The sequence below is a fragment of the Petromyzon marinus genome, chromosome 6 (genome assembly GCF_048934315.1).
Source record: "Petromyzon marinus isolate PM22_M1 ecotype Great Lakes invasive population chromosome 6, UKy_Petmar_22M1.pri1.0, whole genome shotgun sequence".
NCBI lineage: Eukaryota > Metazoa > Chordata > Hyperoartia > Petromyzontiformes > Petromyzontidae > Petromyzon > Petromyzon marinus.
The window spans coordinates 18537472-18654061 of record NC_133672.1 but is presented as its reverse complement, the minus strand read 5'-3'; the positions used below and the strand labels follow the sequence as shown (position 1 = coordinate 18654061).

Sequence of the window (116590 nt, the reverse complement as noted above, 5' to 3'; positions counted from 1 at the left end):
TCAGGAATCGCCAAGGAAGATTACTTTATTTGGCCTAACAAGTTAGTGGCACTTTAAGCTCTGTAAAGAGCCGCCATCATCATCAGCCATCATTTTAGCCCTTATAAAAGGGTTATACTAAAGTACGCGAGCAACCTCATTTGTGTACATGCTTGGCAGTCACTTGTGACCAAGCTGAGACCATTAACTCACTCCATCATTCGTTATTCCCAGATTCACACCTTTCCTGTTGCCACTGCTGGCTCCGTTCTTGACACAGACACCTCCGGTTAGCACGGTTGGCTACGTACGGTGTAAAAGAAGTTCAACATACATACATTATGAGCCACTCGCTCATGTACATTTCTAAAGAAAATAAATTGTTGAGATGCAGTACAGTATATATATATAGCCCCAACATGTTGCTTTACAAATTAAAGCTTTCCTACGATCGAGGTTGTCACTCTGTGTGAGAGAGCTACAGCTTGCTTTACCAAAAACAAATAAACTTTCCAATCGGTGGGGCACTCTAGCAAAGCGATATGGGGAGATCCCTCTTAACCGTGGCCCTTATACCACTCCTGTTCTATTATGCACACCTGTACCACCCGTCATTCAGAGTTTATAGGCAGGGCACGAACATTACCCTGTTACATGCTGTGATTGTGTATACCCAGAAGGTCGTGGGCAGTGAGTCACTAAAGGTCGCCTATTATCCGCTACTTATCTGAGATGATGTTGGTGATGATGACGCGGTCAAGATATTTAATGGAATGGGGTGTTGGAGGGGCAGGCCCCCTTTGAGAGTTGGTGACCACGCAGAAAGATAATGGCAGAGTGAACTGTGACCATGCCTGCTTGAGAAGACCTCAGTGATTTTGACTATGCAACAGTCCAACAAGATGAGAAGATAAAGAAGTAAATACTGATGATGATGTGCTGGTGACGAAGATGATGGATGATGATGTTTGACGATCCTGTGTATATATCATTGACTTAGCAGCACACTATCTACAACCGTGCTATAACTGACCACCAAACACATCCCGTTATCCGCAATTTAGGTGCACAAATAGGCGCAGTACCGTAAAGCATGAACAATTATTCTTGTTACCCATTTTTTGTGTTATCCAGGAGGGCCTGCCCACGTAGACATATTGCGGAGGGCCACGTGTGGAAGAGTGTTGAGGGAATCGTGCGCGTTTTGCCGTCGACAAGTTTGTGGAGCGACCTATCCATTGTTTATCCACTGCTGGATGAAGCCATTGTCATTTTGGAATGGTCTCGCGATGCAAAAGTACACCTCGATCCTGCTTTCAACACTCCAGCTCCACAGGGGGACATCCCCTTGGGCGTATTTTCTCCTTTGGTTGCCGCTCTGTCATGAAATTGCAACCCTACGCAAGACGAGCCTGCTGTAGCCAATAATGTTGTACGTTGGCTCGAGCTCTTGGCATGGCTCAGACAAGTACGCAAACTGCCTGAAGTGCTCTGTGTTGTCTCTACAGCACCGAGTGGGAGCCCGTAAGGATGTCACATGCAGCAAAGCACTAATTCTTAAAAATTACATAGATTAGTGAGTTATTGTTTCAAGAGACCACATTTTAAATGCTCGTATTTATATTCTTTGGAACACTACTTAACAATAACGAGTTATATTCTTCGTTCTTTTGGTAAAGTCACGTAGAAGGGAAATAAAAAATATAAAAAATAAAACAATCAAATTCTCACGACGTTTCGGCCACAACGCAAGCAGCCGTCCTCAGGTGAAGAACAGAGCTGTCGGAAAGACACGAAACGTCGTGAGAATTTTATTTTATTGTTTTATTATTTATTATTTCCCTTCTACGTGGTGACTTTACCGAAAGAACCAAGAATATGAATCCCTGCAGTCACAAAAGCTTTAAATCTAAAAATAACTAGTTAGTCTCTCCATAGCAGATGTATGCCCAGCAAGTGTTCCTCATTGTATCGATCACCAAGAGGTTATCTTACAAGTTAACCTCCCAACCATAATGTAATCTCTGTGACCTGTGAATTATCTAATCACAGTGACCCCTAGCTAGGTTTATCAAACTTTCCTGTCGTTCTTAGTTCTTTCGGTAAAGTCACGTTGAAGGGAAACAACAAAATAATAAAATATATAACAATAAAATTCTCACGACGTTTCGACCATAACACAAACGGTCGTCTTCAGGTGTGTCGGTTTGCATAAATTTATATTTTTTAAACGGTGTATTTATTTATTTATAATATTTAAAAAAACGTTAGCGCCACGCGCAGCGATTTAGCAATTTATTTAGACGGACTAGTCCATCTATGTTCTGAAAAGAGGAGGGGGGAGACGAATTTTTTTTTGTATGCTGTCTGAAAGCCACTGTAAAAAAAAAATTCGTCTCCCCCCTCCTCTTTTCAGAACATAGATGGACTAGTCCGTCTAAATAAACTGCCAAATCGCTGCACGTGGCGCTAACGTTTTTTTTTATAAATAAATAAATACACCGTTTATAAATAAATACATTTATGCAAACCGACACACCTGAAGATGAACGTTTGTGTTATGGTCGAAACGTCGTGAGAATTTTTATTATTTTATATATATATTATTTTGTTGTTTCCCTTCAACGTGACTTTACCGAAAGAACTAAGAATATGAATTACTGCAGTCACGAAAGCTTTAAATCAACATTTCCTGTCGTTGCACTGGAATTATGTTGGGCCTTTATGTAAAATGCAGTACCATATAAAAGGAAAATTATTACAATCCCCTTTAAAGCATGAAGTAAAAAAAATATTGGGGGATATAAAGTAGCAAAATCCGTGTGAAAGTATTTATTTTAATTACAATCATAAATTCTGTGACATTCAAATGGAAGCTATGAATAAAATTCAGCACGTTATGGGGGTTAATCCCTGCAGGTTTAACTGTTATGGTTGAATTTACAAAATTCCATAATGGAGAAGTCGAGTGGTGTGTCCTTACAAGGTAAGAATAAAGCATTGGGTGAAGAGAAGGGATTTACAAGATAATGGAGATAGAAGGAGTAAGGTTCTGGATGTTATCACGGTAGTGAGATGTTGCCTGGTATACAGGAGGTTGTGGGTTTGATCCCGACCCTGACGCCTGTATATTTGGAGTTTGCATGTTCTCTCTGTGGTCGCGTGTATTTTTATCCGGGTACTCCGGTTTTTCCCTCCACATTTAGAATCAACATCAGGCGTTTAGAGTCTTTGGCTGCTGTAAATGTCCACACAATAAAAGACTTCGTTGAGCTATCATCTGCGGCCAGGTTATTTCTGAAAAATGTCTGCGCATAAGGAAATAAGAGCCAACTGTATGGCTACGATGCAGCACAGCACAATATAACAGGGGAAAGGGTCAGATCTAAGATGGGGGGCGATTGTCGCAACCAAAAAAACACTTTATGTAAAAAAATACTATTACAGTATCATTAATGTAGGGCAATATTGAAAAGGATTGGAAGTTTCCGGAGTGCCCTCAACCCCTTGTGAAGTTTCTAGATCCACCTCTGTCACAGCGAATCATCATTATAAAGTTCCTGCTTTGCACATTTCCCTATGTGCAACATTGCATTGTTAAAGTCCCAGAAATATCCCCATTGAGAAATGTTCAGCCAATGTGTTCTGATTCGGTATTTAGCAATGTCTAAAATGTAATTTGTAAATACATGTCAATGTTCTATGAATGAACGTCTGCCCATGTCAAACTGGTTATCCTGCACGTGCTGGAGGAGGCTGTCGCGTGGCTCTGTGGTTAGCGCACTACTCAACCCGAGTACAATTTCTGGTCATGGCTAACATCAGTGGTGAGTGAAATCTGATCCTGTCCGAGGCATCATTCTGCACTAAACATGATGAAACAACTCCCATTACCATCCAGCTATGGATAGGCACAAAGGTCTGTAAATTATATTCACATTCAATTTGGCTGGTGGTATAAAAATATTATATCGAGGTCTCACTGTACTTTAATTAATGTGTAAAAACAATTTGTTTTTACACATTTATGACTGTGACATATTTAAAAATGTACTTGAATAATAAATGAAGCCTGTTTTATGTATGATAATTACATGTTGGAAAGCCATCCCAGCTAGGATATTGATGGTGATTATAAATTAATTAAACGAGTCAAAAGCCATTTGTTTATGACACTTTATTACGCAACGCATCGAATTTATGACAGGACATCATAATTACCTTCAGAGTCTATTACAGCCGCCCTTAACACTCAGCTCAGTTTAAGTAGAGCATATGGTCCGAATAAAAGCAGGTTAAGTACAATACGCACGGCTGGCTCATGCAAAAGCCTGCGAAAGGACCATTTAGAACTCGTGTATCCACAATATTCCTCTGGGAACTTAATATAAGTGGTTGCCATCACTGGACCCAACCATTAAGCAGCTCCATTCACTTTCATCTCACGAGACCACTCCTGCTGGTTCCCGTCAAGAAGCCTATTAATAAAAGCCAATCTCAAGTTTCTCCCGTCATCTATCAAGTGACAATCGTGCGCCATCGTGGTAATATTGCAGCATTAACAGGACATAAATGCAAGTCCATGCAGATGGATAAAAACATATACATTTATACATTGGAGACATGTTCACGTCATCGACGCTTTTGTGCAAGTGGAAATCGAAGCTGATAACTCAAAACACCAATATAGTAATGCATTACAGGAGTTTCTTATTTAGGAACAACTGTCTGGTCAGATTCCCATCATTTTGGATGTATTTGCCAAATCTAATTCCAGCCCAACTGGATTAAATGCAATGCAGTACTGTATTCTGTAGCGTTTCATTATATTCATAACGTGCCCGCTACATTGAAGTAAAAATTATATACTCGAGTACAACATGTGTTCACTGAACAAGCAAATCTGAACATTACTCTGGCAACATCTCACATGAAAGATGCAAACACCGTCATGTCTCTGTGTTGTGTTCAATAAGCGATGGCAATGAGGATCTATAACATGATGACGGCTGTGTGGTCAGGAGGATTGAACTTGATGTGTTGATGCGAAGAGGCATTATGTACTTTGAACTTCTTTCGCCCCGTACGTAGGCAACCGTGCTAATAGGAGGTACGAATGATGCTGTGGTAATTACTGGGGGGGGGAGGGAGTGAAAATGGGATCATCAGTCAGGCCTTGTCATTACTCTTTGTGACATAGAGCCGTTGTCGAGCTGTTACAGATTACGCAACCTTGCGACCCATTCTGGCGCTGAAGCTTCACATGATCGCGCGTGAACACGTGGGCAATTCATATTGGGCCTGGCTGCTCGAAAGATGCGTTTCAGGAATTTTTCAGAAATTTAAAGAAAAAAAATCTTGTAAGTCACGTGGTCCGATTTTCAGGTCCTCATTGTTTCATGATTCGAGTGAAACGCCTCTCATGTACGTTTAAGTGGGCCTCGCTGTTTGGAGATAAATACATTCTCAGATGCGAGGCGCTGTCATGCTATTTTTTCTGAGCATAACTCCCACAATCCACAACATTAATCACATATACGAGGATGAATTAGTCACGCAACCTCTTTTATCCATGAAAAATTGGGGAAAATAGGGTGGAATTAGTTTCTGCCAGTGGCTACTTTTGGACGATTCCTTTAATTTGTGAAACTTTGCAAATAATTGAAATGCCCAGAAGTGCGGTGGTGTAGTACCGCGATGGAGGTGTCGTGTGCTTTGCTTCACGATTGCAGCAGTAGCAGCAGTAGCAGCATCATCAACAGTACCTCCGATTAGCACGGTTGGCTACGTGTGGTGCGAAAGACGTTCAAGATACATACTACAGAAACTGGAGACAGTGATGACCATCAGCTGATCCTGATCTTCAATCTGTCATCCTTATCATCATTATCAGGCAGTTGCTCGATTGCTGGTTGCAAGCCTCTCAATGCCCTGCATAGAAGAGGCTCCTCAGCATACTGGACATCTGTGAAAAAGATCTTCATAGCTCTTCGTATTCCTCCCGTCTAAATAAAGATTCAAATTCAAATTAAATCGTGCTGCAGCACATCGATAACAGGGCCGGCACAGGCGGCCTCTCAAACTGACGGACATTCTGCACGCGGCGCGCTGGTAAACACAAAGAGAGCCGCCTCAGGTGACAATCATACTTAAACAAGGTGCTTGGTTAATTTGCACCACACACGTAAACTGTTGCACGAAATAATTACCTCCTGGATCTTCCCCATAGTCAGGCCACGTCCAGCTGCTGTGTAGGATATTTATTGGCTCTTAGCGGACCACACGACCTCCGAACCCATTCTTAGCCAACTTTATCTGCGAATAAAATGTGAATGCGTCAGTCCATTAAAAGTCATTGCCTTAGTGTTTAATGATGTTGGTGAGCAAGTCGTTTGCACGCTGTGCTCTGAACCCAGTCTCAAAAATCCTTAACTACAGACCCACACAGCAGATTTGCTCCATTTGCGTTGAGACAAAAATGGGGGAAACTCCTAAAACCTGTGAAAATCCACGATTGTTCAGCACGGATTTTGGAGTAAATTCGCGGAGTGCCACACGTTACAGGGTCCGTGAGACGCTCACATCACCAATATGGCAACGGCCAGGTTTTGGAGAAGGAAAACAAGTGTGGAGTGCTCACAATCTTTTCGGGGGAAGATCATTCCCGTCGAAACGAAGACGGCTGTCTTGGAAGCTTGGAGTTAGTGGTTTTTATATTTTATAAAACCTAAAGTTCTTTGTGATGCAGGAGTGTTCATGGCCAAGCAGACACAGAGCCTTCTGCAGTGGCCGCAGGGGTAAGCGGTAACGTGTTCTTCGTCCCTACCAGCAGAAAGTCCTTCTCTTTTGAGGGCGTTATGAAGCCGGCGATGCTCATCCAGCTGTCCAAGCCCCACGTGCAACTTTAAGCACTCACAAATTTGGGCGTTCGGGTTATAAGCGCACAGAACGCACAATTTTATGGCATTGTTTTGGGAATTAATTTGATTTCAGAATCAATTCTTTTTTTTGCCATTGTGGTGATGTAGAGTCCTTAGTGGCTGCAGTGTGTACGTGGACCATTTACATGAAACACAAAGCAATCGGTAATCAATTATCTTCAGTGTAAGAATCAATTAATTGAAGAACTGATACATCAATGCATACTTTGTCAATGCCTGCCTCCTCCACACGTTTCCAATAATTATAACACTCCCTGTGGTGATTATTGCAATTCTATTTTAGTATGGGACACTGTAAAGATTTTTTAATTCTAACTGCATTGATAATTTAAAACCTGACTTCAAAGCAATTTTTACTGCAACAAGGGTTTTTTACTTATGGCGGCTTAAATAGCCAACAGATTAAAATGTCACATAAAGACCTCAAACTTCGCCATTTCAGATTTAAAAATGTAAAAGTACTTTGCCAATGAAATTCGCAAGATCAGATCTTATGACAAAAAAAACTTTTTTAAAATCGAATAGAGCCTTGGAAAGAGAAGATGTGTTTTTCAGAGCTCTTAAGTTTGAAGAAGGGTTTAGAATGCCAGTAGCCAGTGGGTGGCGTGAGGCATGAGGCCAGAGGTTTTACTCAGCTTGCTTATGGGTGGAAGTTCTAAAGAAATTAGTTGTCAATTTAGAAATGAGTTTTGTTGCGGCTATGTTGACTGTGTTAACATAACAGCATTGCGAGAGAGGGTGGGCGAGTCGCCCCCTGTTCACTGTAGAGGAGCGATTCTCCAGCATGGGAGATGCGTGAGAATCGCTGCCGCTTTTCACAGTGTGAGACACGAGGCATGTATTGATGCTTTTATTCGTCAGTGTGGGGGGGGGGTATGGGGGGATTGCTCCCTCCCCTCCGTAATGTAGGACCCCCTATTTCAAAAGCTTGAAATTGTGGGAGTGCCACCCCAAATTTGGAAAGTTTCTAGAGCTACTTCTGCCTCCCACCCTCCCTATAACTGGCATACAAAGAGTGCCGGATTATCCGAGTAGCAAAAGTATCACATGCTATGGGCTCCGTACTTTCAAGGACCCCGCGCTCAATGCTTTCAAGCTATCAATTCCGGTTCAGTGATTCTGCACTTGCTCTATTACTATAGTACTGTACCGCCTTCAACTTTTATGAATGACTGGGTGTTTAAGGTCAGCGATTTATCGTATGATCTGGCTGTATAGCAAATGAAAAAATACAATAACTTTACTATGGAAGTAAAAAATGTGTTTAAATATTTGTGTTTTTTTATATTTTAGGGCCCCTTTTATAACATACTAGCGGTAAGTACCCGGCGTTGCCCGGGTAAAAAAGATATTTAAAAACTTATCTTAAAAACCTTACATATACATAAACAGATACTAAGCTATTGTGAAAGCCCGGTGGACCGTTTGTCCATTTCTCCACCAACAAAATTATAAGAGGCTTGCACAAGTCCAAAAAGTTATAGAAAGTGGGGGGTAAATAGTTGATCTAAAAGGTTTCCGAAAATTGTCGACCCCCCCCCCCTCAAAAAATATATTTACCCCCACGTAGGTATCTATACCTACCCACCCTACATACAACAGAGTAAGTAGTATCTCTTGACTCTGTAGTTGTATCTACTGACTGTACAGTAGTATCTACTGAACCAGTAGTAGCTACTGACTGTTTAGTAGTATTTACTGACTGTAGTAACTACTGACCGTAGTAGTATCTACAGTAGTATCTACCGGCTCTATAGTAGTAACAACTAACTCTATCATTGTATATGCTGCCTCTATAGGTGTATCCACTGACTATAGTAGTATCTACTAACTCTATAGCAGTATCTACTCTATAGTAGAATCTACTGACTCTAGTAGCTAATGACCGTAGTAGTATTAACTGACTGTATAGTAGTATCGACTTACGGTAGCAGTATTTACTGACTGTAGTGGTATATACTGTGTTAGTATCTATTAACTCTATATAGCAGTATCTACTATCACTATAGCAGTGCATACCGACTGTGGTGGTACCAATGATTACAGCAGTGCATACTGACCGTGGTGGTACCTGCTATGATTACAGCAGTGTATACAGACTCTGGTGGGACCTGCTATGATTACAGTAGTGCATACTGACTGTGGTGGTACCTGCTATGATTACAGCAGTGCATACTGACTGTGGTGGTACCTGCTATGATAACAGCAGTGCATACTGACTGTGGTGGTACCTGCTTTCACTACAGCAGTGCATACGGACTGTGGTGGTACCTGCTATGACGACAGCAGTGCATACTGACTGTGGTGGTTCCTGCTTTCACTACAGCAGTGCATACTGTGGTGGTACCTGTTATGACTACAGCAGTGCATACTGTGGTGGTACCTGCTATGACTACAGCAGTGCATACTGACTGTGGTGGTTCCTGCTTTCATTACAGCAGTTGCATACTGACTGTGGTGGTACCTGCTATGACTACAGCAGTGCATACTGACTGTGGTGGGACCTGCTATGACTACAGCAGTGCATACTGACTGTGGTGGGACCTGCTATGACTACAGCAGTGCATACTGACTGTGGTGGGACCTGCTATGATTAGAGCAGTGAATACTGTGGTGGTTCCTGATATGATAACAGTAGTGCATATTGACTGCGGTGGTACCTGCTTTCACTACAGCAGTGCATACTGACCGTGGTGGTACCTGCTATGATGACAGCAGTGCATAATGACTGTGGTGGTACCTACTATGATTACAGCAGTGCATACTGACTGTAGTGGTACCTGCTATGATTACAGCAGTGCATAGTGACTGTGGTGGTACCTGCTATGACTACAGCATTGCATAATGACTGTGGTGGTTGCTGCTTTCACTACAGCAGCGCATACTGACTGTGGTGGTACCTGTTATGACTACAGCAGTGCATACTGTGGTGGAACCTGCTATGATTACAGTAGTGCATATTGAATGTGGTGGTACCTGCTATGATTACAGAAGTGCATACTGACTGTGGTGGTACCTGATATAACAGCAGTGCATATTGACTGCGGTGGTACCTGCTTTCACTACAGCAGTGCATACTGACCGTGGTGGTACCTGCTATGATGACAGCAGTGCATAATGACTGTGGTGGTACCTATGATTACAGCAGTGCATACTGACTGTGGTGGTACCTGCTATGACTACAGCATTGCATAATGACTGTGGTGCTATCCTGCTTTGACTACAGCATTGCATGCTGACTGTGGTGGTATCCTGCTTTCACTAAAGCATTGCATGCTGACTGTGGTGGTATCCTGCTATGACTACAGCAGTGCATACCGACTATGGTGGTTCCTGCTATGATTACAGCTTTCACTACAGTAGTACATTCTGACCCATTCACTCATCATACACTCACTCATCATATGATGACTCACTCACACATCATACACTCATTCACACAACCAATGACCCATTCACTCATCATACACTAATTCACACATCATACACTCACTCACACATACACTGGGAGTGACATGCTGCCCCTTTAATAACATACCAGCGGTAAGTACCCGGCATTGCCCGGGTAAAAAAGATACTTCAAAACTATTGTGAAAGCATGGTGGGCCGTTTGTCCATTTCTCCACCAACAAAAGTCTAAGAGGCTTGCCCAAGTCCAAAAAGTTATAGAAAGTGGGGGGTAAATAGTTGATCTAAAAGGTTTCCGAAAATTGTCGACTCCCCCCCCCCCTCAAAAAGTATATTTACGCCCGTGTAGGTATCTACACCTACACACCGGGCCCCGGGGCGTGTCGCCTGGCAAATTTTTTTCTACGCGAACCCCACGGTCCGAGAGCAAAATCCCCCACAAGCGAGCATACGCAGACAGACGGACAGACAGACAAAAAATGCCTTTTATAGGTTAGATGCTACAGGCACTGCACTAGCTTAATCCGGCACTGCATACAAATATATGCATATGATATGTATTGCACATGGATGATTACACGTTAATATATTCTGTTGTTGGTGGATGATTACCACCAATTCGTGTTTTTTTTTTGCTATTGAGCCACTGAACAGAACCAATTACCGAGTTTCTGCAGCAACCTGATCCATTTCTGCAGGAAATTATAATGGATAGCATTTATATTGCACTATACGGTATATTCAGGAGACCATGTGACAGCATTGGTAAGCAATGATATTTCTAAATAGGTCTTCGTTTTTTTTCACTTTGCCTATGATCGTTTATCTTTACAAAGTACATATTGTGTACAACATCTTGAATGCAGCTGCATTTCGATGCCATGCAAATCCAAATTACATGGTCTTGGACAGCTGTGGTGTGAAGTCCCAATTAATAAGTGACTCTCAATTGCTGGAACAGAAATGGTTGGAACCCAGTGCCCAAGATTTAATGTAATTGATCAGGCATATTTTGTGTAACTGGCCAGGCCTATCTATTGTAATTGATCAAGCATATATTATGTTACTGACTTGGAATATGTAATTAACCTAATCTGAAAATGCTCGACTGTCTTAAATAAGCAGTGAAATATTCTATGGCCAGACCGCTGCAAGCCGATGATTAGAATCATTATAAATGAATGCATCAGCCTATGGTAACGGGGTTGTGTTTTTTATGTGCAGCCGCTGGTATTTTGTACAGTATTCGTGAAATAAGACACGAGTCATTTACACCATCGTGAAGGTAGAATCAATACCCATTTTACTTTGTTATGGTGTAAGCAAATCCCTGGCTATACAGTGTAAAAAAACCTATATATAATTCATGCGTCCATGTGTATGTATTTGTGGACAAGAGAGCGTGCTTATTTTCAAGAATTAGTCTTTACACTGCCAATAAACCGTTGAAAATGTTATGTATTTATGAATGTAATCAGTATACAATATTGCGCTGAATTGGTCCTGTGGTTATTGAGTCACAACTGGCCAGTTGTGTGAGCGGGGGTTTGAAGGGGAGAGGTCTATCATGAATTATCCAGAGTGAATTCTCGCACGTGAATTATCTCGTCTATAATGAGTTTAGCAGAGTCTATGGGGAGCAAAGACTGGGTTGTGGCTGGGTCTGGTGGGCCTGCAAGAGTAAATAGAGGGTAGGGTCGGACTCGGGAGTCCGAAGAGAGACTTGGAGATCCGCTCTCGGCATGTCAAGCTCCGCATTATGAGACCTGACCTTGACTCAGGAGCGTTTTACACCTGGCAGCTGAAGGGGCATTGCTTTGACATCCAAGTACCCTGAGCCCAGCTCTACGATTTGAGGTTTACCAAGCAACAACTTATTTGCTGCGTCCATGCTCCCAACTGGTAATGACATCTTCAGTCGTAGTTTTGTATTTTCTAGTTTTCCCTTCTCATTGTTTTCCTCACGGGTTTTGCAGCTCTCTGTACTCTCGCTTTCGTTTGGCATTTGAATCCCTTGTAACACTTTGTCCTTGATTCCAACGTCATTCTTGTGCTTCAAGATTCATTTGGCCGTTGTTTTTTTTTACTTTGTCCCTAGTCTTACAGGAATATCCATTGCAATGTTAGGCACAAAAAATAAGGATTTAAATTTATAGGGCGTTTAAACGCCACATCAGTTCAAAACACCTAACGTCTCATCTCAACCACATCTCATCTCCAATGCCCTGCTACATTCTATCCAAGGGAACCCCCTGTGTGTGGTATGAGATCTTCACAATATCGGAATGCAAATGGGAATTAGTATGCCAAGAGGGTGGGGGGGGGGGGGTTGGAGAAGTGGGGTTTTTCCAAATTGGGTCATTTGAGGACTGTAGCTAAATCATATTTGCTAAATTTGGACCATGACACTGGCATGCATGGCCAACTTTTTATAATTTTCCACAATCTTCAATGTCCATTTAAATAGGTAGCTTCATTTAATAATTTTGTTTCTCTCAGAATTTGACATCACCTTTACTCTCTGTAAGACCGCAACAAGAAGACTTCGTCACAATTCTGGAATATCGCCTGATGAAGCTTGTGGTAATCACCAGAGAAACGTCACAGTACTAAAATTGTAAACGTCGTGGGTTTACTCTCCATCACACCGGGTGTGCTGAAGTAGCGATTGACACGTTTTGTTTACGTGACAAACCTTACTAATTGGCTGTTCCGGGTGGTGGCGAGTTAACGACACATTTATATTTACGCGATTTAACCCCAAAACCTTCCCTTTATTATGGTTAAATCTGTTCCTTAGAATTGGTCTAAATTGAACCATTCTCAACTAATCATTTAATCCCTATAACACCACTCAGCAAAACACGAGTCTCCTAAACAAGGCAGCATCCTCACATATACCCTCTGCAATCAGTCTCTGCACAGACCAGCAATACCTTCAAGGTGCTATAACACACACCTCCCTGTTTGTTAGCCTTGTTCGAGCAGTCACGACTCATTGGAATTCATCACCCACTTTGGGTGTTTGTCCTAAAAGCTCCCACCCACCTCAGACCATCCCTCCACCCCTCCTGAGAGTCTTCCGTTAATGCACTGCAGCTTCTCTGCAACTGGTCTGATGTCGATAATTAATGGTGATAGTAGATATTATGATGGCAGTTGTAATATTAAGAAATGCAAATATTCAATCACGTTTTAAAATAGCTTTGTTCCAAAGAGACAATATTGACTTAAATAGAGACATACATCTTGTAATTGTAAATTACTAAAAAAAATATTTACAGTATTTAGATAACTCAAGATCTGCTCGCTTAAAGTTTACTGCATTAGTGTTTTATGTTGCTACCATGGAACGGCTGAAAAACTGCTTAAAATTATGCTCAGATATTGTATCATAAAGTATTTATAACTGCTGAGTATATATTGTCTATTCTGCAATAAGTTGATGTTTACATGTGTAAATTGGTTTGTTGTTTTCTTATGCAAATAATAAAAGTAAATAAAATGCCCGACAATCCAAACAGCTGGGAAGGCCAATTTAAGCACGCAAAAAAATCTATCTTCCAATTGTGTGTTAAATTATATTTCACGACAACTTAAAAAGTTACCTTTCTGCTTTCATTTCCATTTATAATACCTTCCCTTCACTGTAAACTTGCATTTTCTCTCAACCTTCCATCTATTTTCACCAAACTATTTATTTCGTTTTGTGCATACTGCCGCTACAAGCTGGAAGGGTCTTGAGGTTGTCCTGTGGACTTAATCCTCCTGTATAAATAATAAGTGCCGATTCCATTGCTTCAATACAATAGTATCTGCAGCCCCGTGTCTCATTTCTCCTGGTCGATTTCGCATCTTGAACTTTTCCCAGGCATCTCGTGGAAAACAACTTGTCACCCGGTTAAAACAACACGTGTTACCAACCCAAGTTTACATATGCAAAGCACCGCAATTACAGTCAATACACATGTAGTGGATTCCACAGAGGCGCACACTCGAACTTGGAGGCAACACGCTTATTCTTAATACAACGGGGTAACCATATAACCACTCTACGGGCTAACGATATAGGGTGGTAACCACCATGCGTAACTACATAACCACTCGACGGGATAAGGACTTAGGGTGGTGACCATTACGGTCAGCTACGTAACCACTCAACGGGATAACTATATACTCGGACCAGGTCAGCTAACACCCTGCCTGGTCCACGATGCCGTGCGTGAAGCCCAAAGACGTCACCGGCGGATTTCATTCCCAGAGACACAGCCAAAATCGCTCTCGGGACTCGGCCTTTATGGGCTGCGACGTGGCCAAGCTCCGCCCTTGGCCACGCCCCCTTCCAGATCCTTCTCGGAGACGCTGGGCCCACTTCACGTGTCTCTCTCACCTCCTCTTTGGCCCTCGTTACTACCTCATCCGGTCACGTGCCTTCTCGGGTTCACCCAGACCACCATGTCCTCACCCGACCTCTCTCTCGCTGTCACCCAAACTATGTCCCCTACAGGCCCTTCCGTTCCGTAATCATCCCGGTGCTAGAGAGAGACTTCATACCTACAGAACCGCCCTTCTCTCGGTATTTGCGCTTCACCAGAGACACTATACATGCCAATACACACGTGCCTCATAAAACTCAGCTATGCACTACCATCACCTAAACAAACAAAAATCAACCGTTCATATTGCCACACATTTTGTTTGGAAAACTGAGCTTAAATTCACATATAAAATGTATTTAGCCATCAACAGCCTACATAAGTGTTGAAGAGTTCCCGACGACGACTCGGAGACGGCTTGAAAGTAAGGGCTTTCGCCAAAGGTTTATTATAGTATATTACAATTACACAAAGGGTGTGACAACTCCCAGGGGTTAGGGGTCCTACACTAAGTCCTGGTCCAGCCCGGCTAGCTCCGGTCTCTCTCCCTCGAGTCGGATGGGGGAACTTGCCAACCCCACCGACCGGGAAGAGCAGCACCTCCTACGGCTACCATCGGCTTCACTCCAGACTCTTCACTCGATCCCTCTCTACCCCTGGTTCCCTCTCCACCCTTCTCACTCTACCCGTTCCCACAGTGACCCCGCTTTGGTGACGGGGTCCCCCTTAAATACTAGAGGAGACATGACGTCATAGAGCCGCCCAGCGCGCATCACGCCACGTTCCGTGACGTCATGCGCGCTGGACGGCACACATGACGTTACGTCTCCATTTTACTCCTCTACATTACCCCCCCCCCCCCCCCGTGAAAAAAAAATCAGCCGACTCGGCTGTAAAGAATATAAAAGTAGAGGAGTGCCGGAACCCAAACAACCACATTTACAACAACTGACAACACCATGGAAGTGGCTACGAAGACGGACCGCCCCCAGAACCAAACACAACACCAGGGCAGCCCGACAACAATAAAGTCAAATTTACGAAGCCCACATCACTCGGTAACGACAATTTGTCAGCCCAAACGTAACACAACAACCGACACTTGGGCAGCCCCGACAACACATAAACCGACAATTTGGCGATGAGGGCTGTAGGCCGACGGCAGCGGTCCATCTGGTCTTCACAGAGCGCCTGCCCCAGCGCACACGCGCTGCAGGCCTGCCTCCCCATGCGGCATCAACCGCCAGGCCAGGCACCGCGCCAGCTAGTGACAGGCCCCAGGAGAGCTGCAGCAGCCCAGCACTCCCCCCTCCAGACCGGGGTAGGCCACTCGTGGCAGCACCAGGAGTGAGCTGCGGAGGGCGAGTGGAGGCTCCCTCCCCTCCCGCCTCCGCACCCAAAACCCCAGGTGCGCGCTGGCCCGAGCGGCGGCTCCTGCTGCCCACCCCACGGCGAGATGCGCAGCCGCGGCGTCGGCACGGCAATGCGCAGCACTGCGAGGTGCAGAGCTGCGGCAGCGTCGGCGGCCCACCCCCCAGTCGTGGCGAGAAGAGGGGCCGCGGCGTAGCCGGCGGCCCACCCCACGACCGCGGCGACATGTGGAGCTGCGGCGGCGGGCGCGGCCAAACCCGCCGGCACAGCGAGGTGCGGAGCCGCGGCTTGACCCTCGGCCCACTCCGGAGCCGCGGTGACGCCGACAGCAGACCCCGCGTGCGCGGCGGCACCCACGGTGGAGAGCGGCGTCGCGGCGCCCATGGCGCCGACATGCGGCGTCGCATCAACAATGGCGGCCGCTTGTGGCGTCGCAGCCAAAATGGCGGTCGCCTCCCGCGGCGCCCCCGTCGGGAACATGGCGCCAATCTTGAAATTAGCGAGAAGCGGGTTGGCGGGAATCCGCCGCTCCCATCCAAAATGCGTGCCGAGTGCGCGCACCTTTACCTCCACCTCCTCGATCTGGGCGCAGAGCTGCTCCATCGCCCGTGTGAGCGGCTCCAGCAGCTCCGCGAATGCGCTCCCCGCCCCCGGCGGCGGAGCGTTGGCACCCCCGGACGCCTTCTCCTCGCGCTCCGTCCCTTTCCTCTTCTCAGGGGCCGTCACCGGGGCCCCGGACTCCGGGGTCACTGCCGAAGCCTCCTCCATGCCGTCTTCATCCTCCGATCATCCTGTCGGTGGGTTCTTGCGCGCCGCTCCCGATGTTGACATAGTGGCGGCAGCGCAGACACTCTGACACCAGTTGTTGAGGAGTTCCTGACGACGACTCTGAGACGGCTTGAAGGTAAGGGCTTTCGCCAAAGGTTTATTATAGTATATTACAATTACACAAATGGTGTGACAACTTCCCAGGGGATAGGGGTCCTACACTAAGTCCTGGTCTAGCCCGGCTAGCTCCGGTCTCTCTCCCTCGAGTCGGATGGGGGAACTTGCCAACCCCACCGACCGGGAAGAGCAGCACCTCCTACGGCTACCACCGGCTTCACTCCTGACTCTTCGTCGATCCCTCTCTACCCCTGGTTCCCTCTCCACCCTTCTCACTCTACCCGTTCCCACAGTGACCCCGCTTCCATCACGGGGTCCCCCTTAAATACTAGAGGAGACATGACGTCATCGAGCCGCCCAGCATGCATGACGCCACGTTCCATGACGTCATCGCACTGGACGGCACACATGACGTCACGTCCCCATTTCACTCCTCTACATAAGTAAAGGCCCAATGGCAGCCGCCAACATTTATTATGGAAGGCTTCAGAAATTCAGTATCAACTGTGGAGTGAGGATAAAGTACAGCTCCTCAAGTCATCGATTACGGTGCGACTGCACAGCCAGATACGCGAACACATTTGCATTGGGCTGTGGTCCACTGTTGGCCATTACTGTGCCAATATAGAAAATGCAGCGAGTCAACGGAGTAGTTCACATTCGTTCTGATATTTACGTGTTTTTTCTTTTGGGACAGCAGTGGCAACACGAGTTTGATTCCCAGCCACAGCTAACATCAGTGGTGACATCTCAAGCAGTACTGGAACTCCGCCTCCCACTTCACTAAACTGCACCGACCAATGTGGTGAAGTATGGTAAAACAACCCCCATCACCGGCATGACATGGGGAGATCTTCATCCTGCAGCGGATTGGCAAAAAGCTGTAAATTATTGCTCAATCATCAGCCTTTATCAATCCACTTCTAACGGAAGGTCTGACCAGAACGTCGCTATCTATCAAGGTCCTGCAATGTAAAAATCCGCCTAGAATCTGCACACGGGCTGAATTCATCACTCTATCTCCTCGCTGGGTGCCCTCTCAGATGCCGTTGATCCACTCCTTGAGGATGCTTTTCATATTCTCTGCAATCAGTGCAAAGTCACATATCATTTAATTGTTTGTCACTGCTGGTACAGCCGGAATAATTTGAAAAACCACACCCAAGATTGTGTTTAGTGTGTCGAGTCATTTGTGACGAGGCCGACACCATCAACTTGCTACACTTGAAATCCCAGTTTCATCAGGGCTCGCTGAAACCCACATTCCAACCCATGGTCTCAGCGGTGTTGGCTAAGTGGTCTGACACAGCATTCGCTTTTTGAGCTACTGAAATTACTTTTCCATGGGGGCACACACTTGTGGTTTCAAACCAAAAAAAGTGTTAGGTGTGGCTGCAAACACATGTTAACAAGCGTTTAGGCGCCACAGCAGAGCTGACATTTCCAGGCTTAGGTATCAGCTGTATCAGGCCGACATGTCTCATCAGGAGGGTTGCCAGCTCTAAAATACAAAAAAAAAACCCAGGCCATGTCATGGAAAGAAGATCTCACAATACTGGAAGAGAGAACCACGTGTAAATGCGTCGTCTTGAGTGGTGTTTTATTACACAAGTCACACAAAGACCGGGATTTGTTTTTAGTATTTCCTGGGAAGACTTATAGATTTCCGAGGACAGCGACCTCAACCTGCGCTTAGCTGCAGCTGCTCAACACAGGAGCAATGCAGCCATGATCAGCGATGATTTCTTAGTCTCTTATATTGTACAGGGTGGTCCAGATGTTTTCTGACCCTCAATTAATTTACCCCTAAAGATTGTTTTCCTTTGCATAGTCATTCCTGTTTTATATAAACCTTACTTTAAAAAAATAAGTTTTAGAAAATTAAATCGGGGTCACAAGACATCTGGACCACCCTGTACAGTATACAGTACAGAAAACCTACAAGACATAAATAGCCAATAAAATTTATCTTAAATAAATGACTCTGCTCCGACATCAATTTCACACGGTGAGAGTAATCCCAATGGAAAAGAAAAAGCTAGAACTTCTGTGTAACAATCCAAGGATCATTCCCTGATGACCAGCAGCCACCATCCATTGTTTGCAACGTCTCCTAACCAAGCACTCGAATTGCAATTCCTAACAGCACTGAAACAGGCTACACAATTAAGTCGCTCTGTGAAACTAGCATGGTATAGTTACTGTACTGTGTACGTATGTATCTACTGCACCTTCACTTGCCATTGATTCACGTAGCCATACAGATTTCGCATTGACAATACCCCTGCTGCGTACTCGATCGCGAACTGTCTGTCACCCACCTGCCAACTCTTAACGATGCGCGTGAAAGTCTTTGTTTCCCATGCATTCAAATATTGCACCTGGGTCCTTTGAGATGAAACATTTCGTTTAGGCGCGGGGTTGTCCCACGGTGTTATAACCGCGACCGATTTGGCGCGTTCCTCGTGCACCGACACGACACGGGCGGCTCGCACGAATGCTGAGCGCGGGGCCGGCGGCCACCACGTGGCCGGCAGCCTCCACGTGGCCTCCATCCACACTCGACGGCCGCCACACCTGGGGGGGGGGGAGGAGCAAACGCGGGCGAGCGTGGTGACGTCACTGAGGGCGTTATCCCCCCCCCCCTCCTAATCAGCTGTTCGCTGTTGTCACTGTCACCGCTGCTACCGCCGCTGTCAGTGAGCGCTGTGCCGCGTGAGTGGTGAGCTCTGGCGCGAGTGGTGAGCAGTGGAGCTCTGGTGCTAGTGGTGAGCAGTGAGGGCCTGTGTGAGCGGTGAGGCTCTGGTGCGAGTGGTGAGCAGTGAGGGCTGTGCGCTGTCAGCCACGCTGGGGGGGAGGGGGGGTGGCGAAACCGCACCGGGGAGGCGGAGACACAACAACAACAACAACCATAGCGCGCCTGAACCGGTGGCGGTAGAGTCCAGGCGGAGGAGGACAGCGGCAGGAAGGGGAGAGGAGCGCTAGGAAGCGAGGAAGCAGCGGGGAGGGGAGAGAGGAGGAGGAGGAGGAGAGGCGGGGGCGCACATCGCGACCAAAGCGGTGCCGGCAGGTGCGGCCGAGCTGGCCGCGTCTGAGTGAGCCGCCCCCTGTGGCCGCTCGCTTCGCGGCCCGCGCCTCGCGCACCGCGGCGTGGAGGCGATGTGCGCTCCGCATCCACCCCGTGGCTGCGTGCCTCGTTTGTAAACGCGGCCAACATCGACGACGGCGGCGGCGGCGCAGAGGAGGCACAGACGCGGCTCGGGTTCGTGTGCTGCGCGCAACGCAGCAGCAGCCAAGAGCAGCAGCAGCCAGGAGCAGCAGCAGCCAGGAGCAGCAGCAGCCAGGAGCAGCAGCAGCCAGGAGCAGCAGCAGCCAGGAGCAGCAGCAGCCAGGAGCAGCAGCAGCCAGGAGCAGCAGCAGCCAGGAGCAGCAGCAGCCAGGAGCAGCAGCAGCCAGGAGCAGCAGCAGCCAGGAGCAGCAGCAGCCAGGAGCAGCAGCAGCCAGGAGCAGCAGCAGCCAGGAGCAGCAGCAGCCAGGAGCAGCAGCAGCCAGGAGCAGAAGGAGGAGGAGCAGCAGCCAGGAGCAGCAGGAGGAGGAGGAGCAGCAGCAGGAGCAGCAGCAGCCAGGAGTAGCAGGAGGAGGAGCAGCAGCCAGGAGCAGGAGTAGGAGCAGCAGCAGCGAGCCATGGCGAAGCAGTACGACGTGCTCTTCAGGCTGCTCCTCATCGGCGACTCGGGCGTGGGGAAGACCTGCCTGCTCTGCCGCTTCACCGACAACGAGTTCCACTCCTCGCACATCACCACCATAGGTGAGGGAGTGATCCGGTGGTGAAGAACGCCGGTAACCCCCCCCCCCCCCACGCCGTGGGGAGACGAGGCGGGGGGCCGCTGCGCGACTCCCGCGTGCCACCCGCGCGCGCGGCGGGGTGCTGCGCGCTGCGAGGCCTCCCCCACCGGTCCACACGCGTGCCCAGGGCTCGGTGAGTTGGTCGTGGCCCGCCGCTTTCATTGACGAACGAGTCATGGTGGGGGTGTGGGGGAGCAGCTACGCGGTGCTTGGGAGCCCCGGGGAGGAGGCTGAAGCTGCGCTTTCTGTACAAGTACGCCGGGCGCGGTGCTCTGTTGTGGCTTGTGTGTTTCATCGGCGCGGCTGTGATGAAATATTCATCCCTCGCACAGTTGCCGCGACTCGGCGGAATTGAGTGGCCGCGAGCCGAGGAGTCTGTTTGGGGTTTCACCTCCACCGAGGAGTCTGTTTGGGGTTTCACCTCCACCGAGGAGTCTGTTTGGGGTTTCACCTCCACCGAGGAGTCTGTTTGGGGTTTCACCTCCACCGAGGAGTCTGTTTGGGGGTTTCACCTCCACCGAGGAGTCTGTTTGGGGTTTCACCTCCACCGAGGAGTCTGTTTGGGGTTTCACCTCCACCGAGGAGTCTGTTTGGGGTTTCACCTCCACCGAGGAGTCTGTTTGGGGTTTCACCTCCACCGAGGAGTCTGTTTGGGGTTTCACCTCCACCGAGGAGTCTGTTTGGGGGTTTCACCTCCACCGAGGAGTCTGTTTGGGGTTTCACCTCCACCGAGGAGTCTGTTTGGGGTTTCACCTCCACCGAGGAGTCTGTTTGGGGTTTCACCTCCACCGAGTGAGTCTGTTTGGGGTTTCACCTCCACCGAGGAGTCTGTTTGGGGTTTCACCTCCACCGAGTGAGTCTGCGCAGTGTTTCCACCAAGTGCGGCTCACACGTATCACGAGCATCTGGTGGTGGTGGTGTCAGTCATATTGATCTGAAATCATTTCCGCGTGTCTGGCATAAGTGTGGTTAAGTGTGGTTAAAATCAGCGTGTTTACATTTGTATTATTCTTATGCGTCACTCAGTCAAAGTGAGCTACTTCAAAATGTTAACGTGATAATTGATGCAGAGGAAGTTTGGTTACTGGAATGTTATATTTTGTATGATTAAAAAAATACAATTGAAACCATACAAGCAGCTTTAACAGTGCACATTGCATCCGTTCGATTAAACACTTGGATGGAACATTGTCAATATGAACTTGTGGATTATTTTAAATGATTCTGTAATGGTAAGCTGGCAGCAATCACTCCCTCTGATGGTATTCTTTTACACATTTTGGCAGGCGATCATTTTTCACGGCAAGCCGTTGGGAATGTCAAATGTGTGCAACTAAGCAGATTGAATAAAGCATTCCTTTCACTATCCGAAAAAAACCTTGCGAGTAGAGTGCATCCTCTTCACACTGTCACTGTCCCCAGTGACACACATGTAGATTTTAAAGTGGAGCTGTTCCAGTATTACACAAGACCGTCGCAGAAATGGTTGAAAAATCAACATCGCCTGTGGTGTGCAGATCGTAAACTTAAGAAGGAATGTGGAATATTCACAATGTGAGGCCAGCAGAGTCAGTGATTATGAGCGTTACACATGGCTCATTTGAGATTGTTTTACCTATCTGGGTCGGAGGTGGGGTGAACAGAAAATTGTTTTCACCACCCAACCTATGTTTGATGTTCCCCCAACTTTAGGCCTGAATTCATTGGATACACTGATATATAATTATATTAAAACATGCATATATTGGAAGTTGTTTTCATCCAAGAGACAGTGGATAGGTGATGGCAGGGATGCGTGTAATGTGATCTTGTGGCTGAGGTGTGCATCGTTCTGTCAGATGAAATGGAAGCCTCACATTGCACGTAGCACTGCAGGTGCCAGGTTTGGGACGTGGTCCCAGGAGACTGTTTAACGTTTCCGTTATAGCAATAGCCATCTACATCACTCTTCACGCAGGCACCGGTACTGATTGGCCTTATTGTACTGACAGTGAAGCAATGCAGTAATGCAAAGTAACTGCTGTATTGTAATTGAACGCAAGGTATTTTAATCAATCTCTTTGTGGCAGAGTGCTTGACTCACAATCGAAAGGTCATGCATTCAAATTCTCGTGGAGGATTGAATCAGCCCATCATCTTCTTGGAGAATGCAATGTACTGTACGACTTTGTAGGAAGTCAGTAGTGGTTGCCTTACAAATATACTGTGCCATGCCATAGGAATGTGGAATTTACACAATGGAGGTGATCATACTCCATGCTCTCCAAGGTCTCCATGCTCGTTCGATGCTCGTTCGAGCATGGAGACCTTTCAAAGAAATTCTATTGATATAAATTCCCAGAGAGATTTGTATATGTTTTTGTCATATGTAATGAATGGATGTTATAACTTTATGCTCACTTTCCAAGCAAACCTTACTTATCCTGACACACTGCCTTTATTTTAAGGCACATCTTAGGGCACTTACCTTACGATAAAGAATGTGAAGAAGATATTTAGGAATTACATGCTTGATAGCTTTATGGGTTTCCATAACCAGATATTTCAGTACATATTAGGTATGCACAACCAGTCGTAGTAAATCAATGTTTTGTTTCATGCAACTTTACAAAACCAAGATTGTTTTAAACAAATAAAGAATATCTTGGTGTAGTCAATACCTATGACACTTTTATAGTTATTTCATATCATATTAAATATACTTTGGGATATGTGCTACTTTTTGTTTGTGATACAGTATTCATCGAAGAGTAAGCTCATCAAGGCATTTTAACATTTCAGAACTGGTGAGGAAAATATATGGGGTACAAACTATCTGGTGCGACACTTGAGTTACCGTGCGAGTTCTTTTAAGACATCACTTGAAAGCTGAGCACAATTTTTCGTATGTTTACTGTCATATTGTCTCGGTGTATGTCACTCCCCAATCCACAATTATGAAGGAGAGACATCACAGCGATGATACACTCCCTTGCTCCTGGCTGGGTTGTTTGGCTTGACCACCTGAATATGAAACTGTAGTCGTTGCTCTGCATTTACATCAGCCATGCGAATTAAGAAGACTGCATGATTGTTTATGATCAGGACCATTGCTCATGAAACGCCTTTATCCGTGGCCAGTAAAACATGTCATATATGCCCAGGCTTCTTCACAAGTTGTCCACTAAAACCTTGAATTGCTGCTTTCCTTTATTTATGTAATGCAATAAACAGACACATTGCTATGTAGCCATCTAATGAAATGCCGTTGATGAATGCTCCCCACAAATTTTGTTGAATTGATGTTCCTGTTGAATGGAATTTTAGTGAATTCTAAAAATATACTTTCAGCAGGGTCAACAGGTTTTTTCTAGAAATAACAAATTTGCTAAAGGCAATCAGTAGGCGCAGCCCAAGTAACATTCCAGAGGAAACATTCCTCTGATTTTAATCTCAGCCCTGCCTCCTCTCCTGCCTACCCACCCATTCATTGGTGACTGGCTGCCAACCTCCTGACAAGCATCCACACATTAGAGGTGGCTGAGTGACTCAGAGGTCTCAGGGCTCAGCTGACAGGCTGAGATTCTGGGTTGATTCTGGGCACTCATCCGTGGTTAAACTGGTTTCTCAAGTGTGGTAAGTTGATGGTCTCACCAATTCCTGAAAAAAGCACGTTACAATTAGTTTCATTTTATAAATTCCATCTCTGGGAATTAAAAAAAAAACATCATTGTGATTGTCATATGACAAACACCAATATCATGATATAGATGTTCTCAGACACGTGGGGTTGCACTGCCGTGCAAGATTTCCGAATGGATTCTTTAATTGTCTCCTGACATGCCCTGGGAATAAAATTGGAGAAAAGACCAAAAATTATACAAAAGAAAAAACACAGTCTACCCATTATGCAGGTAAAACTGAAACAATTTTGCCAATCATTGTGCCTCTGCTTAGCATTGCAGCATTCTAGTGCCTTAATGCCATATGGTTTGATGTGTATGTGAGCGATACATGTTTATGTATGTGCATCTGAAATTCGCGGATTTTAGCTGCTTGATGGGAAGGATCAGGAAGGATGCAATGAGATAAGGGACGTGGATTATATTAAGCAACGCAGGCTGCAATGACAAGATTGGTTTGCTGCATGTATTTGTATGCATGTACAGATAGGTAGGGAACATACGTTATAAGACTATTTAGATTCAAAACCACAATACAACTATATATAGAACTGCGTAGACTTAAAAAACAGTGTAAGTGATGAACGTGATTTTATTAAAATTGTGCTTAATTGTCAGAGGTTTTTTTTAATATCTGTTAGAAAAAGCCCATAACATTTATTTTAAAAAATTCAAGTAGCAAATCTGAGCAATGGCCCAAGAGAGAAACCAGGCGAGTCTTTCAGGCAAAGAGACAAGTGGTCGTACCCGTCCTATCATGCACAGTGTGGAAATTATTTCATGGCGGGGGGGGGTGAAATCTCTCCATCAGTTTTGGGGGTCACTCGTGTGACGAAAATAGAACACCTCAACAAGGAGGTTGATGATAAGCATTCTTAACTCAGATCTCTTCCATCTCTGTGGGTGAAAACAATACATAGGAATTGAGGATTTTAAAAAAAATATCCGTGGTATAAATTTGAGTGCCTTAATCAAGGACCCGAAGCGTGCAGCGAGTGGTGAAGGTAAGAGAGCGTTGCGTCTGTGGCCCGGAGGAAGAGAGGTGGGCTGAGCCCTTCCCCCATCATCTCATTGTCATCATCATCGTTCACATTAACGGTATGTAAAGTTAATGTAATGTTTATGTTTAGTTATGTTATTGTGTAAGGTCCTGTATTTTACTCGGTGTTTAGTTAATAAAAAAGGCAACTTAGTTGAGCTATGGCGAGTCTGAGCGTGGCCATGGGTCCCCTAACCCCCTATTCCCCATAGGCTTTACCTACCGCGGATTTACCAACTGCGGCTTATTCCAGAAACCTAACCCTCACAGTTGGCGAGGGATCGCTGTATATCGCTTGCATGTAAACCAAACACACGCAATTGTTATTCTAATTCAATCCTCCAAAATAATTGTGGAAAAATTGTATAGTTTTGTTTACCGGTACTGCCAATGCATTGGTAATTATTATTTTTTATTTAGCGAATGCAAAGTCCCCTAAGCCAAGCGGTTGCTTTCGGTCCTGCTGTGTTAAGGGTGAGTCCGGTGGCCTCTGCTGAGTTTGTGCGTCGGGCAGACTTCTATGATGTGGTGCACGGTTTGCTCCACCCCACAGGGACATAGGGGGAGGTTGGCGAAGCATTTATAATAATTGTTCGTGAAGGTAGGTGTGGGGAGGACCTTCATCCTGCAGCAGATTGATTGCATCTGATGTTAATTACGACGATGATGATGCGTGTGATGAGGATTTTCGGGGGTCGCTTTCACGCAGCGGTGGATTGGTCATTGCTGTTGCAGCTGCTGATGGTGGCGTTGGTGAAGGCTTGCAGCTGAGGCAGGGGTTGGTGGTGGTGACATTACAGCTGTGGACTGCGGTCCGTGGCAACACGCTGCCTACTCTGGGGGGGGGGGGAGGTGGGGAGCACACACCTCGTGGCTCCTCTGTGCACGTCTCCTCGCGCATGAAAGAACAGCGGAATAAATTACATGTCGTACAGTCATCGCCACTTAAGTGCACGCAACCGGCATATCGCCACCGTGCGCGCCTCCTCTACTGCGCTCTCCGTCGCATGTTTACACCAGTGCTACAGTGTTGTTACTCGCTGCTGCTTGCTTGGCTTGCTGCAATAGCCCCACGCGCAGCACAATGTGGGACAATTCACGCTGCCGTGCAGTGACGAGGTGTGGCGCGGTGCACGCATGTGGCTGTTGACCACAAACAAAGAAACAGGAATACGCCAATGTACGCCTCTCCCCTTTTACGTCGTTTCGCAAATACGTCGTCACTTTTTTATTGACACCACTACCCGATTGGCGTCGCCTCGGCCCACACGTCGCTGACAGCATCGTCCGTCCGTCCGTCCTTGTATCCACCGCCTCTCTCCGCTTTCGCCTCCGCCACCTATTATCGCTCTGATTGACGTCGTTTTGATATTTCGGGAACGCATCCCCGAGGTAAACCAGAGTTTTACTAGTACCTGTACTGCTGTGCAAGGGCATACTGCATGCGCTGTGCACGTATGTATGCAGTATACATGCATGGCACGCGCTACACAAAATGTGCTGCAATGTACCATAAACACGTAAATCCCTTTTGTCAAAGCCAGCGGTGGATGAGAGCCTCCCCATGCCAGTGTGGGTCCATGGGGCTGTTTGGCCATACTTCAGCATGATAATCAGTGCAGGGTGGTGAAGAGCGGGGGGGGGTGGCCAGGATCAGTTTAGATATCGCTTGCCACTAATGTGAGTTGTGGCCGGGAACCGCATGCAGGTCACTTGGTTCATAGTGCAGTGAGCTAACCCCTGCGCCACCATTCCAGGCCAGGCGTCATGACTTGTGGCGGTAACAACTCCGCTCATGCCACCCTCCACTCAAGTGCAAACTGTCAATGGACATTATATTTAGTGTTTAAAGCAGAATTTTTCTTGTAATATATTTATATTTTAATATATTTATATTGTACTTTCCGCATTTTTTGTCGATGCAATTGAATGTATGGACTCTTGTGTCTGTACTGTATACCATTAAACCGAGGCCGTCCTTGATAAATTCACTTCTGGTCTCAGGGGGGGGGGCTCTTGGGGAATCACGGTAACGGTGGTAACGACCTCGCCTGGTATGCAGGAGATCGTGGGTTTGATCTCGACCCTGACGCCTGTATGTTTGGAGTTTGCATGTTCTCCCTGTGATCGCGTAGATTTTTCTCCGGTCCTCTGGTTTTACCCTCCACATTTAGAAACATGCGTTTAGAGTGTTTGCTATAAATGTCCACGTGATAAGCCACTATGTTGAGCTACCATTTGTGGCCAGGTCACTCTGAAAAAGAGATATATAGCTCACTGGGCCTTACCTGGTAAAAAAAAATTAATAGTGTTAATTTTACCTGGTCATTAATAAAAGCCATTTGTCTCGATAGGGCATCCGTACGCGGAGTCAACTGAATAGAGTTCTCCAGAGCCATATACTGGCACATGAAAAGTTCTAAGATGTCCATACCTAGTCGTGTAATGTGCATGGACAAGCACATGACACAACTTTCCCGAAGTTCAAATTGATTCCTGCCATTAAAATAATTCTGCTGCTTCTATCGCCTAAACCAATTTCAACAAAACGTTGGGCCATGTACAAACAATTTCTCTCATTTTCGTTCCTAGATTTTACCTTAAAATGAAAGGAAATTTATACATTCTTGGTACACGATGTATTATCCCATTTGTGCAACGTTTTCTAGGGCTGTCTTTAGTGGGTTGGCATATTTAATTCAATTGTTCAAAGGTATAAAATTGAGTGTATGATTAAAAAAAAGTGCACTCTAAAGATAAGCGCGATAGCAGGGTCAGTCCGTGCACTCCCTTTTGTCCCCCATCTCACCCCTACCCCAGTCAATAGAGATCCCTTTAGAGATTATTATTTCTACTATTATTCAGCCATTTCTGGTTTTTCGCCTCTACAAAAATGCAACACTTCCTGCTTATGGGCACCATATCACACCACAGGGAGTTGTGGTCATTCTTGCTGAATCCAGCCTGGATTCTGGATTCTTAGACGGTCTGTTCTCCTATAACACTGCGTGGTTGTTTTCATCACGCCAATTGGATATAACGCGATGATGAATGTACAGTATTAGGGAACACATTTTTTTTAAACGCAGATGCGAATTGGATATAACGCGATCTAGTGAACGGAACTACATCGCGCAAGTAGGAATAAACGGTCGTATGGTTACTTTTTGGTTTTATTCATTAAAGTCACGTAGGTAAAAAATAAAATAGCAAAAAATCACGACGTTTCGGCTACCACAAGTGGCCTTCATCAGGTGAAGGGACCGGACTGTCCAGAGGACAGCGCTGGAGTGAACACAGCCAAGCCCAGACCGCGTCCTTTAAGCTGTGTGGGAGGAAACAGAGCGCCTTGACAAAGGAGTTAGCATAAAAATAGCATTTAATTGGCGGATTCAGCATGATGCATGACGACGTAGAGGGAACATGTTCAGACCGGCGAGGGGGGGAGGGGGATTTTACATAGTGTTGGTGTGAAGGGAATATAAGCAGCTGCGAAAGTTTGGGATACCACTACTTGAAAAAATATACTGTACCATTGAAAATTAGTTTAATGTTTGGTTTGATTTAGAACATCTTTCCAGTGATTGCTTAATTTGAAACCATCCTCTCGGTTGAAATTGTGTCTGTGTTTGTAAATCTGAATTGCCTCGTGGGCAAATCTCTGATAAAAACCAGTAGGTTTGCAGAGAACCTTGGTATCGGAGAAAACTATATCGTGATCACCCACAGTAGCTCAATTTGCTGCACCTGTGGTGACTGCTATATTGGGGAGATGAAACGACATATCTCTGACCGAATTCGCGAGCACAAATCAGATTTGAAACACGGCAGAACGAATTATTCTGCCGTAGCTGATCACTGTTACAACGCTGTGGGTGATCACGATATAGTTTTCTCCGATACCAAGGTTCTCTGCAAACCTACCAGTTTTTATCAGAGATTTGTCCACGAGGCAATTCAGATTTACAAACACGGACACAATTTCAACCGAGAGGATGGTTTCAAATTAAGCAATCACTGGAAAGATGTTCTAAATCAAACCAAACATTAAACTAATTTTCAATGGTACAGTATATTTTTTCAAGTAGTGGTATCCCAAACTTTCGCAGCTGCTTATTTTCCCTTCACACCAACACTACGTAAACTCCCCCTCCCCCCCTCGCCGGTCTGAACATGTTCCCTCTACGTCGTCGTGCATCATGCTGAATCCGCCAATTTAATGCAAATTTGTATGCTAATTCCTTTGTCAAGGCGCTCTGTTTCCTCCCACACAGCTTAAAGGACGCGGTCTGGGCTTGGCTGTGTTCACTCCAGCGCTGTCCTCTGGACAGTCCGGTCCCTTCACCTGATGAAGGCCACTTGTGTTGTGGCCGAAACGTCGTGATTTTTTGTTATTTTATTTTTTACCTACGTGACTTTAACGAATAAAACCAAAGAGTATGGATCCTTGCAGTCACGAAAGCTTCAAATCTAGAAAGGGTCGTATGGTTGCCTTGGCGTAGTATCATCACACAAGGTGGGATACTGCTGGATGCTACCCACTCGCCTCAGTCTTTGTTCGGCCTGCATACGCATCTCACGTGCTATCGCGGACTGTTCTTTACCCCCTATGTTATTTATCATAACGCCATTTTCCGTAATTCGATGTTCTTCAGGAACGCAATTACCGCTTTATTGCAGAACAAAACTGTACTGCCAATATCCAGATTTTACCAATTGCTAAATGTATAGAGCAAATAAATTATTTTCCAAATCAATTAATGATTCTAGTAGCTATTGAAGATGGTTTTAAGCATTTATTTAGGCATTCAATTGCCTTTATAGCTAGTGTACAGCCCATTTGAACATTTTATACAGCACACACATTCCATAGATTTAATTCACACCCACTTTCAACACGATAAACACTGAAACAGTTATGGGTAATGGGTGTGAACTTAAAAAGTTAATTTTACTTCAGGAACAAGGAAATCTATGAGCCACATTAAAGCATTTGTTTCAATATGATGAAACAGCTGTTGTCCATTGTCCTATCACTCACAACTCCTACTATTCACGGCCCCAGTTGATTCATGAACTCATTCATGAACTAATTGTTCCTATTATCCACATTATTAGTGAACAAGAGGAGCAATTTGCTCATGTATGTATGTTGAACTTATTTCGCACTGTACGTAGCCAACCGTGCTCATCGGAGGTGCAGACTGTGTTAATCCGTGGACAAGAAGTAGTCTCCCAGAAGTGTAAATTCGTCTGGGATTTCATAATATTCTTGTCGATACGTGATTTTCCACCTGAAAGTAGTGACCCCCGAATCTATAAAATCAGTGACCCGGAATATGCAGCACATTTATATCCTGTTATGCACATTTATATTCTATTGTGCACATTTATCCATGGATAATTGTGTAATTGTGTGAACATCTGGAGATTTTTTGTGGATAGGGGTGGATAATAGGATCTGCCCACCCATAGCGCCCTCCCCATATCGATGTGGTTAAGAGTATTAGTGTAGTGGGGAAAATGTGCAGTCCTGATCAGTTGTGTCACCATCCGTTTTGTTGCTGGAAAAAAAATGTTGAACTACCAGTGACGCTCTTCACTGGCAGCAATGTTGTGACACCAGTTTGTTAAAAATGCAGTGATGAATATAATTAAGTTTTTTTATAACAGCAATGACTCACCGTCATTTACATAACTGAAAAACAAGTATTTCTTGCACTCATGCTGATATGGGGAGTATTATTGGAGTACAGTAGAGTTGTCTACTATCCACACTTATCCTTTCACTTTCCTTTTATCCAATGAATAGGATAAATGTGTCACCATATATGAGTATTCCTCAGATCTGAACTTTCACGTTGGTGTACAGCCCTCTATGAATGAGATGCTTTCGGGAGACCACCTACCAAGTAATTTTTCCCAGGTTAAATATGTGGATCAGGATATGGATAATAGGATGAACTTACCGCCAAAGCTGCAAGATATACACCCCTTCTTTGGGCTGTTGTGTGAATAATTTGAACTATTGAGTGAGCACTCTTCACAATTACGTCCAGGTCATTCTCATCGGTGGAGCAGCCGTCACCGTGATTGGCAGTACCACCACCGCCTGCGTCCTTTCTGGGAATAGTGCGCCGCACAGAGGTTCTGCATGCAATCAATGATAGAAAAAAAATTCCGCTGCTTCCGCTTTTGCCAGTGGGAAGGTGCAGATAATTAACGTTGACAATAGGAGGATCTGTGACTAGAATTGGGGATTATAGTAAGAGCAGATACTTTGTAATGAAATGTAACCATTAAAGTTATTCATCAGTTTAGAAACACAAACTGCAGTGGTAATGTCCAGCAGCTAGAGACATACATTTCTTGTTTGTTTTGGACATTTGATGATGGTCATTATGATGACGATCAGGCATGTATTTTTTTAAAAATAATTAGTAATTACTCCCAATTTATGGTACATAAATTGGAAAAGTCGTCACTTCAAATTCCAAGTGAATGTCGACGTGGCCTATCCCTCTGAAGAGAATAAAATCCGACTTTTTGTAGTAATTCAACAATACAGTAGCGTCCTCTGGACGGATTTGCCTCTGCAATAGGAATGTGGATTTTTATTTATTTAATTGTGCTACTGACTCATGCGTTGTAAATAGGAGATGACCATCATCCCTTGGACTTTTAGTGTCCCATCATCCCGATGGAAGGCGGTATGATAGGCCCATATTCCATTCACACAACACAGTACCCGTGAAAATAAGCAGGAATAATGCGCTGGTAATCAATAGTATATTTAGGGTTTCCACAGACCAACCTCAGACAATTCTCAGTCAGTCTAGGTGTATGCAAACTTGGCGGTCCACTGTAATATAGTTGAACACAAACCCATCGGTTTTCCCTGTCACCCAAACACCGAATGCCAATTCCTGTCCAGATCAAACCTGGACAGGTGGCAACCATAACAGTGCCCTGTTTGTAAAATTCACTGCAACCTCACCGATTGGCACTTTAATTATTTTTAATAAATAAGTCCTCCCTCCGTAAAGGGCTAAGCGATAGGGGAACCTTATAACCCTCGCAAACGAAGTACAGTGCACACATTCATATTTCCACTGCTGCATAAATACAAAACGTGTGCCTTCTTTTACAACCAGTCACCATCTAGCCAAACAGGCATAGCCACAAAACCATGAAAGCACGCACGCACGTTGTACGTGAAAATATTCTTGCATACAGATACAGAGGCACCACACACGCACACCCCGTGACAATGCTGTTGCGTGCAAGCCCTAGCGAAGTTAATTTTGCCTGTGCGTGAATGGTGGTGTTGTGCACGTGCTACAACCAGGCGTGGTGTGCTCGAGGTGAAGGTGTCTGTACACACAGGGAGATGTAACTCTCGGTGTGAGGATGTCCAATGCCATGCCGAGGTGGCAGAGCCACTTATATTTTTTGAGCCTAGGCATTTGCTCCCCACCTCGCCCCCCCCCTCCCCCCCAACATAGCTCTAAGAGATGATGGCTGATGCTCGAGATTAACCACGGAGTGACAGCCAGACGAGAACACACACCGAGCAAGAACATCGGCCCGTGCAGATGCTAAATTGGTTTGTTGCATTGCAGGAACATGGGAGTTAGCGACAGCTTGGGGAGGCCTTCATCCAATAGTGGATTGATCGTGGCTAATGATGCATCCAATAATTGCATGATTGATCTGCATTGTGACTCCGGGGGCCTGCGAGATACCAGCAGTGATGCACTGCTCTTGAAGAAGGAGAAAAAAAACTCGCCCAAAAGCCTTTTGCCAAGAAGGATAAAAACGTTGCAGTTGATTATAGTCTCAAGGGATACACAGACACAGATGGACTTTTCTGCTCGTACCGCAGGGCACTTATAGAGTAGAAAGAACCATAGTGTCCAAAGTGGTAATTTCATTGGTCCATTTGATGTATGCATATGAAGTACACGTGATGTTCCCACCCTTCCCTGCTGCCTTCGGGATAAATATGCCCGTCATATATATTTAGGCTGAGGGTCCCTTACAGCCACTATCAAAATCTCACAACCCACCATTGTACATTAACATTGTTGGATAGTTATACTGTCAAGGCAGAAGTAATGTAACTAATTTACAAGTTTTTCACTGGTTGTAAAGTAAATTACACAATAATGTAATCGACAAATTTCTGTACAAGTACAGCAATATCTTTAAAATCATAACAGTTTCGTTCAACCTGCCGCTGAAGAAGCGAGAGATGAAGACCTTTGGGATATCAATAAGAGGGACAGCAACAGTTTACAAGCCCACACGCCGAGTGTGCACGTATTTGGTAGTGAGAACAGATGGACTGATGTGGCACAGAAGGATGTGGAGCTGAGTGGACTTACCATGGATTGGTACCAGCAGTGTCAAGTTCGGCCTCTGTGGAGGAGGCACGTGAAGGACGCTACTGGGCAGTTGGAAGCAGTCGCCCTTCAGCAACAACGGAGTGCAGAGTAGCAATGCTCACAACAATGAGTGGAGTGCCGGGCAGCTAAAACCGCAGCAAGTTGGCAGAGTGGGGAGCACAGGTGGTGCATCTACAAGTCATCTCAGACAACCCATGGCACCTGGGTCTGACCCGTGACCTCTCAGCAGTGAGCCTTTGACACTTCACGTAGCCTGGCACAACCGATGTGGTGACCTTCACTGCCACTTAGTGGCGAACGGCAACTGTAGACTCCGCACGCAACTCCATGGGCATGCGCGAAGGAGGCGTATGTCACCTCCGTGCAGTTGGATGATGGCACGAAGTTGGCAAAGCTCACTGCAGCCCAATGACTCGTGACACTGCAGCATGTGACGCGAGGCCCTGCACCAGCCTGGCCCACCAATTTTGTATATTTATTTTATTTCGCGTGCGCATTTGCGTCGAAGCCAGACAGCGCCTTCATCGTTTGCGCAATGGAGTGTCCGCAGAACTTTAGCTAACCCAGCTCGGAGGATTGCTACATGCACACACACACAGGCGCCTTGTCCCGTTCGGAAGCTGTTCAGCAGGGCCCATTCACGGCGCTGAAGATCACACCCGGGCGGTGGGGGGGGGCCGTAGTTGGGTCGTCTACGAGGAATCGATTCCTGGTTGACGAGGAGAGGCACTCCCTCGCCCCACGTTGACTCCGCTGCCACGTCCTGGCGTGGCATGTTGGTGCACAGTGGGTGTCACGATGACAGACGGGTCGCGGGGTTGGCTCACGAGATCGACGTCCAAGGGCAGGCTTGGGATTTGTGCAATTGTTCTCCAGGAGCTTGCCGGATCGCAGCCTCCCAACAGGCGTGTGGAGAGGGGCATGCAGCTCGGTGGTAATTGCAATCTGTTGTTGTGACTCGTAGCTTGCTCGGCGACTACAATTCTTACTTTACCAGAAAATAAAGACAACAGAGTAAATCTCCCGTGTAGGTTTTTCCAATTGTGCTGAAAAGCTCTCCAATGTGTTTTTGGATTATGCGGTGTGTTGTTCGGCACATCAATCCGAGAATAATGCGGAACAACCCGAAAAACACATCAGAGAGCAACAAAGTTATTATTTTAATCGAGACCCTCCATTATGCAGTCTGAGTTAAAGGCCTTAGAAATAAATGCAGCTCGATTTTTACGTGTGATCCTATTTGCTCCGTCTGTGGTCAAAACAATGAGCGTGGTCATTTTGTGAGGCGTCATCAGTTGTTGCCCTCAGGATAGACTGCTCTCTTCCATAGGAATGTGGAATATCCACCGTTGGTTCCGGGCCACGGACGGCGATCTGCTTGACTGGGCAAGGTGGTGCTTTGACCGAGTGCTTGCATTCAAATGAAGCTGAGAAATCACACTAAAAGCAGTATGTTTATTTATTTGTTGCTAGTCGACACGCTCTTCATACACTGTACTGCATGCATTTTCATCCAAGTAAATAATTGTAGCCTGAATTGTTCTGCTCTGATAATTAAGGGATGACTCACCGGCTATTGTTTTCTGCTTTGTGCTCCATAGTGCTGTCATTACTTGAATGCTGTAATCATGGTGTGAATCCACAGAGAAATATATACAGTTACTGTGTGAGATGTTGGCTTGGAATAGGTTTAAAAAAAAAACATCATTTTATGGTCATGTCATCACGACGAAAGCCATAGCATCCATAAAAAGGAATAGTATGCATGTATTCTAAAGAGTAACATGATGAGAAGTATGTCATTTAAAAAATCGCAAATTATATTATCTATAAGTTGAATAGCCTCTCAAATATATTTTCCAGAGGTTGATTACTTCTACTCTGAGGGCAAGGTCATGGTAAAGTAAAAAAAAATGTTTGTTGTTTCCCTAAACACTTAAAAGTATACTATTCTCGTTATCAGTAAACCAAATAATTTGCCTCCCATGGAATGTGGTGCTCATCCAGTGGTAATGAGTTGCCAATATTTAAAGGTTCCATGAGATTTTTGGTGAGACATCATTTTCCGATTTATTTTCAGTTTCACTGACAAAATAATTATTACCACTATTATACAGGGTGGTCCAGATGTCTCGTGACCCCCCTTTAATTATCAAAAACGTACAATTTATAAAGTAAGGTTTATTTAAAACAGAAATGAATGTGCAAAGGGGAAACAATATTTGGTCAATTAATGGGGGGCGGGGGGGGTGGCGGGGGGGGGGGGCGTCACAAGACATATGGACCACCCTGTATAGTAATTCGGATTCACGAGGATTGTAAAGGTGTAATACCCCCCCCCGCCCCAATGAGTACTAACAATACAGAGGCAATTCGATTCAAGGATCGATTTTTTTTTAAAATGTTGAATGTAGTAGCCTCTAGCGGCCGAACGGATTTGTATGAACTTCTCGCATAGAGTACAACATATGGTAATCCAAAACCATTGATTCTTACACGATGTTACGTTTGTACCTAGAGTTTAAGGATCGGCATCTTATTCACGTCAAGGGGTTTCCTGACCCTCTTCCTGCTGTCATCAAGCTGTAAGAGAATACATGTGTGGTGGAACTTTGGGTTGGAGTGACCTCAGTCGTAATTTTTTACACGCTTTTATTTAGAGTACAACCCACAGCCATTTCCATTTCTTCCAGTGGGTGCTACTCGCTCTCGTGCAGTGCACCACCGCTTCCCCCGAACCCCCTGCAGCATAACAAAAGGCGGCTTAACTTAGCCCCTCCCCCACCCACGTCCCTGCCTGGCTCCTCCCCCCCCTTAACCTGTATATATATAATCTCGGGTGTCCCAGAGCTCTTCACTTGATACAGCTATTCTGCTGTGACTGTTCCACCTGAAGACGAAAGCTTGCATTGCCTCCGAAACGTGATTTAATTGAGTTGTTTTCATTTATTTTATTTTACCTACGTGACTTTACCGAAAAAACCAAAGATTATGAATCCTTGCAGTCACGAAAGCTTCAAATCTAGAACTTATAAAACATGTAGACGTTTTTGAATATGCCCACCACCATTCACCGTATTGGAAAACCATATTCGGCCAGCGCATCCAGGCATTCAATGAGCAGAAGTTCTTCACAACATGACAACAAATGCCAGACCACACAGAATCAGAATCTTTATTTAGACCGGAGGAATCCAATGAGCTATGAAGCTCTTTTTCACAGATGTCCAGTATTGAGAACAATTCAGGTGACTGAGCTGCCCTGACATTTTCATCCCTTCATTCCTTTTGAAAAATGGCCTACATGGGAAACATTTAGTAAGTTACGCTGCTGTACAGAATCCTGTTCGGAAATGGTTACGCGATGCCAATAATGGACCTGGTTCAACGTTGGTGCAAGTGCATAGAAAATAGTGGAGACTTGTGTTTGAAAAATGGCAAAACGTTTGACATGCCTGTGCGCTGAATATTTCAATTTTAGTTGCAGTTAATTTAAATGTTATGAGACAAAAAAAACCCAGAAGGCAATTATTTTTGTGGAATTCCTCGTAATTTAAGGAATAGAGACATATGTGTAGGCTACTTAAAGGGTGAATAATTAATGAAAAATGAAACTTTCCTTGAGTGCTCGTAGAGGTATTGATCTTTGAAAATGTCTAAATTGGGTAAATGTCAGTTTGCGGAATAAAGTAAATGTGAAAAATGCCTTGTGCGATACATGTTAGATTATTACAGATGACTTTTTAACACGTAGGCTTTCGCGACCAATATTATTCATAATAAAGGTTTTTGGGTTAGATCGCGTTATTTATAAATGTGTCGTAACCCTCCACCACCCGAAACGGCCAATCAGCAAAAAAAAAGTGTCACGTTGACAAAAGACAAAATAGTTCACTACTTTAGCCCACCGGTGTGTTGAAGAGTGAATCCACAACATTTACAGTTTGAGTACGACGTTTCGCTGGTAATTACATCCAGCATCATCGGGCAATTCGCCAGAATGGTGAAGCCCTCACTTGCTCCCGGTCTTAAATAGAGCAGCAGGGTGACGTAATCATTTAACTAATTCAGGTGCAGTAATTATATAATCGATTGGTAATCAGTCAATGATTATGATTAGTAATGAGTTGTAATGTGTGTTATTGTGAATATATGCTACGTTAGTAATCCGTTAATTAGTATGTGTTTCCCCTATAACGAATTGTAATATGTATTATTTAATAATACGCTTCCAAGCTGTACTAAGCCTATAGCTATCAGAGTGATTAAAGTAATTTTTATTTCTCTCAATTTCAATGGATTCTCTAATTAGTGTTTGCCAGTAATAATTAGCAGATGCTATATTGGACAGACGGGACGTAACAGCATAAGACTAAAAGAACACCAAATAAATATTAAATTATCTCAAACACAACTGTTGGCAGTGGCAGAACATGCTTGTCAACAAGGACACTCAATTGATTTTGATAACGTTGAAGTGTTGTGTAAAACCAATTATTACTGGCAAAGACCGGTGGGCTAAAGTAGTGAACTATTTTGTCTTTTGTCAACGTGACACTTTTTTTGCTGATTGGCCGTTTCGGGTGGTGGAGGGTTACGACACATTTATAAGTAACGCGATCTAACCCAAAAACCTTTATTATGAAAACAGATGACTTATTGGCCATAGTTTTACACTGCAGCTGCTGGCATATTTGCTATTGTAAGAAATACTATCAGACATGTGAAAAGGTGTCTTTCCAAGCGCCTTAACATTTCCAATAATAGTGAACGCCCAGGGATTAATATTATAACCCGTACGCTAAGCAGCCACCAGTATGGCATACGTGGTTCCACCGTGGCCAGGGTCACCAACCTTCGCTAACAAAACAAAGACTAAGATCCCCCGTATAGCCTTACCAGACTGTTGAGGCAAGTGCTGTTAGTGAGCGTCTACACGAGGGGGTGAGTGGCCAGCACCACGCCTGGATGCCTTTGTCTCCCGAGTGGTGATGTTTACACACTCCACCAGGTACTCACTTGAGGCTGAGTCGACCTCGGGGAGGCGCACGACGAGTTCAGATAATCGTCACTGGTGGTGACCATGAGTAGGAATGGGACTCGGGTCGCCAGGTTCATAGCGCTACCCTACTGCTCCCCACAACCTTCGCCAACACGCACACTTATTGACATCCCCTGTGCATGGATACCGTTTGCACGGTTGGCTACGTACGGTGCGAAAGAAGTTCAACATAAAGAACAACACCACGAAGACAATGAAAAGACAGATTCAGGAGTGCACGCATGTACGAGTGTCGCTTCCGTGAGGGTCCTGGTGGGACGACTGGCAAAAAGGAACAACTACCATAACGACATTACAAGGCAGTCCATTAAGGCAGTCTATTTTGTGAGTGGTTTCCTACGTTATATAATTGAATCTTTAAAAAATGACATCATGAACCTTAAAACATCACCATCGTCAATACTAAACTATGAACATCAACAAATATAATCATAATCAGTTATAATCATAATTAACATAACTGTGGATTCAATAGATTCACAGCAGTGTATATGATATATATTTTTACCACTGTAGTTTCTACAGATCCACACCACTGTACATTATATATTATAGCTTCACACCATTGTGGATTATATCGAGTCCAACTGCTTGCTGTATATTATTTAGCGTCACAACACTCTTACATTCTATAGACAAAGTACTGTAGATGTTATAGATTCTAGGGGTGTAATAAATCATCTCCCTCGTGGTTCAATGGATTCTTGTGATTCAGGGGCTGCAACTCGATTCAGGAATCAATTCTTATTGGACTAGATTTAACCATCTAATTCTTATTGTTTCTCATTTTCTGTTAAGACCGCTCTAAAACGGTATTCATTACATGTAAGGCCTGACCTAAAAACTCTAGATCTGGACATTGGCATTGGTAAGGCTGTGTGGTGCATTTTACAGCAGTTGATGAAGGGAATGTATCGTTATTAAAAGACAGCACTTGGTTTACGGACAGACGGACGAGCAGAACATTCCGAGCGCTTTCAATTTTTAGGCGATAACAATAACAAAAAATTGTACAATAATAAATAGTACACATGTCGGTTCACTGCTGGAGAAGGCTTCCCCATGCCGTGACGGTCATGGGTATTTCTCGACCATACTTGACCAAGCTGACCAATCTTACCCGTGGCTGGGAATCGCACCCGGCAGACAATTCAATTCAAAGGCAGAATGAAAAACAAACTATGTGTGTGCTGGAATCACAACATATATATAAAACAGTGCTTTTAAAAAATACGTGCCATCATAAATGAATGCACTAACATCACGAATATTTAACAGATTTATTTTCAAAGAAATTCGATCCATGGCACAATAGCCCTGATTCAGTGACACGATGTTATCACGTGCTTCTCATTAGACTGGCGCAAAGAACAAAACCCAGAACACTTCGTTCCGGGCATTAGTGCAACAACTTTCCCATTCAGCCAATTGGGAAGGCTTCAAATACACTGAAGTAATAACTCTGATTTATGTTAAATTAAATCACTCTATAATATATTTTTACTGACTCCATAAATCTATGGACGTTTGCAGACTTCATTGGAGGATAAGAGTCGACATGCACTTCCATTGACAATACAAATTTACAGTCCTTTGTCAATCCCCTGTTGGATGAAGGCCTCCCACACCAAGTCAGTTGGCTTGATCATATTTCACCTTGCTGGTCAGTGCGATTTGGTGAAGGAGTGGGGTCAGGTATCACTCACCACTGATGTTCAAGTGACCGTGAGTCGAGCTTGGGTCATTGGGTTCAAAGTGTTGTGTGCCAAAATCTGCACCAGTGTTACCTCATTCTGGCAAGCAGATTATAAACACCAAACATATATAGCATATACAGTCACTTAATGCCAACATTTGTTTCTATTCTGTGGAGGGCAAACTTGGTACATCTTCCATTTGAGAGGATGCCAATCTGACAGATTTGTCGATGCCTTGCCAGGATTACAGTGTGTACTGTTTGGGGGAGCTGGCAGTTAAAGGTTAGAAATCACCATGCTGAATATTTGGCGTCGGTGTGCTCTGCAACCCTGCTGCTCCTCCACAGACCTCCGTGGGGGGCAGTGAGTGGGGGATACAAATCTCAGCCAGAGACACCCTTGATGTGCGCACGCTTACTCCAATAATTTCGCAGCGACTCAGGGCTTCCTGTGTTTCCTGCTGCAGCCGTTATTAACGCGCTCAGCCGTGATAACATAATTAGCACTTTACGTGGGAAATCCATGTAAGTGCCACTTGGAATGGGTAGTTAAGCATATTGTCGTCTCTTTTCTTCATATAGTGCATTGTCTTTGAGCTGTACGCCTTTTGGCGTCATTTGGTCGAGCACCAGCTGGGTCGAGGCTCAAAAGAAAGCTGTCCCTTGGTGTGGACCAATCAGTTTCAAGGACAATGCATATATTATCATAGTATATTTTTGTTTGCATTTTGACTGCAGGTATTGTGGTTAATGCAGACATGAATCCTCGTAAAAAGGTTTCAGTTTTGTTGCCAAAAAAGGGGAAAACCCCTATTATTACATTTTGGTACTGGCAAAGGAGGTCTAATGATGTAGATGCTCACCCCGAGCCCTCATTACTTTGATAGTGCATTATCTTTGAGCTGTACGCCTTTTGGCGTCATCTGGTCGAGCACCAATTGGGTCGAGGCTCAAAAGAAAGCCGTCCCTTGGTGTGGACCAATCAGTTTCAAGGACAATGCATATTTTATCATAGTATATCTTTTTGTTTGCATTTTGACTGCAAGTATTGTGGTTAATGCAGACATGAATCCTTGAAAAAATGTTTCAGTTTTGTTGCCAGAAAAAAGGGGAAAAACCCTATTATTATATTTTGGTACTGGCAAAGGAGGTCGAATGATGAAATTACTATTTTAGTTTGATAATATATTTCATGGATTAGATAAAAACATGAAAATGAGCCGTGGAGGACGGTGAAGAGAGAAAACGATTAAGGGTGTGAAGTGACTCGCTTAACAGTTACTGCTAACATCTTTTTGAAGTAAAAAAATGGAACCATAAGAAATATTTCTGAAATGTAAATAAACTCATAGATTGCTTTTTAACAGTAAGTCTTGTTGGGTGCATAATATCATGTTCTTTTGTTTCGCTCGTACCACTTTATCGCATCGAGTTTTTGTTCAAGAGGAATAGCTTCTCTTTTCTTCATAGCCCGTTGCCACTCGTAATAAAAATCGAACAGAGTTGAATACAAAGCGAGACAAATACAGTCATACTGTATAGATTAAAGCATAGTCTGCGATAGCACGTGAGATTCATGTGCAGGCCGAACAAACACTGAGGCATGTTTGTAGCATCTATAAGCATCCAGCAGCATCCCGCCTTAATGTGATGCCGCCCCAAGGCAACCGTACAACTGCTTATTCCCACTCGTGCGACGTAGTTCTGTTCACTCAGTCACGTTATGTCCAATTCGCTTTATGAAAACAACACGCAGTGTTATAAAATAACTGAATGTAAGTAACGAGGTAATAATATAGATTTGAAGCTTTCGTGACTGTAGGAATCCATACTCTTTGGTTCTTTCGGTAAAGTCATGTAGGTATAAAATAAATCACAACGTTTTGATTGCAACACAAGCAATCATCATCGTCGTTGTCGTCGTTGTCGTATCCTCAAATCTTGTAACTCAATTTTAACCCACTTCCCAATGTGGTATCGACTGCAAACTTGGTATACTTATGTCATACTGATGACAATACTATATTCTATCATAAAAACGTATTTTTAAACATTAATTTTTATATGTTATGTTTCGGCTTGGGTCTAATTGTCCACGCTCAACTGACGTTGGCTGTAAATCATCACGGTCCCCTTACGTTATGGCAAGCTTCGGGGCCACTTCCCGGAGTCGTGGAGGTCTGCCATTACTCGTACGGTACATTTCATTAAAGCGTGTTTAAAAAAAAGTATCTTTAAATATTACTTATTTTGCTGAAGTGGGAGAGAGAGCTGCCGTGGTAAGAGGTTATGTAGGTAAGAAAGGGGAGAGGGGCAAGGGGGGAGAGAGAGGGGAGGGGTGCTGTGTGGACGCTCGGAGAGGGACGTGAGGCTGGGGGGGGGGAGTGGGCGGGGCTGTAAGTGGGAGGTCGAGAGAGCTGGGGATGCGGGGGGAAATTAACCTCGGAAAAATAGACTCGTACACTGCAGATATGATAGACAACCACTATAAAGCAGTTAGGGTTTTACCTGGTTAATAACATCCTTCCAATGATTGCTCAATTTGTATCCATCTTCTCGGTTGAAGTTATGTCTGTTTATATATCTGGATGGCTTCATGAACAAACCTTTAATAGTAGCCCGAAGGTTTGCAGAGTACCTTGGTCTCGGAAAAAACAATATCATGCGAGCCCACAGCGTTATAACATCGGGGAAACGAAACAACATCGGGGAAACGAAACAACATGTCTCGGACCGTGTCCGCGAACACAAGGCAGATCTGAAACACGGCAGAACCAATACCTCTGCCGTACCTATATCACCTCTTACCACGAAGCTCTCTCTCCCACTTCAGCAAAAAAAAAAATTTCTTGCTGTGGTTTTCTCTTCTGATGATGATTGCTTGTGTTGCAATCGAAACGTCGTGATTTATTTTATTTTATACCTACGTGACTTCACCGAAAGAACCAAAGAGTAAGGAACGGGGTAACCACACGAGCCGATTTGTGTAAGAGGCGCGTTCCACAATCTAGATATGTTTCAACCCCATTTACCCTCCTTTTAGTAAGTATGTAATTATGTCTCTGCGCTATGCCTCCTGTATATAAAAGTAATTGGGCTTGGGCAGAACACATCGCCCCAAGGGATGATGGCCCGTGGTTGAGACGAACAACAGAGTGGCAGCTACAGAAGGGAATGCGCCACCCGCGAGGGAACGCGCCGCCCACGAGGGAACGCGCCACCCGCGAGGACTCCCATTGCGGAGATGGAGCGATGAAATCGGCTTGTGTCCAGGTACTAGATGGATTGTTACACTACATGACTGACAGCTTGGGGAGGCCATTATCCAGCAGTGGATTGATCATGCCTGATGGCAAAGATGATGATTTATTCCTCTGCTCCAAAAAACTGTTGCATTTTCTCGTACATTGATTCTTGTCGGGCGAGAGACCACCCATTTTACTTCTGCTGTTTCTGCAGCGGTCCCTCGCACCACGCCTTCCTGATTTTCTCACTTACAATGGCAACAAAAGAGGCTTCTTCTTACCTTCATGGCAGTCAGTGTTGTGTTGTTGTATACTATCTGCAGTATAACTCTTATTCATGGTGGGTGTGTGTGATACTGGCTCACTTGCAACAATTCAATGGTAAGAGGAGTTATGTGGGATGGTGATTTAAAAAAAATCCACAATGGCGTATATGCGGTATAAAAGTGTAGCGAGTCCAACTGAGTCGCAGACATTATTCTTTCGAGGCAACACATTTATTGTATCAACACATGATACACAAAGGGGTAACTGCCCCTTTACCAGATACAGCCGAGGGTGGTGACCACCCAGCTAACTACACTATACGTAGGAGTTACTGCTACGAAGGGTCGGACCCTCACTCGTGTCCCGGCCACGTGTTGATGCCTTGTAGGACGTAGAGCTTCCAGCTTGTAGGACGTGGAGCTTCCAGCTTGTAGAACGAAGCGACCCCGGTCCCTCTCAGGGACCCACCTTATATCCTCCCGGGTCAGGGCTGGCTCCGCCCAGGCCCCGCCCACCTTCTCGAGCGTTCTAGCTCCCTCTCGATCCCTCTCGAGAGCTCTCCCCGGACAGGTGGTCACCCCCTAGCCCCCCCACCTGGGGCCCTCTCTGTGAACACTAGGGATCACGTGTCTACATGGTCAACTGGAGTACCATGGCCCGGGGCAACCCTGTCCCTGGGCTGACACTCTCCCGCTCCCCCTTGTGGGAGCCCCCACCACACGCTATGCGTGGTGCCCGCACTATCCCAGCGCTCACCAAGCCCCGCTAGGGCTGGTACCACACCCATCTACGGGGTGTACGCGATGACGGTGCATCGCACGCCGTGCTATAGTAAAGCCGGCATCACACAGCAACCCACCCAGTGCTGTCCGCGACGTAGGAACATCACATGCCACGACCCTCCCGGGCCAGCACCATACAGTGACATCCACGATGACATCCACAATGTCACTACAAAAGTAATAGCAGGTTGAATGTTGTGCCCCTCTTATCTGTTTCAAGAAAATGTATCAAAAGAAAAGCTTCTTGTTATCAATTTGTGTTTACACTTGTTATCTACAATTGGCTATGCACCAAAAGTGATACAAAATAGCCCGCTTCCCATTTCCTTCGCATTTCAGGGCACTTAATTTAAGAGTGCACTTTACAATTCTTGAAATACAAATCTTCAAAAACAAGTTGATAGTGTACTTTGTTTAACTATGACATTGAACAATGCCCATTCCGTCTGGGTGTACAAACACACTAATGTACAACCCGGAGAATCGTATTTCCACAACATTAATTCTGACGCCTACCCGTGTTCTTATTATCTGCAGGAAATTACGAATAACACGATTGATTATTTTCATGTCATTACCTTTACATGAAGAACTGATAATAGGCAAACCATTATTGCCATCCACTTTGCTTATCCCATCTAAACCCCTATCGGCTACAGCAGAGAGATATGGATCGCATCCTGTGCAATGACACAGAAAGCCCCACTGTGAAATGCACTGCACCCTGCACAGTTGCCCGAAGAGCAAAGAATGCTTTCTCAGCGTTTGCATTGCAAAGCGTCGCAAACCATTGCAGACGTATGCCTATAAACAAGTCTGTGATGTCATTTATTGATGATACAATTGCTGTGGAGGACATTTTTAAAGAGTGCGTTGTGTCAAAATGGTTTAATTGTGTACAAATTACAAGACGTTTTATTTGCACAAGTGCTATTTACCATTTATTTCAATTAAAGTTATTTGGAAAATCAATAGGACGGGTAAACATGTATATGCCCTGAGCAGGATATACATGTATAATACATAATTCACGTACAGTTTTAAATACAATCGTTTGGGATGCAACTTAAATTCTAAACCTTCAGCTCACGTGAAAGATTATATCCAATTTTATAGAGTTTTAATCAGGGACAAACTGTAAAAATGCATAAACCACCAACAGACCGTGCCAGTGGTCGCAATTAACAATCATGCATTGGAAAAGACTTCCCCGACTTACAGTCATACATTTTTATTTTAATCAGTCCCGGTATTCCTCATTGAAAACCCAGCAGATGCGTGTGACCTCCTCTGGCATGATAACAAATGTGCAAATCTCTGAGGGATGATGCGGTCTTTAAAAAAAAATCTACACATGTTGTACTGTCCCTCTGAATTGTAACACTTCCCTCACCCACCGTAAGCCGGCCTCCAGTTAAGACGGGCTGAAATCGTGTTCTCATAACCACTTGTGTTAGACCCAGAGCCACGTTGGTGCCTGAATCCAGGCAGCTGGACTGGGCCCAGATAGGCTTGTTCCCATCACCTCCCACGACAACAGAAACCACCATTCGCCACCGAATGGTCGCAACATCATCACGGCGCATGTGCTAGGCTTGATACTTCACGAGGCCATGGAGGTATCTAAGCTTGCTTGCCACCAGTCACGGCTGAGACACAGCTGTCGTGAGTTAACTGCACCACCTGTGCTCCTCAATGTGTCACCTTGTGTTTTAGCCACCCGATTCCCTTTTCGTGACAAGCTCCAGGTTCGGCAGCAGGATTTTTTTTTACTCCTCTGCATAAGCTACAATCAATCAAATAAACGCACGTGACACGGTTGAGCAGTAGGGAGTCGCCCCTTTATTGTAACTGCGCATCAAATTCCCCCTGTCATTTCATCTGTACCAGATGGAAATGTCAAGAGCACATCAATGAAAGGGTTCTTTAACTATGTGCTCAAAAAGGATATTGGTGTAGGAGCCAAAGGGCATTCCTTTCACACCCTTATGTACACAGGGATGGCTCTGATTCCTTTCCATATAGCTTTACGTGGGTCTGTCTGATCACGAATTTACCTTGTGATAATGAATAAAGGGTCAGGTACCCCATAAGCGTACAGGACAACGCAATGCCCTGGCCTATTGTTGGTGTGGGTCCTGCTGAAATGTTCCACACCTCTGCTGTGGCGTAGAGGCGGATAATGTGGTGCTTGTGCAGGACGGCCCATGCCTGAACCCACATTGGAGGGTACACTGCAGACTTCTCTGCATGCCTGACAAAACAACGCTGGGTAAGCCTTGACAGGGACTGTCCCGGCCTGCTCAGGAGAGTGATGCCCGAGTAGTTGTTACAGTATAGTGTGATTTGACCCTCTTACAAAAGGGGGCCAAACCTCCCTTCCAGTCCTAAAGAACCCCTTCCTCGATCTAAGCATTTGTGAAGATGTCATGTAAGGTAAGCCTACATAATTGCTGCTCTCCCCCAACCAGTTCACTGGGGAGGTCATCCAATCTATCGTACACATGTATGCCCACACACGAATGTGCGCTTGAACACACACAAATTCACATTCACACGTAAACAAACAAATTCACACACAGGGATTAGAGAAACAGGAGGAAAATTATGCTGGATGAGAGAGAAAGAGAGACGAGGAGAGAAAGACACAGGGTGAGTGAAACATGGGGAAAGTGAGACACGAGGTGAGTGAGACTTGCAGAGAGAAAGACACATTACACGTCGGACATGAGAGAGAGATCAGAAGAGTGAGACGTGATGAGGGACTTGTAGTATACAGAGAGTGAGACGTGATGAGGGACGTGTAGTATACAGAGAGTGGGACGTGAGGAGACAGGGAGGAGAGATGCACAACTCGCATTGCGTCTAGGGAACCGGTGGCAGAGGCAACATGAGGCGAGAACTAGGAGGGGAAGCTGACACAGGCCTGGAGATCATCAGGGCCAGTGGCATGGCCTGGTTGGCATGGGTCCTGGTGCCAGAAACGAAATGGGTCCGCCTGTTAAGTTTCATCGCCTGTTCCAAGGGGACCCCTGGCTTGTGGATCACAGTGCAGTTGTACCCCCTACACCCTCTATAGCTTATTGGGGGTTTAGCCACAATGTATAAATGTTAATGAAGAGTAGATATCGATGAAATGTTTAATTTATTCTTGTAATTTTTTCCCCCCATAGCATAATATACACTCATATCGAGTTTGTAGAATATTGAGAATAGGCGATGAGGGAAAACGGGTACGGGTTGTATGTACAGTGTTAAAATAATAATTTAAAGAAGCGAGCTGACTATACGTATGTTTTAAATTCCTTAATCAATTAAAGTGCTTAAGGCACTAATTGCAGCCATGATTTACATGGTCGGACAGATCCACTTGATGAATTTGCCGATGTATAGCTTCATTGGCAAATTTCTATGTTGTGTTAGTGGTGGCAGTGGCACAATTTCCTAAATAATAATAAAAAGGAACATTTTACAACACATCAGGCCGATTGATTCTAAAAGTACAAGAATTCGTTTTAAGTTTCAACCTAACCCTAACGGTGCCAATAGGACATTTATAACTTAACCCCGTAATATTTATGTCCCAGAATTAATCATTTGAAGTTGACTCGTATTATGTGTGTGTATTATTTCACTTGGAACACTGCAAGAAGTGAACAACCCGAGTCTTTATACTGCATCAGCTAAAGCTGAAAATAGTAAATAATCAATTAACCAACTATGCACACGATGCGTGTGTAGCAGCGTGTGAATTGTTTTTGTGAGTTGTTTTGCGTGAGTGTAAACTGTGCGTGAGAATGTGTGAGAATGTGAGTGAGAATGAGCTGTGTGTGAGCTGCGTGTGAATGTGTGTGAGTGAGCCGTGTGAGGGTGAGCCGTGTGAGAGTGACTTCTGCGTTCGTGTGTGTGATGGTGTGGTGATGTGCACTGTGTGTGTGTGATGGTGTGGTGATCTGTAATCTTTGTGTGTGATAGTGTGGTGATGTACACTCTGTGTGTGTGTGATGGTGTGGTGGTGTGCACTTTGTGTGTGATGGTGTGGTGATGTACACTGTGTGTGTGTGTGTGATAGTGTGGTGATGTACACTGTGTGTGTGTGATGGTGTGGTGATGTGCACTCTGTGTGTGTGTGATAGTGTGGTGATGTACACTGTGTGTGTGATGGTGTGGTGATGTACACTCTGTGTGTGTGATGGTGTGGTGGTGTGCACTCTGTGTGTGTGTGTGATGGTGTGGTGATGTGCACTCTGTGTGTGTGTGATGGTGGGGTGATGTTCACTCTGTGTGTGTGTGATGGTGTGGTGATGTACACTGTGTGTGTGTGATGGTGTGGTGATGTACACTCTGTGTGTGTGATGGTGTGGTGATGTGCACTCTGTGTATGCGTGTGATGGAGTGGTGATGTGCACTCTGTGTGTGCGTGTGATGGTGTGGTGATGTGCACTCTGTGTGTGTGATGGTGTGGTGATGTGCACTCTGTGTGTGTGTGATAGTGTGGTGGTGTGCACTCGTGTGTGTGTTGATGTGCGCTCGTGTGTGTGATGATGTGATGGTGTACACTCGTGTGTGTGTGATGGTGTGGTGATGTGTGCTCTATTTTGACCACGTAGTTCGTGAAGCCTTCAATAGCTGTACCGGGGGAATCTCCATTTGGTACAGGTATAATGGGAGGCTGATCGATGCCCGGGTGCGGTCAAGGGATGGCTCCCTATTGCTCAACCATGTTATGTATGCTGATGATTTGGTAATAGCTGCTCATTCAGAGGAGGAGTTGGAGACGCTGCTGCTGAGACTGGAGCGTGCCACTAAAAGATGGGGTCTTACCATCAGCCCCACCAAAACTAAGCACCTGCCTGGGTATTTTGTACCATCGAACACTCCACCCCCACAACTCCCAATCGGTGATGGGGCAGTTATGGAGAGAGTGGAGAGTTTCCCATACCTGGGCAGTGTGCTTATGACCGGTTCCAGTTTAACAGCAGAGGTCTCACTTCGAATCAGTCGAGCGGCAATATCTTTTCATCGGTTGCGTAACGCTGTGTGGAAGCTACCTGGTCTGTCGCTCCGCACTAAGCTTCAGGTCTTCTCGGCCACGGTCATTCCCTCCCTTCTCTACGCTTGCGAAATGTGGACCCCCCTAATGGAACATCTTCGCCGGTTGGAAACATTTAGGCAGGCCTGCCTACGATCCATCCTGGGTTTAACCAGACTGGATTGTGTGAGGAGCTCACAAATCCTTGAAAGATCTGGGCAAGGTCCCATCGGTGAGCTCCTCCGGCGGCAAGGCTGCGATGGCTGGGTCATGTAGCCCGCATGCGCAGCCACCGCATGCCGAAACAGCTTTTGTTCGGCCGGATCGAGGGGGCTAAACGGGCGCGGCACGGGCTAGAGAAGAGATGGAGTGATGTGGTACAGGAGGACGTGGAGCTGAGTGGACTTGCCGATGACTGGTACCAGCGGTGTCAAGATCGGCCTCTGTGGAGGAGGCTCGTGAAGGACGCTACTGGGCAGTTGGAGGTAGTCGCCCTCCAACAACAACGGGGGCGGAGGAGCGACGGTCACAACAACGAGCAAAGCGCCGGGTGGCTAGAGCACAGCAAGTTGGCACAGTAGGGGGCACAGGTGGTGCATCAGCCAGTCATCTCAGTCATTCGACCCGTGGCACCTGGGTCTGCCCCGTGACCTCCTGCCAGCGAGCGTTCGACACTCCACGTGGCCTCAAGGTGCACATGTCCTGGCACAAGCGTCGTGGTGACGTCACCGCCACTTAGTGGCGAATGGCGGTTGTTGTTGTTGTTGATGTGCTTGTGTGTGTACCTGGCGCAGCCTGAGTGAGGCCTGGTTGGTCGCGCACGTGGCGCAGCCTGAGTGAGGTCTGATTGGTCAGGCACCTGGCGCAGCCTGAGTGAGGACTAGGTAATACTGCACATGACACAGCCTGAGTGAGGCCTAGTTAATAGTGTACGTGGCACAGCCTGAGTGAGGCCTAGCTGATCGTGCACCTGGCGCAGCCTGAGTGAGGCCTAGGTAGTACTGCACATGACACAGCCTGAGTGAGTCCGAGTAAATCGTGCACGTGGCGCAGTCTGAGTGAGGCCTAGCTGATTGTGCACCTGGCGCAGCCTGAGTGAGGCCTAGTTAATCATACACGTGGCGCATTCTGAGGCCTAGTTAATTACGCACATGGCGCAGCCTGAGTGAGGCCTAGTAAATTGTGCACGTGACACTGCCTGAGTGAGGCCTAGCTAATCGTGCACCTGGCGCAGCCTGAGTGAGGCCTAGTAAATCATGCACAAGGCGCAGCCTGAGTGAGGCTTAGTTGGTCATACACGTGGCGCGGCCTGAGTGAGGCCTGGTTGTGCACATGACACTGCCTGGGTGAGGCCTGGTGGATCGTGCACCTGGTGCAGCCTGAGAGAGGTCTGGTTAATCATGCACAAGGCGCAGCCTGAGTGAGGCCTGGTTGACAGTGCACCTGGCGCAGCCTGAGTGAGGCCTAGTAAACTGTGCACCTGGCGCAGCCTGAATGAGGCCTGGTTGATCGTGCCCATGGCGCAGCCTGAGTGAGGCCTAGTTAATAGTGCGACGGACCACAAGCTGTGTTCCTGCCAAGGCGGCATTGCCACGGACCCCAAGCTGTGTTCCTGCCAAGGCAACATTGCTACGGACTCCAAGCTGTGTTCCTGCCAAGGCAACATTGTCACGGACCCCAAGCTGTGTTCCTGCCAAGCAAACATTGCCACGGACTCCAAGCTGTGTTCCTGCCACGGCAGTATTGCCACGGACCCCAGGCTGTGTAAATGCCAAGGCAACATTCCTACGGACCCCAAGCTGTGTTCCTGCCAAGGCAACATTGCCACGGACCCCAAGCTGTGTTCCTGCCAAGGCAACATTGCCACGGACCCCAAGCCGTGTTCCTGCCAAGGCAACATTGCCACGGACCCCAAGCTGTGTTCCTGCCAAGGATACATTGCGACGGACCCCAAGCTGTGTTCCTGAAAAACTTCACGGAGATCGTCAAGACGGCCAAGGCTCGTGAATGAAGAGTCCCCTGTGTGGGCTTCAGTGGGGCCGTTCTGGTCGGGTAGCAGAGACACGAGAAACAGCATTCCAGTCGTGGGCTGAGCTCAAGGAGGACTAGCTCGAGCACCATCCTGCGGCGGGGAAAGGAGGTGGTGCAAGCGGTTCAGCCGAGCCCACAACAGCCAAAATTCTGCTGTCCCTGTCTGGGGTGGGGGGGGGGGGGCTGTTCAACCCTAGCACTTGGGCGAGAAGCCATGCATGTGTGACGAGTGCGGCAAGACGTTTTCTCACGCTCGGCCTACAAGTATATATATATTTTTTCTTTTCCGCTTGTGTGTTAATCTGTGTTCACCCCGGATATTTTAGAGATGGCAATTCTCCTGCTGTGTATCCTACTGCTGTCCCTCCCGGCCATATCTAGTGCCACACTCAACTCTACAAACAGCTACCCTCGTTACTTTGCGCCCATACTTGTTGCTCGATTTGCCACTACACCTGCAAATGAAACAGCTCATAGACACTTCGACACTCCATCATTGTATCCTTTTAAACCCTATCTTTGTCCCATTACTTCACCAGCACTCCTTCCAAACTGCATTCTGCTCTTTAAAATAACACCATCTGCGAGCTTCTGCTATTCGTCCAAGGTTTGCCGCTCTTCATCCTTTCACAGAAAATACTTGTGCAAACTATTAATTCTACTTTTCTTATTTCTGGGTGGTATTGAGCTTCATCCTGGCCCAAATGAAAAGAACTTGTATAATTCTGTAGATTTTTCTGGCAGGAAAGGTGTTGGTGTTCTACATGTCAACATCAGAGGGCTTGTGATTAAATTAAGTCAACTAAAACTAGAAGTGGCAAATCTTGACCCGGACATTTTTTGCCTAACAGAAACATTTCTCACTCCTGCCATCAATGACTTGCAGATTGCGATTGACAACTACAACCTTTTTCGGCTTGACTGAGGATTTAAAGGAGGTGGAATTGCCATCTATGTTTGTAATACTATTGCATGTTCACTAGCTCACTCCTTGTTTAAAAAAATGTTGCTTTGAAGGTCTGGCTCTCAGAATAACTCTCCCAAATAATCAACAGATATTGGTAGTGTGCTGCTGGTAAGGATGTTGAAGCTGCATCTGCACTGAGAGAGCTTTTTGGAGGCCTCCCTAAAGGTGAAATAGTTTTAGTGGGTGATCTAAATTTGAATTGGCTAAACCCGCCGGCCGTGGCCACAAATTTTGCAGATTAATTTAATCTGTTTCAATTAATAAATGTCCCCACAAGACTCAACCTAAAAAATCCGGGACAGTCATCTCTGCTTGATGTCCTATTGACAAATGCCCCTCACAATTTCACACTGACTGGTGTTCTGGGTCATAACCTTAGGGGATCACTCCTTCATTTTTGGGGTGAGATCATCAGCCAGACCCAAAGCCCCCCTAAATTGGTTGAGAAGCACTCTATGAGACACTTCACCACTCAGGCATTTACTAATGATGTGCTTCACTCGGTTATTGACAAGGTCTGTGATATCCCCAACCTGACTACGGCTTGGGAGACCTTCAGGTACACGTTTCTCCAAATTCTTAACAAACATGCTCCGTTGGTTAGATTTAAATCTAAAGGCAACCGCCCATCATGGTTTGATCCTTTGATTACAAAGCTCATGAAAACTAGGGACAAGGTTTGGGCATGTGCTCAGAAAAGTAATTTGGTCAATGACTGGCTAGAATACAGGTTTTTAAGGAATAGCTGCGTCAAAAAAATACGGCATGCAAAAAATACCTACTTTTCCTCCACTCTCCTAGAATCACACGGAAATGCCAGGATTTTCTGGAAAACAATCAAATGTATCGAAAAGGCATCCAAAACAGACAATCTGCCCGTTGACCTTAACCGAAATGGGGAATATTTTTCAGATCCCAAAAAAATAGTTGACAATTTTAACCTTATATTCTTAGTTCTTTCGGTAAAGTCATGTTGAAGGGAAACAATAAAATAATAAAATATATATAAAACAATAAACATTCTCACGACGTTTCGACCATAACACAAACGGTCGTCATCAGGTGTGTCGGTTTGCTTAAATTTACTTATTTTTAAACGGTGTATTTATTTATAAAAAAGTTAGCGCCACGCGCAGCGATTTGGCAGTTTATTTAGAAGGACTAGTCCATCTATGTTCTGAAAAGAGGAGGGGGGAGACGAAAAATTAATGTATGCTGTCTGAAAGCCACTGTAAGCGTGAACAATCAAGACCTGAAATGGTTTATCAAATCTTTCCAATGATTGCTAAGCCAGAATCCATCTTCTCGGTTGAAATTGTCTCTGTGCTTGTATATGTGGATAGCCTCATGAATGAATCTCTCATGGTAGCCAGATGGCTTACAAAGAACCTCTGTCTTGGAAAAGTCAATGTCATGTGAGCCTACTGAATTATAACAATGATCTGCCACGGCCGAGGTGTTGGTCCTACCGTGTTTAAGGTCTGCTTTGTGTTCACGAATGCGGTCCGAGACATGGCGTTTGGTTTCTCCAATGTAACTACTACCACAGAGGCAACTTAGTTTGTAGACACCAGGGTATTGTATGTCTGGAATCACATCTTTTACAGACGGAATCAGATCACGGATTTTATGTAATGTGTTGAAACGAACCTGGATCTTGTGTTTATTCAAGATTTTGGAGATCTTTTTTGTGATCGCCGCAATGTAGGGTAAAGTGATGGTTTTGAAAGGCTCCTCAAGAGGGTCCTTCTTCATGGGTTGAGTGATAGCTTTGCGGATTGTATAGTTGGAGTAACCACTAGCCTTAAGAGCTTGGTGTACGTGCTTGAGTTCACTGCCTATGTGTTCCTGGTCGGATATGCATTGGGCTCTATGATACAGAGTCTTGATGAGAGAATTCTTCTGTGATGGATGGTGGTGGGAATCCGGTTTCAGATAAGCATCCGTATGGGTAGCTTTCCTGTAGACAGAGTGGCTCATTGAACCATCAGGTCTCTTTTTAATTAGGACATCTCAAAAAGGTAGCTTGCCATCTTTTTCGACTTCCATGGTAAATCTGATGGCTGGGTGTATGGAATTGATGTGGTCGAAGAATTGGTCTAGAGCAGGCCGGCCATGTGGCCAGATGACAAAAGTGTCATCCACGTACCTCTTCCATAAGGTTGGGCACAGAGTGGCAGTCTGGATGGCATCAGTCTAAAATTTTTCCATGAAAATGTTAGCTATAACCGGAGATAGGGGGGAGCCCATTGGGGTGCCCTCAGTTTGTTTGTAGAAAGTTCCATTCCAGGTGAAGTATGTATTGGTTAAACAGTGTCTCACCAGGGGGGGTACCTCAGTGTTTAGTCCTTGATGAACCAAGTCTTCAATGATTGCGATGGTGTCAGGTACAGGAACCTTGGTGAATAAGGAAACTACATCAAAACTGACAAGCAGGTCGTCTGGGGACAGGGAAATACCCTTGATTGTCGATACCAGGTGAGTAGAATTTTGTACCGCAGAGGTGGTTTTTCCAGTGAAAGGACGCAGGATTTCAGACAAAAAACGAGCCAGTTTGTAGGTGGGGGAGTTGATAGTAGAGACGATGGGACGAAGGGGTGTATCTACTTTATATATTTTTGGTAAGCCGTATAATCTTGGTGGCCTGGCAGGAGAAGGTTTCAACGAAAACTGTTTAGATTGATCAATTAATGCAGTTGAATCAGTATTTATTTTGTTGGTTTGTGTGACGAGGCTGTTGGTGGGATCTCTTTTTATTTTTGTATAACTACCATCGTCGAGTAATTGTTTAATTTTGTTGTTGTATTCTATTTTATCCATGATGACAGTAGCATTGCCCTTGTCAGCTGAGAGTACTACAATATCATCCCTCTTTTTTAATTTATATAATTAAAAACGCTCATCTTTGCTGAGGTTGCTAGCTGGCATCTTAGCGTTTTTGAGGGTTGCAGCGATTTCGGATCTTGCTACGTCTGCAGCGATGTGACCCAGGCCCCTGAGAGCAACGTCTACTTGGGCAATTATATCATTAACTGGTATGTGTTTAGGTGTGACTGCAAAGTTTAGACCTTTAGCTAAAACGGATTTCAGACCATCGGAAATAGAACTGTTACTGCGATTAATTACGACTTTGTTAAGGTCTAACTTTTTGGTGTGTGGGTCCGGTCTTTTGTTGAACCATCAGGTTCATCAGGTTCATTGAGCCACTCTGTCTACAGGAAAGCTACCCATACGGATGCTTATCTGAAACCGGATTCCCACCACCATCCATCACAGAAGAATTCTCTCATCAAGACTCTGTATCATAGAGCCCAATGCATATCCGACCAGGAACACATAGGCAGTGAACTCAAGCACGTACACCAAGCTCTTAAGGCTAATGGTTACTCCGACTATACAATCCGCAAAGCTATCACTCAAACCATGAAGAAGGACCCTCTTGAGGAGCCTTTCAAAACCATCACTTTACCCTACATTGCGGGGATCACAAAAAAGATCTCCAAAATCTTGAATAAACACAAGATCCAGGTCCGTTTCAACACATTACATAAAATCCGTGATCTGGTTCCGTCTGTAAAAGATGTGATTCTGGACATACAATACCCTGGTGTCTACAAACTAAGTTGCCTCTGTGGTAGTAGTTACATTGGAGAAACCAAACGCCATGTCTCGGACCGCATTCGTGAACACAAAGCAGACCTTAAACACGGTAGGACCAACACCTCGGCCGTGGCAGATCATTGTTATAATTCAGTAGGCTCACATGACATTGACTTTTCCAAGACAGAGGTTCTTTGTAAGCGATCTGGCTACCATGAGAGATTCGTTTATGAGGCTATCCACGTATACAAGCACAGAGACAATTTCAACCGAGAAGATGGATTCTGGCTTGGCAATCATTGGAAAGATTTGATAAACCATTTCAGGTCTTAATTGATTGTTCATGCTTACAGTGGCTTTCAGACAGCATACATTATTTTTTCGTCTCCCCCCTCCTCTTTTCAGAACATAGATGGACTAGTCCTTCTAAATAAACTGCCAAATCACTGCGCGTGGCGCTAACGTTTTTTATAAATAAATACACCATTTAAAAATCAATAAATTTATGCAAACCGACACACCTGATGACGACCGTTTGTGTTATGGTCGAAACGTCGTGAGAATTTTTATTGCTTTATATATTTTATTATTTTATTGTTTCCCTTCAACGTGACTTTACCGAAAGAACTAAGAATATCAATTACTGCAGTCACGAAAGCTTTAAATCTAAATTTTAACCTTAATTTTTCTGAAGCTGGTAATGTTTTTGATAATGTATTAGGAGTCACCCCTGCTCATGCAAATTCCTACACCCCTGTCCAAACATTAAACGAATTTAGTTTCCAGCCAATTTACGAAAGTAATGTTCTGAAACAACTGTCCTACCTCAAAGGGTCCTCCTCTACCGGAGCAGATAGTATTCCCGTCTGTGCTCTACTATCTGTTGGTCACCTAATATACAAACCTATAGCCCATATTTTCAACCTGTCCATCAAAGAAGCATCAGTTCCTCTACAATGGAAACATGCTTATGTCCGTCCACTTCACAAAGGGGCCCTAAAGATGATCCAAATAACTACCGACCTATTTCAATTTTGTCCCCGTTGATGAAAATTTTTGAAACATTATTGACCTACCAAATTAGCAGTTTCCTGTCCAACAATATACTACATCTAAAACAATCTGGGTTCCGAAAAAAATACAGCACCACATCTGCTGCATTAGACTCTCTGAATCACATTTACAGTAGCCTTGATAATAAGCAGTACTGTGCCTGTCTTTTTCTAGACCTGTCCAAAGCTTTTGATACAGTAGACCACAACACCCTGCTTAGTAAACTAAGTTGCCTCGGTTTTTCCGAAAACGCAGTAAAATGGTTCCATAATTACCTCTTTTCTCACACCCAAGCTGTATTCACAGATGGTTGGAGGTCAAACAGTGTTAAGATAACAAAAGGGGTTCCACAGGGTTCCATCTTCGGCCCCCTTTTGTTCTCTCTTTATGTCAATGACTTGGGCACTGACCTGGATCATTCCAGGGTAAATCTTTTTGCAGATGACATGATACTGATTACTGCTAGCCGCTCTCCGGATGACGTGATTGCTAAGCTACAGGGTGATTTCAGCAAACTACAACATCAGCTAGTTGCTCTTAAACTAGTCTTGAATACCTCCAAAACTAAGGTGCTATGCTTCTCACCAGGACTAAAGCAGGAAGTTATTTTTCCCCAATTACATTCCTTAAATAATTATCAAATAGAGCAAGTCAAGATCTATAAGTATCTTGGAGTCATCCTGGATTCAAAACTGAATTTTGAAGATCACATTGATTATATTGGTAAAAAGACAAAAATAAAAATTTATTTTCTGTATCGACACAAGCACTGCTTCCCCCCAATGTTCCGTTTGGAATTGATAAAAGCTACCATACTGCCTCTACTTGACTACTGTGACATCTTGTATAAATCAGCCCCAAGTACTGTACTGAAGAAGCTTGATTCCATCTATCACTCTGCCTTAAGATTTACATTAAACTGCCCATATAGGACTCACCACTGTGATCTCTACATTGGGTCAAACTTAACATCTCTTAATGTTCGACGGCTTGTGCACCAGATCTTATTTATTCACAATGTATTTACAAAAAAATCCGCGGACTACCTGCTGGATCTCTTCTCTGTTTCCAAGAACAAATTTGACCTCTGGTCTTCGCTCATTTACCATCTTCACATTCCCTATTGCCGTACAAAAACTGGAGGAAGGGCCTTTGCTATTGATGCCCCCAGGGTCTGGAATGCTATTGCCAATAAACTGCAACTTGATTCGCTACCGATGAGATCTTCTCTCAAAACTGCTCTAGAGGAGTTGTACACCCCTAGCTGCCACTGCAATTCATTGGCGTAAAATAAAATGTTTCACTCTGGATGACGCTGCAAAGTATTATCTGTATTTTAATTTAGCATGCTGATCTTAAAGGTGCATTGAAAAATTTGATACTCCGACTGATGCTTCTGTTGTTGTGGAGTAACTCATGCAGCCAGCTATGGCTCTAGGATTTGGTGTTACATGTTATTTATGTAGTTTATTGTAAAAAATTCGGTCACAGTCCCTATGATCACTGTTACGTTGCAATTATGGCTTTATTGTTTGGTAATTTCGAAAAGTTTTTTGGTTTGGACATGTTTGTTTTGTTGTAGTACAGAGTTAGACTGATGGCCTTAATCTAAGTTTTCTTGTGGTTGTTGTTGTTTGACTTGCATCCCACTGGGATTTTTTGCACACAGCGTTGGTGTACGGTGCTTTTTTCAGGAATATTTTGCAATTTTTTTCATGGATTTTCTGTTTGCACAGTCACATAGTCACTTTAAGATATTTTCTTGTTTTTGTTTTTTTTGTTTGTTGTGGTTGCACCCGATTCAAGCGTTGAATGGCTCACAGGGCTATACCAAAATAAATAAACTGAAAAACTGAAAATTACAATAATAAATTCTAGATTTGAAGCTTTCGTGACTGCAAGGATCCATACTCTTTGGTTCTATTCGGTAAAGTCACGTAGGTAAAAAGTAAAACAACAAAAGTCACGAGGTTTCGGCCATAACACAAGCGGCCTTCATCAGGTGAAGGGACCAGACTGTCTCGAAGACGCTGGAGTGAAACAGCCAGCGCAGACCACGGCCTTTAAGCTGTGTGAGAGTAATTAAGGTGCCTTGACAAAGGAATTAGCATAAAAATGTGCATTTTAATAGACGGACTTAGCATGATGAAAAGGTAGGGAGGGGGTCGACCTGTGCAGGCTGGCAAGGTGACACAGCAGCGTCCACATGCTGGTGGTGTGAAAAGGGGATTTTAAGCTGCGAAAGTTTGGGGTACCACTACTTGAAAATATACTGTACCATTGAAAAATTAGGTTAATGTTTGGTTTGATTTAGAACATCTTTCCAATGGTTGCTTAATTTGAAACCATCTTCTCGGTTGAAATTGTGTCTGTGTTTGTAGATCTGAATTGCCTCGTGAACAAATCTCTGATAGAAACCCGTGGGTTTGCAAAGAACCTTGGTATCGGAGAAAATTATATCGTGATCACCCACAGCGTTGTAACAGTGATCAGCTAGGGCAGAAGAATTCGTTCTGCCGTGTTTCAAATTTGATTTGTGCTCGCGAATTCGGTCAGAGACATGTCACTTCGTCTCCCCGATATAGCAATCACCGCAGGTACAACTCAATTTGTAAACCCCGGGGTACTGTAAGTCAGGAATGACATTCTTCACGGATGGGATCAGATCACGAATTTTGTGTACTGTATTGAACGGGACCTGGATCTTGTGTTTGTTTAGAATTTTGGAAATCTTTTTGGTAACGCCTGCTATATATGGTAGTGTGATGGTTTTGACGGATGGGATCAGATCACGAATCCTGTCTAAAGTATCGAGTTCAAAACGGAGTACAATAATGAATTACGTGCTTGTCTCAGGTATTATTAGGGCACCTCGGTGGTGAGATGTTAACTACCTCGCCTGGTATCAAGGAGGTCGTGGGATCGTGGGTTCTATCCCGACCCTGATGCCTGTATATTTGGAGTTCACGGTGTCTCTCTTCCCATAGTGATGCCTTTGATATTTGTCCAGGTTCGCCGGTTTTTTCCTTTACTTTTTTAGAAACAACACGCGTTTGAGTATTTGGCTGCTATAAATTTCCACATGATAAACCACTTTGATGAGCTATAATTTTTGGCCAAGTCACTTCTGAAAAAGAGCTATATAGCTCATCGGGCCTTACTTGGTAAATGTATTTATTTTAATTTTGACGATGCAAGCACATTCCATCACCACACTTCCAAAGTGTTGCACTGTGAGCGTGCACCAGCATGCCCAGCTTTATGTAATTGATATTCAACAAAAAAGCAAGTGCGGTAAGAAATCAAAATCTCTTTGCTGCCTCTCATAATTTTTACTGCTATGCTGCTTTCACCCCGTAAAATTGCTTTCTTTTCAAAATAAATTAAGTCTAGAATCTCAAAATGATTGCCCGTATTCTGTATCAATTTGCGTTCGATGGCGATCAATTGTTCTGCTATGACACGCGCCGAGCATCCATTTGAAAATGAACGAAACGCAATGAAAGTGTGTTTATATATGATCAAGCCTGCCTGGTGGAGACCTCAACCCCTAAGCATTGGGGGGGGGGGGTGCCACCCTCGCTGTTGCCAAGTGAGCCCCGCATGCGAGGTGAACGTGCAGAATGTGCAAGCAGCAGAGAGATGCGAGGGCAGTGATGTCATCGTCTGCACACCCGTCCACCCCGCATAGCTGTGAGTTTGACGTGCACACATCCAACAAGGACATGCAGAGATGGTGTGAAAACGAGGCTGTGCACTGTTGGTGCATTCCATCTCTTTTTGGAATTTAGAATCGTACTGAATATTTATGTTGTGGAACCAATAATGTTTTTCCATTTGTCTAAACTGTAAAGAAGCCATGCACATAAATTTTGATTTAAAGCTTTTGTGACTGCAGTAATTCATATTCTTAGTTATATCAAATATAAATATATAAAATATATTTTATTATTTTATTGTTTCCCTTCAACGTGACTTTACCGAAAGAACTAAGAATATATAAGCCATGCACATGTTCTTCTTGTATTGTAAATAATCAAGTTATGTTGTGGGTAATTTGCTTTAAACATACAACCAATAAAATGTATAAAACAATTTTGCATCCCATTGGCAATCAGAGCCTCCCCTGATACCGTGTTGGTCATGGAAATTGTTTGACCATACTTCACCTTGCGGGTTCGTGTTGGGGTGGTGAAGCGAAACCCAGTACCAACTTGGATATTGTTCCCCACTGATGCTTGCTGTGGCCAGTAATAAACTCGGCATGTGCAGTGCACGCTACCCACTGACCCCCACCGCTCCACATACACCGTTTGTGCTACTGCCATGTGTCTCGCTCAGAATCGATTACACTGCAGCTATTGCATGAAGCTTTCTCACTGGCGGATTGATCGGTTGTTAATTTATAATGATTAGTGAAATACTTTGGATTCGCTTACAGTAACGCAATAGCGGGCTTGCTGAAAATACTGATGACACACCATTAGGCTAGATAAGAACATATTTATAAGAAAAACGTCAATTTTAAAGTCGTTTTTAAAGTTAGAACAACGCTTTTGATTGTGTATTCCAATGTACTCTTTTTTAGGCAGTTATGCTTTTTGTCAATAATGGGACATCAACATTGTTCAATTAGAAAATGTATAGTTAACCACATTTGTATTAACTTGTAAATATTTAACAAAATTGCGTATTCGCCCGAGTGGCAGACCAGGAAATTCAATCTTGATTTGAAGCTTTCATGACTGCAGGGATCCATAACCTTTGGTTCTTTCGGTAAAGTCACGTAGGTATAAAATAAAATAAATCACGACATTTCGGGCGCAACACAAGCATCAACACATGCTTTCTCACCTGATGACGGACGCTTGTGTTGCGCCCGAAACGTCGTGATTTATTTTATTTTATACCTACGTGACTTTACCGAAAGAATCAAAGAGCAGGAAATACAATGTCTGACATTAAATATCTGGAGCCACCCTATCCGTGTTTTACGGCTATAATTTTGGCAGCTGCTCCGTTACTTGCAGCATTGTCTTTCGGCACTAACCGTTGTCTGGAGAGATAATATATAAAGTGACGAGAGCAAGAGATAATATAAGTTGATGAATGTGAGTTTTTTTAATATGAAGCGGGTCACCGTTAGGCGTCCCTCGTGGCCACATATCCCATCCCCACCGTGACGGTCTTAATTGGCACCAAGAATTGCTGCCGCAATAGCATTGGTGGTGACATTGAGCGGTTGAGTAATCGAGAGAGTTGAGTGCCCACAAAATGTTAAGAGAAGTTTCGGAGGCTTATTATTTCGAGCGCACAAGGAGACACGAAGTACGTAATAGTATGCATGGAAAACAAGATATCTCGTAGATGAACAGATATTTTTCCAAATGTGAAGCATTGGTACCTAGTATTACACATGTGCTACCTCCCGTCCGATTTATGTGATGTACAGTGTGTATATGCACAGATGTGCTATCGATATTGCTCGTCATACATCAGTTATTGTTAAAGCAACCTTTGCGTTACCATGGTGTTACCGATGACTGACTTGTCAACGGATTGAACAATTGCAGCGCTATAGTACACCTTGCAGGCTTGATTTAGCACCGTGTGCATGGATTGACTTTCAAGCTGGTTGAAAGTGAATGCAGGAGTGCCTGATTTATTATGTCAAAATGTCAAAAGACTCAAGTTACTACTCCGTGTGGAACATTCGCATTCGACCGAAATGAAAAGATTACATTCGTAAATTCCAAGTGCTGTAAATGCGATGCGCTTTTTTTTATTGGCAGAGTTGTTATGTTGCAACACACTTATTTGTATTCTTGGTTATTTCGGTAAAGTCACGTATAAGGGAAACAATAAAATAATAAAAAATATAAAACAATACAATTCTCACGACGTTTCGACTGCAACACAAGCAATCATCATCAGGTGTGAAAACCACAGCAAGAAAATTTGAAAAAAGTGGCGGTTTTTGTTTTTACGTTAGCACCACGGAGAGCGATTTGGCAGTTATTCAGATGGAAGAGTCCATCTATGTTCAGAAAAGAGGAGGGGGGAGACGAAAATAATGGATGCGGTCTGAAGCCACCGTAAGCGTGAACAATCAATTAAGACTCGAAATAGTTTATCAAATCCTTCCAATGATTGCTAAGCCAGAATCCATCTTCTCGGTCGAAATTGTCTCTGTTTGTATATGTGGATAGCCTCATGAACGAATCTCTCATGGTAGCCAGATGGCTTACAGAGAACATCTGTCTTGGAGAAGTCAATGTCATGTGAGCCTACTGAATTATAACAGTGATCTGCCACGGCCGAGGTGTTGGTCCTACCGTGTTTTAGGTCTGCTTTGTGCACGGATGCGGTCCGAGACATGTCGTTTGGTTTCTCCAATGTAACTACTACCACAGAGGCAACTTAGTTTGTAGACGCCAGGGTACTGTATGTCCAGAATCACATCTTTTACAGACGGAACCAGATCACGGATTTTATGTCATGTGTTGAATCGGACCTGGATCTTGTGTTTATTCAAGATTTTGGAGATATTTTTTGTGATCCCTGCAATGTAGGGTAAAGTGATGGTTTTGAAAGGCTCCTCAAGAGGGTCCTTCTTCATGGTTGGAGTGATAGCTTTGCGGATTGTGTAGTAGGAGTAACCATTAGCTTTAAGAGCTTGGTGTACGTGCTTGAGTTCACTGGCTATGTGTTCCTGGTCGGATATGCATTGGGCTCTATGGTGCAGAGTCTTGATGAGGGAATTCTTCTGGGATGGATGGTGGTGGGAATCTGGTTTCAGGTAAGCATCCGTGTGGGTAGCTTTCCTATAGAGAGTGGCTCATTGTAGACAGAGTGGCTCATTGATATACAGGATAACTTTTCTTTATCCGTCACTTTATTATGCATGACTCCTATTATCTGCAATTTTTTCCCCTGCGGATAAGAGGAGTAAATTACTATCAACTCCCCCACCTACAAACTGGCTCGTTTTCTGTCTGAAATCCTGCGGCATTTCACTGGAAAAACCACCTCTGCGGTACAAAATTCTACTCACCTGGTATCGACAATCACGGGTATTTCCCTGTCCCCAGACGACCTGCTTGTCAGTTTTGATGTAGTTTCCTTATTCACCAAAGTTCCTGTACCTTGACACCATTGCAATCATTGAAGACTTGGTTCATCAAGGACTAAACACTGAGGTACCCCCCTGGTGAGACACTGCTTAACCAATACATACTTCACTTGGAATGGAACTTTCTACAAACAGAGGGCACCCCAATGGGCTCCCTCCTATCTCCGGTTGTAGCCAACATTTTCATGGAAAAATTTTAGACTGACGCGATCCAGACTGCCACTCTGTGCCCAACCTTATGGAAGAGGTACGTGGATGACACTTTTGTCATCTGGCCACATGGCCGGCCTGCTCGAGACCAATTCCTCGACCACATCAATTCCATACACCCAGCCGTCAGATTTACCATGGAAGTCGAAAAAGATGGCAAGCTACCTTTTTTGTATGTCCTAATAAAAAAGAGGCCTGATGGTTCAATGAGCCACTCTGTCTACAGGAAAGCTACCCATACGGATGCTTACCTGAAACCGGCTTCCCACCACCATCCATTCCAGAAGAATTCCCTCATCAAGACTCTGCACCATAGAGCCCAATGCATATCCGGAACACATAGCCAGTGAACTCAAGCACGTACACCAAGCTCTTAAGGCTAATGGTTACTCCGATTACACAATCCGCAAAGCTATCACTCCAACCATGAAGAAGGACCCTCTTGAGGAACCTTTCAAAACCACCACTTTACCCTACATTGTGGGAATCACAAAAAATATCTCCAAAATCTTGAATAAACACAAGATCCAGGTCCGATTCAACACATGACATAAAATCCGTGATCTGGTTCCGTCTGTAAAAGATGTGATTCCGGACATACAGTACCCTGGCGTCTACAAGCTAAGTTGCCTCTGTGGTAGTAGTTACATTGGAGAAACCAAACGACATGTCTCGGACCGCATTCGTGAATACAAAGCAGACCTAAAACACGGTAGGACCAACACCTCGGCCGTGGCAGATCACTGTTATAATTCAGTAGGCTCACATGACATTGACTTCTCCAAGACAGAGGTTCTTTGCAAGCCATTTGTCTACCATGAGAGATTCGTTCATGCGGCTATCCACATATACAAACACAGAGATAATTTCAACTGACAAGATGGATTCTGGCTTAGCAATCATTGGAAGGATTTGATCAACCATTTCGGGTCTTAATTGATTGTTCACGCTTACGGTGGCTTTCAGACCGCATCCATTATTTTCGTCTCCCCCCTCCTCTTTTCCGAACATAGATGGACTCTTCCATCTGAATAACTGCCAAATCGCTCTCCGTGGTGCTAACGTAAAAACAAAAACCGCCACTTTTTTCAAATTTTCTTGCTGTGGTTTTCACACCTGATGATGATTGCTTGTGTTGCAGTCGAAACGTCGTGATAATTGTATTGTTTTATATTTTTATTATTTTATTGTTTCCCTTCTATGTGACTTTACCGAAAGAACCAAGAATATGAATCCCTGCAGTCACGAAAGCTTTAAATCAAACTTTTATAATGATTTGTGTTTATGCTGAAGACATCTGATTTTACCGTCGTAGACATGCTGTCGTGCCGTGTTGATTTCCATGTAGCCTCGATTGTTGCCTCGGGAAGACTGAAAACATGAGAGTTGGAAACATGTATAGATGGGGTTATATTTTATTTATACACAGCAAGTCAGGTAGGTGTTAATGATTGGAGGCGACTTGAAAGCAGGTTGTGCTGTTGTGGAAAAGAATGTTAGTGAAGACGAGGGAATGATTCACTGGAGAACACCTCTTGCCCGTTGTGCTATGGGGGAAAGACATTGACTTTACCGAAAGAACCAAGAATATATTGCGGATCCTAATATTCGTCGAGCTGTCCACCAATTTACTCCTCTTATTCGCAGGGGAAAAAATTGCGGATAATAGGAGTCACGCATAATAAAGTGGCGGATAAAGAAAAGTTATCCTGTATATCATTGCAATAATTGCTGTGATGTTTTGAACAAAAATAGTACCAGTTATAGTAATAGGGTTTACCCTTTTAACTGGCACAAAAAATGACACCTTTGTTCAAGGCATCGTGTTTGCAATAAAAAATATATAGTACCGGCTAGGAAGTGGAGCAATGGAATTGTGCGGCTTGTGGAAATTAAAATGTTTAGAGGAAGCAAATAAACAGAGCAAAATGTTTAATATGGGGAGGTGTCACGATTCAGCGATAGAGAAATGCATATTGCAAATTCATTTATTATATGCTAAAGTACAAATCCCCAAAGGCATGAGGCTTAGAATTTTTCGGTCGTGAAATTGCCCAGAGAGAGCTGTCATACTCCATGAGGCTCAAGATAAAAATGTGCTGCCTCGGTGAATTGTAGTAAATCAAAATAAACAATGCTCAATTCATCACACAATGGCCTCTCCATACCATTGCATCCCCGGTACTGTAAAACGTTACTGGGTAACCCATTCTCATGTGAACGCTTCACAGCCTCATGTTAAACCATGGATGAAGGCCTCCCTTCCCCCCTCAGCCATATGAGTCATGGAGCTTGATTGGCCATACTTCCCCATGCTGGCAAGTACGGCTTGGTGAAGGGGGGTGGAGGGCCAAGGACTGGTTGAGATATCACTTGTCATCGATATTAACCGCGATTAGGAAACAAACTCAGGTCGCTGGATTCAGAGCACGGTGCGATAACTACTGCACTACTACTGCCCCCTTATCAAAAAACGCTGGGGTCCAAAATCACACTTTGTTGATTTTCACAGGGGTTTTAGCTTGGGTGAGCTTGTGGTGAGGTTATGGTGAGGTTATACTGTGATTAATTAGCTTACAGCCCTTTGTCATACTCTTTGGGTCTTTTGGTCAAGTCACAGAGAGGTATACGGTCCCCTCACCCGATACCCTAGGGAGGTACAGCCTCCTAGCTTGGCGGGACTTGCACATCTACCGCTAACCTCCTAGCTTGGCTGGACTTACACGTCTACCGCTAACCTCCTAGCTTGGTGGGACTTGCACGTCTACCGCTAACCTCCTTGATACCTAAGGAGGTACAGCCTCCAGACTTGGCGGGACTCAAACGTCTCCCGCTATCCTAGCCTAGAGTCCTCCGGCTGGGACCTAGGGGAGGCTATCTGACCCACCGCTGGCCCGGTGGGTCCTGACCACTGGATATGCCGAGCCTTAGCCCTCAGAAGGGCTGGAAGGCTGGTCCAGGGTCCTAGCTAGTCTTCAACCCGGGCTTCGGTCTTCATGTAGGGAGAGAACTCCCCGAGCTCTGTTGGGTCACCCTTCTTATACTCGTTCGTGGCCAGGTATAACCAATCACCCATTCCCACGTGGAACCGTCTGATTGGTTCTTACCAAACCGTGGCTACGATCCACTTCACCTCGTCTGACCCCAACCGTTATGTACCCAGAGGTAACGCTGCACTGCCCCTTTGATACCTGGTGGCAATGCAGGTTACCGAACAGTGCGGAGTTAACACCTCTACAGGAGTGAATTCCTGCAGTCACGAAAGCTTTAAATCAAGATTTAGCCTTTTGTCAATTCACTGATGGATGAAGGCCTTCCCAAGCCGTGGCAATCAAGGGGGATAGTTTTGTTTTATAGTTCACCATGCTGGTCAGGATGGATTGGTGAAGGGGGAAGTGGGGGGTGCGGGAGGTTGTGAGAATGAAAAGCCAATGTTGGCTATACCAGCCTGGCACCATTGTAGAAACTCGTCTGTTGACATTATCAAATTATTACATTTAATACAGTCCACCTTTTTTTTTAGACTCTATAGATGAGAATGGGGAATTAAACTATTCTCTAAACAATATTTCTGCAAAGGAGACGCAGATTTAACTCTATGTCATTAGAGATTGCCGTTCTGATTGCCGCTCTATCCGATGGTGTTGCTCACCGATGTCGATGTTGGCACCTCTAAATGTGCAGTGCACATGCATAGATATAAGAAAATAATAATTAAACAGCGGTGACCTCATCAAATTGGCTTTGGAGTGTTAACGTGTAATCGTTTAGTGTTAAATCCACTTTTGCGTGAGTTTTAACGTGAAAGCGTGCGATCGTTACGCTGTGGGGATTGCTGTGCGTAAGGTGCTATAGACGTAGCGAGAGACCCATTGTAGTTTATTTTCTCATCTGATGAAAGCTAAAATCATGATAATAGAGTGAATGTGTTTGTTGGAGACTGTATTTCCTTTTCTGGGATAAAACTGCCTGACAAGCACTACTGCTAGAGGAAAAGAGCTGTTTCCAACTAGTCACTGTTTATAAAGCACATCCTCTAATCCACCACTAATGGCATTTTCCAAGTACCGTACTTTAACTACGCTCACCTCCCAATACGGTTCGTGTAAAACGATATGCATTGCAACGTCGAGCAGAGCATGATTGGCACTTCCATTACACGCAGTGCCCTCTGTGTCATGTGCGCTCAGTGTTTGAGGTGGGGGGTCTGGAGATTGATTGGTGAGAGGTGATGTGGAGAGGTTTGAACAAAAATTTCTGGGGGAGATTTTTGTTCAGGTCCACTCATTCATACGGAGGCAGCCTGATACGTGTGTTGTGACAATGACGCACGGGAATTGGCAAAAAAATGCTGATAATGATATTTACTTCCATTTACATGCAGCTCACATGCACATTGGCAGCATCATTAGCAAGACCACTGTATGCGCAGACTGGGACGTTATTGAAGTTTAAATCTTGATGTCACCAACACAAAAAATATTATTTTCACAAAATGTAATGTTATTTATCCATAGTTTTTTTTATGTTAGGCCACAAGGTAGTTACATTTTGTTTTATATTTTGAAAATTCTTGAGGGGTAATGACAAGTTTTAACATAAATAACCATGTGGCCGAACCCAAAAACAAATATGAATCATATTGGCTACGATAACTTACCGTCTTGGCCTGCTGTGAAAGCCAAGAATGCGTCATTCTAGCAATAACAGTCCCTTATCCTTACACTCTTAATTTGCTTTCAAGATCTTTTCTCTGCAGTGCCCTGCATCGGGATGTTTTCGTAAATTCCTTCACCAATGTTTTTGCTTCTTGACGGAAACCGTAGTACAGTACACAAAGCAAACCCCACATAATGAGGCGATGGCGCTTCACAATGCGCACACCAATGCCCGAGACCTGTTTGCCACAGTGCCATCGCCTGGCCACCTTGCAGCTGAGTGGCATGGGAGTGTTACGGCACGTGATGACAGTTGCGCGATCACTGACCATGCGCGTGCTCAAAGTGCTGGGTCACAGGCATGGGTCGCCTCCGAAGGGTTGGTCACTCTCGCACTGAATGCACATAACCTTACGTATCGGCCGCTTACGCCTCGCATGCAGGGCTGGGTTTAGGCATGAGCTAAGTAAGCTACGGCTTAGGGCCTCACATTCTTTGGGGCCTCTAAATACTAAAAAATAAGAAAACGTTTCAAGTTTTACATAATCAGTTCAACAATAAAGGAGATAGGGGGGAAAAATAGGCTCTCCACAAACGGTTATTTTAATTCCAATATAAAAATATATATAGAGGCATTCCTCGATGAGGCCTCTTAAGCTTGACATAGCTTAGGGCCCCATTGTGTCATAATCCGGTCCCGTTCACACAAGTGATGTCACAGCTGTGCAAAGTTAAACCCCCAGCAGTGTTCACGAGGTTGAAAGTTAGAAAGTAAAAGTTAAGGGTTAGTGAACCGGTAGCCAATTGGGATGCTCGTGATGCCAAAAAGGCAGAGGAGCTTAGTGCTCTGACATTTTTCTCGTAGGAGTCTCGTGGTGGTGGTGGTTCAGCGATTGTCACCCTCCTGGCTGAGACATTCTTCCTCCTCGAAGACACCGGTGGTAACCATCAACCGCATCAGAACATCAGCAGCGTGTTGCAGACATCTCCTTCACCCATGTAAAATGAAAAGCCACGGTAGTGCGATCGTGGCCATACAATCCGAGCTACAGACTGTATAGTAAACCGCTGTAATCTGCGCTCGTTCAATGGAGGAGGAACAGCAAAACTACACGAACTCTCTCCTGAAGCCCTCTCGTCATGGCTTGCAGACTTCGACATTGGCATTTAGCTCCTGAACCGTATTGCCATCATACGTGAGAAGAGAATTTGCACCCATTACAAATGGTGTGGCACACCACGTGATGGTGGTGGTGTGACCTCCGTTTAACAGAACGTAAGGTACGCAACGTTGGCTTAACGCAAATAAATCCTTGCGTGAGCGCAGCCTTAGACTGATGGAAATTTGTGGAGCCGGTGTCCGTATCCCATTGTGTGTGCGTGTTCCAGGCTCCTTTGATGAGAGACACCTTCCTTTGATACTATTGAATGTGCAGTTATTGCACGGCTGCCATTTGATATTTAAGTAATGCAAGTCATTCCATGAACCGTGTAAAATTGTAAAATGTAAACTGCATACAACGATAGTGCAGTGTCAGTACCGTACAGTACAGTCACGTGTAAATGAAGCTCATGGTCTCTTTTCATGCCTCTTGCAATGTCCAATGTTTGGTGTCCATACTGATGGATGGCCATTAACGTGTAGTTACTTGGCAACAATCGTCACCTCACAGCACTGCACCACTGAGATCCAGGCCAATGCTGCTGCCATCGCATTGGGAGTGAGTCACTCCATTGACACAATATGCGGCCTCTTCATCATCCATAGCAGAAGGGTAACTGTGCAAGAGATGATGATGATTTCTGTGGAAGAATCCTAAATTTCCTGGCTTGAAACGGGAAATCGTAAGATGTATGTTGTTTTCAACAGGCTGTGCCGTATGATTTATGAGTTAACTTTGCACAGTAATCAATGATATTTTATAGGCAACCTGCACATTATGCATTCTTGGTATTGGGTATTCAGTAATCCCCAGATAGTACTAAACTAAGGACAGAATGTGATTAATACGAGAATCATTAATGTTACATTCATATGTAAATCACTTTGCACTGTCAATCCACTGATGGATGAGGGACTTCCCATGCCTTGCACCATGTAAGTTTATGCACCCATGTGTATATATAATTACTAATAATTATTTTCATAGTTATTGTGTACATTACTGTAATTTTTTTCAAAAAGCAGTTTCATAACACAAAATAATGAAAGCATTTGCAGAGATGTGGATCTGTTTTATCTCGTAGCCTAAAAACCCCAAACTCACGACAAACCAAATCATGATTGGGTGGCACAAAGTGAATACAAGAGGACTGACAGTCACATTTTGAGAATGATATTAAATATTTGGAAAGGCACTTGCTTATTGACCGCAATTAGTGATTTTTCATTACCAGGTCAGACACTGAGAGAGAAACTGTGTTTCATTTGTAAGGGTGACCTGGGTCAACAAGGGTATGTCCTCAACAGAAGGGGGATCGATGGATTGGCGGTCAGAAAACTGCACTATGAACATGGCGACCCGAGTTGGAATCCTGGCCACGGCTAACAACCGTGGCAAATGTTTTAACAATTCCTGGGCTTCCCCTAGGTTGACTCGGTCTTGGAAAGGGTATGTGATGTGGTATGCAAGCATCAGCACCAGGAGGAGACAAAGGTGGCCTGGCATGGTGCTGGCAATGTCATTCCCTTGAGCTCTGTACAGACCTTAACAGGTGCTTGCTAATACCACTTGCCACGAGTCTGTATAGTTGTAGGGTGATGACATCACATAGGTGACTTGGAATCTCTAAAGGACTCGGATATTAACTGCCACCTCATCTCGCCTGTTGAAATCGTCAAGGGAGTTTACAACCAAGAATCTTATTCCTACTCCGGCTTGGCTGTAGGGATTGTATGAATTCCTTCTCAAATTAATAGTTTTTTGTATATACCTAGGTAATCCCGATATGTAAAAAAATATTGCAATCCCACCAATATTCTAGAACCAATCCACCCTGGAGTTATGTATTTAGAATATCCTGATAGGACTAGGTGAGCGTAAAAAAATCCATCCTGTGGCATCATCCATCACAGTTTCAGTAATAAATGCCAGGGCTTTCCTCTTTTATGGAGGTTAAAAAAGACGTGATTAGCCATTGATCGGGAATTAAGCGGCGTAACGCTCACATCTTGACTCCTGCCAGTGAATCTCTTATCCGACTCTGCCACCTTTGGTCGGGATATAAGTCTCAGCTTTCACAGCTAATAAGTATTAACTGTGAAAGTCTCTGATTACCGATAGTGCCCCCCTGTGCCCGTCAGCCTGAATCATAACAGGTCCCATCCCAGGCTTCAGAGCCGGCCGAGTAATTTTTGCTGTGCCCAGCCTTGTGTCTTTGGTCTCCCTGCTTTATTGTGTAGTCGGTTTGCTGGACTCCGATGGGGACACAACCATGAAGCTGAGCAACTGAGTAAGCCAAGCAGTTCTAGGTAATGCTGATGGCACTTTAATTCACGACGACCTCCTGTGCAGCCTCACAGTGGATGAATTGGTAGTTGATGATTGGTAGCGATGGCAGATAAGGTTGTTGGAGGATGACCGATGGTTGGTGGTAGTTGATGGACTTGAGCAACAGATACAACGGGTGAAGCCTTAAACAGTGGAGATCTGGGACAGACGAGGTCGGGCAGTGGAGATGGGCCTTTACTGGCATTGTCCTGGGAAGCGGACTGAGGCTGAGGACAGCAAATATCACCCAGGGAAGTTGGGCCCAGGGCAGTAGACACAAGGCCTGGAGCATCCGAGACCCATGTTGAAAGATGAGGTCCAGGGCAGCAGATACAGATACTGGGGCAACAGACTCATAAGTCTCAGGACAACAGATGCAGCTCAGGGCAGTAGACGATCCCCAAGGCAGCCAGTGCTTGGAAGGGCTGATGATTCAGGCAGCAGATGATGTCCACGGCACGAAACGGTGAACATCAGTGGCCCTGGCCTGACAAAACGCCCCTTGCTCAGTGCTCCTCAAGTGAGGCCTCGTGATGTCAGATTTAGCCTTAGCCTTCGTGACAAGTAAATGCCAGCTCTTTCATAACTCTCTTGCGCTCACATTTATGTGGTCTGGCCACTATCGCATACGATTGTCTGTGTGTAGAAGTAATTGGTGGCTGAGACCTTAAACTTGTTACACTCAAAAAGCTGATTTAATTTAATTGTGCGTGATTGCTCGGATTAAAACACAGGATGTCAGCAGTGCTGCCTCGTTTCTCTGGTTTGGTTTTAACCCTGTGCGCCAAAGATTAGCAACTTCCACTTCAGCAAATTCAAATAAAAACTATTTTTTTTTATTAAAATGCGTATTTAGGTTTGTGTTGTTAATAGCTTATGGTATTGAATCAATACTGGCATATGTCAGAGTGCTATCACAAATGTCGTTTTCTGACATGTAGTGCGGCATGTCTACGAGTAATCTTTAAGCTATGAGTGACCAGTGGAGACATTATGAAATGAACAATATCATGAAATTCTAGAATATTGCAGAATGGGGGGAAATAATGAACAGAATCTGGGTAAAGCTTTCGTGACTGCAGGGATTCATATTCTTGGTTCTTTCGGTAAAGTCACGTAGAAGGGAAACAATAAAAAATATATAAAACAATAAAATTCTCACGACGTTTCAACTACAACACAAGCAATCATCATGATGATTGATGATGATTGCGTGTTGCAGTCGAAACGTCGTGAGAATTTTATTGTTTTATATGTATTTTTATTATTTTATTGTTTCCCTTCTACGTGACTTTACCGAAAGAACCAAGGATAAGAATCGGGGAAGTGCCATTGTTTAAAAAAAGTATAGGGGTGTGTGATGGGTGAGGTGACGGCGAGTTTGATGGGTTGAGTGACAATGGGGTAAACATACAGAGCAGGGTGGGTGGGGGGGGAGACGAGCAGCAGTCCACTCCACCGGTTGCAGACAACCCAAGAGTAGTAGCACAAACACCAGCCAGGGGAGGACCTCTCTCGAGCAGGAGGCCATCTTAAAGGTCACGGCCACTGCACGAGGTCCCCACAGAGAACTCCCAGAGGAGTGGCTGAGGCTGTCGAGCAGTTGGGGTTGTCGGCCCACTCGAAGATCGTGGAGGCGGCGCGCGCGGTGCTGGAGACGCACGGCGTGGAACATTGCGTCCGTGCTGCTACTTACGGGGTGGTCCTGCTGGTGTGGAACTCCCTGGAGCAGGTGGCACGGAGCGCCGCTCTGCGTTGACGAACACCACGCAAAGAAGGTGCCAGTGATGCCAAGGGGCGCACTGCACCCTACAGATCAACATTTCAAGTTTCTTTAATACCGGAGGAATCCGATGAGCTATAAAGCTCTTTATCACACCAAATTCCATCACAGACTACAATATTTATCAAACACTACTGCACATTATACTAGACGACACATTCTAATTTACCCATCAACATCCCACTATACAGGGCAGCAATGTACAATACTCGATTAAATGGCACAAACAAATGAAGATGTACACAAACACATAGGTAAAGCACAACAGATAAAGACACACGCAACTACGAACACACAAAACACGTATGCTAATTAACAACACAACGGATGGTAAAAACTGGGAATTTAACGAATACTGTTTACAAAAAAATCGTTAAACTGAGACTTAAGAACATAGAAAACGGTTAACAACTAAGCATTTTAAAAACACACAAATGAATCGGTTCAGTGTTAAACTAAGGATAATAAATGAAATAACAAACACATTTACACAAACCCACGCATACATGAACACTCACTTTAAAAGGAGGTGACATATTTTTTAATTATCACAAATTTATAACAAATACTGCATGAAAGAACTTTGCTTCGAGGCTGATCTTGACACTGCTGGTACTGGTCTGTGGCAAGTTGACGCAGCTGTTTGTTGTTGCTGATGGCGTTGTTGATGATTATGTTGTTGGTAGTGTTGTTGATTATGTTGGTGATTATGGTGTTGATGGTAGTGTTTTTGATTATGTTGTTGGTGGTGTTGTTGGTGGTGTTGTTGGTGTTGGTATTGTTGTTGGTGGTGGTGGTGTTGTTGGTGTTGGTATTGTTGTTGGTGGTGGTGTTGTTGGTGTTGGTATTGTTGGTGGTGGTGTTGTTGGTCTTGGTATTGTTGGTGGTGGTGTTGTTGGTGTTGGTATTGTTGGTGGTGGTGTTGGTGGTGGTGGTGATGGGGCAGTTGTGGAGAGAGTGGAGAGTTTCCCATACCTGTTCAGTGTGCTTATGACCGGTTCCAGTTTAACAGCAGAGGTCTCACTCCGAATCAGTCGAGCGGCAATATCCTTTCATCGGTTGCGTAACGCTGTGTGGAAGCTACCTGGTCTATCGCTCCGCACTAAGCTTCAGGTCTTCTCGGCCACGGTCATTCCCTCCCTTCTCTACGCTTGCGAAACGTGGACCCCCCTAATGGAACATCTTCACCGGTTAGAAACATTTAGGTTAGCCTGCCTACGATCCATCTTGGGTTTAACCAGGCTGGATTGTGTGAGGAGCTCACAAATCCTTGAAAGATCTGGGCAAGGTCCCATCAGTGAGCTCCTCCGGCAGGCAAGGCTGCGTTGGCTGGGTCATGTAGCCCGCATGCCCAGCCACCGCATGCCGAAACAGCTTTTGTTCGGCCGGATCGAGGGGGTTAAACGGGCGCGGCACGGGCTAGAGAAGAGATGGAGTGATGTGGTACAGGAGGACGTGGAGCTGAGTGGACTTGCCGATGACTAGTACCAGCGGTGTCAAGATCGGCCTCTTTGGAGGAGGCTCATGAAGGACGCTACTGGGCAGTTGGAGGCAGTCGCCCTCCAACAACAATGTAGGGCGGAGGAACGACGCTCACAACAACGAGCGGAGCGCCGGGTGGCTAAAGCACAGCAGGTTGGCACAGTAGGGGGCACAGGTGGTGCATCAGCCAGTTATCTCAGTCAGTCGACCCGTGGCACCTGGGTCTGCCCCGTGACCTGCCAGCGGGCGTTCGACACTTCACGTGGCCTCAAGGTGCACATGGCCTGGCACAAACGTCGTGGTGACGTCACTGCCACTTAGTGGCGAATGACGGTTGTTGTTGGTGTTGATGTTGTTTTGAAGGCGCCATATACGTTTACAGTACCTTATAATACCTGCATAGAAATACAAACAACATCCCGTTGTACTGTGATGTTTATACATAACAAATGGAATTTTGTCTGTTGACTAGAATGATTAAAATACGCACCAAAGAGGTTACAACGTGGATTATCAGCTTCATCAGATAATGACACGTACCCACAACAATAACAGTTTATCACACGTACCCACAACAACAACAACAGCAGTACGCAGTGTTTGGTAATACCGCTGCTGTTGCTACGCTGGTAGTGGTGCACAAACAACAAACCTCAACACGATCGTCAATTACACACTGTGTGTGTGTGTGTGGTCTTGAAAGGAAGAAAAATATATAATCGGCAATGTTTCGGGGCAATGGCCCTTTTTAATAGTACACAACACGTGTAAAGGTGTTCACCACGGTACCCTCATGTCAATGTCATTGCGGATGAGTCCCTGCCACAGGAATTACATTTCCACAATTGGCTCAGTGGCCATGAACAACGGCCAATTGCTTGTTTGAGATTAGCGAGGTTTTGACTTTTTTTTTAAACAACTTAAACATCATCTTCTTGGTTCTTTCGGTAAAGTCACGTAGAATGGAAATAAAATAATAAAAATAAAACATAAAATAAAATTCTCACGACGTTTTGGCCACAAGACAAGTAGCCTTCTTCAGGTGAATAAACAGGACTGTCCAGAAGACAGCGCTTGAGTGAACACTGCCAAGCATGGACCGCGTCTTTTAAGCTGTGTGGGTGGAATTAACATATGAATTAGCATGTTACCAGCATCACCTCCGGAGCGGATGACGGGGGCGGCTGGGCACACAGAAAAAGAAAGAAGAACAGCTAAGGTGCGCTGCTCTGTCCTGTGTTGCGTTATAACTATGCTATAAACTGGACTACTATACAATACAATTTTATACCTTCCAATCTAAACTAATGGTATAATATCATATCCATAGACAAATTCCACCTTTGAATTATACAATGCGTTACTTTACACTACCCTATACTTTAGACTATAAAATATTAGACGTGTAATATTACACTGTCTTATTCTATCAACCCTACTGTATACCACATTGCTGTATATTCACTATACAATTACGATACTATATATTGCCTTATGAATTATGTTAAACATTACATGCTATAAACCATACCATTGACCGTGGTGTGAGAAGTATTAAGAGGCAGTGCCAGCGAATGGACTGCAGTCTGAAGGTCACCGTAAAATAAATCAATTAAGAACCGAAATGGTTTATAACATCTTTCCAATGGTTACTAAGCCAGAATCCATCTTCTCGGTTGAAATTGTCTCTGTGTTTTTATATGTGGATGGCCTCATGAACGAATCTCTCATGGTAGCCGGATGGCTTGCAGAGAACCTCCGTCTTGGAGAAGTCAAAGTCATGTGAGCCCACTGAATTATAACAGTGATCTGCCACGGCTGAGGAGTTCGTCCTACCGTGTTTCAAGTCTGCTTTATGTTCACGGATGCGGTCCGAGATATGTCGTTTGGTTACTCCAATGTAGCTGCTACCACAGAGGCAACTTAGTTTGTAAACACCTGGGTACTGTATGTCTGGAACCACATCTTTTACAGATGGAACCAGATCACGGATTTTATGTACTGTGTTGAATCGGCCTGGATCTTGTGTTTATTCAGGATTTTGGAGATCTTTTTTGTGACCCCCGCAATGTAGGGTAAGGTGATGGTTTTGAATGGCTCCTCAAGAGGATCCTTCTTCATGACTGGAGTGATGGCTTTGCGGATTATGTAGTCGGAGTAACCATTAGCCTTGAGAGCTTGGTGTACGTGCTTGAGTTCACTGGCTATGTGTTCCTGGTCGGAAATGCATTGGGCTCTATGGTATAGAGTCTTGATGAGGGAGTTCTTCTGGGATGGATGGTGGTGGGAATCCGGTTTTAAGTAAGCATCCGTATGGGTAGCTTTCCTGTAGACAGTGGCTCATTGAACCATCAGGTCTCCTTTTAATTAAGACATCCAAAAAGGGTAGCTTTCCATCTTTTTCGACCTCCATGGTAAATCTGATGGCTGGGTGTATGGAGATGATGTGGTCGAGGAATTGGTCTAGAGCAGGCCGGCCATGTGGCCAGATGACAAAAGTGTAATCCGCGTACCTCTTCCATAAGGTCGGGCATAGAGTGGCAGTCTGGATGGCGTCAGTTTCAAAATTTTCCATGAACACGCTGGCTACAGCCGGAGATTGGGGGGAGCCCATTGGGGTGCCCTCAGTTTGTTTGCAGAAAGTTCCATTCCAGGTGAAGTATGTGTTGGTTAAGCAGTGTCTCACCAGGGGGGGGAGGGGGGTACATCAGTATGCAGTCCTTGATGAACCAATTCTTCAGTGATTGCGATGGTGTCAGGTACCGAAACTTTGGTGAATAAGGAAACCACATCAAAACTGACAAGCAGGTCGTCTGGGGACAGGGACATGCCCTCTATTGTCGATACCAGGTGAGTAGAGTTTAGTACCGCAGAGGTGGTTTTTCCAGTAAAAGGTTGCAGGATATCAGACAGAAAACGAGTCAGTTTGTAGGTGGGGGAGTTGATAGTGGAGACGATGGGACTAAAGGGTGTATATTCTTTGTGTATCTTTGGAAGGCCATATAATCTTGGTAGTCTGGCCGCAGAAAGTTTCAACGAGAACTGTTTGGTTTGATCAATCACACGACGCTCAATGGTATGGTTTATAGCATGTGGTATAATAATAAATAGTATAACATTGTAATGTTTAACATAATTCATAATGCAATATATAGTATCGTAATTGTATAGTGAATATACAGCAGTGTGGTATACAGTAGGGTTGATAGAATAAGACTGTAATAGTATAAGTCTAATATTTTATAGTCTAAAGTATAGGGTAGTGTATAGTAACGCATTGTATAATTCAAAGGTGGAATTTGTCTATGGATATGATATTATACCATGTAGTTTAGATTGGAAGGTATAATATTGTATTGTATAGTAGTCCAGTTTATAGCATAGTTATAACGCAACACAGGACAGAGCAGCGCACCTTGGCTGTTCTTCTTTCTTTTTCTGTGTGCCCAGCCGCCCCCGTCATTCGCTCCGGAGGTGATGCTGGTAACATGCTAATTCATATGTTAATTCCACCCACACAGCTTAAAAGACGCGGTCCATGCTTGGCAGTGTTCACTCAAGCGCTGTCTTCTGGACAGTCCTGTTTATTCACCTGAAGAAGGCTACTTGTCTTGTGGCCGAAACGTCGTGAGAATTTTATTTTATTATGTTTTATTTTTATTATTTTATTTCCATTCTACGTGACTTTACCAAAAGAAACAAGAAGATGAATCCCTGCAGTCACGAAAGCTTTAAATCGAAACTTCAAAATCTCGAGAGTTTACCAATTTAGTTGCACGTCAAGCGAGACTCCATCTATCGCTGTTACATGCCTCTGCTACTGCGAAGACATTTTACTTTGCTTCTTGTAGAATGTCCGTGTGCTTCAGTTCTTCACACTTGGCAGTGTACAGAAACATGAGCCCAGTAAGCCAGTTTTGACGCAGCTTGTACTGCTACCAGCGATCGAAATGCATGAATTCCAAAAACCTTGACGTTAATATTGCATATCCTAAAGATAGGGTCATAACAAGTCCAGAGTTTGCTGAAGTTATGCACGAGCAGATTGGGTGTGTGTAAAAAAAAATGTACTTTCATTTTTTTACGTGCAGAGACAGATGTTTGAAAGAGACGTAATATCTGCTAAAACACACACAGGGTCAACTAAAAAAAAAGTATGATTAAAAGTGTCATGCCAGAGTCTTTATATCAGTTTATAAATGTATGAGATTGAGTTGAACTTATTTCTGCAGTGGATGTACATCGCGGATCCTATTGTGTGCAACGATAGCCTAAAATTTCGTTCATATGACCATCAAAAAATTGCGGATGAACGCGCAGGCGACAGGAGTCACGTGCAATAAGGGTGCTGATAATAAGAGATATGACCGTACATGATTCTACTAAAGCAAGAGGCTATGCAAATCCTGTGCAATGCAACACCGTCAACCACAGTAATGAGCGAGCTTGTTTATGAACGTCAATTTTCTTCAAAGCATGTCACGAACCTCTCGGTATAGCAATACAATGTGTTGGAAGTGGACAAAATTACGACAAAAGAGTGGAACTCCCAGACCACGACACGCCTAACGATCACCTGTGCGTGCGAATGTCACGAGTGATATACCGAGGTCTAGCAGCCACGTCCAAATCCATTAATTTTAAGTTCCATTTCTGCCGTTAAAACAAATGTATTGATTTTTACCCCGGCTCCTGCGACCACACTGCCTGCTTATAAATCGAATGCTTTCGTGCACAACTGGAAATGTTCAAAGCTGCCTTTGAAGCAAATACTACCACTGTACTAGGACCGCTTCATTTCATTATTAGCAGGAGAGGCAGGACATATTTCATTTGATACATTTTATACAAATACAAGATTGTGGTGCTTGTACAGGCGACCAGTATGCATCCAATTGCCCTTTGGTGACAGCGTAGCCGCACAGTAGCCTCTTATCATAGCAAAAATGCATTGTTGTATTGCACTGTGCTCCAACGTCTACACTTGCTGCCGTCACCAAGGTGCACTGACCAGCAAAGTGTGGTCATATCACCCCCACGACCCACACGACCCGTAGTAGAGACTGCCCTAATCCAGCAGTGGATTAACAAAAGAGCCAGTACACTTGCGGGGCTTGGGGACAAAAAAAACATATACAGCTGGAGCAATTGGCATCCTTTGGATCATAAAACAAAATGTGCCAAGGTGTAGCCGCTTAGCTGGCTGGCAGCGGAGAGCAGCTGCAAGAGACCAAAGCGAACGAATCTGCTTTGGAGGATTCGCTCGCAGGACAAACGCTGCTTTGGGTGTGCGTGGCCGTTCACCCTACGTGCTTTACTGCCGGTAATCATGTCCGTGTCTGCCTTCTGTTTGCCTTGCACTAAACAAATAATGAAACTTCTGGCGAGGTCTTTGTTGTAATTTATTGCATTAATATGTCCCTTGCAGCAAACCTTGCGGTGTTGCTGATGTGAAGGCGTAGCCCTGCAATTACTTTGCCCATGCCACTGTCGGCAGAAGGGCTTCTAATAGAGTACTATTGTTCTTCACTAAACTTCAGAGGGAGAAGGGGGGTTTTCACCGAAAAGGCATCATCAGTGTGAGCGCCACCACACCATTTGAAACCATTGGGTGTTGACAACAGCACGATGATGATGGTGATGATGATGGGGGTGTTTTAACATTTGTGTATTGTCAGGGGCCGCACTAAAGGCCACCAAGAACCGCCAGTGGCCTGTGGGCCTTGCAATGAAGAACACTGCTCAAGAGGATGCCCTAGAAAGCCCCTCTAGAGGGTCACGTGGCCTACGTTCCCATCCTGGCCAGACGCCTTGGAAGAGGTGGGAGCACCACACTTTACCGTCCATTTTCGACCTTCCAATTGACGTAACTGTGATGAGCTCCTATGTCGTTACTGCTGTGGGTGGACCAAGGCCGTAGTACGTGTACGCTTTGTCTGCCGAGCGTCACGTGATCACAACCGATATACGAGTGCTTTGATATACGAGTGCTTTGGATTACAAACACGTTTCTGGAACGAATTATGCTCGCAAACAAAGGTTTTACTGTATATTGGGGGGACACATCCCCCCCAATATTCAAATATGCTCAAAATGTCCCCCCCCAATATATTGCGATAAAATAGATTTCTGTTTATATGATTGTGGTTATGGTTGTACTTTATTAATCCATAATCTCTGCCATTACATACAATGAAACAAGAAAGTAAAAAAAAAACAGCAATGCAATACAATACACTATTATACATTATTGCAAAACAAATCCATCCTATGTGTTAGTGAATCTTGTAATATTTTAGGCAGGAAATTCGTTTTCAAATTGAGATTTTTTTTCTGGGGGGGGACCCCCAGACCCCCTGGAAGTTTTGGTCCCCCCCAATGTTGACTCTATGGCTACAGCCTTGGGGTGGACAGAGGCTATGGGGGGGGGGTGTTTAAAAACTTGCACCATTGTTTCAAGTGTTCTGCGTGCACAGATGAATATGCATCAAGATCGCGCATACACCTGTGTTCTGTTATATCATCTCAAACCGAGCTGAACAATTGGATTCTCTTAAAAGGAAGGGACAAGAGTGACTGATGTTATTACTCTGAAATGTACTTATGGGTTTGACAGAAGCTGGGATTGGGTGAGTGGCACGTCAGTGGATCCTTGTGAGGAGTTTATTTTTTAAGTTCTCAAACAAAACCTCTTCCATTGTTATGGTCATTTTTCTCTCTCTCTCTCGGCCTTGTGCCCAATGGCAGATCGATAACTCCCTCCACCCTGTCTGATCTCGAGTTTTAGTCTTCATTTCACTGAACACTCCCCCACCATTTTACTTCTGGTTGTCAAGCCGCCTCATTCTTGTTTTATTGTTCTGCCTCTTGGATTCTTTCGCAACTTCATTCCATCCAAACACTTCCTCCTTTAGGCTTTCGTCTCTCAAATGTAAAACGAATCGCGTCAATGGTGAATGGCGCCTGTCCTGCACTGGCCTTCGCGTGCACCCAATCGAGCTCCAATGAAATTTCACAACCTTTGGAAAAGTCAATCCTGTATGAACACAGTGTTTGAGAGACACTTCGACACAAAGGTACACCAGCCCATGGTATAAACATATAATAGGCCTATACAGAATGCACAAAGAAAGCCTGCTTCCCACTACCGACTGCAGACACAATATTGTAATTAACCCAGGATCACAGTGGCAATTGTTAGTCTACCTGACCTGGATGAATGATGGTGACATTACCACAATCTTGGTCCATGACAAGGTGCGCATTGAGGCCACGTGGAGTGGGGAAGGCTTGCAGACAGGCCACACGGGCACTCGAGCTGTGGGTTAATAGACACTCGCATTAATATGTATAATGTGGTACATTGCTTTTAAAGTACCGTACTCCATGATGTCCAGATGTTTAATTGCTCTCATCTCTCCACCTGAGCCCCACTGTGATTTTGCCGCTTTCTCTCAAGCCCTCTATTTCCACACTCACATCAGCTTATAGTATTGGCATTATTAGAATATCGCAAAGTTAGCACATTAAGAACACCAATTGCCCGAAACGTCGCCTATTTATCTAAGTCTACAGTGTTAGTGTTTTTTGACGAATGTGAATGAGTTTTGTTGTGGTTGTGCTTCTACTAAATCAGTATCACCGAATAATGTGTAAAATGTTGAATGAGTGGTGCCCTCTCTTGGATGAATATGTTACAACGCTGTGCTCCCCCGCCTGTCTGCTTACAGACAGGCGTGAGGCATGAACGATTTACAGTCCTCGAGAGTTGATGAATTGTCATGGTTCACGATTTAATTCAAACATCAATGTTTTATGCCACTGTGGTGACTGCAGAGACGCTAGCAGCTGCAGGGTTTAAGTGAAGCAATTTATATGATAAAAATATATATATAGTTTGTAATCATCTATTGCTACACACAAGATGCCACGCATTAAAACATATTTTTTAAAAATATTATTATTGTTACATTATTATTACACTTGCTTATTCAGGAAAGTCTCGCCACTTTAAGACGCTTTCAAGAAGCTCCTGCAAAGTTTTTTCAGGAGAGCACAACAGTGTATATGGATTTCCCAATCACTGCAAGTAATTGGGGGAATACATTTTAACGTGGCAAATTTGGACTTTGATGTCAGCACACAATGGCCTACTCTGCTTTGACCGACTTCATAGGATCTGTAAACGTACACTGTGAAGCGGACAGTGCGTATTCTATTATTAACACACCAGGGGCATTAACCAGAACAGCCTGCCAGAGCCAAACTTCCAACCTCTGGAAAGAGCGGCGAACCTGCTGACGATGGGCCATGTCACCAACGTCTCCGGTGACATATTTTGACTTAATTTTGCCTCATTCAACTAGTTGGTCTCAAGGTTATAGTTGCATCTAATTTGGACAAAAGGAGGCTTAAGCTGCAACTGTGCACTCTGCAAAAATCTGTCGTGCATTTGTTGAAGTTATACTTAGAATGTTTTTTTATGGCTTGCTTTACATGTGGACAAATACTGGTGGATGTTTCAGCCAATAGGCCACAGGCATTACGCAGTCCACAGCATGGGGAATACAACAGATGGATTTGTGAAGATAATGTTTACTAGCATGGCATCTGTGGACTGCTATGAACTCCTAGTGTTATGGGAAAAGAGATTTATATGTCTATTTATATGGGCTGATAGTTCATGGGCCAGAACAGAAATTGGTAGCACCTGAGGTCATGAAACTCTACTCATACAAATGTTTTATATATTACCAATAAAGGTGAGATATGAGATTTTATTTCAATACTTTTGTGTAGGGTTTTTTTTGCTGCAAAAAATATAAATATTTCAAGCGGTAACCAGAAAATGAAATATCTACTCAGAGCCCGTGGACTGTAAGCAATGGAGCCCCTAAATGTAATACGCAGAATTGTAATAATACAGTAATATATTATGGCAAATCTACTTCAACAAAGCTCATAAATTAACTCTGATGAATGTGCCACTCTCCACATGTTTGATGTGCAGACTGGAATGATTTGTCCGGAAATATGTTTAACTTGTATGATCATAAATGTTGATTACTTTGCTTTTATTACAATAACATCGCATCACTAATTCAGAAAGTTAAAGATCAGTCAATTGTTTTGGCTGTAGATCTGTTCGATAAAGAGCCTTTGATATTTAGAGAGAAGAATGGTGATGAGAATTGTCAACTTCAGATATATGTAGGTAATATCAATAAAATGAGCCTCAAGCTTGGATAACGAATGTTTTGTTATAAACAAATAAGCTTGGTCAAGACTAATATGTTCAGCTCCTCTGGAGAGTGGACATAATGAATGTGTGGTGTCAGACTGGCACCCAATACCTGCACAAAGAGCATCTTGTTAATTTGATCGAACACTTAAATTCGGCCAAGCCCATCACAGAGGGTTGATATTTAGAAATACGTCAGATAATTTCCATGCGTTGAGCCATTCTTTCCAGGACATGACAGGCCACCATCTAGTGCCTATCTCTTAACCACCCTGATCTAAGAATCTAAATAGGATTGTATTAGTACTGGAAATGTGAGAATGAATGGGTATACCAGGTGTTGTTGGCTTGGGCTGCGTGGTGGCCAGGAGATAGCAGTACGGAAATGAATTATTGAATAACTATCTCTGGATCTACAAATATGATATGCTCGTATGTTTGGGTATTTTGCCACATGCCAAACATCCCACCCAATGCAGGATCCTCCTGAAATAGAGTCATGAGAGTGGGTGAGGCTTTCTTGGTTAAAGGGCATCATCATCGCCACCACCATCAGTACTATACATCAGTACTATGCTATATTGAAGAAGATTGACTCAATTTATCACTCGGCCTTAAGATTTGCATTGAACTGCCCATATAGGACCCACCACTGCGATCTCTACATTGGGTTGAACTTAAGTTATCTTAATGATCGACGGCTTGTGCATCAGATCTTATTTATTCACCATGTACTTTAAAAAAAATCAGCAGACGACCTGCTGGATCTACTCACTGTTTCGAAGAACAAATGTGAGCTAAGGTCTTCGCTCATTTACCAGCTTCACATTCCTTATTGCCGTACAAATACTGGAGGAAGGGCCTTTGCTGTTGATGCCCCCAGGGTCTGGAATGTTATCGCCAATAAACTTTAACTTGGATCACTACCTGTGAGCTCTTCACTCAAAACTGCTCTAGAGGAGTTGTACACCCCTAGCTGCCACTGCTATTCAGAATGGCCTGAAATAAAATGTTTCGTTCCGGATGACCGCTGCAAAGTATGATCTTGAGTTTTGATTATAGTGTGCTGATCTTTAAAGGTGCATTGAAAATTTTTGATACTCCTGCTGATACTCCTGCTTTTATGGAGTGACTCATGCTGCCAGCTATGGCTGCAAAGTTTGGTCGTACATGTTATGTATGTCGTTTATTGTTAAATTTGAATCACAGTTCCTATGATCACTTACATTGTTTTTATCGCTTTAGCCATGTTTGTTTGTTGAGGTACAGAGTTAGCCTGATAACTTTAATCTAAATTGTCTTATGGTTGTTATGTGACTTGCATCCCACTGGGATTTTTGCACACCAATGATATACGGTGTTTTTTTTCTGGAAGACTTTGCTTTTTTTTCCTGGATTTTTCTTTTGCGCGTAGTCACCTTAAGATGTTTCTTGTTCATGTTTTTGTTTGTTGTGGTTGCACCCGAGTCAAGAGCCGCATGGCTCACAGGACTATACCTAATCAATGAAACTGAAATCCTATTTTACGAAGCCAGGAGACTGAACCCACACCCTCAGGGTTCCTCAAGAAACAGCAAAAAATCATTGTGAGTGGCCACATTGAATGTTCCAACCCTCACTGCGGAGGAGAGGCTGCCACTCCTCTTGGGAGCTGGACTGGTACTGTCTGGATCACTGTAGCATTCAGGAGGTCCAGTGGACTGGCTTTGGCTCCACTCACTATAAGGAGTAGACAGTCCTCTACTCGGGGCAGGAGACTGCCAAACAGCAGGGAGTGGCTCTTCTTCTGAACAAAAGAATGAGGAGGGCGTGGAGCATGGTGGTGAGGTGTGGGAAGCTGTGGGCTCGCCTCTCCATGAACGGGGGGGGGGGGGGGGCGGTGAGGAATGGTGGCAGTGTATTATACCCCCACCGAAGATGAACATCAGTGGAGGGATGCAGGCAAGTCCGATGAGTCAGATTCCTTCTATGACCTGTCTCAGGTGTTAGCTAAAGTGGCCCCTCGGTATAGTAATCCTGTTGGGTGACTTTAATACCCAAGTGGGTCATGACACTGGCACCTGATTGGAAGGCACGAGCTAGATCAGCTGGCTCTTACAGAGCTCTTACAGAGCCAGCTGCTAGACTTCTGTGCAGCCCATGGGCCTGTAGTTACCAACACACTGTTCTGGCATTGGCGCATCCACACAACATCATGGATGCACGCTGAGTCCAAGCAAGAAGATCTGTTGGACTATATAGTTATGAAACAGCAGATGCGAGGGCATGTCCTTGACACCAGGACCTAGCGTGGAGCTGATCTGCCCACTGACCATCAGCTTATCATCTGTAAGATGCGCCTGCTATTCTTCCACTCTGGTGGTGGGTGTCCATCTAGGACCCATTCAAACCCACAGTGGCCTCGTTTCAGCTAGCTGATGAAAGTTGCAAGTGAGAATTTCATCATCACTTGCAGCTGTGGCTGGAAACGCCCCCCCCCCCTCCTGATGTTGAGGGGAAATGGGCGAGGTATAGGACTATGGCTCATGCAGTCAAAACCTCCCAGAGACCCTGGCTGACGGTGGAGGTGTTCCGGCTGGCTGGGAAAAAGCGACAGGCCCACTCTCACCATCTACAGGATCCCACATCGATAAATGAGGAGGCTTACTGCAGCCTTAGCTTGAAGGTTTGGAGAGCCGTGCGGCACTAGTGGTCGTGGGTTGCTGAGGAGATGGAAGCTGCCTCTAGCCTGCGATCACAAAGTACTCTTTAATTCCATTAAAAAAAGTTACTTGCAGTGACACATTTACTCGGTTTTTTGGGTTGAACAAGATTTGGAATAGGTGAGAAAGCCTTTGATGTTTAAAAAATATATCTGAAGCAGAAGATTAGTGCTAGATATAGCAGTCATATTTGCAAATGTGATTTGTAACTTGGATCCTTACAAGTGTAGTATCGGTAGTTCAATGTTAACGTGCCATAGTATTGAGACTTTTGTGTGCTGTTATCTTGGTGTGGTCTGGGACTGTTTTTGTGAAAAAGATAATAGATAATCGGATACATCCTCCTCCAGTCTAAATAAATATTCTGATGATTCTGTACTTAACCCTTGTGACGTCATGAATTGCCCTTTTCATGTTAAATATGTCCATAATAAAATGTATTTGCTGTGAGATCGTTAAACCCGCCACCACCCGACACAGCCAATTAGTAAGGCTGGTCACGTGAACAAAATATGCTAATTCGTTACTATTCATAATAAAGGGTTTTGGGTTAGATCGCGTTATTTATAAATGTGTCGTAACCCTCCACCACCTGACACGGCCAATCAGCAAAAAAAGTGTCACGTTGACAAAAGACAAATAATTCACTACTTTAGCCCACCGGTGTGTTGAAGAGTGAATCCACAACATTTACAGTTTGAGTACGACGTTTCGCTGGTAATTACATCCAGCATCATCGGGCAATTCGCCAGAAGTTACTTGGTGAATTGCCCGATGATGCTGGATGTATTTACCAGCGAAACGTCGTACTCAAACTGTAAATGTTGTGGATTCACTCTTCAACACACCGGTGGGCTAAAGTAGTGAATTATTTGTCTTTTGTCAACGTGACACTTTTTTTGCTGATTGACCGTGTCGGGTTGTGGAGGGTTACGACACATTTATAAATAACGCGATCTAACCCAAAAACCTTTATTATGAATAATATTGGTCGCGAAAGCCTACGTGTTAAACTAATTCGTTACTAGTTCAGCATACTGGTGTGTTGGAGAGTAAACCCACAACATTTACAATACAAGTATGACGTTTTGCCGGTAATTACAACCAGTATCATCAGGTGACAGCCAGAGTTGTGGAGAAATACTGTTTCGGTCCTGAATAGAGGGATAAATGTGATGTCACTTGTGGGCCAATCAGGTACGAAGACCAGAGGGGGATTAATGTATGCATATAAATTACTATGGATAACCATTAACGATTGGGTTATTATATTCTTAGTTTTTTACTGCAGTCACGAAAGCTTTAAATCAAGATTGGGTTATTCTTAGTGTAGTGTCTTTAAAAATTACTCACACCAACACGAATTAACAAATCACCTGCTTACACTTTATTAATCCTGTTCTCGTGCCAGTTGTAGGCACTCCTATATTTATCTTTACAGTCACATACACTTGACTTCTCCCTGCTCTCATCTATTTTGCACCTCACCTATCCTGCACTCAGCAACTCTGCACTCAGCGACTCTGCACACAGCAACCCTGCCCTCAGTGACTCTTAGAACTCTGCATCTCCACCGCTGCCCTCACCTACGTTGCCTCATACCTGCTCACCCGTCTGTCCTGGGCGGGGGGTTCAGCCAAGACCCGCCCGGCGACGGTGTGAGGGTTGAGGTTTCGTTGACGGCTTGAGCGGCAGCAGCGAGATGTCTTCACTCTTTGTTCTCGGGCAATCCTCCTCTACTCACGCACACTCCCGCTTATATATCCCTCCTCATTCCGAGTCCTCACATGCTCCCCCTTAAGCCGCCGCCGGCAAGGCGCCTGTTGCCCTCATTAATCCCTTATCATCACCCCCCATCTCCCGTTTCCCTGACACCGACCTCCTGCCTCAACGTACCCGCCTGCTCGCCCTTGTTTGCACCCGCTTCGCCCCTTAATTACTGGAGGTTTGTTGGTGCAAACCTCATGTTGCAACACACACACCTGTTCATCCTCAGTTGCACCCGCTTAACTGCGCGCACCACGTATATCTCTCTACAATAGGGTAATGAACATACATAATGTACATGCACAACGCTCATGCATAATTTTTATTGGGTGCAATTGTGAACAACAGCCATATCAGACATTAATACATCTAATCAGCATAATCATTGGTTCACTGCAGCTCAAAGAATCAGTCTTAAAAGGTAGGTGGTGAAGTTAGTAAATGTCGGTGTGCTCAGCATTTGGAGGCCTGGAGACCGGAATTGGTTGCTCACAGTAATCACCATCGACCTATGTTGACCTTTACGGGCATGCAGTTAAACAGTGTATTACTTGGTAAGACACTTCCAAGCAGCACTAAGCCTGTAGCTATCAGAACAGATACATTTATTTTTTATTTCTCTCAATTTCTAAATATTCTCTAATTATCCTTGGCCAGGAGTAACTAGTTTTTCACAAAACTTCAACAGTATCAAAGTTAATTGAGTGTCCTTGTTGGCACGTGTGTTCTACCACTGCCGACAGTTTATTTGGGACTATTTAATATTCATCTTTGGTTTTTTTCGGTAAAGTCACGTATAAATAAGAAATAATAATAAAATAACATTTCTAATAATAAATGTTATTTTATTAGTTCTTATTTATACGTGACTTTATCGAAAAAAACAAAGATTAATTCCTGCAGTCACGAAAGCTTCGAACCAAGTTTATTTAATATTCCTTTCGTGTTTTATCGTCTCATGCTGATCATTCGTCCTGTCTGACCAACATTTCGTTTGCCACACGACCAATTGGTCCGGTACACACCTTATGTTGATAACTTTGGTAATATATCTTTAATACCAGATATTGGTTTTCGTGTTTTATGTACTTTGCCAAATCTAATTGGGATGTTTTGTTTTAAAAAAATATGGCTAGTTTATCAGTTACACCCACAATGTATGGTATATTTTTTATAGTTTGTATTGCTTGCTCAGTTTCAACGCTTGTGCTATTTGATTTGGTCTGGGCATTCGGTGCCTTCTTTATTTATGCATCATCGTAATCGTTCAATTGCAGCGCTTCTTTAACATGTTTAATCTCACTTCTCAGACTTTCACCATCTGACACTTTCTTAGCCCGATGTATGAGTGTCTTCATAATAAAGGTTTTTGAGTTCGAGCGAGTAAGTATAAATGTGTAGTAACCCTCCAGTACCCGACACAGCCAATTAGTAAGGGATTCGTCACATAAACAAAATGCCAATTAGTTACTACTTCAGCCCACCGGTGTGTTGGAGAGTAAATCAGAATTGTATTGTTTTATTTATTTTTATTGTTTTGTTGTTTCCCTTCAACGTGACTTTACCAAAAGCGCTAAGAATATAACATTTACAATTTGAATATAATGTTTCGCTGGTAATTACATCCAGCATCATGGGGCGATTTTCCAGAATAGTGAAGCAATCCACCTGCTTCCGGTCTTAAATAGAGCAGGACGTCATCACTGAACCCAATCAGGTGCAGAGATTAGAGGCGGAGGAGGAGCGTCTTGATGTGAGAGGATTTCTGTGTGGGGTGATGGTGTGACTGCATTCAGATAGGCGTCAGTGTGCGTTTTCTTTTAGTAAACGCCGTGTTATTTTACCGTTTCGGCTGCGCCCGAGCAGAATATGCAGAAATGGGAGAGTTTTATCAACCTTCACTTCTGTGATGAACTGGATGGATGGGTTTTGCGAGTTGAGATGATTTAGGAATTCATTAAGTGTTTCTTTATCGTGTGGCCAGACCACCAATGTGTCATCCACATATCTAAACCAAAGAGGGTTTTAGTATGCTTGAAGCTATTGATTTTGCTTCATAGTCTACCATGTACAGATTTGCAATCGCATGAGACAAAGGAGAGCCCATTGCTGCTCCTTCCTTTTGTTTATAGAAATTTAGTACTTGAATTACTCTATACTCTGGTAACTAACACAGGTTTGGCCAAAGATATCCCATGACTAGCTAAGCACTGTCTAAAGAACACCTATTTATTAGCATAGAGTTTGGTCAGAAGGCCCAAATGACCTGCACGGTTTGGGGAGGTCCTTATCTAAGAGGTTTAAAACAATATGACTTAAAATGCACCTTAATGATTGTTTTATCTCAGATATGCGTTAATAAATCCTATTTTAATATCTTAACATGACTGTACACTGCAATTAATTTTTCTAGCAAATGCATTGCACTGCACATACCGTATTTATTGCCATAATTACACCTTCCCATCAAGGTTGTGTGCAACAAGAACCTCCTATCAAGATGGTGACCTGATTGGCATGGTTTCATTCCAGGCATCGACTTCAAGATGAAGACGATAGAAGTGGATGGGATTAAAGTGAGAATACAGATCTGGTGAGTGGCGGCCACGCCCACGCGTGTCACATGCCCACGCGTGTCACATGCCCACGCGTGTCACATGCCCACGCGTGTCACATGCCCACGCGTGTCACATGCCCACGCGTGTCACATGCCCACGCGTGTCACATGCCCACGCGTGTCACATGCCCACGCGTGTCACATGCCCACGCGTGTCACATGCCCACGCGTGTCACATGCCCACGCGTGTTGGTGGTGAGGGGTCCATTATTGCACAAGGTACAACAAAGTACATGAACCGAGGCAGAAAAACTATAAAGACCAAATGGACACTAAATTTTTATCTTCATCAGTGGGAATACCATTTGCCGAAATTGAGAGTCCGTGCAAGCACATTCTGAGATAAACACATATACAGGCTTATGTTGGATGTTGCCGATGGTCATTTTATCACCAATCCATGTCATGTTTAGTCGAGATGCTGTTTAATTGAATCAAAATATTTATTCAGAATGGAAGAATCCGATGAGCTATAAAGCTCTTATTCACAGATGTCCAGTAGGTGCGGGTCAAAAAGTTACAACACAAAAAATACAAAAACATGATAGGAGTGCAAAGTATAGGAAAGCTAAACAAGTCACTTAAATAAAAATATATGAAGTATAGAAGTACAAACTGCACCTGTGAGCATCTCCACCATGTTTCTGAAGAAAAATGTCTAATGGTCTTTCTTTGGTGCCATTGCAGGGATACGGCAGGCCAGGAGAGGTACCAGACAATCACCAAACAGTATTACCGCAGGGCACAGGTAAAATGACTCCCTTCATTGTTACTCTGTTTCTTTAACAAGTGAAAACCTATTGAATTCATTTCTTCAATGTGGGTGAACTCACAATTTTGTATTGATCGGGGGATGGGTAACGGAACGTTTAATGGAGTAAAATGAACATTGCAGATCAATTGAAATTCATTAAACAGGCTGTGTAATGGAATGAAGAAAAACATTGAACAGAACATATTGCAATGGAATGTTACGAATTTCAATAATGTATTTGTTAAAATAATGTTGTCTTGTTCTAAAAAAAATTAAAGTTACAGGTTATGCATGTCTCATTTGGGATTTTTTTTAAATGCACACAATATATAGCCCTTGAGGTGCAGGAACTATTTTTTCAGAAGACAATCAGCATGGCTTAATTAAACGTGAGGAGCCATAGGTGCTGCTTTGCAACATGGTGTGCTCGGGAAGGAGTGGATTTGTTTTTCGTCCAGAACTATTACAGACAGATTTGTGGCAGCGAGTTAAAGACGGTTTAATGTTCCCTGTGGCTTCTGGGTGGTGGCCATCTCAATTTCCCATCCGCGCAGTTCCACGATTTCAGTCTTACGTTTTGGATGCTTTAAAGATGTTTTTAGTGAATGTATGCACACACGCGCTTAGCATGACTGGCGTGTGCACACAGAGCGGTGATGTATGTATGTTTGTATATGTTTTTACTTCCCCCGCACCTCCGATTAGTGCGGTTGGCTACATACGGTGTGAAACAAGTTCAGCATACGCACATGTGTGTTACATGCTGTCATTTGAATTTTGTGCCATTGTGACGAGTGTGTTGTTTCCCCAGGGCATCTTTTTGGTGTATGACATCACGAGCGAGCGTTCCTTCCAGCACATCTCAAAGTGGGCTGGCGATGTGGATGAGGTGTGGAACTGCACCTATTGTATTTAAATAGTTTATCTCAAGGACCAATTACGGTGTGCAACATACCACAACATTGCATCTAATTGCTAAGTTTGGCTGTCAGAATTGTTCTTTGGCTTACTGCTGAGTGAGCTGAAACATTGATAAATTGTAGCATGAAAACGCGTTGTACACCACGTGATATTTTACTTTCAATGGCTATGGTCGGGTGTTGGAGGATTACACGACATTTGGTTAAATAATGAAATGACCAAACTCAAAAGTCTTTCATGAATGACACTGAAAGAGCAATGGAACATCAAGAGAAAATGTATTCTGGAAAGACATTTGGAGTCCAGCTATATATCGGTCCGCCAACCACTCGTGTATCAAGCTAATGTACTGGGTCCAGTTCGCTTCATGTGAAGACAACATCGGGCCCCTCGCATCACGGGACTGGAGGGGGCAGAGTCCCCCCTTCTGAAGGCTGCTGCTCCCCCCTCTCAATTCGTACAGCAGAGTGAAAATGTCGTAATTGCTCACACGCACACAGACTGATCTGCTGCGGTATCCTTGTTAATTTGCAAGCTTGATTTCATCACACATTGTCTGCACACATTGAAAGGGGCAGCACAAAATAAAAAAACATCGATTGTGCCGTGCCTCCTCTTCCCCCCGCCCATTGAGTGTTTGTGTGGCCCCCTGTTTGTACAATGTCACATGCCTGCTGTTTGGGATTCTGAATAATTGAATTGATTATAGGCGAATTCAATTTGCCAATGTACTCAGCAACATCTGTTTTGTTATTTTCTGTCTCCCTGTAGCCACCTATGGGCTTGGGCCAGTCAATTTTAGGTTGGTGCAGCAATGTTTCAAATGTTTATAATAATGATGATACAGTTGCTGGAGCAAAATGTATATGATTGCACAAATCACGGCGTACCATTTATAACGCACACATGGTCCAACACGACTGCGTATTTGTTTAGACGTATCTTCTTCTTGTCCTTCTTCTCTAACATATAAAAGGCATTCTTTGTCGGTCTGTCTGCGTTCACGCGCTTGTGAGGGATTTTGCCAGGTACCACGCCGTAAGCCCCGTGGTTGGCAAGCGCTATTCCTTTTTCACGTCTGTCACCTTTAAGTTAGTTTAAATGGCGTTTTGGGCGATTTTTGTTTGTGAATATATTTAGTTTTTGAATGATTTCTTTGCGTTCGCCGCTTCTGCAGCGACAACGCAGCAGGCTGCACTTGCGCACAACGCCCACTAGGTTAGCCCCTAGCAGTCCACACGCGCCATCGCGTGCAGTTCTTTATTCGCCTGCACACGCTACAAGGTAAGTCGCACACATTAGTAGTATACGTATTTATAAAATTACACTTTTAACTGCTGACAGGGGTTGCCCCTAGCAACGCACACACGATTGGCACACATTTTAATTCGTGATAGAAATGCACCAAATACACAACGCTGAGGTTAATTCCTCACAGTGTTATGTCCCCCCCCCCCCCTCACCTACATGCGTGCAGTTACTACTTTAAAGTCCATAGATGTATATGTTATAGTGCTTTCACAGTATTATTCATGGGGGGGGGGGGGTCGCGGCACAGCCCCCAGCCTGCCAGGGAGGCACCTCGGCCGGCTGGGCAATCTAGGCGAGTACGCAAGGCTCTGCACAGGACTAGGCCTCTCCACGGCAATGTTAGTTACAATTGTATTGCTTCTTTCGCTAATAACTCACGTAGATCGTTTACTATTATGAAACAATTTAGTTTGCAAATATTACTTTAATAATGATTGTGTGTAGACAACTTATATTTCAATATAAATTAGCTCATTATTTTTTTAGTGAGGTGTGTTTTATGAGGCTGAGCCAGTGTACTGGCAGTCTGTCATGTGGCCTGCTGCCTGCTTATTAATTAATGTCAGTGCACTGCCACTCTATTATCTACACTGTTAATATTTATTTTGGCCATTTAGAGTGTATGCCACTGTATAGTCTGTTGCCTGCTTCTTTATCTAACTCAGTGTAGTGCCAGCCTTTCATGTCGACTGTATCCTGCTTTTTCAGCTGCTGACCGTATTGGCAGCTTATTATGTCAACTCTTGTAATGCTTATATCATTGAGTCTGCGTACTGGAGGCCTATAATCTAGCCTGTAGCCTGCTTCTTAACTTACCTGTGTGTACTGCTGCTCTATAATGTCAACTTATTCTCGCTTATATCTTCAATTCATTTCCATTGTTTCGATTGCTCACGTCACGCTATTTAGTGATACGTAGTACTCCGATGCTGATAGCTGTGCCATCATCGGGGATTGCTGTGCACGTCGATGTTTGTGTGTGTGAGTCGATGTGTGTGTGTGCGAGTCGATGTATTTGTCTGTCTTTTTCAAATGTACAACGCCCGATGTGTTTGTGTCAGTCCAAGTGTGCGTGTCAGTCCATGTGTGTGTGTATCAGTCGCTGTGTGTGTGTAATTCCACATGTGTGTGTAAGTCCATACATGTAGGCGTGTCACTCAATGTGTGTGTGTAAGTCAATGTGTGTGCGAGTCGATGTGTGTGTGTAACTCCATGTGTGTGTAACTAAAGTAGATGTCTGTGTGTGAGAGTTCATCTGTGTGCGTGTAGGGCAATGTGTGTGTCAGTCTATGTATGTGTGTGTGTATGTAAGTCGATGTGTGTGCGTGGGTGCATGTATGTGTAAGTCCATGTGTGTGTGTCTTAGTCGATAGGTAAATGTGTGTGTGAGTCCACGTATGTCTGTGTGAGTCGATCTGTGTGTGTGAGTCGCTGGATGTGTGTACGTCGATAAGTGTAACTCCATGTGTGTATCTAAAGTGGATGTCTATGTGTGTGTGTGAGTCCATATGTGTGTGTGTAAGTCGATATATGTGTGTGTCAGTCGATGTGCGTGTGTGTTAGTCGCTGTGTGTGCGTGGCTCCATGTGCGGCTGGGGTTGGCATCGTCCCCCACTCCTGATGTCGAGGGAAATGGGCGAGGTTTAGGACTGTGACTCATGCAGCTGCAATGGCTGCTTTGGGTATGCGGTCCAGACCTCCCCAGAGACCCTGGCTGACAGAGGAGGTGTTCAAGATGGTTGAGAAAAAGCGACAGGCCCACTGTCACCGGCTACAGAATCCCACGTCAGAGAATGAGGAGGCTTACCGCAGCCTTCGCTCGGAGGTTCGGAGAGCCATGAGGCGCTGCAAGGATGGGTGGTGGTCGCGGAGTCTGCCGCAGTGGCCCGCGATCACAAATCTCTATTTAACTCCATCAAAAAAGTAACCTGCAGCGCCACACCTATTACCATCATTAGGGGAAAAAAGGTGATCCAATCTCCGACCCCCAGGAACAGGTTTGCAGATTTGCTGAGCATTTCTGTGAGGTCTTGGGGGAGGGAAAATCCCTCAGCCAGGAAAACATCGTGGCACAAAGTGGGGATAACCCTGCTAAGGCTGCAGTGCCTCAAATATTGGAAGAAGTCACCCCCTGTGAGTGGCTGGCTGAGTTGCCATCTGTTGAGGAAGTACTGAAGGCCATCCGGAGTCTGAGACCAGGAAAAGCACCGGGTAGAGATGATCTCCCAAGAGAAATGCTGAGGGAGGGTGGCGTGTGTGCACAGACTGCCCTATATGACATCATAACAACAGTCTGGACCACTGGATGGGTTCCGCAGGATTGGAAGGATGCCCTGGTGGTCCCCCTCTTTAAGAAGGGGGACCGCACAGACTGTAACAACTACAGGGGCATCTCACTCCTCAGTGTGCCGGGAAAGGTCCTGGCAAGGATTATTCAACATCGCCTTGCCAGGCACGCTGAGGAGAGGCTTGTGGAGCCCCAATGCGGTTTCAGGAAAGGGCGGTCCTGCACAGATGCCATATTTTCTGTCCGTCTGCTACAGCAGAGGTGTAGGGAATTCCAGCAAGACCTACATCTCTGCTTTATTGACCTGGTCAAGGCCTATGATACCATCAGTAGGCCTGGGCTCTGGGTTGTTCTTCATGCTTTTGGAGTCCCTGACCCTCTGCTCACGATCATTAAGGACCTTCATGATGGTGAGCAGGCCCGGGTAAAACTACGTGGCCGGGAGTCAGAGCCATTCCCTGTACACCTTGGGGTGCGACAGGGATGTCCTCTGGCTCCCACATTATTTAACATCTATTTTGACCATGCAGTTTGTGAAGCCTTCAATAGCTGTACCGGGGGAATCTCCATCTGGTACAGATACAATGGGAGGCTGATCAATGCCCGGGTGCGGTGAAGGGATGGCTCCCTATTGCTCAACCACGTTATCTATGCCAATGATCTGGTAATTGCTGCTCACTCAGAGGAGGAGTTGGAGGTGCTGCTGCTGAACCTGGAGCTTGCCACCAAGAGGTGGGGCCTTACCATCAGTCCCACCAAAACTAAGCACCTGCCTAGTTATTTTGTACCGTCGGACACTCCACCCCCACAACTCCTAATTGGTAGGGCAGTTGTAGAGAGAGTGGAGTTTCCCATACCTTGGCAGTGTGCTCATGACCGGCTCCGGTTTAACAGCAGAGGTCTCACTCCGAATCAGTCGAGCGGCATTATCTTTTAATTCGTTGCGTAACGCTGTGTGGAAGCTACCTAGTCTCTCGCTCCACACGAAGCTCCAGGTCTTCTCAGCCACGGTCATTCCCTCCCTTCTCTACGCTTGCGAAACGTGGACCCCCCCTAATGGAACATCTTTGCCGGTTAGAAACATTTAGGCTGGCCTGCCTACCATCCATCCTGGGTTTAACCAGGCTGGATTGTGTGAGGCGCTTACAAATCCTTGAAAGATCTGGACAAAGTCCCATCGGTGAGCTCCTACGGCAGGCAAGGCTGCGTTGCCTGGACCATGTAGCCCGCATGCCCAGCCACCGCATGCCTAAACAGCTTTTGTTCGGCCGGATCGAGAGGGCTAAACGGGCGCGGCACGGGCTCGACAAGAGATGGAGAGGTGTGGTACAGGAGGATGTGGAGCTGAGTGGATTTGCCGATGACTGGTACCAGAAGTGTCAAGATCGGCCTCTGTGGAGGAGGCTCGTGAAGGACGCTACTGGGCAGTTGGAGGCAGTCGCCCTCCAACAACAACGGAGGGCGGAGGAGCGACGCTCACAACAACGAGCGGAGCGCCGGGTGTCTAAAGCACAGCAAGTTGGCACAGTAGGGGGCACAGGTGGTGCATCAGTCAGTCATCTCAGTCAGTTGACCCGTGGCACCTGGGTCTGCCCCGTGACCTGCCAGCGGGCGTTCGACACTTCACGTGGCCTCAAGGTGCACATAGCCTGGCACAAGCATCGTGGTGACGTCACCGCCACTTAGTGGCGAATGGCGGTTGTTGTTGTCTGTGTGTGAGTCCATATGTGTGTGTGTGTAAGTCGATGTGTGTATCTGTCTTTTTCGCCCGGGAAATGTTGGGTGCTTACCGCTAGTAATTAATAAAGTCGGCAGGAGGTTAAGTACTAGAATAACGGAATAAACATCAGGAATTTATAAACAAACAAGTCCGGCTTATAATTTTTTTTATTTATAACCGACAATTCCAGCTCAATTCACAGCAGCTTTGGTAAAATTTGTAGCGGTGACTTTGGATTCAGAACATATGAATTCGATACTGATAAATCACTTCAGCCAAAGTGCCAGTGACGTACGGTAAAATTATAATTATTTAGTTGTAATAAGCTGTTGTACATTCATATTTAAAATGTTTCATTTAATTTGAAAATAATATTGCACCCATATTGCATCTGGAAAATATTGCTTGGAATGATGGTGCAAGAAACGGGAATGTTTGCATGCTCAATTTTATGATTATACACGTTCTCAATACCGAGTTATCCCATTGTTTGGTTCCCATTAACCAAAATTGTTACACATTTCAGATAGTCATATCCAGTGCACTAATAAGTGAAGCCTCGTAATATAGTGTCTCCAAGCCGAATGAGCAGCGAGCAGTGCTCAACTGTGGTGGGAATTCCATGTTTTTATGGCAGAGGCCAGTTTGGTCCATAGGAAACCTGCTGTTGCCAGCTTGCAAAGTAATCGTTTTTGTATCAATTCCAGGGGGATGGCAGTAGATTGGGCTAACCCCGACTGAGATGTGATGTCATTACCCGTGGTGGCGTAAATCCCCAGCAAACCAAACAAATGCTGAGCGCCAAGCTTTTACGGTGGTATCAGATTCGTAAAAAAAAAACATGAAATATCAGCTGAAATTCACATCCTCATAAAAAAACAACGGCATTCTAATAACACTCCTAACATCTTAATGGCAATTCATCTATGACCTACATTATTTCATACTGTATATTTAAGCCACGGAGTTTATCGAGCATAAAATATTTGCAGTCACGTGACGCACCCAAAAATCATCGTTTAGAGGCCCGCGCTTGGCTGGCACCGCCGCTGCTCTGTGACCTTCGAACGCGAGTCAAGTGCTCAGCTACAGCGCCACCCGGCTGGGCTGTGGCAAAGTGTGATTGTGTATTGTTTTCAGCTCGTGTGACGTATCCTACGTTCAGGTTGCTGTTGTTGTGATTTATTCTTTGAATGTTTGCGTACGGTGGTGGTCATTGTGCAGATGGCACCAGAAGGGGTGGAGCGAGTCCTCATTGGCAACAAAGTGGACAGCGAGGAGCTGAGGCAGGTCGGAGTAGAGCAAGGCAAGAAGGTGACCCAATACACCCGGTGAACCCGCCCAGTCCGCGTCTTCATCATGTCTTACTGCGTGACAGTCGCCTTTTCGACCCATTCTCTATGGCCCTTGCTTCATTGTCATAAATTTCAAGCTTTTATAAATAGGGCCCTACATTAATAGTACCTAAAATTATACGTATTTTTCTGGTAAATATACATTTTATGGGTCTCAAGGAGGGGGGGGGGATTACCTACCAGTGATGCAAATCCCACATTGCAAACGTGGGCGGCAGCCTCTCCACAGAACCACGACTGGATCTGACTTGCACAAAGTCACGTGCGTTTTATAGATCCTGAAATTATAAAGGGGATAAATTGACCCCTAACTGGGAATTGGATTCGCAAGAGTCCGATCAAGTGCGGGGCAGCCTTGCAACATTGACAATTTCAAGAGGTGCTGTTTATGTGCTATATGACCAGCTGGTGTAGTGGTTAGAGTGCTCATCTATGTAGTGGTTAGAGTGCTCATCTATAGCCAACCGTGCTAATCAGAGGTGCAGGAAAAGGACAACAAACTAAACACAAAGGCAGTGCTTAAGAAAAAAAATTTCAATCTAGATGATTTAAAAGTGCATAGCTCCAGTGGCTTCCTAATATCAGAAGGAAGAGCTTCCAGACGGCCGCAGATGCAGATCTAAAAGCAATGCGATGCAGTGACCATCTTTGTTCGATGACTAGCCAAAAGCCGCTGCGAGGATGACTGGAGTTTGCGTGATGGTTTATGATCATTGACGAGATCTCACAAGTAGAAAGATGCAAGTTGAAAACCAAATGGGTAATTGACTCAGCCCATCATCCCTCTTGAGATGAATAAAATAGTGCACTGCACACGTCTAGAGCTTACATTGACTAAGCAACTGATTTAGATTTTAATTATGTTCTCGAAGTTGCTACAAATATAATAGGGCTCTACATTAATTCAAAACATTTCATCTGATAAATATCAATAAAATAGCATATAACAATTTTCAAGGTTCCCTGATCTAATAACCCGGAGTTCCATTGGTTTTATTCACAAACTAAATTGCTTTAAGACTTGTACTAAGCACGTAAACATATATACAGTAAAACCTTGGATTGCGAGCATAATTCGTTCCAGAAACGTGTTTGTAATCCAAAGCACTCGTATATCAGTTGTGATCACGTGACGCTCGGCAGACAAAGCGTATACGTACTACTCGTATTGCAAGACCTCGCTCGTTTATCAAATTAATATTTATTTTTAAAAATTGCTCGTCTTGCAAAATACTCGCAGACCAAGTTACTCGCAATCCAAGGTTTTACTGTATACGATTCCCATCATCGCAAACCAAGCAATTTGCCTCCTGTTGCACATGACGGTGAAGCCGACAGAGAGTGGACAGTGCTCTAGACAAGATCTTGGCTACGGTGATTTTCCTGTTCGCAAGCAGTGCCAGTTTTGGGTCACCATTACTGATCTCCTTTCAGCTTGCCAAAGAATACGGAATGGAGTTCTTCGAGACAAGTGCGTTCACAAACAACAACATCAAAGAGGTACAACTCCAGAGTGTGACACGCAATGCGTTTGAATGTAGCTGCTGCTCCTCGTCTGCTAGTTTGTATAATGATGCTGTGTGGTGCATCATTTGTGTGCACGTGGCCGTGAGGTCCGAATTCACTTTCATCCACTTTGCCCTTTCATTTGCATCACTGACATGACAGTCTCCATATATGATGTAATAATGTGAAGTGTGCTTCTTTTCCTACGGATGCTGGTTGTGGTTTCGGAAGGCTTGTTTACTATTTGCTCTTTTACCACATCCACTGCATTGTGCACTGCCTATTGCAATCCAAATGTATTTAGCGGGTGATATCCATGTCATCCTTTTGCCTATTTTAGGGATGTAAATATCTTATTCTTTGGGTCTTTTGGTAAAGCCACGTAGATAGAACAAATAATAAAATAATAACAATATCACGACGTTTCGATCGCAACACAAGCAATCATCATCAGGTGAAAAATATAGCGGGAGAGCTGCTGAGAATATATGGTGGGAGCGCTGTTAAGGCAGAGAGTTTTAAAGGTTTGAGATGGGTGTAGCCCAAGGGTCAGTGGACGGGGCTAGAGATGAAATTTGCATGTAAATGTAAGATCGGAGAAATCTTGACAAACGAAGCTGTGGGGGTGGCCATTGTATTGTGAGAGATTAGCATGTCAATGTAAGAAAGTTGCTTGTAAATGTAAGCTCGGAGAGAGCTCGGAAAGAGCCATTGCCACATGGAGGTATAAAAGGATGGCAAGCCGCAATTTACTAATACAGCTAACGGTGGCTGTGTTAGTAAATGTAACTTGGAGAGTCGAAAATAACTGCTAACATAGGTAGGTAGGGAGGGAACATCACAGCCAGTTATGACCTAAACTGGTTAATAACGTCCTTCCAATGATTGCTCAGTTTGTACCCATCTTCTCGGTTGAAATTGTGTCTGTGTTTATATATCTGGATGGCTTCATGAACGAATCTTTGCTGATAGCCAGTGGGCTTGCAGGGTACCTTCATCTTGGCAAAATCAATTTCGTGTGTGCCCAACAGTGTTAATATAATGATCAACCACGGCTGAGGTATTGGTCTTACCGTGTTTCAGATCTGCCTTATGTTCGCGAACCCGGTCCGAGATGTGTCGCTTAGTTTCTCCAATGTAACTGCTGCCGCAGACACAGCTTAGTTTCTAGACACCGGGGTATTGCATGTCAGGGATCACATCCTTCACAGATGGGATAAAATCACGAATTTTATGTACTGTGTTGAATCGTATCTGGATCTTGTGTTTGCTCATGATTTTGGAAATCTTTTTGGTGACCCCTGCTATGTATGGCAAGGTGATGGTTTTGATTGGGTCCTCAGATGGTTCTTTCCCAACGGTTGGGGTGATGGCTTTACGGATTGTGTCGTCTGAATATCCATTCTTCTTGAGGGCTTTGTGTACGTGCTCCTCAATGACCCTTGGGCTACATTAGTAAATGGCGGCTTGCCATCCTTTTCCACCTCCATGTGGCGATGGCTCTTTCCGAGCTCTCTCCGAGCTTACATTTACAAGCAAAGTTCTTACATTGACATGCTAATCTCTTACATTGACATGCTAATCTTGCACAATACAATGGCCTCCCCCACAGCTGCATTTGTCAAGATTTCTCTGATCTTACATTTACATGCAAATTTAATCTCTAGCCCCACCCACTGACCCTTGGGCTACACCCATCTCAAACCTTTATAACGCCCTGCCTTAGCAGGTGATATTGTTATTATTTTTATGATTTGTTTTATCTACATGGCTTTACCGAAAGACCCAAAGAATATAAATTCCTGCAGTCACGAAAGCTTTAAGTCATGTAAATATCTTGCCTATAATCAGTCTTAAGCAATGCCAGTGATACTGAAATACAGTATTGCAAAAGAGAGGAGCATAGAATTAAAGTACAACAATGGAGTTTGCTGCACTGCCCTATGTTGCTCACTACATAGCCCCACAACAGCCTACAGCAAGCTGCTTGTGCCTGCCGGTCGCCAGTCCAAGCACCAGGATCAACCCTGCTTAGCGCCCGAGATCTGATGAGATCGGACACATAGCAGGTGACTTGATCATAGGTCGTCATGCCTATGTGCATCTGTGTAAACACGTGTGTGTGTGTGTACGCGCGCGCGTGTGTATACGCGCGCGCGAACTGCCGCCCTGCAGGCTTTCACCAAGCTGACAGAGCTGGTGCTGAAGGCAAACAAGCAAGAGCTGGAAGGCTTGCGCTTGTCGTCCAGCGAAGAGGTCAGCCTGTCAGGTGACGAGGAGGTGAAGAAAGAGAAGAAAGAGCACCAACAGGAGAAGCAGCGGCCCTGCTCGTGCTGACCATGGCCGCCCCCTTGTGCGCACGTGCCATGCCTAAGGCACCGAGCACAGTGACGAGACGGTCGGAAGAGAAGTGCGAAGACGCCGCAACGGCACCGAATAACAGTGCCGGATACAGAGAACGTGTGGATACAACAGGGTAGCAGAGGCAAAACATCCCTGATGCAAACCTATAAGTGTCGGGCGCTCGGAGAATTTCTTTAATAGAAATGCTTGGACGGTGACAGCAGTGCTGAGAATTTAAAAGCACCGTACATGTAATGATGTTTAAGAGAGGGTGGGGGGAAGCAAGGTACATGCAAAACACTGATACAGGGAGCAAAGCAAATGAGATGCAAATATGCTGAGACAGCTAGACTTTCCGATGTTAACAAATGGGAACAGTTTCCCCACTTTGAACAATGGCATAAACAATCTGGGATGTGTGATTACAAACAAAAAGCACTGCCAACAACCATGTAGTCAACCTGCTATATATTTGTAGTTGTTTCTGTCCGTTCGTCCAAAGCCTCTTCCTACGAGGCACCCAAATCACCAAATACAATCCATGTGGGCTGGGTCATACCTTCATTAACTGGTCAAAGCATTGTACTTGGGAAATCATTGTCTTGGCGTCACCGACTGCATGGGCCATTAGCAATCGCAGGTCACTTCTTGTGTCCGTTGTTTGAGATAGTGCATTACAGATGAGGGTGACGTTTACTGGGAAGTGACTGTGTTTAAACGATTTGTTTACTTGATAATCATGTCCATTCATGTTGTTGGTGGGATGTCTGGAGCTAGGGACCTGACCGTAACATTTAAGACGGAGAAATGGTTTTTCCAATAATTTTAACCATAAAAAAATGAAGATTCAGAAGAAAAGCCAGGGGTTTCGTTTTTTGTTTACAGAGCTCAAATCAAATTCTCAATTCAACTCCTATAAATTTGCATCTGCTCATACTGTATATGCAGTCGTTTTTATATATATAAAAACACCTTAAACGGTTTAATCTTGAGCAACTGTAATTTATAACTTTATACAACAGCACATCTATTACATACAAGTATTGCTTTAAGCATATAGTAACATGCTTTTTTTTGTGTTGAGAGAAAAATGTTTATTTTTATTGCCTGGCCTGAATAAATCGATCTTTAAATAGTCACATAAGTCACGGTCTATCCACTGCTGGATGAAGGCCTTTCCAAGCCGTCGCCATTTCACACGGTCTCGTGTTCAATGCACATGAGCACATGTGATCGCTCCATCTCCGAGGTGGACCATCTCGAGCATGTTCCTTATTTCTGGCTGCCACTCCATTCTTAGTTTTGACCATTGATCATCAGCCCTGCTCCTTGACGTGTCTTGTGCAAGCTCACGCACTTTTCTCTAAGTTGTGTTTACAACTTGCATACATTCTCTGATCAATATGCTCCACTCGGCGTCTGCGTAAATTCCAAGAATTGCACCTCTCCATTCTTTCAGCTTTTGCTCCATTTTTTTCGCCATTGCCGCATATGTCATTATCTTATTCGTTGGATTAACCACGACACATTTAATGAGAACCCTTATCAAGTGGAATACATGATAGAGGTCGAAACAAAATATTAAATATTACCAGAACTTTTTATGGAAGCCCAAATATCAATCAGCAAGATTAATAAAATACTTAAATAATGATTTCGTCATAGATGTTTTCAGGAGGGTCCTGCCACGTTTTCACAGGAGTGGACGTTAACGGATATGTATACAGGATTCAAATGAGTAATTTAACAATACAGGAAGGGGGAAAATACATGGAACGGCATTGTCTTGAGTGGTGTATTATTATGCAATTGACAAAAACCGAGGCTATTAATGTCCCGGAAAGACTTACAGATTCCCCAAGATGGCTACCTCAAGAAGAGAACATTCTGGGAAAACCAAGATAGGCGGCAATTCTAGTTGGATGTTGGTACAGGTGGATTGCTCTGTTCGCTGCGTAATAAGGTGATTCTCATGCGCGTGATGAGCATGATAATCGGTATTTCCTCCTTGAGAGCATGAGATGCACGTTGAATGAGTAATCCCGACTGTGCGACTCGAGAGGCATGCATTCTACACTAACTGCGTCCTCTTTAATACTCTTGCAGCTATGGCTAGGGCATGGTTTCCAAAATCGTGGGTCACTTACCACCCCGTCTATGAGAACACATCTGCACCTCTACTGGACATCTGTGAAAAAGAGCTTTATATAGCTCGTCGGATTCCTCCAGTACGTAAGGTGCGAAAGAAGTTCAACATAGTGCATACAGTACATTGAATTGTTAGAAGGTGAGAGGCGAATATTTAAAAAAAATGCGAGGAAAGTGCAGGGAAATAGCATCAGCAGTCTGGTCACCACCTCAGAATTGAAATATACAAAGTTGTATTTGTTTATGACATCGTGACGGGGGAAGATCACGTGACCCCCCCCCCCAAACTATGTTGCGAGAGGTCAAACGGGTCTGAACGTAATCAAGTGGTTGTGTGCCGTTTGAAAAACGTTTGTGGGTAACAGCTGAATATGTGTGTAACTTTGAGGTTGTGTACACCGTTCATATTTGTGTGATGTGTGATACGGATAGTGGAGTGCTTTTTTGACACCTTGTGATTAAGTTATAAACAATTCTTGTACATACAAACGTTCATGTTTTCTAAAAGAAATGTTTCTAACATGCACAGGTTTGAGAAATATTTGTTAGTTATTTTTAATACGTGAAAAATTCAAGCAGTTCCATTGTTACATTAAAAGGCCAATGTGAGCCTTGACAGGGTGAAACAGGAAGTTGTGACGTATCATTCGCGTCAACTTTTATAGACACTGGTGTGGGTCAATTTTATAACGTTTGGAAAACGAGGACCGATGGAACGTGGCACAAACTCGACTGCCTGCGATTTGAATGTGTGATTGATTAAGTAAAAGCTCGAAATTAATGTATGTTTCCACCCAATGTTTAAAAATGTGGTAAAACATGCTTTTGTTGTCTTGGATGATTGTTTTTTAAATGTAACAGGTGGTTCCGGATTGTAAAGAAGGATTAAAATGATGGAAATATCTTGAGTCACAATGGACTCAAGTAATTATTATTTTATTCACAACTGTCAGTTTTAATCCGATCAGTAAGCCGAAGTCGTGTGATTGTGTTGTCTGCAGTGGATGGAACCAGTGCTCGTAAAATCAAATCAGATCACAGCTCACAAAATTGACTTTAATCACGGTTCTCCACAGGCCCTTCGTTGTTATGCCATTTCTGAACAAAGGCCTCCCTATGCTTTGATAGTCACGGGGGTTGTTTGACCATACTTCCTCAGGCTGGTCACAGCAGGTTGGTGAGAGCGGTGGGGGGGGGATGCAGGACGAAGGAAGGACAACTTCGATAAAAGCTAGCCAGTGATGTTAGCCACGGCTGGAAATGTAACGCGGGCCACGGGGCTCAAAGTGTGGGCACCACTGAAACCACCCCCATCCCCACAGGACTGAATTAGGACGCGTTGGAAACTGATGGACGCTTGTGTTGTGCCCGAAGCGTCGTGATTTATTTTATTTTATACCTACGTGACTTTACCGAAAGAACCAAAGAGTATGGATTCCTGCAGTCACGAAAGCTTCAAATCAAGATTGGTTGAGTAAAGCCATTTATTCAAATGTTGGCCAAATTGGCACTTAGGAATATCCACAAATTAAATGTTGTATCCCCTCCAATTGCCCGTCACAATTAATCTGATTCATACAAAAATGTGGATGGAAACATTACCGGGGTTTTACCTAAATATATTTTTTGCACAAATGGGGGTTGTGGGTCTCTAATTTGTGAAAATACTGTGAACGTAATATGAAATGGAGGCAAATGTGCTCCTTATAAGCCCTTCTACACTATTCCATACTTTACCAATCAGGTTGGAAAAGTAAACTTGTGGTTGTCGATTATTTTGATTTAAAACATTTTCAGGTAGGAGCATTATTGCATATCATCTAACAGAACGGGGAAAGTACAGCATACAGTGTAAAAAAATACATAAAATGAAAATGGCATCAATAAATTACAATGTGCGGAGTGTCGGGCTTATCTATGTTCATGGTTATTTTTAAGGTTAGCCATGAATCCCTTGCAGAATATATCTCATTGGGTTCTCACCTGATTGAGAAAGGAAATCGATGTTTCCTTGGCTTTAGTTTCCACACCCTCCACGAATCGGATATATCACATCCGTGTGTGCACAACGGACACATGACAAGTCCCCCCACCCCCCTGCCAAGGTAAACCACAAATGGTACCTCCTGAACCTTAAACTTGTGGATTTCCTCGTTCTTAAAATGTTTATAAAATGGGCGCAACCTACCTAGGCAATGAGCAGGTGAGATCGTGCCTCAAAGCACGTTCGGGAAAACGCGGTAAGTAGCTTACGACATCACGGCAGCTCAGGTATTGGTGGCTTAGAGCCAATGGCGGAGCCATGATTTTCAGGTAGGGGGGCAACCCCTCCAGCAATGAAAAATGATAGAGGAGTTGTTCGTAAGTAAGGACTTGTCCCTTTTTATTCGACGCGAGTGCGCGGATGGCGCAACCATCGATCAAGGGTCGAATTCGAACCGCGTTGTGATCTGCATCGCGCTCGCTGAAGGTGAATGCCTTCAGGGAAGTCGTGTACTGTATACGCAACTGCGCACAATTCTGAGTCACTTATAACTGCTTTGCCGTTACTTATTACCAATTATGGGCTCAGACTATTGTCCGATCATCTCATGGAGTCCCTGGCACATCATAAAATCCTACACAGTGGCAATGGGGGTCGCAAAATGCCAATGTATTACTAATAAACCCCAATGATCCGATCGAAATGAGGGATTTAGATCGGATCATTGGGAGGGGGGCACGTGCCACCCCCCCCGCCCCCCCACTGGCTCTGCCAGTGCTTACAGCAGCTGATGTGTTAGACCACACGAGCATCCCTTCAAGCACATGACATGCACAATCAGCACTTCACATGCCCAAAGGTCACTTGCATGATTTATAGAGCTATTAAAGGGCCTGTGCCACAGTCTTCCCACGACGGAGGACTTAGTAGAGACTGCTTGCCTTGGGGTCAAGATAAGGTGGTTAATGCAGTGACAGCAGCATCCTTGTCTGGGAGTAGCAGAGCCTTGCACCGAGTTTACTCTAAGCCAGCCGTGACATCAGCTGGCCATAACAAGACACCGAAGAGACAGCCCCTTGCCTCTGCAGCATCTCAAGCGGCAATTGGCGAGGCTCACAATCCGCAGCCAGTCCAAGCTACACAAAGTGGGGGTAGCAGAAGGCCAGTGAGAAGAGTTAAAGTCTATAATAAAGGTGTATTGGGTTAGATCGTGTAATATATATTTCGTGACAAACCTTTGTTTACATGACAAACCTTCCTAATTGGCCGTGTCGGGTGGTGGCAGCTTTAACGACACATTTACACGCTCTAACCCAAAAAAAACATTAAGAATATTGGTCGCGAGAGTAAAGGTGTGTGGGCCTCTGCGCTGACGGACTTAGACTAAAAATCGACCCAGGCATGTGTAAACACATCTGCCCAAATTCGGGCTCTGGACAATTTTTTTTTTAAACTAGAATTTCCGCAGCTTGCGGCCGCTTTACTATAGCTTTTGCAAAGAGGGCTTCTCGCCGCTTCGCGCCTCGCTCGTCGCCCCCACTGATGTCCTCTTCGCCCCCCATGTGTGCAGATACTACTGACTATTGTATGTAGGGTGTGTAGTAGATACTACTGACTTGTATATAGGGGGTGTAGTAGATACTACTAATGTATATGTAATGTAGCCCTCAGAGACACCGTCTTGTCTTCCGTATATTTATTATGAACTAGCAGGAAGTACCTGGCGTTGCCCGGGTCAAAAAGACAGACACAAATCGACTTACACACACTTACATACATCGACCCACACAAACACAGCGACTTACACACACACACATATGGACTCACACACACAGACATCGACTTTAGCTACACACACATGGAGTTACACATATCGACGTACACGCATACAGCGACTCACACACACATACATAGACAACCACACACATCGACCGAAACACACATGGACTTACACAAAACATCGACTCTGACACACACATATCGATTGACACACACATTGACTCGCACACACATATGGACTTAAGCACACACTTGGACTTACACAACAACCGCCATTCGCCACTAAGTGGCGGTGACGTCACCACGACGCTTGTGCCAGGCCATGTGCACCTTGAGACCACGTGAAGTGTCGAACGCCCGCCGGCAGGTCACGGGGCAGACCCAGGTGCCACGGGTCGACTGACTGAGATGACTGGCTGATGCACCACCTGTGCCCCCTACTGTGCCAACTTGCTGTGCTTTAGCCACCCAGCGCTCCGCTCGTTGTTGTGAGCGTCACTTCTCCGCCCTCTGTTGTTGTTGGAGGGCAACTGCCTCCAACTGCCCAGTAGCAGCGTCCTTCACGAGCCTCCTCCACAGAGGCCGATCTTGACACCGCTGGTACCAGTCATCGGCAAGTCCACTCAGCTCCACGTCCTCCTGTACCACATCACTCCATCTCTTCTCTAGCCCGTGCCGAGCCCGTTTAGCCCCCTCGATCCGGCCGAACACACACAAAACATCGACGCACACACATACGCATCGACTCGCGCATACACACAAGGCGATCGTCGCTGACACGCAGATGGACTGACACGGACACAAGGATATTGGCACACACATACAAAAGCAAGTAAAGTGTGAAAAATTTGTTGTCTGCACACAAACATATTTATTTGTATAAATGCAAGGTGATTATAAAAAAAAAGATGTTTAATGTACATAAGTTTAGCGTGTGACTTGGTACGGTCGATAGCGCGCCATTTAATACATAAATAAACGCAAACTGCACAAAATCGCTAATTAAAGTAATTTATAGTTGACGGGTGTGAACCCCACCTTTGGAGAGCCAAGCGCGTGACCACACACAAACCCTGCCACAATTTTTTACTTTTTTATATATATAAATTCCACTGACAACTCAACAAGTAACCACGAGTGACTCTATACACTGGGGTAGTTAGACAACTCTATTCAGAGACAACATAGCTTCTAGTCTCAAGACAACTCGCAGACGATGGAGACGACCCGTTCGAAGGCGACGACGATAACAACGACGATTCTCCACATCAACAGCCACCAGCTCCGGCTCGTGCCGGCTCTTAAGCCTCGCCCGGTCCGGCCACGCCCCTATTCTCGAATTCTCCTCGCCGCACCTGCCCTGTCACTCACCGCCCTAATTACACTTCCCCCGCCATTGGATCCCGTGCTCCCCCTCACGTGACTCTATCAACGTTTGTCTCATCAATCATCATTAGCACGTCCATTAGTAACCATGGTCCTGGGGAACCATACTGTCCCCCTATCGCTCTGTACTGTAGGTATATATGCCTACAAAAAAAATGGGAGTGAAATCTTTTTTGGGGGGGTCGACAATTTTTGTAAACCTGTTGGATAAACGTATTATACCCCCACGTCCACTTTCTATATATTTTTTAATTCAGGCCTTCTGAAAGGCTCTCATAAATTAGTTGATGAACAAACGGAACGCCGGGCTTTTATAATAGTTGTGTTTATCCGAAAAACTATGTAGTTACTAGTAGCTAGATTTCCAATGTGACGTATAAGCGTGATTTTGCCGTGCGATCTCAGTGGCCCATTTGGGCTGGGTCCAAAAAACAAATGGGTCGGTGAGAAAAGAAACCTTTGGGGCTGCCGAATCTAGGACAATGCCAACTGAGAGCATACATAAGCAATGAAGCGTACACAGCGGTAATTAAATATTTGTATTCAAAAATGTACTCTAATAACATTTAGAAATTTCCCTAAAAAGACCGGCCCACCGGGCATTTGCCCTCTGGACTGCTGCCCCTATGGGCAGTCCAGGCCTGCCCCTGGGGCCCCTTCAAGCGATTCCCGTGTCCCCAAACAAGACACCAAATTGTGTGAGGAGGTTGCAAGCATAGTAGGCCCCAGCCAGGGATAAGGGTACCAAGTGGTTCTACATGGCAGGCCAGGTCCGGCTGGTGCTCAACCCATCTCGCCAACCACTCGTTAGGAGGGCGGTTTGCGAGTCACTTAATCCTCCCCTCACACATGCACGGCATCTTGCAGGGTGGGTGAAAGATGAGCACGTTTGGCTATGTACGGTCTAAACATACATACAAAGATGATGGAAGTAAATCCATCTGGAGTTGATGGAGCTCCAGGGTGGTTAAGAATTAGACCCTGATCTTGAAAAGTTCCAGTTTAGCATGGACTCAGAAAGTCTCCAACAATTCAGATTTTTGACCAGAATGTCTGTTTTTTTTTACCTTGCTGTAGGAGTATCTTTTGCACGCTTCTGACAGAATGCCAAGCACACAACACAACATGGCATGAAGCATGTTTGCTGAATTATGGACTGGCATTGTGTAATTACCTTTGCCACAAATGGGAAATTAAAGATTCACCCAAATGCAACTGTTGGGGCAACCACAACAGTGGAACCTTTGCATCATGCAGAATGCGACTCTCACTCTGACGTGAGCTGCCACAGTCACGTGGGATTCAGTCTCTTCCAGGCTTCCGATTGAATGGCCTTAGCATGCACTTTAAGACACAATATGCACAACATACTGTATATGCCGTGCTATGAAGACGGACCTTTGCCATTAACGTTGCCCATGATATAATTTTCCCTCGTCCGTCTGAACTAAGCTCGTCGCTAACGTTGAGAAAAAAGAAACCGCCACTTTTTTCGACATAGAATTGTAATGTATAATGACTTATTGTTAGTAGCTCAGCTGATTGGAGAGTATATTGAGTTTATTGATGATATTGATGTAGTTTATATATATATTTTTTAGCAGTTTACTATATGGTATTCATTATATAGTGTAGTGTATACCCAGTTACTTTATGTTAATAGCTCAGCTTATTGGAGAATATATTGAGTACATTGATTACATTGATGTATATTCTTAGTTTTTTCGGTAAAGTCACGTTGAAGAGAAACAACAAAATAATAAAAAATATATAAAACAATAAAAAATTCTCACGACGTTTCGACCATAACTCAAACGGTCATCTTGATGTAGTTTATATTTAGTTCTTTCACATCGGTTTATTGTATGATAGTTGGGTAGTTATTTAGCGTCAATATACTAAATGCCTCTATTGATATGTAAACTCTGACTTTAACATAGCTACTTCCATGACCAGTTACATGCTAATCCCTCACTCTAACATCATGCTAATCTCCCAGTTACATGCTAATTTCTGACTTTAACATCCTGCTAATCTATCACATTAACACAGCTACTTCAATGCTAAATTCTTCTGTTGATATGTAAACTCCTTTGTCAAGGCGCCCTGCTCCTCCCACCCAGCTTAAAATATGCTGCCAAGCTTAGCAGTGTTCATTGGAGTGCTGTCTTCCCGACAGTTCTGTTTCTTCACCTGAGGAAGGCTACTTGTGTTGTGGCCAAAACGTCGTGAGAATTTAATTTTATGATGTTTAATTTTTATTATTTTATTATTTCCCTTCTACGTGACTTTACCGCAAGAACCAAGAAGGTGTTGAGTTGTGTTATTTGTGCTTGCGCACCACTGCCAACACACAAAAGCATTTACTTTTATGACTGACATTGTTCTTTGAGAACATATTCCTCACACTCATATCTTAGCAGTTTCTCACCATGTACATGGGGGGCACATTAAATGCACACCAATTCTTCCATATTTCACCTCAGCTTAGTAAAAAGTATCCAACACTGTCACACAACCAACAGAAATGTTTTAATGCTACATCTACTCATACGCATCACTGCAGACCTACTAAACACACTTCATTATTGCAACCTGAAATGTATATTCACCATTTAGTATTGTAGTACACCTGCCAGTTTTATTCAAAAACACCCTACTGTAAACAATTCCTGATATATTGAATTACCAACACAGTGTAGACATTAAACTTGTAACTGGTGGCTGTGCTGGGTGGGCTCCCCAGTGCCTTGGTTCTGCGGCTGAAGCTTCTGAAGCTGCCATCGTGCTCGTCCTCCCTTTCTCTCCCAAGACCACTCACCGAGACTCAAGGATTCACTACAACCTTTTTCTGTTGGTCACCTCGCATCACCCCAGAATACACTTTGTCAAACGCACCACAGAGCTCCTCCCATTGACTCAGTGCACTTCCCTTGCCTGCCACGCACAGACACCTTTTTTTCCAGCAGCGGAGTAATTGCAATACTTTTATTTGCTGCCTGTGCCGCCGAATGTGTTGCCTTTAGAGTATTGTAACCAGTCAGGTGGCTCAGCGGCACACAGCGGCTCGCAAATCGGAAGGTTGAGTGCTCAACTCTTGGTTGGTGGTTGACGAGCCCGTCAACCCTCGAGGATTGATAATATAAGTACCGCTTTATGGGGAAGTCAGTCGTTGTCCTTGCAATAGACTCGCTCCCGCCATAGAAATTAGAAATTTCCACTGAATTAGAAACTTCCACTGTAAACAGGAGATGCATAACACCTTCATTTTAGTTAGAGCAGGAATTTAACTTTGAATGCAGTCCACGTTAATAAGATGTGCTGTTCTGAAAAAAACACAAGCCACTCAATCACACTTAGCTCAGGGATTAACCTAGACCTTCAACCCAGAATCTCAGGTTTGCTCAATCGGCAACCGCTCGACTTACATAAGCCACCCAGCCACATGATTGTTATTATTAGGCTTGTTTACCCAGGAAAGCCTCAATGAATATCCTGACTCTTTTCAGGAGGCTCCTAGCAAGTTTTTGCAGTTGGGGGTGGTGTCGCTGTGTGTAATCTCAATTAAGTAATTTGCAGTACATTTTTCATACTTGGGTTATTTTGTCAATAACAGTTACTTTGGGAATTTTTGCCATAGGAAGAAACCGAAGAATCCAGAGGAAACCCATGCAGAACAGGAGGAGAACATACAAACTCCACACAAAAACACGAGTCAGGAATCGAACCCAGGAACGCCTTGCTTTGGCACAGGTGTTACTGCTGCACCACCCTGCCACCTTGATACTTTGCAATATTACATCATGACTATTGCTTCATTGGTAATGCATTGAACTTGTACAATATACAGCTGTAATGTCTTGCAACTGAGAATCATGGTTACAATTATTTTGATAATAACGATTTACAGCCCTTTGCCAATATTCTGCTGGATGAAGGAGTCTTCACTCTGCGTTGGTGATTGGGATTGTTTCACTATACTTCACCATGCTGGTCAGTGCAGGTTAGTGAAGGGGGGCTCAGGAGATCACTTGCCATTGATGTTAGCCATGGCCAGGAATCATACTTAGTTCGCTGCGTTCATAGCATAGGGGGCTTTAACTACTGTACTCTACTGCGTCATTGCACCACCCCAACAGGGAATAAGATGAATTATTTTAATCCTGGATAATAGAAAGCATAAACACATCTGCGTGGTCCCACGAATGACCACACTTAGCTTAGTGTAAAAAAAAGATAATGTTACTGCATTCACATTGTTCAATTATGTTGAGTCATCTTCAGGAGGGAAAGCAGCCAAATGATTGTAACTTTAGTAATGGCACCCATAATAGAGGTGTTTTGGGTTAGATCGCGTAAATAT

At 44.5% G+C, this 116590-nt stretch overlaps 1 protein-coding gene and 1 long non-coding RNA gene across 2 annotated transcripts; one reads left to right on the top strand and one right to left on the bottom strand.

Annotated features, from left to right (window-relative positions):
• Positions 1-3037: 3037 nt before the first annotated feature.
• Positions 3038-19535, bottom strand: LOC142923997 (uncharacterized). The gene is made up of 3 exons (XR_012941122.1): positions 19282-19535; positions 6189-6294; positions 3038-5984 (listed from the first exon to the last, which is right to left on the bottom strand). It is a non-coding gene; the product is annotated as an uncharacterized LOC142923997 (long non-coding RNA).
• A 244-nt stretch (positions 19536-19779) lies between these two features.
• Positions 19780-107993, top strand: RAB15 (RAB15, member RAS oncogene family). The gene is made up of 7 exons (XM_032947564.2): positions 19780-20768; positions 92649-92709; positions 93421-93481; positions 94299-94376; positions 100951-101040; positions 102516-102581; positions 104763-107993. The coding sequence occupies exons 1-7, from the start codon at positions 20645-20647 to the stop codon at positions 104922-104924; spliced, it is 642 nt and encodes a 213-aa protein (XP_032803455.1). The 5' UTR covers positions 19780-20644; the 3' UTR covers positions 104925-107993.
• Positions 107994-116590: the final 8597 nt, after the last annotated feature.

What these genes read in the sequence shown, in the direction of transcription:
- RAB15 (XM_032947564.2), top strand. Translation starts at nt 20,645, where the DNA reads ATGGCGAAGCAGTACGACGTGCTCTTCAGGCTGCTCCTCATCGGCGAC. An exon ending in CTCGCACATCACCACCATAG is followed by an intron (nt 20,769 to 92,648) that starts GTGAGGGAGTGA and finishes GTTTCATTCCAG; the next exon opens with GCATCGACTTCAAGATGAAG. An exon ending in GAGTAGAGCAAGGCAAGAAG is followed by an intron (nt 101,041 to 102,515) that starts GTGACCCAATAC and finishes ATCTCCTTTCAG; the next exon opens with CTTGCCAAAGAATACGGAAT.